The 134,069-nt window shown below is 36.8% G+C and overlaps 3 protein-coding genes, 1 long non-coding RNA gene and 2 other non-coding genes across 10 annotated transcripts in view; 4 read left to right on the plus strand and 2 right to left on the minus strand.

Annotated features, from left to right (window-relative positions):
- Positions 1 to 8,373: 8,373 nt before the first annotated feature.
- Positions 8,374 to 33,242, minus strand: LOC103137184 (uncharacterized). The gene is made up of 2 exons (XR_001661922.1): positions 32,429 to 33,242; positions 8,374 to 8,408 (listed from the first exon to the last, which is right to left on the minus strand). It is a non-coding gene; the product is annotated as an uncharacterized LOC103137184 (long non-coding RNA).
- A 5,526-nt stretch (positions 33,243 to 38,768) lies between these two features.
- Positions 38,769 to 45,711, minus strand: nasp (nuclear autoantigenic sperm protein (histone-binding)). 5 transcript variants are annotated; one of them, XM_007550799.2, is made up of 15 exons: positions 45,539 to 45,711; positions 45,142 to 45,183; positions 44,938 to 45,051; positions 44,713 to 44,793; positions 43,584 to 43,690; positions 43,130 to 43,414; positions 42,898 to 42,950; positions 42,717 to 42,787; positions 42,519 to 42,592; positions 42,254 to 42,442; positions 41,193 to 41,365; positions 41,040 to 41,120; positions 40,528 to 40,602; positions 40,021 to 40,152; positions 38,769 to 38,951 (listed from the first exon to the last, which is right to left on the minus strand). In XM_007550799.2, the coding sequence occupies exons 1-15, from the start codon at positions 45,574 to 45,576 to the stop codon at positions 38,925 to 38,927; spliced, it is 1,542 nt and encodes a 513-aa protein (XP_007550861.1). In that variant the 5' UTR covers positions 45,577 to 45,711; the 3' UTR covers positions 38,769 to 38,924. The 5 variants fall into 5 exon arrangements, with proteins under 5 accessions (XP_007550861.1, XP_016526367.1, XP_007550864.1 ...); XM_016670881.1 differs by lacking the exon at positions 43,130 to 43,414 and having other exon boundaries at positions 42,898 to 42,947; XM_007550802.2 differs by lacking the exon at positions 43,130 to 43,414.
- A 360-nt stretch (positions 45,712 to 46,071) lies between these two features.
- Positions 46,072 to 46,144, plus strand: trnam-cau (transfer RNA methionine (anticodon CAU)). Its single transcript has one exon. It is a non-coding gene; the product is annotated as a tRNA-Met (tRNA).
- An 836-nt stretch (positions 46,145 to 46,980) lies between these two features.
- trnar-acg (transfer RNA arginine (anticodon ACG)) lies at positions 46,981 to 47,053 on the plus strand. Its single transcript has one exon. It is a non-coding gene; the product is annotated as a tRNA-Arg (tRNA).
- Positions 47,054 to 48,022: 969 nt separating this feature from the next.
- LOC103137186 (glypican-5-like) lies at positions 48,023 to 102,277 on the plus strand. Its single transcript, XM_007550804.2, has 11 exons — positions 48,023 to 48,322; positions 52,779 to 52,940; positions 57,772 to 58,319; positions 60,206 to 60,388; positions 62,684 to 62,844; positions 63,319 to 63,378; positions 63,593 to 63,715; positions 76,457 to 76,577; positions 84,508 to 84,649; positions 99,524 to 99,621; positions 101,007 to 102,277. Exons 1-11 carry the CDS (start codon positions 48,145 to 48,147, stop codon positions 101,103 to 101,105), a joined length of 1,875 nt encoding a protein of 624 aa, XP_007550866.1. The 5' UTR covers positions 48,023 to 48,144; the 3' UTR covers positions 101,106 to 102,277.
- A 9,782-nt stretch (positions 102,278 to 112,059) lies between these two features.
- gpc1a (glypican 1a) overlaps positions 112,060 to 134,069 on the plus strand; it is a 39,861-nt gene continuing 17,851 nt past the window's right edge. Inside the window, exon 1 of the mRNA XM_007550805.2 lies at positions 112,060 to 112,737. Within this exon, the coding sequence (XP_007550867.1) occupies positions 112,587 to 112,737 (151 nt within the window). The 5' untranslated portion in view covers positions 112,060 to 112,586. The remainder of the gene's footprint in view (positions 112,738 to 134,069) is intronic.

The following is a 134,069-nucleotide window of genomic DNA, read 5'->3' on the forward strand; positions in this document are numbered from 1 at the left end:
ACTGGTGGAATCTTCGTCACTATTATCAGGAAGTTCTCAAAAAACAAGAAATGGAATTTCATCACAATGAGCTACAGGATGACGTGCTGATTGAAGATCAGGATACTTTAGGCTGCTCCGGTTCTTTCTGTTGATCCCAGTAACATCAATGCCACAGAAGTAGCAATCACTGCAGTGGTTTGTTGGCTCCCTCCAGACCATCGGAATTCCAAATTTTAGACAACTCTTGTTGCCCTTTGTCCACTGACGCAGATACTCGGTGCATGCTTTGCATACCATGTGTGGCGCCCAAGCTTTGTCCTGATCTCCAAGTTTCATACTAAAATAAGCATGGTAAGCACGCTTTATGAAACTTGTGACTGGATTCCTGTTAGGCACAAGGGTGTATTCGCCGCAAATGTAACAGAATAGTCAGGTTTATTTTTGCAAGATCTTCTGGCTGAAGCCATTTTGTTTTTAGGCAATATAGAGGCTTTTCACTTTACTCTTACTAAAATGCTATGACCGGAAGCAAATTAAGGAAATGACGTTTCGCAATTGATGACATCACCCATTAACTTGTAGTCTGAATAAGTAAGTCATTTCATTTCTAGAACGTGAAATAAAAAAAATTGAAATGAAATAAAAAATGCATGTAAACAGAATCGTAAAAAATCAAGATTTGCCTATGGCTCAAAAAGTTGACCTGATGGAGCAAAACGAATGTGATTTTTGGATTCAGCTCATCAAAATACTACTAAGTCAGCTGAAAAAACGTAGACAATTTTTTTTGTGTTGACCAGTGTTATCAATTGTCTTATCCGGGTTCTTGTTTGCTTAAAACCTTCAGATGCTGTTAATAAAGGCTGTGTGGACCAGTTGCAGCGTGACGCCACGTCAGACTGGTGGACAAAAAGCTGATGGTTTCAGCAGCCAAGTTATCAGTATAACAAATTAAAGAATGCAACAGGAAGTGGCAGGAGGATGATTAATGACTTATCACATTAAACTTATGTGTGATTTTAATTGTGTTTCTTATTTAATGAGGACATTAAATAACAAAAAGTGAAATCACGTCTCAATTTTTCTTCCACTTCACAATTCTGTTATGTGCAACTTTATGTTGACTGTTTGCTTAAAATGCTGATAAAACAAACTTTCTCCAGCTGAACAGAAACAAAACTGAAGTTATCATCTTTGGACCTAAAGAGGAGTCAATGCACAGCTTCAGTTATTACAGCTAAAAACCAGCAATCAGCCAGAAATCTCAGTATAGTGATGGACTCTGACCTGAACCTTCAGAGCCACATTAACACAGTCACAAAGTCGGCCTTCTATCGCCTGAAGAACATCTCCATGTCCCAGGGAAATGTAGAGAAACTCATCCATGTGTTTATCTCTAGTCACACTGATTACTGCAGCAGCGTTTTCACAGGTCTGACTAAAAGTTGCAGCTGATCCAGAACGCTGCTGCTCAGGTTCTGACTAAAACCAGGAAGACAGAGCACCAGATCACCCAGTTCCACAGTCCTTACACTGAGAGAACAGACTTTAAAATCTGGAACAAACTTCCAGAAAACTGCAAAACAGCTGAAACACTGAGTTCCTTCAAATCTAGACTAAAAACTCACCTGGTTAGAGTTATTTTTGAAACATAATCAATGAAACATTTTGATTTGTAACCACTGCAAAATGTAATGTTTTAACTGTTGACTGCGTTCTGACTTTGTATTTTTGTGTTTTTATGATGTAAAACACTTTGAAATGTTTTGTTGCTATACAGATAAAATTTGATTTAGTTTGGTAGTAAAATGTCGTAAAGTTCAAGGTGTATAAATATTTTTCCTTCACAGAGATCTCTGTCTAAAATATTTTCGTTTTCTGCTAGTTTCTGTCCATTCTGTTGATGTATTTTAATGTTTAAATAAAAAAATCGCCTAATGCTCTGGAAACAAAGTTACCTTCATGGGAGGATTTTTGTTTTTCTTTCTCCTCCTCACATTTTATCTCACACTCTGCCTCTCTGTGCCTCCTCTCTTCTTCTGACTTGCGTCAGCACTTCTGCCTGCTGATGAATATATGAATGAAATTATTACTGAAAAAGCACACACACACACGCACACACACGCATGCACACGCATACACACACACGCACACACACACACACACACACACACGCACACACAGACAACTTTTCTCCAGCAAATGAGCTCATGAAGAGATAAATATTTAAATCAGCTCTTCAGCATTAAAATTAACAGAATGTCTCGTTTTTTAATCTTCAGGTGATTTTCTTTGGTCCTTTAACATTTCTTTGTATCTAGTGCAAATATTCATCCTTTTGTTTCCTAAAACATGTTGTTGTTGTTTTTTTAACAGAGGACATAATTGGCCCTTAGATCCCAGACATGATGGATGAAAGACAAAAAGCCAAAACTGGAGAAGAAAAAAGGAAAAACAAAGAACGCTGCGGAAAGAAACTCCGACGGTTAATACCTCCAAGTCGTCCCTCCCTCCTCTGTCTTTGACTCCTCTAATTTCATTCTTTCTTTTTTGTCTCCGTTCTTCCTTCATTTTGCTGTTTCTATGGCAACCGTTTGTGCAATCACAGAGGAAGAAATGATACCTGAGGGGAGCGAGCGAAGGCAGCCGAAGAGCAAACAGACAGATGAAGATTGATACGGAGGATATTTACCTCTGCGTGCGCGTTAACACGGCTGTCCTGTAAATATGCTACACAGACGAGCGTTAAAGAGGAAATGCGAAGAAATGACAAATTATAATTCGGGCATTATAAATGCTAAGTGTGACTGAACCATCTACCCCCGTTTGGAAGATATAAAAGCAGAGGATAAGGAAAACATCTTTGATAGTTAATTATTAACAAAAGTTATCTGCTGTTTTCTGCCATGCGGAGTGTAAAAGGTTTTTATGGGTGTTAGGGAACAACTTTAAGTTGGCCCACTTCTTGATGTACTAAAATCAAACGGTGAATAATTTAATTATGCCCTTTTAGCTCGTCACTGTTTGGGAAATGCAATGATTAGCATGTATCTACACAGGAAGTGCTTTAACCTACTTTTTCTGCCATCTGTCTCATGAAATACATGTGGTAATGTTTTAACTGACACAAAGCACTTAATGCTGCTATGTGAAAACTTTTTAGTGTCTAAGTAACTACAAAGACTCGCAAAAGAAAAAAAATGGCAGAACTTCCTTTTTACCTTGCTTCTGCGTCTCCAGAGATTATTTTTAGGTTTTCTTTAGACACAGTTCTGAACGACAGGAAGGAAAAGAAGCAGAAAGTTGGAACAGAACGACAAAGGGGAAATGCTTAAACGTAAAGACAGAATATTTATTTTACACGTGCAGATCAGGAAGCCTTTAGCTTCCTTTAGTTTCACTGCTTTAGTTTTACCCTGATCCCAGAAAACATCTCTGCTTCTCTTTCCTGCTGATCTCAGAAGAGAGCGTAAGCAGATGAAAATATAAATTAGATTTTTATGTTCTCTGCTATGAAATCAGTCTGTATTCCCAAAATAAATGCAGTAGCAGCAGTTTTAACAACGTTCAGTTCACTTTTGGAAACTGCTTGTTCCTTCTTTTGGATATTTTGGAAAGGAAAAATGTGTTAATAGGTGAATCTTCCACAGATAATCTGGTGTCATGTTGGGTTTATCCACAAGGTTATGGGGTAATGTTTGTAAACTTACACATTTAAAATGAAACAAAAATATTTTGTTTTATTTAACTTGTCAGAGAGAAAAATATCCATGTTGATTTTAAAGCCATATTTTCACCATGTTATTCACACATTTATAAATGTCGGAAATCCAAACTAAATATTTAATTCACAAGCTAAATATGTAGTTTACAAACTTCATATGTAGCTTTCAATTAAAAAAATAGTTAGAAAGCTAAATAGTTAGTTTGCAAACTAAATGTTTAAGTTTGAGCTAAATATTAAGCTTTCAAAATAAAATTTATTTTGTCAAATAAATATTTATTTCCAAACCAAATATTTGAACATTACATTTTTAGTTTGTGAAATAAAAGCCTATTTCCAAAACTAAACATTTCATTATAAAACTAAATATTTAGCTTACTAACAAAATATTTAGTTCAAATTTATTTTCCAAACTAAACATTTACTTTTCAAGCTAAATATTTGGTTTGCTAACAACATATTTAATTCAAAACTAAATGAAAATGAATATTTAGCTTGCTAACTAAACTGCATATTTATGTTCAAGCTAAATATGTAGCTAATATGCTAACTAGCATGTTGATAAGCGGAAGTGTGATATCAAAATAATTCCTCATCCAATAAACTTAATTTTCTAATGGTCCATAATGGTTAATTATAGCAGCAATTACAATTTATCACCATTAAATAAATTTAAAGGTCTTTGAAGTCTGAATCTTAAATTGTAATGGGGAATCTTTCACACATTTTTATTATTCGCTCTTTTTTAGCTCATATTATGGAGTTAGTGAGTGAGTCATGGTTTCAAAATGTCCTTCAAAGCAGAAGAAAGCTGCGTTTAAGTGACTGAAGGAGAATTTGGTTCAAGCAACACCAGTGTATTATTTTACAGGAGAAAATCACAGATGACTCACTCTGTTTGATCAAATGATTTGGTGCCTCCGCTGCAGTTTCAGTGTGATGCGCAGACTGTTACATTCCTGCTTGATTGACAACGTATTCAACAGCCCACCTTCTGTCTTGGAGAAACTCTAAATTGCTTCCTTAAGAGGGATTAAGATAGGATTTTCTCATTCAGATGTCCCTGTAAAGTGGCCTCTGGAGTGAGTCATGCAGGAGTTGTTCATAAAAGCTATTAACTCTGTTCAGTTGAGCTCAGACTGAAGATTCAGTCTCATGAGTTTCCATTTGCTGCAGCTTAATATGTTGTAGATTTTCCCCCAACAAAGTCACAGATTACCAGAGGTGGGCAGAGTTCCCAAAAATTTACTCCAGTAAAAGTAGAAAACAGACGTCCAAGAAATTACAACACGTAAACGGATCAAATTATTAAAAATTACATCATCAAATAGACCAAGTTATAAAGATAAGTGGAATTTTTTTTTTTTACCAAAATGACAATAATTCATATAAATAACAAAAAATAACAGTAAAATAACAATTCTTCCCATAAAATCTCCTGAAAACTGCAGGTGTGTGTCTGAGTCTGGTGAATTTTTGGTTAAAACATGTTTGTTTTTCATTCAGTGGGAAGAAAATCCAGAAATGTTATTCAGGTAAAAGTAGGGATATTTCATAATAAAATTACTCAAGTAAAAGTAAAAAAGTATTTGGTAAAAAAATCTACTCAAATGCTGAGTTACTTATAAATTATCAATCATTTAATATTTAAAAAATACATCATCAGATTTCTTTTGAGTTTTCTATAAAATGTATGAATTTAATCATAAAATTTATTTTGGCAGAAATTTACCTCTTCTGTTGTAGATAGAAAAAAAGGAGCACATTTCTGTCAAAAACTAAGAAATTTTGTGCTTAGGCTCATAAAATGTATAGAAAGCTCAAAATAATTTTTTTGACATTTCAAATTCAGAAATTTTCAAGTTTTTTTGTAGAAAACTCTCGAAATTTCAGAATTTTTTGGCTGAAATGTGCTTACTACTTTAATTTTGCATGTTTGCTGTATTAAAAGAAAAACCTTTGGCCTCGACTGAATCTAATTTCACTTTATTTCAAAACATTTGCTCTATTTAGCCGAGTTTAAGTAGGAATAAATGCTGATTTGGGTCCAGCTTTTCAGTAAACATCTCTTTGTTTTTACCTTTTGTTAAATCTTGGCTATAAAAAGACAAATACTTTGTGTTGTACTTTACATTTCCTGTGTAAGAAAATAATGTTGGTAACATTTTTACCCTGATTACAAATTACAAGTCTCCATTTGCATCAGTCCAAGGGCCACAAATGGCCCCCTTGCCGCACTTTGGACACCCGAGATCTTGAGTCTTAACTAAGACTAAAAGTTAGAACGGTTTAGTTTAAACAGAACATTTAAAAAAGGATTAAATATCAGTTTGATCTTTCCGATTTTGGCTGAAAAATTTGTAAGATCCAGTGAAAATGAGAAACGGCGTTATTGGTGAGAAGGTTTAATAATTTGGTAAATGGGTCTAAGATGCCATCTAGTGATACTGAAAGGACCAGCTCAGTCAAATCACAGCCTGTGTTTCCTGACTCAGCAGACAGGGGTGATGAGGAGGATGGGTTTCCATGGCAACAGCAGACAGAGAGAAAGAAGAAAACCAAAAAAGGATGAGAAATAGAGGGAAAGAAAAACGAAGGGCAGAAGGAGGAAAATGCAACAAGGCCATCGCTCCAAACAGAAACACTAACCGTTAGGGCAAAGCTCAAAGGTCAAACTTTAACATTTGTTCCTTTTTAATCTCTAGTTTTGAGTCAATAATTCATTAAGGCGGCGCAAATGTTTACCTGCACTTTGCAAATCTATCAAACCAATTTCCCCTGAAGGACAACGAGGAAAAAAAATAATTAATCCTGTTACTCAAAGTTTTATTAATTCAGCCTTACGAAAAACGCTATTGTCATTTCCTAAATGCTAAATAGATGTGGGTATTTTACAAAGTACTATTTGGTATGTGTGTTGTTACTAACAATGGGAAGAAACATTTTTTAACCAAATATGTTCATCAGTTTAGTTGCTACTGACAAAAATGTGATAAAACTGAAAATCCCAACATTTGCAACTCTGATCAGTCACTTCATAAAAATGTAACATAAATGCTGCATAAAACAGAATAAAGGATGTAAATCTGCACAAACGGCTTCTAAAAAACTGTAGACTCAAAAGTAGTTAGATAAAAAAAAGCCTAAAATTAAATAAGTTTTCCAATGTAGATCCAAAACTTTTTTTTTACGTTGGTGTATTATAGCCACTGTAGATAAAAAAGAAGTATATTTCCACCAAAATCTCAGAAATTTTGTGATTAATCTCAAATTTTCAAAAGAAAATTTTTAACATTTGAAATTCAAAAATTTCCAAGTTTTTTGTAGAACATTTCTGATAATAATCTAAATTAAAAAAAACATCTTGCAGATTTCTTTGTATATATCTAGAAGACTTCTGAGATTATGTTCTAAATTTTTGGCAGAAATGTACATGTTTTTATGTATTAAAAGAAAGCTTTCAGTTTCTTTTGTTAGTAAATTTATTTTTAGTAATAAGAACAGGATTTAGGTCACATCCTGTTGTGGCCACATTGAAGCCACCTTAATTTATTACTGCATTTGTCCAGTAAACAGAGAGCTCTCACTTTCAGTATACTTCAAGAATTTTCACTTTGGTATAAAGATGTTGCTGTTGCACATTCACACATTTGTGGGGAAGTACCACAAGCATAAAGAGAAGTCTGTATTTATAAAAATATATGAGATTCAGATAAAGTCAGTAGCTTTATCAACCATAAAATTGCACAAATTGAAACAATAAAAAAATAATAATTTTTGATCAAATGTTTTTGCGGTGAGGATGAGGCAGTTTTTCAGCTGTACTGAAATGCAGAACTGCAATGAAAACACTTTTCACACAGCACAAGTCATGTGATCAACAGCCAGACGTTACTACTGCCAGAAACGACAAAGAAGATGATGGTTTGTTTTTGATTTAGTCAGACAAAGTGCAGCTGGTTCCACCAGAGCTCTCACAGCATCGCACAATTCATGAAAAGTTGTGTGGCATTCAAACGTGTTGAATCCATAATTATTCATAATTAATACAGCAGACTTAAATTTCCCCAAAACGCCACGTTAGCTGCATACGTTAGCCACAAATGTTAGCTGCATAAGACATCAACGTCTCCTCTGATGGTTGAATTCAGAATACATCTCATGTTTACATCCATTGCTGCCATGACTTTTAGTGACTTATCTCGTGAACAAACTAATTCATGTGTGATTTTAACTTCATTACCGACATTAGCAGAATATAGACAAAGACCTGCGCACATTTGTTATCTAAATGCTGCTTGCATCTGGTTGTAAATGATTGTAGGTATGCACAAAAGAATAAATAAAAGACTGAAGATTGTTCCTTTGCCTTTCATTTTCTTTCAAACAAATGCGACGTCTATATTTCCAACGAGAGGTAAACACTGAGAACCTACCAGTACTGTAGGCCAAACAGGGTTGAGATGCCGATGTATGAGGCTTTGGTGAGTCTGTCAGTCACCCTGGGTATCAGAGGTGGGTGGAGCTTATATCCCCAGGTGGCGGTCTGTGGTTTGTAAGGTTCATCTCTGCCTCCTCTGAACTCCTCCCCTGAGCCGCTGCAGGGTTTTTATGGGTAGCACGCTATGCTGAACATATTTTTATCACACAGTTGGACTTTTTCTTTGTCTTTCCTCTTTATTTCTGTCTTCATAAGGTTTTCCTGTGTGAACAAACAGAAAACATTCAGTTAGCTCAAAAAGCCTGTCTGAATGGATGCTAATGAGCATTAGTCAAGCAGGGTGGAGGAAGAGTTATGCTGTGGGAGACTAAATGAAGCCCCATCGTGAAAAACATGTGTTTGTGGCTTATTGAAGGACTGCCTTCAATAAGGACAATGAGCCTAAACTTACAAGCTGGTTTAGATCAGGGGTGTCCAAAGTGCGGCCCGCGGGCCATTTGTGACCCTCAGATTGACTTTATTCGGCCCCCAACTGCAATTCAAAAATTACACAAATTTAGCCTGCAGATGCAGGCTAAATTTGGATGGAGACTTTTAATTTGTAATCAGGGTAAAAATTTACACCAACATTATTTCCTTACACAAGAAAATGTAAAGTGCAATGCAAAGCATTTGTCTTTACATAACCAAGTTTTAAAAAAAGAAACTGAAAACTGGGTGTTTTTCTTCTAATTAGAAAACATGCAAAATTATAGCAGTTTTAACTCAGAAAATAATGTTTATGAAGCTGATTTAACAATAAACAAGTGTCTGAAATTTGTTTTCTAAGTTCTAATTGTTTATTCATTTTCAATTGTAAGTTTTAACTTGCTTCAATTTAAGCCAAATTATTATTTCAGAACATGCACACATTTCTCTCTTATTTTAACTTACATTATCAAGTTAAAATAGCCACTTATTTTACTTTAGAATAATTTAAAGTCCTGATTCAAACTGCATGAACAAACCTTCTGACCTGATAATGAGTTTTATTAAACATCTCGATGAATTCGGCTCAAGGTAACACACTTCCATCTCAGGATACAAAAACATGCCGCTAAGCACCCTGGGAAATAGTTCTCACTCCTGTCTTTTCCTTTTTTATTTTTTTAAGTGCCAACTTAAAAACTCAACTGGAGGTTTGACAAAATTAATAAAAAGTTTACGCAACTTACTAGTGTAAGTTTATCTTTCACAAACTCACACATTTAAGTTCAAAATCTAACTGGCCTTAAAGAGTAGAAGACAGTAGACACCACTAAATGCGTCTGAAACGTTTTACAGTGAAACAACATTCGCTGTTTGTTGGGACTGCTCCTTTAAGCTCATTTACTTCTGTTTGCCCTGCCTTTCCTCCTACGCTCTGCTTCCCTCTCTTTATCCCGACCATCCCTGCAAACAAAGTGAGAGCCAAGGGTGAATTAATAAAGGAGTGAAAGTAGAGCACAACTCCCCGAGGTCTGCCTTTTCTGGGACGCTCACACAGAGAAAGGCTCTCAGACACACAAACGACAACACAATCTACATAAATCTAAGCCTTTATTGTGATAAAAGGCAAAAATCAGATGCTACAAAGTGGTAACAAATCATTGTCTGCAAGTAGTAAAACTGAGGAGAATGATGAAAAAATAAGAAAAAAATTAGGATTTTTTTTAGCTTAGATGTTAAAAGCATGTTATTCTTAGGCTTTCATTCATATTCTTTGTGTTTATTTTCTTTTTAATGTTCTGATTGTTCATTTTCTTCTGTTAAATTTTGTCTCTGTACTACAGTTTTGATCCTCCCCTCCTTTAGTTTTTCCCAATTATCTTCTTTTCCTTTCTTTTTGTTGTCATTCATCATCATTCCTTCACGTTTCTATTTTTCTTTATTCCCTTATTTTTTAAATGGCTTGCTTATGTAACTCAATTTATTAAGTGAAAAATATAGAATAGCCACACAAACTGATGAATATTACTATTTTCCACTTACAGCTGATAAAAACAGCTGCTTTTACACGGGATGCTAACCAGATTTTTCCACACATGCTAGGCTACATGACGGATTTAGCCTAGCATGTAGCGCGACATTGTCTCCATGGTTACCAATGGTTAAACGCGCGCCTTCTCCATAACGCAATATTGAATATCTTTGTAAGTCTACAGACGTATAAAGTATATGAAAGTTAGTCTTCTTACCATGTAAAAAGCGTTCGCTGCAAAACTGCTTAAACCGAGGGCTGCCAGTCGTTATGATTAACGGCTGCTCTCCATCGCCGCCGCATCTTTCCTCATTAAGTTATACAGCAAAATAAAAAGTTTGGTTTCTATCCTTGTCTGTTTATGCAGCAACCCATGACCATTTTAAAGGTGAAATAAACTAAACACAGGTGATATTAGGCTGGTTTTTGAAAAGGCTTTAAAGGAACTAGGTGGTTTTAACGTCCATCATGGCGGAGCGGGCAGATTTCTGACGTCACATGCAAAGAGTCAATACTCCCTCTCTGTTAAATAACTTTCATACAAAAATCAGCTGTTGAGTCTCATTCCTGCAGATCTAAAATAAGTTATTAGTACAGGCAGACTGCTGTTCAAACAAGAGCATAACACTGGTCCTTAACAGGTTTTATTGTTCTAAGCAGTTAACAATTCTGGCTCATCTTGCGAGCAAAAATAAATCCCTCAGGACTTTGATTGTGATTCAACACACCGAAGCGGCACAGTCAGATGCTGGGGATCAAGCCAGCAACTGTTCAATTATTCTTTGAATTTCCTCACATTTCTGCCAGCCACTAAGCTCTTCATCCCCAAATATATCCTCTTTTACTCTGCTTCTACCATTAACTTTGTTTTGTTTTATTTCATCGTGTTGACCAAAGCGAAACAAGAAGGTGAATGAATGAAACAAGTAAAAACTCCTCGATAATCAGTGGATGCTCAGAGGTTTATATGAACTGATTGATTAAAATGTTTCAGTCATAGTTTTTATTTGATAAATGATAATAAATTAACAATTTAATTTGATCCACTGTTGAACAGTTTAAATACTGTATAATCTGACTAATTGTAACAAATCTGCATATAAATGGATGAGCACATTTCCTAGCAACAAATGAGAGAAATAACAATAAAAAACTGACAAAATAGAAAAAAAACAAAGAAATCTGCAACCAACTTAAAGCAGTGAGCAGTTTACCTCTGAGTGACGTTTACATTTAGGGAAAATAGACCTTTCCTCTGTAACTTCTACTCTGTTTCCTGTCTGATAACTGTCATTAAAGACAAATATTAGCACAAAAAAAACTGCTAACGTCTAAACTTGTAGCACCTTGCGTTACTAAATTATAACAAATGTGCCAGATATAATTAAAAAACCCTCAAGCAAATTTTATATTTTTCTTGAAACCCATCTTACTGAATATTACTAATGTATGAAGCTAAAAAATAACTTCAAATTAAAATCTCCTCCTCATTTAGGCGATGAAACAACCTGCATCACCAAAAATAGTCTGTATGAGATATTGGGGTTACTGGGAGGCCTCCTTCTAAACGGCCTGAACTGGGAAATTAAGTTTTATTAAATGAGAAGGTGATAGCTGCTGTCTACATCTATTATGAATAGAGATGAGTGTTGTAATTATTCTTGTTTAAATGCGTAAAATCCAAGTTATTGTCGTTAGAAACATTTACTCAAGTTTCTTATTTAGCAAAATTAATTTAAATGTTTCATCATCACTGAGCAAGACAGAGATCCCTTTCAGTTTTATAGCTTTTCTTTTAAAATATATTTTTCTTCTTTTTCTGCACCAAAATTATCATCAGCTTCCAGTAAAATATACCAATAAATATGGAGAGGTTTCCCCTTCATGCATGTATATTACCTCCTTAATTTGAAAAACTGACACAGTTTGCTCAGCCAAGCTTTTTCTTTTAATCTAATCTACCATGGCATCTTGGTTTAAAATTGAAAACACACACAAACTCAAGGTTGCCCAAATTTAGCACTTTCAAATACCTCATGATTTTCAGTAATAATGGAAAACGCGTATTGACCGAATGGGATGACCTGATCAGATATTGGCCTGGAGTCCCGATCAAAGCTTTGAAAATGACTAAACTTAGTTCACATCATGCACACATGTATCATGTTAGCTGCATTACCCATATGGAGCTAAATTAGTCTCAAAAAGATTCATAAAGCGCACAACTCTACAACGTAATTCACAGGCACGTGCAGAGGGGTGATGCTGGGGGGGCTTGAGCACCTGCCCTTTTTGCTCCTTGCCCCAAAGTGCCCTTTCACATAACAGAGGTAAACAGAGAACACAAAAGTTGTACTAAAGAGTAGTTGTACTTCAACATAGTTTTACTGAAGTAAAAATAAAAAGTAGCTATCCATGAAATTACTCAAGTAAAAAAGTATTTGGTGAAAAAAAAAACTACTCAAGTGCTGAGTAACAGATAAAATTATCAATCATTTAATATTTAAGAATAACATGATCAAATGGTCAAAAAACATAAAGTTAAAAGGAAATTTTAGTATTTTAAGGATGAAAATGACAAAAAAAATTATATAAAAAAATATATAAAAAACAACAAAAGAAAAATTTTTCACAATCAGTTTCATTCAACAAAAAACTTATGAAACTTTAATAAAAACTGCAAGTGTGCATCTGTCTGGTGAACTTTTGGTTAAAACATGTTTGATTTTCATTCGGTGGGTAGAATAAGAGTAAAAATACTTCACAATAAAATTACTACAGTAAAATTAAACAGTACAAAAGTTACTAAAATAAATGTAATTGAGTAAATGTAACTCAGTTTGGAGCTTTCAACTTTTGTGCACAGAATTCACAAGTGATGTGATGCATTCAAGGCTGGTGGAAAGCTGGGATATCTGAGAATTAGAACTGTAATGGGGGCTTCAATGCAAAATAAAAGCTTGAATATTTGAAATACAGTATTTTTGTTTGGCCCAGTTGGCCAAAACCGGTAAATTAAAAACATACACTTACATCAAAGTTACTGGATTCTAAAAGTACAAACTGCTGAAATATACTGGTGAATGTTTTTTTCTTTTCTTGGAAAAATAAAAACTCTGAAAACTAAGGAGAGCAGCAGTACCACCTCTATTCATATAGTTGATATAGCCTACTCTGTGTAGCAGCTGAGCTTTTCTGTTGCCTGTCTTATTCTGTGGTGTGACTCAATGTGTGTTAATTCACATTACAGACCAATATCACCACCTAGTGTAAGGAGTAGGAACAGGCCTGACCATTGAAGTCAATGGAGTGTGACCCACTTTTGATATGGAAACCCTCTTTTCAAACATTTTTTTTTCTAGGAAACACTCAACCTTTGGAAAGATGCTTTAATATTTGAGTATTGTTCACTTATTCATTTTTTAAAATCAGCTTAATAACTTTTCTAAACCAACTAAAATAACACAGGAAACTCAATTTGCAGAAAGAAAACTAATCCACTGAAATACTTGTCATGTATGATGAAACATCAATTCAAGAAACAAACACATGACCTGACTATGACATTTCCTTCCCAAATGGATTAGACAGTGGAAGTAGTGGTAACCAGGATGAAGCTGCCAAAATAAAAGCTCAGCAATAAAACAATACAGAGTGTAAGAGTTAAAAAGAAACTGAACTTTAAACATCATTGAAATATTTTATATCATGTCCAATATAGAAAGAGAAATGAAGGACAAATGGAAGGAAGACAGATTTTAAGTCATCAACAAAATAAAATTGCAAGAGCAAGAAATAGTCTAAAAAGTGAGAGTTGAGGAAGAAGAAGCAGGAAGATTGAGAAAAGAAAAGAGCCTCTTGCAGAAGCCCAAGGGGTATCCTGCTATCCCAGAATGCTCTGCTCTAACCTACTTTGGTATTTCTGTTTCTGTCTTTGTCTCTGCAGCGCTCTGAGTGGGCTACAGCTACCCAGTACACACCATATTTGAACGGGGTTGTAGGTGTGTGTGTGTGTGTGTGTGTGTGTGTGTGTGTGTGTGCGCGTGTGAGTGTGTATGTGTGTGCGTGTGCATGCGCGTGTGTGTGACCAAATTAAACAAAGACCACACATTTGAGTAACTGCAGCTTTAGGAAGAGCAAATCTGCAAACTTTTGATAATTACTGTTCCTATTTTTGAGTGTTTTTAAGCTCTGCATTTGTGTGTTTGTAACTGTGTCCTTAAAATGACTCAGTCCAAGTGTAGCCTATATATCTGAGTGTGTATCCATGGGTGAATGGGTTTGTGGATTGTATAACTGAGTGTGTGTGAGTGTGAGTGTTGTGAGGACTCAGTGGGCAGCGCAACGACCAGCTCAGCAACACTCCGTTACCATGGAAAACATCCATCCAGCTCAACTTTCCTCCTCATATTAATGACTTAAATAGGGATCTACTGACTTATTAATATATATTTCATATTTTTTGTAGATTTTGCTAATGTTAATTAAATAATATTGGAGAAAAAAAAATATGTATTCCATTGGTAGATTATTTCACTTATAAAATGAGAAAAATATCTTGTTATAAGTGAATTTATTTGCCTTTATCATCAATATTAAGGCATTATTTACTTAAAACAAGCTCCTATATCTTGGTGAAAAGTTACATGTAAGTTTGTTGTGTCTTATTTCAGCGATACAAAGATATTTGAACCAGAAACTAGACCAAAGATACTTGGTAAGAGTTTGTGTTTTTGCAGTGTAGTTTTTTTTTCAAATGAAAAAGAAAACTTTTTCATTTGAACATTGAACATAGAACTTTAACATTCTATGTTAAAGATTAGTTCCAATAAACAACTTCAGTGTGTCTCAAACTGAGCATAAAATGTTCAGAAAATGTTTATTTTATACTCACCTGCCCAAAGGAGGTTAACTAAATTCTACTTTTGTCTTTTTTATTCCAACATTTTTTTTCTAACTGATATAGGACCTGAAACAAAAACAAGCAGAATTCCCTTTTACAGTGCATGTAAGGTGAAATTGTATTATATGATAAATAATAATATGATAAATAGTGATACACAGCTGGAATCAGGGCTCCACCTGCTGCATGCCCAGCAACACAGACACAATTATACTTCTATTTTAGAGCACACTCTCTGATTCTCTAATAGTAAAAGCCCACCGGTGACATGTGATTTACACGTTAACACACATTAACCCTTCTGTTTGTCTCAGGTGTAGTAGGCTGACTTCACGACAGGAACGCTCAGGTTTACTGCAGTTATTCTAGAAAAACAGGAAACCACAGTGGTGGTTAACATCAGTCCAGCAATTTCTGCCTCTATACGTTAAATAAAATACAATAAATAATCTAAACAAACTACAAGTCAATAGCTCCCAATCAGCAGTTAGCAGCAGGTAGCAGCAGGTAGCAGTTATGAAATTAAACTAGCTAAAAGGGACATTAATAACAACAGTTAAAAATATACAAGACACAGCAAAATTGCTCATGGAACACAGTATATAATTAAATTTCTCTCAAATATGTGTTAATATATAATGTTAGTAAAGAAAACACAGAGCCAATCCTAACATACCAGTTACCAACGGCAACAGGAAAAGGGGGAGGAGCTGTCAGTTACTGGTTACTACGGTAACCACCAACTGGTCAAGAGCAGCAGAACAGAACTTTGATACATTTTTAGCAAAAGTCTGGAGACTTTATGACTAAACAAAATAAATTTAGAGAGTAAATAAATTCTGACAAACTTCAAAAGTTACATATAAACTTTCCAGTCTTTGTCACACTGTTGAGTATTTGGCAATGTCATAAACAGACAAGATGCCATATTTCAAAATCCTCTTCACACTGTGGGTGTGTGTAAAATTTTACTGTAACAACGAGGCAGCTTGAATTGTAGTCTATTTTATTCAGGTCTTGGGAAAAACAAAAAATGAAAGACATAGTGGAACATGGGCATATTTTAAGGTAGTGAACATTCAGTCTGTAGCAGAAGGAACAATCTGGCAACCTTGCTTAATCATATTACTAGAAATGTTTCTCTACCAGTGGTTTCTGCAAAACACGGCACCAACAAGCCAGTTTCTGTTTCTCTGAACCAACTATTTACTGATTCCAGCATTACTTTGTGCCTTCATCCCACTTTCAAGATACACTGTGCTCTGCCTAGATGAAGCACTGATATCATATTTACAATGAGAGGATTGCATGGTTTTCATGGCAACACACAGTTACGCTCATTGTCAGTAAGAACTCGATGTTACTACCAGTTGCCATTATCTCATGAAAGATAACTTTTAAATTTTTTTTTTTACTGTAGTTTGCAATACTGAGAATTTCTGTTCAAAACATAAAGGTACTCAAAATATCAGTATTAATTATAATTTTTGTAACCCTGTGAGTGCTAGTTGGACCTTATTGTTGTAGATTTTGACAATATTTTTTTAAGATCAATTAAATTGTATGCTAAGTCATGTTTTCCTTAATCTATAAAGAATACCGAAAATTTAGTTTTTTTTATTTTTTTATCTTAATTTCAGAACTGAACCATAATGTTTGAAAAAATAATGTAAAATATAATACTATGCAGAAATTTAAGTGACTTTCTGACTAAACAAAAGCTTATAAGTAGGGCTGGACAGTGGCTGAAAATCGTTTCACAATATTAGTGTTTCATATCAGTCAAATATCGATAATTATTGATTAGTTTTTGTTTTATTCACAGTTTTCACTCCAAACCATTATTTTATTTTTAAGCATTAATGATGCACAGGGGTGAAACATTAAACTGCTGCTGCACAAGTTACTCAACAGGTTGTTGCTAGGTAACCAAAGAGAGAGTGCGTTGCTAGGTAACCAAAGAGAGAGTGAGTTGATCCTGCATCAGAGTTCAATGAATTTACTGAAAATCCTATCGGTATTATAAATTGACATTGATCACACGTATATCACATATATTGTTACTGACTTATGGTCCAGCCCCAGGTATTAGTCAATTAAATAACACTTTTTTAACCACTAATCACCTTTATGGCAATATCTATTCTTATATCTAATCTAATGTTTACTATGCAAAAGACTATGAGCAATCCAACTCTCACATCTTTTATTAAACTTCTGCTACAGAATCAACACAACTCAAATATTACAGCAGTTATGCTAACTACTGTTTTTAAATGAAATCCTAAGCTTTACTTTCTTCTCTGATGATGAGTCCCTCACATCTGCAACATCTGCAGGTAAAATGTAACATTGAAAATAAAACTGATAGCTTGCCCTACATTTCGGATTATTTTGACCACTTGGGGGCGCACATAGAGCACTGAAATGATTAGCTGAAACTAAAATGAGGAAAAACAAACAAAACACCTTATATTAGTATAAAGTTAATTAATCCCTTTCTGAAATGGCAAACCACTAAATTTTGCACCCTTGATTCCAGTAGACATGTACTATTCAGAATGTATCTAAAGTGGCAGATTCTCCAACTTTATAACAGAATTTGATTTCTAATGAACTGTCCTGTTTTTCCACATATATCAAACAATGTAATGCCAGGAGAGATGGCAAGAAAAGGAAATTGCGTCACATTTTGTTTATAATTTTCCATTTATAAACCTTGGAGGTGAGTTTACATGCAGATTTATTCTTGAATAGAAGTTCTTAGGAGAGCAAACAGCCTGCATCCTAGTTAAACAAATTACTGTTCTCTTCTTCTTTTGTACATTTCTTGTAATTAATGTTAATAAAATGTCAAGCAGTAGGAGGTTGATGATGTGAGAAGTTGCAGATCACTACTAGAGCCTACACTGTTTGGGTTTGGGAAACTATCACTGGAAACCGCTGCATTAAACCGGATAACGGCTGAGGAGACACTGAGTCACCCTGTCTTTTTCTAATTCACGCAAACACTAAAACTACGACACGCACGCACTTCCAGGAACGGCTCTGCAGAAAGTTCTAAAGAAATCTGAGCAGCATAAAGATGTCAGAGATGTCCTGTTGATGTGTGGGAACAATCAGCACCACTGAAGAGCCTGCAAAGCTTCAGCCTGATCCCACCCTGGAGCTTTGTGAGAATGTCCATGGGCATCCTGTGCAGCGTGCGTGTGTGTGTGTGTGTGTGTGTGTGTGTGTGGGCGGACAGAGAAGCTGAGTTGTCACGTTGGCCAGAACATATCTGCATATTCATAATCAAGCAACATACAAATCAGGTAAGCAGAAATAAAACTTCACAAGCAAATTGAGAAGCAGTAATGGTGTCATGCTAAGGACAGCAGCAGAAAGCTGCACAACTTAAAGAGATAAAGTGAGAGCGCAAGAGGAAAGACACAATGGCAGAATATGAGAGAGAGGGAGAGAGAAAGAGAGAGAGAAGGAGAAAGAGTGGTAGGCAGGAGACTGTGTGGGTTGACTTTTTCTCTCTCCCGGGTGCTATGGAAACCTACAGAGCTGCAGCTCATCAGTGGAGAGGAGGAAATAAAGACAAAAAGGTAGGAAGATAGAGAAGAAATGAGGGGAAAATAGTCATAGAAGAACCGATTTCCTTAATTTTGAGAGAGAGGTAATCATCCGATACTTACATGAGATGCAGATCTGATCTACTTCACCAGATGTCTACAAAAATAAAAAAAATATCGACTGTCCTCTTCTGCTGTTCTGTGAGAGGTTTGACTGACAGACCGGCCCATCAGGTCATGTCTGCACGTTTGCAGCTAACAACAGTCGCCCCACTTATGCTAAGTAAGCAACTTTCTTGCTGTCTCTAGCGACATTTCAAACTTAAAAAAATTGGTATCGGCCAGGCAGGCTTTTTAAAGATCAGCAAGCAGCCAGAAAACTGCAATCGGTGCACCCCTAGTTACACAGCTGTTGATTAAATCTAACTCATGTTTGTGAAACGGTACATAAATGCAGATTTACATGTTTTAATGGGCACACACAACCTACTTATAGGCTAAGTAACGTGGAGGTAAGCGGTAAAGGAATTGGATAAATGATGGGTTAGTGTTTTTTCTTATTAAATTCAATAAACAAATCCCAGATTTAAAAGAAAAACTTGAGTGATTACTCTGGTTCTTTGTATCAAACATCTCTTTGAACTAAACCTGTAGCTAAATTCCCAGTATAGCTCTTAAAAGCCATGTATTTTCTAATGTTTTCTAATGATCAAAATAAGTCCAAAAATGTGATGAAAACCACTTTCTACAGCTTCATTTGGCTCATTCATGCTGGCGCTGAGATTTTCAGTTTTATATGTGCATGAATGATGGTGGGAATGGAAAGCACAGAAAAATCCCAAATGTATTTCTGAGACGCTGCTACGCTTCCTCCTCTCTGCTGCGTCTGCACACCACCATCCACACATGGCCCATATTTCCAGCTCCAGCATCCTGCAGGTTCTCGGATAATTCGGTTCAGCTTCAGGACGCCTGCTTCATAAAACAACGAGCAGCATGATTCTACAGAGAAGTAATTGGTGAAGTTAGGGATGTTATAAAGAAAACAGAAAGTTACCGAAATAAGACAATTTACAGACTCACTGTTTTTATCTGGTCAGTGAAATATAGGTCACCATGACAACACCCTTTGCTGTAGAAAGTTAGATATTTTCAAGACAAATATTTGCATTTTTAGTTCCACCTCTACACTTTAGTCGCTTTCCGGTGAGTTTCAATTTTAATGTTTTAACATCAGATCCATTGTTAGCCTTTCTTTGTCTCTAAATTATTCATCTTTTACTGCTAATGTTCAAAGGATTTATAGAAACATTCATGCTTAGAAAGATTGTTTTCTAAAACGGGGATGTTTGAATGTTCATTTGCATGTAAAAACAAAAACACGAGTTTTATAAATAAAATAAAACACAGGCTAATTTTGCAGTTATGAAAAAGTCAGAAACATAAATTAAAAACTTTCGCCCTTTCGTTTTCACTACTTTATTTAATATCAAACAGAAATCATCCAGTGTGATGCAAAGAAACTACAAGGTGGATAAACACGAATCACAGGATCAACAACCGGAGGTGAAGAAGACGACAGGAAGTAGTTAGAGGATCGTGACGTGGCATGTTGTTTAGTCACGTGTTTTTATTGCATTTCTTATTCAGCGGAAACAACGCAATTGTGCAATTGTTTATTATATTGATGAAAAAGTACTCATAAGATATTTTTCCATGTTAAAAGTAAAATAATCTGCCAATGGTTAATATAATCAATATTAAGGAATTGACTTAAAACAAGCTGCTACATCTTGCTGAAAGGTCATCCATTAGTTAGTTTTGTCTTATTTTAAGTTTAATAAGATATTTGCACTAGAAAGGGGGTCAAAAATCCTGGTAAGATGGAGTGTTTTTGCAGTGTACACATTAATCCGTGTTGCTTTGCTTCATTTGGACACAGACCTGAGGAAGATGCTGGCCATCAGTGGAGTCAGGCACATTGATTATGACTTGTTGCTTCTTGATTACACATTAACATGCTCATGTGCCGCTTAATAATGAGAACAAATGAAAGCTTGTAATTTGAGTGAGTCACTCTCTCAGTCTCCTAAGCTGTGTTATCGTTTTAAAGCCGTTTTATTTGACAGAAGAATTAGACATTGTTCGTGGTAGGAACCTGACATGCTTTGTCTCCCTCATCTGCCCCTCTCAGTCCGCCTCCTTCTGTCTCTCGCTCGCTTCCTCTTGCCCCTCTGCTCATTTCTCACAGTTTCATAATCTTGCTGAGAATGATGCAACTATCCAGTAACAGTATGGACAGGCAGACACGCACAGTCTTTTTAAAATCAGACCTCTCGGAAGGTATTTCTTAGCTTCAGTTTTGTTCTCAAACTAAAGATGAGGATTTCCTTCCCCTTTATATGTTTCTGTTTACAGGAAAAGTCTGGAATGTTTGCCGCTCCTCCATGTAAACGAAAACCAAATAAATGTAAAAGGAATAATCAGGAAATGTTTTATGAAAAGAAAGGTGGGTACAACTTAAGGGGAATACTGAATTTTAAAATATGCACTCAAGAGAGCTGAATTAAAAATAAATACAAATCTATGTTACTCAGGCTACGTTCACACTGCAGCCTGAAGTGGCCCAATTCAGATTTTTTGTTATTTATTTATTTATTTTGGCGTGGTCGTTCACACCACTACGACTTGTGTTTTTTCTTTTTTTATGTATTTATTTTAATAACTTTATGCTTTTATATGTTCTCCCGGGTGAACCGCAGACGACCTGAAAGTCTCCCGCATGCGCAGTAGAGGGCGCAATAACGTCACAGATAGTGAACATGCTCAGTGTTTTGCCAACCGCCACAGTGTTTGCAGAAGTAAACACGGATGCTAATGGTGGAGCATAGCTTACGATTTTGAAGTTGTCCGACCGGAGCAGCGCATTAACAACTCAATCCTTTACAGTCCGCCATGGTTGGTGTTTTTCTTCCCGCTTGCGCGTATCAGGACGCAGAAGAATGACGTTTCTCGAGTATCAGTGACGTTCAGGTCGGATGAATCATAAACACGTAGACCCCTCATGGAGCGGGTCGGCCCGTTGGTGCGACACGTAACAGCGTCCGCCATATTGAATGTGGAATATGTGCCAGTAAGCTAATACAAGTAAACGGACCTAACTTCACAAAGTGCCGTTCTACAAAGTGTTTTAAATTAATTCCTGTCATTGACACATTTTCTCACACACATTAATATATTTGGCAATCAAAGAAATGACTAAAGACAGCGTTTCTAACTTTTGATATGATTATTTAATTGTTTTGGGGCATTTCTGAATAAAGAGCACAATGTTTTTATTTGATAGAAATTATTCTGATAATTTTTATATTGACATTGATGAACAGACACACTTTTACAGTGTTTAGTTAAAGAACATATTTACATAATTCCATAATTTAATGTACATTTAACGTTTCAAGACAAATTATTTTCTTGTATTTATTTTTTATACATTATTGAAAAATTACTTTTGGTTTATAAATCAGTCATTGTCAATCATTAAACTACATAAACTACATATTTTTCTTACTTCTTTCCAGAGAAAAAAAAATATTACAGTATGTCAACTCTGCTATTGACAGCAAAGAGTTAAAATAATTCTAACAGAGCAAATTATTTTTATTTCATTACATAAGGTATAATACTCAGTGTAATACTCTAATACTTCAGATTGAGATTTAAAAATACACAAAAAGTGAAAGAATAAAACATTTATTTATTATACTGGGAACACTGGCCACAGGCAGGGCTTCAGTCTGCTGGTCACGCTGGGAGAACTCAATGACTAATGATACGTCCTGGTTCACAGGCTAAAGCCAAGGATAAAAGAGAAATTATCAAAGTGTAATAGAAAATATTTGTTTCCTTGACATTCAGAAAAAGACATTTTCAGCATGTTGGGCTCTGACTCGTAGCATCTTTACAGCTAAATACCGACATGGAGAAGCTGAGCTGGGAAACAGACTGAAGAACAGCAGCTCCAGCTCTGATCCTGACTGATCTTTCCTCACTAAATCCTCTGGTTTTTTAATGAACTTCCATCTAACAGCGGTTTTTCTCATCAGCTCTCATTAGAAAACAGTGTGAAAACGTTAGCGGCTATGCTAACAATCAGCGGTTATTTCGGGCCAATTTAGCTACATAGGAAATATTTCTCGGTTGTTTAGAAGCGAATTTCTGGCTGCAAAGTCAAGACATTCTGATCTTTCATACTTACCTGTGAAAGGTAATGCCAATGAATCCAGTTTGTTTCATAAAACGGTTGAAACACACAGAACAGGACTTAAGGAGCTCCTATCGCCCTGCTGCCACATAGAAGATGGCGGACGCTGTTAGTACGACTCAGCGCTGCATGAGGCGTCTACGTATTGATGTCTATGGGATGAATGCAATCTGACCGTTCAGATTCAGGTCATATTTGAAAAGATCGGCTACGTATCGGACATCCAAGTGGTTATTCGAAAAGAAATCCGACCTGTGTTGTTCAGACTGTAGTAAGATCAGATACAGGTCGCAAAAAAAGAAGAAAATTGGGTCACTTCGGGCTGCAGTGTGAACGTAGCCTCACATTGTAGAGATGAATTGATAATTATTGAGTAGATTTCATTAAATTGAAATAAGGGGAAGAATTAAATAAGTGTTCACTGTTTCCTACTCCTTTTCAAACAGAAAAGTAGCGGTAAACAAATATTTTTGTTCTTGGTTTTGCATGCACATGTTTTCTCTGTCTACCAATTGCTTATTTCTTGTTTTTAAAAAGCTGTTTGAAATAAATACATTAAATCAATAAATAATTGGTAACTTCTAAATCTTTTAATTATAGCAGTTGGCAAAAAACAAACAAACAAAAACAACATAACAGCTGGTGATCATTTTCCAGAGAATATGGTCTGAAATAAAAATCACAAATATTGAAAGACAGCTCATCCTCCGTGATACCAACACAGGCTATTAATAATATGGGAAACTAGTTTTAATCTTTGGAGAAACTTCATTTCTCTTCTGGAGAGCTTCAGATAATAACCTTTGGGAAGGTTTTGACTAGCAGATGAGGTCAGGGACCGGTTCATTCAAGTGGTGGGGTTTAAATACTTGCTCTCTATTGATAGAAGACTTTCTCCCTGTTTGTAAAATCGAGTTAATGAACTCTCCTGAAACTGCTCATTATGAGGCCGTATAAAGAAAACTACAGTTTTATCTGTTAAGGTTAAATATTAGCAATTTGACATGCTTAATAAAAGTATTTTAGTGCAGGAAGTCCAACAAAATCCAAAGCTGCAGTATTTAATTTTTTTTTTTTACTTTTTACTTTCACCATGGCTTGACAGTATGGCATTAGACGGATAATCTGTGAAAAAATCTAGCTCCCCTGAAAGAGGCAGCCAATCAGAGCCAGGAGACGGGCCTTAGCGTTTTCAATCAGCATTGCCTGTCATGAATGCTAAGGCTAGTTAGCATGGCTGCTAATGAACACAGATAAAAACAGGTTTCTGGTAACATATCACTGTTTTTTCACCATTAGCGCTAATACGTTCCTCTGGGCTCTGATTGGTTGTTTAGTAGCTCAGGGAAGATTTAGAAAAGCCTGATCTTTTCACAGATTATCTGTATCATATTACACTACCACTACATAATTTTAACAAATATGTAAAAAGTATATTTAGAAAAAAAAAAGTTACATACTGCTGCTTTAAAGCCGTTGCTAAAATCCTATCTGTAACACGCTTATATAGGAGGACAGAAATAAAAACTAAAATTCAGATTTCAGTAACCTCCATTTGCTTCCGTTTACAAGCTAACATTAGCACTACTGCATAGCTGGTGGCTGCAGGAAGTTAGAAAAGCTGCCATATTGTTATTACTGTAAAAATAAGGTTAAAAAAAACAAACATCTGGGACCGTTTATTAAATATTTATTTATTTATTTATTTATTATCTTGGATCAATGATGCTGGCAGTTTGTTATTAGAGATGTAATTTATCATGATTTTTTTTAAATATAGATGTATGAGGTCTTATAAAGCATTAACACATTTAATAAAGTAAATAGTCAAACTTCCTCAGGCTATCAGCCTTAAATGTTTTATTAGTTATTACCACATGTAGCGAGGACAAAAAGAGTCTGGAGTTTTTATTACTGCAGTTGTCGTGTAAAGTTTCACTGGCAATTTCAAAATGTCAGTTCTAATTGGCAGAAATCACATTATGTTAAGCATTAAAAGACTTCCTTCCTGGTAATTAGCAATCAGTGATGTTACTTTTATGCTGGCAATTATGACAAGAGTTCCTCTGGCGAGACGTGTAATGCGGCCAGCGAACGGGCAAGTTACTAAAACACAAGAGCGATATCACTCTCCCAGGAAACATTATCTGCTCGTAATAATCTGGTAAAACTTCAGAGCTGCCACCACCCCCGTACTTTAAAATTATTCTCCCATGCAGCAGGGTGTGTTGAAATGAGACATTCATCCCAGGCTCAGTCGTCTAAAAAAAAATAAGAAGTAATCAGAAATACATGTAAACCGATGTTATTTATTATTCTGTAAAGTCTTGATTTGGTTGGAGACCGAACAGCTCCACTTATTGATTAGGTAATAATGTGCAGCAATCAAATTTAAATAACCACATATGTTATTAATTTGAGTAAACTCGTCTGATTTATGTTGCAGTCATGTCAAAAGGTTCAGAGCACTTTGAAATGAAATTCAAACCAATTAAGAAACAATCAAAATAAAATTGGTACCAATCAGTTTCTGTAGGTACAAACAGAAAGAAAGAAACCAGTTGAAGTGCTGGGATTATTAAGAAACGTATTTATACAGCTTTGACCTCACAGGGACAAAGTCCTTGAAGCAGCTGAAGTTGAAAATATAGATCAAGCAGATATTTATAGACTTGTGGTTGTTGCTCCAAGGCTGATGCAGTAATAATGACTTTGGTGATTTGCAGCTGAACTAGCCTGCTTCTTCAAAGTGTCCATTTTATTTATTTTTTTTGGGAGGCATCTTTTTAATGCTTTGCCACTGGAGCACATTAAATCATCAACTAAAATGTAGAAACAAATGATTAAATATGTGTATTTTTAAAAAACAATGTTTGAGTAGGAATGTAACCAGAATCTTGCCTTTGATGTTCCCTTTCATTTAAGAGTTGTTAATGGAAAGAGAAACTGCATGTCCAATAATTTCTTTGAACACAGCAGGAGGGGAAATAGCAGGTACTTTTCAAAATTAATTAGTTGATCAATAATCCGATTTTTCACAGTTTTAAGAAAACTTCAACAAACAGGGTTAATTAAGATGTCCAGATCTGGTCCTGAGTATCGCCTTGAGGTCCCAAAATTTAACAGAAAAAGTCTATAAACACCTTTACATGTGTGACCTGCTGTTGGTCCACATGTAAAATGTGTTTATGGAGTTTTCACTACGACCTCTAGGGGGCGATAATGTGCTGCACCGCTGCTTAGAAGAGGAGAGGAAGAAGAGAACCAATTAGCAACAAGCTGTTTTGCATCCCTTCTCCTTATTCTATTATTTAAAATAGCCTCTGTTGTTTTTTAATTCTTTGTCATAATCTTACCTGCCTTTTTTGTCGTCTGCTGTGTGTTTGGCGCCACCCTGTGACTGGGAGTATTATTGGAAGTAGGCCTTTGCCAGGGGTGTCCAAACTTTTTGGGCCAAAATTGTAGATTCAAAAGTGGACCGAAAATAACCCAGCCTAAAAACAAGTAAATAAAGCTGTATGGTTTTTATTGTAGGGTCTTTGTAGAAAGAAAAAAAGGAGTAAATTTCTGCCAAAATGAAAAATTATGTGATTAACCTTAAAAAATCTTCTAGAGCTTGAACATTTTCTAGAAAATCTTTCAAAAGAAAATTTTCAACATTTGAAATTAAGAAATTTCCAGTTTGTTTTGTAGAAAATCTGATATAAAAATAAATTTCTAGCAAATTTCATTGTTTTTCATAGAAAATTTCTGAGATTACTCTCAAAATATCTGAGTTTTTTGGCAGATATTTACTACTTGTTTCCCTACAATGGCTCTAATATGCCGTAAGTAGCAGATTTTGCATGTTTGCCATATTAAAAGATAAACATATAGTTTTCAGTTTGTTTTGATTGATACATTTCTTTCAGTAATAAGAACAGGATTTGGGTCACTTTCTTTCAAAAAGCTTGTTATATTTTTCCAAGTTTAAGAAAGAATAAAAGCTGATTTGGCTGCAGTAAAGTTGGCTTTTCAGTAAAAGCCTCCTGGTTTTACCTTTTGTTAAAACTTGGTTATAAAAAGACAAAAGATTTGTGTTATACTTCTTGTGTAAGTAAATAATGTTGGTAACAATTTCCACCCTTATTACAAATTAAAAGTCTCCATCTGCATCTCCGGAACAAATTTGAATCATTTTTGAATTGCACTTGGGGACCACAAAAAAATCAGTCCAAGAGCCACAAATGGCCCCCGAGCCGCACTTTGGACACCCTGCCTTAGCCTGCCACTTGAAATCAAAACAGCAGGATGAGATGGAAGTTTAATGTGACAAATCTAAAGACTTAAAGACTAAATACATTTGAATTTAAAATAATATCTAAAATATTTGATATTGACATGAAAACTGATGATAGGCTAACGTATTAGCCTATTATTTTAAAAGTTTTATAGATTTGCTGTATTTCAAAACTGGCAGAGGTAAAATGGGAAAGATTTAGCTCTTCATTGTTAGAATGATAACTCATCTACCAGTCTATCCATTATCTATACTCACTTTTACTTGCAGGGTTGCAGAGAACTGATGCCTCACTTGGTACCAAAAAAAATGTATCATTTAGTTTGATTGATGCAGCATAAAAACTGAAGTTGTGATTCTCCACAATGCCAAACTTTCCTCATCTTTAATGTGACAAACTGGATATCCGTTCAGTCCATTTGTTTTTGGTCCAACATATCAAATGGACGAAATATAATTTCAGCAAGCAGCTCGTTCTACAGAGTTCTACGATTGGCATAATTATCAGCTGCAGGATTGTTGAAGCACAAACCATTTAAGGGTTTAAGGACGCTGGCCATCGATGAAGGGAACCTGACACCACTGAGGCATTTTGAAATGCCAGTCAGTTCTGATTCAAAACCTTTATGTTTTTAATGCATTAAAACAAAGAAATGTTTTATTTTGTCAGATTAAGTCCAAGCATATGTCCGAATAAAAAGAACAACTTCGTAAGAAGAGAATTAAAGCTGCAGTATGTAACTTTTATAAAAAAAACAATATGTATTTTTACATATTAGTTAAAACTGTGTCTATGTTCTGACAAATAATCTGTGAAAATATCAATCTCCTCCTCTTCCTCCCTGAATTACTCCAAGAAATGCACCTGCCCTGACAAAAACAACCAATCAGAGCCAGGAGGAGGGTCTTAGTGCAGTCAATCACCCTCGTGTACTTGCTGCTAAATGTGCTAATGGTACAGAAATAACTCATTTGTGCTAACTAGCCTTAGCATTCAGGATAGGCTATTATCTGCAGCACAGCAGAGAGCAAAGGGGATTGAGCAGCGCCACTAGGAGGGTGATTGACAGCGCTAAGACCCTTCTCCAGGCTCTGATTGGTAGCACTGGAAGAAGGCAGAGGAGCTTAAATTTTTTCACAGAACATCTGTCTCATATCAGACTGTAAAATATCCAGGTATTATTTATTAAAGTTACATTCTGCATATTTAAAGAGTCAAAATGGCTAATCCTAAATCTGACCTGAAGAACCCAGCAGACAAAATGTCCTCACACTTTGAGACTCTTGGAGAAGCTACATTACTAAAACAAGATAACTGCTGTTGACAGACTCCTACCAAAGTCAGATTTTTAGGATGTGCAGCAGGTTATTGCGCCTCTTTTGTTTTCAGATTAACAGTTTAAATGTCTCATTACAAGTGGAAAAAGCTCTAAAGTGTTAAAACCCAGGCATGGTCAGAGGGTTGTGTAAACCTTTACAGCTACTCTATATATCAGATTTCTGAGTGACGCCGTTATAAACTGACCACAAGACAGGAAGATATTTGCACCTCCTGTTACCACGTTGGCACTTACACTCTGTCATCGTGTGATTTAACAGGCTTACTAAAACACGACTGAATCCGGCCAATCCCTCAGCTCTGCTGTGGAAGTACTCTGCGGTTTACCGGGGCTCAGGCCGTAATCGCCGGATTACCTGCGTTACTGTTTCTCTCGGCTGAGGGCCATCCCAGCGAATCCGTGGGCCGAGGTGAAAATCACGCAGGCTCAAATCCGACTCATGTCCTTCCATCTTCGACTCATCTCCTCTTACTTTCCTGTTCTAACGAAGCAGAAACGACTCCCTAAAAGTTCGTATGTGTAGTAGACGGAGAGATTCAGAAGATGAGATGTTTCCTCCTACGCAGGCAGGCAAACAGGCAGCAGCTCCAACACCTCCAGCATGTAGCTCCTGAAACACTATGGAATACCTAATTAGCTCTCACAGATAGCAAACAGGAAGCCTGCAGACTCCAGCCGAGCTGGTAACCGATGGATTGATTGCACAGATTACGCAGATAGGATCTGGATGTACAGTAAGATCCCAGATAAACGGAAATAAAACTACAAACCAAACAGCTACATAGCTGAAATAAACCGGAAACCCTGCTGAGCTGCCATGTTGTGGAAACAAGATGGAGAAGAGTTTTATGAACAGCGTGAGTCAGATATGAAGATGGCTAAAATAGAAATGTCTCCACGCTGTAGGAGGTGTTTCTATCTGCACAGGAACATCTTCGTTTTTCAAAGATAAGAACGTTTATACCAACCCACTGCTTAAACATGGATTTATTAGCTGTGTTAAGCTATTTTAAATAGATTATTGAAGGTTTTGATGGAGAAATGCTTGAGGACTGTTAGTAAAATTTAGAATCAAAATTTGATGCTGTAATGCGAGTGTACTTATTGAAAATTGTGGGGAAAATCCATTTTTAATGTTTTTAACAAAATCACTACCAGTTATTATCAATAACTTACTTTTCTTTCTTAATGTTAATCAGTGTCTGGAAACTTTTATCTCATTTTTATTCCATGGAAAGGCCCAAAATGGAAAAGAGGAGAGAACATGTCATTCAGATACGTGTTGATCTTCATTAGTAAGAAATTAGTTTAAAAACACAGCTGCTAACATGACTGAAATTGTGCTCAGCAATGCTGGATATTTTCCCAACATGCACAGTAGAGGATGGCAACAATAGCAATAAAATATCCAAAGTTTTCACTAAAGAACAACAGCAAAGAAAGCCGTAACTACTGCAGAAGTAGTCAAAAATATAAATTAATGCAGTTATATTAAAGGTCCAAGAGTTACAACCAACATTTTTGTAACATTTTTTCCACAAAATCATTGATAGATAATGAGATTTTGAGTTTTTTGTCAGCCTTAGCTTTTTAGGACATCCTGTCACTTCCTAAATAAGTGGCTGCGAGGAAATGGCTGCACAACAGATGTGCAGTTATACAATTGTACATCTTTGAAAAGCAGAAGTGGATCCCCCTGCGCACCCAACAGGAGGTTTCTGCATTGTAAGACGACAACAAAACACTTGTCTTTTCCAGCAGCCATTGTACAGCGGTAAAACCAACCAGCTTTGCTTGGGTTACCAGGAGAGGGGCGTCGCCTGCTGATTTGTCAATTTATATTCAGAAGGTTTTTTAAATGACTCATTTTCCAGACACCAAAAATAGTTAACTTTTTTCAAAAACCAGCTGGGTTAGTTTGATTTTAGAATTAGTAGAAATGCAAATGGAAGTACAGAAACGTGCAAAATGCTAATTTTGCACAATAAGTCCTCTGTGATGTCATCATGATTTCAACTGGAGTTGTAGAAATGTTTCCTGCCATCAGCCATCACCATCTTCAATAACTCTTTGAATAATTGATGAACTACAACATCATTTAATTTCCCTTTGGGATTAATGAAGGATTTTTGAATCTGAATTTGCTTTGAATTTGAGATTGTAGCTCTTTGGCTGCAACTTGTCCAAATGTGTCTGGTGATGCTAAACTGGTTGGTACGGTAGAGGATCTGTAATGGTGTGGGCTTGTTTCTCAGCCAAACGACCTTGGAGCTTTCATAGGGCTAAAGAAATCATGCATACTTTTACATTCACTCTTCTATTTTTATCTATATGTGTGGCGGAAAACTAACGTCTCTCATGAATTTCTAAACGGACAAAAGCCAGAGTGGAAGAAGCTTACATTCAGACATTTAAGGGAAAAAAGTAATAAAAAACCCTTCAGGGTGCTAAAAGTTTTCACACCTGGTCTGAAAGCATGTGAGCCGTCCTCAGGTGGTCAGAAAGCCGACTTTTGGCGTGAGAGCAGCCAAGCAGAACGTGAACGCCCTGACGGTGCCGAGACCCGAGGGCAAAGAGGGCCCGGCTGTCGCCTGACCCGAAGTAACTAATAGAGGTTTCAGCGACTGCTGGCGCCGCTTCGCTGACACACACTCCAATGGGACGCAAAAACATACCGCCAGAAAGACAGAGAGGGAAGGAACTAGTTACATTTACTGGAGTAACTACTTTTGAAAAAATGCACTTTTAGGAGTAATTTTACTTTTACTTGAGTAATTTTATTATGAAGTATCGCTAAAGCTTTTTGTTGAAAGAAACTGATTTGGAAAACGTTTGTTTTGCCTGATTTTGTTTTTGGCTACTTATATGAATTATTGTCATTTTCATCCTTAAAATACCAAAATTTAAACTTAGCTTTATATTTTGGTCCGTCTGATGTAATTTTTAAATATTAAATAACTGATAATTTGATCAGTTGCTCAGTACCAAAGTTGGGTAGTAGCCAGTTACATTTAAAAGAGTAATCTTTTTGAAAAATGAACTTTTAGGAGTATTTTTACTCTTACTTGAGCAAAATTTCTGGCTTTTCTACCCACTGAATGAAAAACAAACATGTTTTAACCAAAACTTTAACAGACACAGAGACACATCTGCAGTTTTTGTTAAAGTTTCATAAGTTTTTTATTTTAAAAAACTGATCTGGAAACATTTTCTTTTGCCTGATTTTTTTTTTTTTTTTTTGTTGTTGTTTATATAAATTATTGTCATTTTGGTCCTTAAAATACCAAAATTTCCACTTAACTTTATATTGTAGCTTGCCTGATTATGTAATTTTTAAATATTAAATTATTGATCAGTACTTGACTTTTTACCAATACCTTTTTACTCTTACTTTTATAATTTTTTTGGGTTCTCTGCCCTCCTCTGTAGAAAAACATCCAGATTCCTTCAGACTCAAAAAGTAAAGTGTTTTGGTTCATTTATAGCAGGTAGAGAAAAACCTTTTCTGGACCAAAGGGAGAGCTTAAAGCTGCACAGAACTGACAGAAGAGTGTAAATGAAGTGTTATGTAATTAATACTCCTCCTCTTATGCAGACACAGTAGACAAGCCCTAGAAATCCTGGCCTAAGCTGTAACTGTATCCGCGTACCGATGGATGGAGCTGCTTTAAATCCCTCCGGCTCCTATATGCTCATATAGGGGAGCTCCCCTTGACTCAGCTAAAGCACAGGCATGACTGACACTGTAACACAAGCTTCATGCAGGATACGGGTTAACACCAAACCCGTTCTCCAGCCACGCAGTATGCAGAAAATCTCTCTGTCTCACCCACACACACACAGATAGATAACACACCAGCCAAAAGGCCACCTGGTCATGCACAGTGACGACAAGGACAGGTAACAGAAAAGAAAGTGTTGTGATTCTTCTCTTACCAACAAATCCCTCTTCTTTGGGAATCCTTCCCCTCAGCCGGCTTCTTCCTGCGCTGCAGCTTTCATCTTTCCAGCAAAGAGAGCAGGAGGAAAAAACTGAGGGACTTTAAATAATTAGCATTCCACTTGCTCTTGTGTTTTCTCTCCAGCTCTCCTCTCTTCCAGATTTCTCCACTGTCTCCCGGGAAGCAGGAGCATCAGTGATACACCGCCGCGCGCTCCGCTGCAGGAGGCTGAACGTCAATCACACAGGTAGCCTAGGGAACCGATGAGCCCGCCTCGCAGCCGGCCCTGATTGGCTGGCCGTCCGACAACCAGAAGTCACAAGTCATCGTGGATCTACAGATGGGAACCGAGAGATGTGCCGGGATCATGCAGAGAGCTAAACAAACAGTAGTGTATTGCAGTACTTGTGAACTCTCTTCCTCTTCTCTCGCGCTGACTTCAGAGCCCACTGCTTTATTTTACAGTTGCTTAGCAACAGACTGTCAGCAGTGGATGTTGCAGAGAAGTGGGAGAGAGGAGAGATGAGATCAAGTCCTCAACTTGCTCTTTCTCTCCGGCTGTCAGAAGTGTGGATAGATGTTGAATATTTCAGCTCTGAGGAAGGAGCGGCGTCTCGGTGTTGATCAGGAACATTACGGCATCAGGAAAGGAGGAGAAATTGTTTCAGAAAGCAAACTACGGTGCTTTGATAAATGTCTGAACATTTTCACGTTTTGTCCCTTCATAGACTGTATTTTATTGGAATTTTACAAAAATAAAAATCTGAATTGAACTCCAGGTCAAACATTTCTCCACAGATGTAAAAGTGCGCTCATCTTTAGAACTATCTATCTATGTATATATATCCCATCCCATTTACCTTCTAAGGTACAAATCAAGACTAAAAGTCGCTTTTGATGCGTATGATTTTGCTGATGGCACTCATCAAAATGTAATATTTGTTATGGTGTTTTCTTTATAACTTAGTAATTTTGTGGTTTTATAATGTAAAGCACCTTCAACTGCCTTGCTACTGAAATGTGTTACACAAATAGCACAGACAGACTGTCATACAAAATTTACTTTTTTACTTATTTGCTGAAACTGTCACTGTATGGTGACAGTATATTATGTGACAGATAAAAAAATCAGGCTTATCTGCCTTTTCTCAACTAGAAACAACCAATCAGAGCCAGGAGGCGGGTCTTAGAATTTTTTCCGTCAGCAGAACCTGTCATGAATGCTAATGCTAGTTAGCATGCCTACTGATGATGGCACATAAATGATTTTCCTGTTGTTTCTCCTCAATTAGCATATTTAGCAGCACCTTCACAAGGATGATTGACAGTGCTAAGCCCCTCCTCCTTGCTCTGATTGCTTGTTTTTGACTGGGAGCAGTGCATTTCTTCAGACAGCCATAGCAGCTCAGGGAGAAGCTTGATTTATTTTCTCAGATTATGTCTCATACTGTCACAACATGGTGACAATTTTAACAAATATGTAAAAGATATTTTAAAAATAAAAGTTCTAAACCGCAGCTTTAAACATGCTGTGTTTAAAATATTGTGAAAGACACATCTGATTTAAGACCCTGCAGTGGCATCCTCATGTCCCTGCTATCATATAAAATAGATGATTATGAATGTTACATAAAACAAGACAATTCACTTAGCCTTCACTGCGTATGTCTTTTCTTATTTTATCATTTCATGTACAGCTTAAAAATTTCAAAAGGAATTTTAGAACACAACAGTAATGTTTTGTCAAAAACAAATAAACCTTATAGATGTTATTTAGGCAAGTTTTTTTTAAAATAAATATATTTCCTGTCTCCTCAACATCTCCAAAGCTTTAATATTTTGCATGCCAAACTTACAGTTTAAACCAGACATTTATATCCACCTTATTCCCAGCCTGAATTATGGGCGCGACTTCCGCCGCAAACCGGAACCGCCATTTGTTTACATGTTAGCAACTGGCTAACCGGCTTTCGTCAGAGGTTTTAAGCTATTAAATATGTTTGAATACCAGCTGTCACAGCATAAATGTGTAAATATTGTTTTTTTCGTTACCTGCAGATACTGAGAAGAGGAATGATGACTTGAAGAAATGGCCGCAAATAACCCGCACTAGCATATTTAGCTACTTCATTGACGCAGTTGCTCCGTGTTTCCCTCCGTTGGCTTTTTGTCCTCACAATGAAACGAACACACACAAAGCATTTTGGGCGGTCTTTTAAAGTTTAGTTTTGTCATGTTCTAAAGTATATACTAAGTTAGGTTTAATGTTATTAAAAAGATTTTTTTTAAAACAGGTGAAATACTTTTTATAGATTAACTAAATTTCCCTCCCTCCCCCCAATATCTAACAAAGGTCCTTTATTGATTTAGGGCTTTCCAAAAATATATATATATTTTTAACATTCTAGAAATTCAGAAGTTCACATCATATACTTACTATTTGGTAGGATGGACTTCTAAACTGTAAGATTTTCTGACTTCCTGATATCGTGTCTAGTTTGCTTTTCTTCCATGATGTCACACATCAGGTGTTCTCCAAAAATACTCTGTTTAGTTAAGACAGGGGAGTCCAAAGTGTGGCTCGGGGACCATTTGTGGCCCTTGGATTGGCTTTGTGTGGCCCCTGCTACATTTAAAAAAATGGTACAAACTTGGCCCGTACACGCAGATGGAGACTTTTAATTTGTAATCAGGGGAAAAATTGTTACCAACTTTATTTTCTTACACAAGAAAATGTAAAGAACACCAGAAAGTATTCTGTCTTTTTATAACTAAGCCTTAACAAAAGTAAACACCAAGTTTATCCAGAGACTTTTTTTTTTACTGAAAAGCTGACTTTGCTGCACCCACAATTCAAATCAGATTTTTTTTTTTTTAAATTCTTCTAAACTATTCCATTATTTTGGCGTAAATCCTTTTTGACAAAGATCAGAAAGAAAACATTAAATGGGAAGTAAAAAGAAGAACAACAGAATAACATTCAAAAACGGGGATTTGACCATTCCTGGCTCTGTAAGTCATATTTTTATGCTCCTATTCTTCATTTGGGAAACAATTGTAAACCAACTTTTCCAAAAAACTCATCACCCAGTGAAGGTAGGAGGCCATTTTGGTCAAAAGCAGTGAAAATATGAGCACACTTTAAGGACATAAGCATCTTCCTTCACCCTCTAAGATATGAGAGCGTAAATTAATCCGTTTCTAAAGGCATTCTTAAGGCAAGCGGGCATCAGCTGGGCCACAGCGAGCGATTCGGGGAGAATTGGCCACGTTCCATATGAGCCAACTCTGCCCTGATAGATACGATAAATCAGCAGCTGGAGCAGAAGAGGGAGACGCTGAGGAACAAATGCTGCAAGCTGCTTCCGACTGTCAAACGTTCTCCTTCATCCTCTGGAAACAAAGGAGGCTTAAATGTCACAGGCGTGTTGCACTGTACGCGCAAACAGCGCTTGTGAAACGTCTTTGTTTTGCTGAATTATTCTGATAGTAATCTGTTCAAACGGGAACCTTCTCTACTTCTTTTCATTTTCTTAAGCAAACAGATGATTCAGAGGATCAGTCATGTGTTTTGTTATTCCTGTGCAGTTCACACAGCTTCAAATACATGTTCCAAAATGTTAGGAGAAGAATGCAGGCCATGCTATTTACTCAGTTATGGTTGATGGGCCAAAAAATGTTTATTTACCTTCTCAACAATAAACTAAACAATTAAAAGATATGTAAATTACTCTAGATCCAAAAATTTACTTTATTGAAAACAAGTTTTCTAATTTTCTATATATCAATTGGAGGAAAAACTAAATGTAATCAATTCTGATGAATAAAATCAGGATTTAGGTTACCCTCTTTGAAAATGCCTGCTGTATTTATCCAAGTTTATTAAATGAATGAAAAAGCAGATTTGAAGCAAAGTTTGCTTTAGAGTAAAAGTTACTAATTCTCTAAGAGAAAAAAAAGAAATCATTTGTGTTACAGCCAATATTTTCTATTGTAGGAAGATTTTGCTTGTTTTGTCCTAATTGAAGATAGAAAGTCTCCATCCATATCAAAAACCCGCACTGGGGGGAAAGTTTGTATCTTTCTTGATTTGAAGTCAGGGGCCACACACAATCAAAAAAAATAAAATAAAATTCTGAGTGCAAAAGTAAAAACAATTGCTGGAAAAACATAAAAATGTCAGTTTCAAAAGTTAAAATTTTTCTGAAAATTTTCTGATTAAATTAGAAATTTCTTAGTTTTTTTTTGACACATTTTTGACATTTAAAATACATTTAAATTTTTTTCTAGCAAATGTTATTATTTTATAACTCAAATTGTCTACAACTTTTTTGAGACCAATCTCAAAGATTTTTGTTGGAAATGTACTCCTTCCCCTTTTCCTTCTGCAATGGCCCAGATACGCTGTAGTTTTCTCTTTTGGAGTGATGTCACCCCAACTGTTAGGGGAGGAAAACGTAACATTTTAAGAGGTCAAAGTTCACATCAGAATCAGTTTGATATTACAGCTGAGTGGCATGTAAACATGCTGCTGATCAGAGATGCAGCTCGTGTTGATGTTGTTGTGAATACTTATGAGTACAGGGAGTCCTGGTCTCGGTTCATTTCTCTGAAAAATGTGCACTAATTATCTGAACTGATAATAATACTGTGTCAACAGAGGGCAGAAACGGGGGTCACCTCATCAACCAGTTAGAATTTTGTTTATTGTGCAAAATCTTCTCACTAAGCAAGGAGGCCATTCCTGAAGCAGAAGAAATATTTTAATAAATCAGCAATGGAGAGAAACTCTGTAAAGTCCTCTTCCTCCACAAAAATTAAACTTTAAAACACAACCAAATCATTTTCTTCTTTACCCAGCAACTATCTTAGTATTAACACCTTGCTTAGGTCAACACAAAGTAGCATGAAGGGGATGAATGTTCTTTAAAATTAAACAATTTCTCATCTCCCCAAACCTCCTCCTACATTTGCTATTTTTTTAAACATTTTTCATTAATCCATAAACTGTATTACTAATCTTTGTCCAGTGAACGTTCTTCCACCTGATCCCTGCATCGCTTTGATATTCAAAGTCTTCTTGACCGTTTCTCCGATTAATGTCGTCTTTACCTAACTTGGCAGTTGAATTGAGCGGTCATATCTTATAAAGTTAGCAGCTGCGCCATATTCTATCAATCATAAGACGAGGGATTCAGGTTGGCCGTGTAAAATACTGAAAGCTTGAGATATTGTTTCACAAACTAATCTCACGTTATGCCTGATCTTGGGTTTATTAAATGGTAGTAAACTACCTTTAACGGTAAAACGGTACGTTTTAACGGGAGCAGCTGTAAGTTACCAACTTGCGATCTCTTAAACCGCAAGTTAGCAGCTGCTAACATACCCAAGATGCTAATGTCGTAAGTTAGCAGCTGCTAACATACCCAAGATGCTAATGCCGTAAGTTAGCAGCTGCTAACATACCCAAGATGCTAATGCCGCAAGTTAGCAGCGGTGAGTTGCTAACTTACGGGATTTCAGAGTACAAGTTAGCAACTCGCCATTGCTACGGTCTTTAAAACCATAATTTAGCAACCGTAAGTTGGCAATTTGGTCTCAAGTTCAACATTAGCTCACTTTACAGTCCCAGCAATCCATCCTAAGCACGAACTTCTGTAGTTTAGAACTGCCATGCAGTCTGTGGTTTATTAAGTAGCTTCAGAAGCTACTTAATTAGCCATTTCTTGGCCAATAAATTCACAAGTTGAGTTGTACTAGCCTGCTCTCTGCAATCACAAATCCACAATCCTGGCAAAACACCTTATAATTGGGGCTTTAATACACTAGTTGACCAATTAAGGTTTATTGGATGGCTGAAAATGTCAGCCATCCAAACTAATGTGAAAATGCACTTTAAAAAAATCAGGAGATGCATCTTGGCATTTTATGGACTTTGTGATAAACTGGCTCCTTCAGTTTATAAATATTTTCTGCTACAGAACTGGAATCCAAAATGAGTGCCACCCACCACTTTTGAAGCAGCACCATTTTCTATATGCAGAAAGTTTGCAGAAAAAATAAAATGCAATTCCATATTTTGTGAAGTTCCATGAATCATGTCAAATATTTAAAATCAACCCAGATTTTTTTTTCATTATTTGGACATCTCACCAGCCCAGGTCTAACCTTATGCTACAATAATGAAAATTTACCCAATGAGAAATATGTTTTTAATACGAGCGATATATCATGGCAAATACATTTATAATTACCAAATTTACAAGATAGATAAAATCCTTTGAGGAAATTTGCTTTTTTGCAGCTGAATATGCACACAGAAAAGAAAAGTCATATTTACACCTGCAAATTCTTTATTTTACCACAAGTATACAAAAACTTGACAGACAAATCAGTGAAAATGAGTTATTTACAGAAACAAGAGTACTGGATGTGAGGAGCTGGAGAGGCATGCTGTGCTGGTTTCAGAGTGAGGAAGAGGATCAAGGCGGTCATGAGGAAGACTCTACAGTGACGGACTGGAGGAAACAAGCACAGGTTAAGGTCAGGTGGCTGCTAGTTCAGCTTAATAGGTAAACTTTACTGAAGAGTGACAGTCTTATAGGTTATTCCAAGATGACCCGTTTAGATAGAACTGGCCAATTTTGCTGCATGATAAATTGAACCAGAAGTTATCGCGATAATATTGTCATTTTGAGGCCGTTTAAGACCCGAGTGAAGCTGGCCCACCACCTTCTTTAAGTCAGACAAAATTGATGTCAGTCAATTTTTGTGCAACAAAATGATTTTATTTTTGCTCGTGCCGCTTTGGCTTTGAAGATAAAAGTTTAAAGGTCAACCTGCCCACTTTTATTAAATCAAAATTTGTGTGAAATTTTTGTGCTGCTGTCATCTTAAAGATAAAAATATTTCCATTTTAAAAATGACCATTTCTGAAAAGCTTTAAAAATCATAGCAGCACAAACTTACATTTTTGCTGTATAAACATTTGACACCAGTTTTGTCTAATTTGAATAAGGAGGGGGGGTCAACTTCACTCAGGTGTTGAAGTAATGGTCATAATGCAAGAAACCATTCTCAAAAGACCAATAAACTTCAAATTCTAATTAACATTTAAACACTGGAAATGGAAGACATTCTAAATACCACATTAATAAAATGAATTATGAAGATTCTGTAAACAAAAGTTTTACTTGAGAAAAGGCAAAGCTGAGACCAATGCATCAACCTGAAGACCAATTTGGGTAGAAAGAGAGAAAAATGATAAATTTAGAAGTTTTATTTTGTTGTGCGGTTGATTTGTTCGTTGTGACAGGCTTGGGTATAGCTGATGTCACAATGATGAGCACCAAGACAAATCTGAGTAAACAGACCTTAAAAGGAAACCAAGACAGCCATCTATTCTGAATGGCAAAAAGACACAATTTTGACCTAATTGGGGTTTCTAAAACCATTTCATGCCTTCCAAGAAGCTGGGAATCCCACCAGAAGCAAATATTAACTCTAGAAATCCAACTGCACAGATTAGTGGAACCGCTACACGTTTCCTGAGTTTAGTAGACGCGGTAAGACGGGCCTATCACTCGCCTCCTTTGATTTTCCTTCCTGGGTTTCACTGCTGTTGCTGGCACTAGAGTCACCGCTGCCATTAACTGTGGCTTCCTGTTTCAGTTGCTTAGCATCTGTGTCCTTTACTGGGCTCTCCTCTTCCGGTTTCCTCTGGACAGACACAAATGGAGACCGAAAGCTTCTGAACACAGCAGCAATTGACGGAGAACAACCAATCGGGTTGATTTAAATGGAAGCAGCAGCCAATCACACCATTTATTCATGCACACAAAGCAAGTTTCAGCTTCTAGCACCAAGTCCTGCCACAAGACAAACACCAAGACATGCAACAAGCCAAACACAAGCTAGACCACGCCTAAACAACCCAACGATTAAACCCCTACTGTCTCCAACAGCGACATGGCCACAAACCAGAAACAAAGCAGGCAATCATGATTACACTTTTCTCCACAAAAAAAAAGAAAAAATCTGTTATGATCCTGGAAGACAAAACAAAAATGTTGAATTACAGATTTAAAGTTTTACCTTTTTCCTAACCAGGTGAGAGATATCCGACACGGCTTTGGAAGATGAAGCACTTTCAGATGTTTTTACTGGAATCTAAAAGTGAAAAGTAGTTATGATTGCTTCAGGCTCAAAGACAGTTTAGTAAGAGCTTCAGTCAGAAACAGATGCACTTAAATTATAAATGCATACAAGTCTTTGTCATTTTCTGCTAGAACGCAGTTTTCCAATTGCAGTGTTTCTGTTATATAAAATAAAAGTAAAAATAAGCTTGTCCACATGATGAATTATTAAAAACATGATGCTCCAACTACTTCCTGTTTTCTTTGCGGTTTCTGCCAGTAGTAACATCCGGTTCTTGGTCACATGACTCGTTTCCATTACAGTTTTATGAACTACATTATTTTGATATGCCTGAAAAATCTAAAACCTAACAAAGTTTCTCAAAATTTCTGTTTCCATTAAGTGAATTTATTCCCATAATTTTAATTTGTGTATTTTCATTAATGGAAACGCAGGCGGTGACGCTTTACCTGACTGGTCGATGCAAAAGCAGTCGAGGATGACGGGCCGCCATTTTCACAGGGGAATGTTGATGAAGTAGAGGGAGTTCCCTGCCAGAGATCAGTTTAGCACCAACCTTCCTCTGTGCATCATCGCTGTTGATTCATGACCAGTTTACTCACCAGTGTCTGCTGGATCGCCTGAGAGGCAGCACTGGCCGTCCTCTGGCTCTCCTTGGCGTCTTCCACTTTTTCCCTGATTTCAGGAAGAAGCTGTTTGAGTTCTTCCAGCTCATTTCTCTCCTCTACTGCAGCGTCATCTCCAGCCGCCGCGTCAATTACCTCCTGGAGCATGGCTGCAAAAAACAAGATCCAATGAAGCTAAAGTTAGCTTCAGAATGGGAGAGGGGCTAATTATCCAGACAATGAGGATATTTAATCTGCCAAAGTTTAAAAACTGCAACACTTAGGCCCTGTACACATGCAGACGGTCATGGTATGTCGTTTTAAACAATTAAGGAAAAATTCTTCAATTTACCATTACATGAAATCATTTGTTCGTTAATGTACTGTTATAGTTTTATACATGAAACAGCATGAGGAAAAAGAAACTGTAGGAACAAGTTGATGTTTATCCCAACTAGTCTGAGAACAAAACACTAACTAGACGGAAACAAAAACTATTTTTCATAACTTATTTTGGATATATATATATAAAAAAAAAACTTCCCATGGCAGTTTTTTTTACTCCTGGGCAGAAAATCAAAAAAATTCCTGCCCATTTAAATCTCCACACACCAGATGAACTCCTCAATTATTTCCACTTAAACCTCACATTCTTATCCTTAAATGTATAATTACTTATACATTTATAAACAATAGTACATAATGTTTTTAAAAAATATTATGCAAAACAAAGAATTTCTCTTTAATTAGCCTTTTATTATTCTAACCAAAGTAAGACTTGCAAGTTTTTACTCAACAGACTTTGGCACACCCGTCCATTTATAATAGGAACTAAAGCAAAGTTTAACGAAAATTATAATTTTGATTGCTGGGAATAAACTACAAACATTTCATAAACCTAAAAAAAGTCAAATAATAAGCACAAAAATTCCTTTTTGTTCAGGTAAAAGAAATGATTTACAATTATATATTTGTATTTTCTAACTGGGAGAAAAGAAAAGTTTGGGCGCAGTTTTCGTCATTTCTGCGGTTCAATAAAAAGAACGAACTGTTCATACCTAGGCGCGTCTCGATGACCTTTACGGAGCTGTTGTAGTGCTGGATGGCCTGGTTGTACTGGTCCATGGAGACCAGCGTCGTAGCAACGTGGTAGTGCGTCTCGGCCAGCAGGCGACAGTGAGGCGGCAACAGCTTCAGCTGCAAAGTCAGACACTCCTGGAAGTCTTCTAGCGCCTGAGGATAGTTTCCTGGAAATAAAAGACGTTTTAGACCCGCAGTGGAGACGGATGACGCCACTGTGAGCCATTTAGTTCTGCAGTTTACCTGTTTCTGCACTGACTTCACCCAGTTTCAGATAAGCCTGTGCTGCCATCAGCTGGTCGTCTTTGCTTTCCTTTCTGCAGAGAAGAGAGAAACTTATTAACAGGTTCTCAAAATAAAGGCTAAAACAGGATTAATCTAATCATTGAGAAAAATCAGATCTGTACTTTGACTTTTCCACATGAATAAAAACACACTTGCCTTTTAAAAATGACTTTGGCCACCTCAAGCATCTCCCAAGCCAACTGCAAATTCCCAACATCCTCCTCTTCCTGAAAGCATTTCAAAATTTAAGAATACTTTGATCCCAAAGGGACATTAAATAATTTCTATTCATGTAAAATATTCCAGAAATTGCAGGTTTCTTTAAACAGGAGCTCACGTTATCTTGTGCGTTGTTCTCTTCGTCCTCATCATCGTCATCGTCGTCATCATCTGAAATTTAAAAACAAAAAAAAGTTAAAGGATTTATAAGATTTGAAACGGTTTCAGAAAAGCATAAAAACCAAAGAGTTTCCGCGCCTCACACCAGTGTCTCCCTTCCGCTCACCATGTGGGATGTTTTCACATAAAAGGTTTAAAACACCAGTGCTTTGTCTCTAAACAGCTACTACCCTCTGAAGTGTCAGTCTGCTCAGCCTCTGCACTTGATTCTTCAATTCCTTCATCCTCTTCCTCCTCTTCATTCACAGTTTGTGCTGAAGCGTCTCTGACCTCTTCGGCTGCTTGGACAGAACTTTCCTCCTCCCCAACCTCAGCAGAAGCTGAGGTTTCTCCTGCCTCAGGCTCCTCTGACTCGGCGTTTTCATTTTTCACCTCCTCTTTAGGCTCTACCTTCATCTTTTCCTTCTCTGCCATTGCATCATAGACCTGCTTTCGCAGCTCTTCTCTAGTTTTCTCTGCACCAGAGTGGTAAACATTTGATTTCTAGACATCATCTCAGCAGAAATGTACAGAAAAGATCAGTTTAAGTCAGACACCTGATTACTCTTTGCGAAAAATTACGAAAACATTTTAGAAATGAATGACTTAAGCTCATGGATCAAAATGACAGTGAAGTAAACTGACCATCAATGTTGTCTGCACTCTCCAGGTTTGGGTTTTTGGGCTGCTCCTCTTCCTCAGATTCTTCTGGGACTCCCTCCAGGGCGTTGCCAAGGACACCGTTCTCCATCCTGGTTCACAAAACACGATTAGATTAGAAATGCACACCAGGAAGTTACATTTAGAAGTTAACTATGAACTGCAGAACTGTCAGACACGTAGTACCAAGAGATGTCACCAAACTTTACTTGTAAGTTATGCATTTTTTAAAATTCAAAAACGGTTTGATGCAACCCAAACTGGACTTCATCCGTTTCCTACTTGATCGAGAAATCATGCAAAAAGCATAAAAGTTTGCTGACATTCAGAGACGGAGCAGTAGAGTCATAAATAAAAGTAATTTCAGCAAATAAGTTTAATTTGTTTTCATTTATATAGACTCCATCCACTAAGCCATGCAGAGATCAGCATAACTGAGCCTTAAGTTGGTTGTAATATCAGTTTTACCGTTGGGACTTAAATTTTCTGAGTATTGAAACATTTTATTATAATTTAGGGAGTTCTTGAAGACGAGACAGATCTGTCCGAAATTAGCATCAGCATGTTAACGCTTTAAAAAATTAATTTCTGCTTCTTAGCTACAACACAATGAGACATTTTTCCTTTCAGATACTTAATGAGATTAGCAACAACTAATCTCTTAAAAACAGCACCATTAAATATGCAATATATTTGCATCAACAATGGTATAGGATCATGTTAGCACTTCAACATATCAGTTTGATAAGAAAAACATTGGTAACCTGTGTTTGACATATTGTTGTTTGTGGAAGTGATGCAGTGTAACAATGTGGGGTTTTTAACTGAAGTTTAGGAGTAAAAAGTGTGATTATTTTTATTTTCAAGGTATTGAAACTGTTGGGAAATTTATAAACTATCAGGCAAAATTGCAAAAATGTCAGATTTTCATATCAGTGCATCCTTATTAGATACATTCAACTTATTCACTAAAAGGAAAAAAAAGGAAGTTCTTCTAATATTGTGATAAATCAAATAGATGCTTTGAAACATAAAATATGCAAAAAAAAGTTCAATGTAGTCCTTTAGATATTTGTAGTATGTAGTAATAATAATGATAATAATAATAATAAACCTTGCAAGCTCCAACAGAGACTTCCCACAAAGGAAGAAGGCTTCACCACATTCATCTGCTGTGTCCCCATACTTTGCAGCCCTGCAGAAGAACAAATGAGGTGAAAATTACAGAAATTGTAACAATACTTACTCTAAAATCAGTTAGCTGCACTAACTGCCAGGTGATATTATATACATTTCAGCATGCATATTTATTTGAACGCGTTTTGCTATGCAGACTTACAGCATGCTGCAGGCTTCCTGGAAGACATTGACGGCAGAAACTACATCTCCCATCACCAGATGCCGTTTGCCCGTGCCGATCAGCTTTTTAGCCTCCTCCATAACGTCACCGGAGCTGCGAGGAGGGAAGACATGCACATAAAGAGGTTTCATATTCAGGGATTAGTTCATAGAAGCACAAAAAGTTTGCGGACTCTACACTTACGTTTCTGCTGCAGCTGTCGACGAGCACGGCTTCTCCTCGGCGCTACGGGAGTGCAAAAACAAATCATTACCAGAGACAATAAACTTTATTGCTGACTTGGTAGAGTTCATCTACAACCGAAAGCGATGGCGACGCCTTATTGTTGTTAGCGTCTCGTGGCTGCTAGCCAGTTAGCCGAAGAGTGCTAAGTGATAACGGCGATGGCATTAAGAACAAAATATCACTTCACCGAGAAAAAATATACCGTCTTCCTAACAGACGGTCTATACTATTAACACGCTCCACTAAACAGCTACGTGTCATACCGTAAACATTACCGCCGGAACAAGCTAAAAGCGCGCTAGCCATTTTTTGTGTTGTTGTGGCGGCAGTAAACAATTACAAACGATTAATTTACCTTCCAGAACCCGACGCTGTGGACGTTTCCTCCGGCATTTTAATCGAAGACCAGCGAGATGACAGAAAAAACCCAGCAGCCTGCTCTGTGGAACCCGATGAACCCAAACAGACCCACTTGAACGGTCCTTGTTGGCGCGCTTAAATAGAGGGGAAAAAAATGCTATTCTGTTTCCGCTTAAGTTGGAACGCGGGAGATTGGAGTTAAAGGAGCCGCAGCAATTATAAAGCTGCTCCTTGTGACCGTGGAAAATAACACGGAAACGACACGGAAAATAAAGACGGACGAAAATAACATCAGAATATTAGGCACAATAATCAGTCGTGGTGACTCTTGTAGGGTCGTATGTAAAATAATGAATAAAGGGCAAATGAGATCACCAAATTGAATCAACGAGTAACATTAACATTTTAGGATTTATTTACCTAGTTGTTTATAGTGTACAGTATTTTGCGCCACCAAATCACAAAATCGTGCGCCACATACTCCATCTGCCGGTCCACAAATGGAGTTGAGAAAGATAGCGTTTTCAGGCCTCGTTGGCGCAGTAGGCAGCGCGTCAGTCTCATAATCTGAAGGTCGTGAGTTCGAGCCTCACACGGGGCATGACTTTTTTTCTTTAAGAATTTCGTTTAATTTAATTTAGAGCGTACATCACAGACGAGGACCAATCGGGCATGCTACCAACGTTTTAAGAAGAATTGGTACTCATCGCCAATCAGCCTAACACCATTTCTTATTAATAAGAAATCAATATGGTTGGAATTCCAGAACTTTTCACTGAACCCTTCCGTTCATCAGGAACACTAAACTAACACTAAGAGTAACTAAGAGTTAAATTAATGAAATTTCACATTAATTTCATTTCATTAAGATAGTAATCAAACGAACAAAAAAAAATTCTAAAATGCTTACGACTTTCCATTTTACAATTAAGAATTACTGTTCCTAATGTAATTTTACATTGCGACTTTCCTGCGTTTGCTCTGTTTCTAGCAGGACTCGAACTCTTGTCCTTCAGTTTCTGCCGACAAAGGAGCAATGTAATTGGCTGGCTCCATTCTTAACTTTGGAGCAGGAAGCAATGTGATTGGTTCTTTCTACCACGTATGATTTGGAAGAGGTTGCTCTTTCTCGACCAGCAGAGGGCGCTTTTGTTGCATATTTCACAGTTTATCTTCCGACTGTATACCCAAACGAACTGCACACAAAATGTGCGGTTTAACCACGGTTTCATGCCGAAAGTTACTGACGGTACCTAAAAAGTTACCGTTAGAATGAAATAAACGGATACATAAATGGATTCCCACTATCAGACTATCAGAAGGTGAAGAATTATAGCTCTTCAAGCTACTTTTGAAACCAAATATTTAACAATCTCGTGACGTCACCAGATTCCGTTTTGAAGTACATTACGGAAATTGGACCGTAAATGTATTACAGGGCCAGTGGCGCAATGGATAACGCGTCTGACTACGGATCAGAAGATTCTAGGTTCGACTCCTGGCTGGCTCGTTGTTTTTTTTCCAGGCGGAAAGAAAACACATGTAATTTTGCACGACTTTATATGTTAAAATTAATACTGATGTTACACCATTGGACCACCAGGCGTCACGGTCAATTTATTAACATTTTTACATTTTGAGCTAGTTCCTTCATCCACTTTGTACCTATAAACTAACCCTTTTGGGTAAAAAAAAAAAGTCCGGAATGGCAAAATGTACACGGGGATAGCGAAAATGATAAGCTGTTTACTTCAGAGTTACTAAAACAACCCCATCAGGACTAGAAGGGCTATACAATTTAAAAACGTGGCCTTCTTCCTAAATTATTATCGGTGCTAACATGAATCGCTTTTTCACCTATAACAGCTTCGAAATAGACGAACTAAGAAAAACTCTCCTGACTTATTTAGAAAATAGATAAAATAATGACATTTAGACATTCTTACCTTATAAAACGGATGTTCAGCCAAAGAAACTGTTGAAAGTGCCATTTGGTGACTGAAAGTTTAACAAATTTCGAGTTTAGTAATGACGTAAGCACGTTAGACGTAACTTGCTCAGGAGGTGGCGCCATTGTTCCACGGGGAAACTTTCCTGTAATTCTGCATTACAATTGAGCTTAGTTATAATTTGCAAATGAATGTTGATAATGAAGCCTGTGTAATGTTTAAAAACCGAATGGTCACTCTGTGGTCTGATGGCGTTGTTCTACTTAATATTGGAGTAGCTATATACAGAGAGAGAGAGAGAGAGAGAGAGTTTATAAGTATAGTTGATATGATATAGATTTTTATTGTATGTATTTATTTTAATAAATATTGATTGTATTTATTTATTATTTATTATATTATATTTATTGTATTTTATTTTTATTTTATTTATATAGATTTTATTTATTTTTATTTTATTGTCCAATTCAATACGTCGTGATTGTATTAGAAGCGGGGGAGGGAGCAGATGGAGGAGAGGAGGGCACTGGAGTCTGACAGTGGGCTCCGGGCAGACCGACTGCAGATGAAGTTTTCACTCACACTCACCCGGTGGGACTCTCAGGAATTCAGATTAACCGACCGGACTTCACCGTGCGACTGACATGTTGCGATGTTTCGCGCAGACATACAAAACGTGCACTTGTTTCGGGTCATTATGTTGTGTTTTGCACTTTTTCCGGAGGCTGGCTGTGGGTCAGCCGATGCAGGCAGCTGTCATGAGGTGAAGATAGCCTACATGATGCGCCAGATAGGCCCCGTGCAACTGGTGCCAGAAAGACCCGGTACAGGTAAGTCACTCAATAGTCATTCATTATTTTTAACGCATGATGCTTTAAAAAAATAAACAACATGTGGAGTATTATGAATTAAATGTTATATTTTATTAGCAGAGTACCTAAAAATTGTATTCAAGTAAGAGTAACACTACTTCAAGATATTTTTACTCAAGTAAAAGTAAAAAGTAGCTGTCCAAGAAATTAGTCAAGTAAGAGTGAAAAAGTCTGCTCAAGTACTGAGTAACTAATCATTTAATATTTCAAAAATACATAATCAAATGGACCAAAATATAGCAGAGTGGAAAGTGGAAATTTTGCTATTTTAAGGACAAAAATGACAATAATTCACGTAATAATAAAAAACACAATCAGGCAGAATATTTTTTTTCAAATCAGTTTCTTTCAATATAAAACTTATGAAACTGCAGGTGTTTGTCTGTGTCTGGTGAATGTTAGTTAAAACATGTTTGTTTTTCATTCAGTGGGTAGAAAATCCAGAAATTTTACTCAAGTTAGAATAGAAATAATTTACAATAAAACTACTAAAGTAAAAGTAAAATGTACAGCGTAGTATAGACTACATATTTTCCAAACAGTTTCTCAAGTAAATGTAATTGAGTAAATGTAACTACCCAACTCAGATTTTAATAAATTATTGTTTCTGTTACGGGTTATGAGTGGGGCCAATTTATTTCCAGCTTGACACACAGAAAAGCTAAAAATGCTAATTTATCTGTTCCACAATTTCACTTAGTTGTTTATTTTTAATAGCTTTGTAATTTATAAAGCATTTTTAAGAAATAACTCCTTTACATTTGTAATTATTTGCATTTATTTTCAGTGCAGACGTTGTATCTTAGTGCGGTCAGAGAGTATTTTATTTACTTACTAAGTTTATTAAGTTATTAAGATTTCATCCATCTTTAAATAATTCAAGCTCAAATTTTTTAGTAGCTAGTAACTTTGTTTTTACATGATTCAATAATCCAAAAAAGTGTTATTTTTTTTCCATATAAGAACATTTATGATATTTGAGAGTCCTTCCGTATTTTGCATCAGTCACAAAATACAAAGATCTTAAATCAGCTGTGTGCCATTTGATCGAACCAGTCTAGAAAAGAAAACAAACGTAAATTGACACATCTACACAAAATAGTCGAACAGGGGGTGAAAATAAATAAAAATAGTTTTTCAAGTCTTTATTACGGCAACTAATATAGAAAATAGTGACAAAGGTCATAAAGGCCAGGGAGACTGACGACGTCTGACACTGCAATGATGGCAAAGAAAAGGGAGTAATTATAAGGAAATGGGTGAAATTGCAAAATTCAATATCAATATTTCAGTCATGTTTTCAAAATTTGAACGACTCTAACAGAAGTATTATCTGATCTTTAGTCAAAGTGTAATCTAAGTTTTTTTAATGACAGAACTCCAAAACACACTGCAACTGTTGTGAAAGCTCCCATCTGTTTAAAATAAATAAAAAATCCCAGTCAAACTACAGATTTTCTTTTTCAGATTCCAGATCTGAAAATATTTAAACCAGTGTTGGACAATCTGGAACAAAACAGAGGAAATTTGGAATATTGTTTAAAATAAACATTCATATTACACACAAAACAAAAACATTCCTTAGAGATAGTGGTAGCATAAAATCTTTACATCTACCTTTTTATTTCTTTTATCTAAAACTTTTTCATGTTCACAGAAATATAAAACAATAAAACATCTCGCTTCCCTTTTTCTTACATTATTTATCTAATTTAAACATATCCCCAAAATTTCCTCAAAATTATTTAAAATTTAAACAATAGGCAAACTCCAAATGGAAGAATCCTATTAAGAATATTTCTGGAATAACTCTGAAGCATCAATACTCAGATTTAAATATAAATGATGGCTGGAGCTTTTTTCAGACTCCACAAACTATATTTAGTGTTACGCAGACGTCTGTCTTTTTGCGTTGGGAAATGTGATCCATTTGGTGCTCAGAGTGAATGACACAGATCTCACCATTTCATTCAGCAGCGACTTAACTCGAAAATCCTCTTCGTGTTTATTTTTATCCTCCAACAGTTCACAGGATTCGTTTCGGGATTTGCCATCTATTACCAGAAAACACAGGAGCATCCTTGTTATCTATAAACAGAAAATATATTACATTACTTTTATGTAGCATACAGTTTGTAGTCCAAATTACAAGATAATGTACTTTATATTTTCTTCTCTCATTGCAAAGCGTTCTGTGAAAACGCAGCATCATCAAGGCATTGACCTCTGCTAAATATGCTAACACTGCTTGACAGTCTGCTGTTATTGTCTGAAACATGTTTTTTATTATTAATCTGAACTTAATAGATGTCATTTAGCAAAGCTATGAAAGAGCAAATACATTTCTCTTTCTGAGCCAAACTCTTTTCATTTCAGATGCATTGAGAGGAGCTCTACAGGGGAAAAGTTTGTATTTTTAGCAGAAGAAACCTTATTTTATGTGACCGTAGCAGGAAGAACAAGCGTTTTGACCAGATTGGTATGTTTTTGTGCTGTTTAAAAAGCGATACCAATTAGTTATTGGAGCTGGCTAGATAACTCAAACTCTGTGTTATAAAGTAAACTATGACATAAAAGTCAGCCATCTTTTCGTCGGCTATAAGTGGCTCATTTGCAGCCTCCTCGTTTTCGAAGAGCGATTGTGCTTATGTGACAGTTTGAGTCACTTAGATCTAACACAGCAGATGGAGCTGACAGCTCAATGGTTCAAAATTGCATTTTCAATGACTAGGCCTCTTATTTAGCCAGTTTTTACTGTTTTTTGTTCTTTTTTTACTTAGAACACTTTTCTGAAGTTACATATCTTCACCAGTTTAGTGCATTTTACGTGTCAGTAGTCCTTTTGGAAGATTACATGAGACACAAACCAGTAAGAAATACATTTTAAACAGAAATGGTTGTTTCACATTAAAGCTGCAGTATGTAACTCTTTCAATCAGTGGCTGATTTGGGCGACATGGGCAACCACCCAGGGCAGCATCGTGTGGTGGGGCCCCTCTCTGCAAGGTTTTTACATTAAAAAGAATCTGTTTCACACAGTGGACTCTCATGGGTTAATTTGCCCTTTTGTGTGTCTGACAGGCTGCCGGTAGAGGTGGGTCTGGTTTGCCCAGTGTATTGTCTCGAAGGCATGATGCCAGGTCAAACTGTGGAACAGATTGGTTTCCCCCAATTTGACTGCAAAGAAATAAGTGTAAAGGAGAAATATTTTCACAGATTTTATGTCTCATCTTACACAGTCAGGACAAAGTGACAGTTTTAAAAAAATGTGTAAAAAAATACTTTCTATAAAAGTTCTCATTCTCCAAATTACAAGCTGGAAATGCAACGTACTGTTACCAATAAGTAGCAACCCCCTCACTAATTCAGTCCATTGTGAGCAATAACAATAGCTTAATGTCTGGTGTCAGTGCATGCTGCAGTACACTGGGAAACATCTGAAGGTGGTTTAACTTGAAAATGAAAGTCCACCTGCTGCCTTGAAAATGCAATGTAAGTCAACAAGAAAACTGTATTGGTTTTAACTCAGAAATTAAACTTCATGAAGTTGATTTAACAACAAGACAGAAGTTTAAATATTGTTTTTTAAGTTTGTTAATCTTGAATTGTGAGTTTTAACTTAATGCTGCAATTTAAACCAAATAATTACTTTTACTCACATTATCAAGTTAAAATAACCACTTATTTTACTTTATTTAATTTCTTGTTTCAAATTACATGAGTCAAATTTCTGATCTGATAATGAGTTTTAATGAATTCTGCTCAAAAACATTTAGTGTGAACAGAACATTAAAATGAAAATTTTCCTTAATAACACAAGAGTCAGATCAATGTAACGCACTTCCATCTCAGGATACAAAGACATGCCGCTAAGCATTCTGGGAAATAGTTTGCACTCTTGTCTTTTTCAAACTCAATTTTAGGTTTGATAAAATTAATAAAAGGTTAATACAACTTACTACTGTAAGTCTATTTTTCACAAATCCAAGTTGACTTAGAGAATAGAAGATAGACAGCTAAATGTGGCTGGAATGTTTTACAGTGCAGCCGTCTGCTCCTCTGATGTCTCTTTCCCTCCTGATCTCAGTCAGCTGCCTGACAGCTTGGTTTGCAGCCATATATAAATGTCAGGCTGCTCAATGGGGACACATGCACAAAGACGCAACAGTCCATGCACACCGCAGGGATTGGCATGAGTGTGAGAAGTTTACCACTGCTCTTGTCATCCTGTCGGCTCCCGAAGGGATCACTATGCAATTAGTTTGGTGAAGCACTGAAGTGACTGACAAATCAACAAGAATTAGCCTTATAACTAATGCGGTGGTCAAAGTGCTAACAGTGTTCCTCTGTTTTATTTTATGACTTCATGCTGGATTGAATCAGTACCTTATTTATCCATCATTTATCCTTTTAGGGGAGCCGCTGAGAGTGTGTGTGCATGCTGGGCCCAGCTGCTGCACGAGTAAAATGGAGGACAGCTACATGGCAGCTGTTCGTAGCGAGATGCAGCACAAGATGCGATCCTACAGCTTCGAACTCAAATACCTGATTGATGGACATGGAAAGGCCTTCCAAGGTAGGAGGGTGAAAGAGCAGGGAAGTGGCGTGGATGGTAAATAATTATTTGTGTCTCAAAAAAGTATTGAAAGTTTTCACGTTTTCTCAAATCAAGTGAAAACAACATGGAAATCAATGGAAAATGTCTTGTTCCACTGGCAGATTATACTTTTTTTTAATCAATATTAAGAAAATATTGACTTAAAACAAGCTACAAGCTGCTATATTTAGCTGAAAAGTGACTTGTAAGTTAATTTTATGTTATTTCAAGTGTACAAATGTATTTGTACTAGAAACTAAACCAAAAATACTTGGTAAGATTGTATGTTTTTACAGTGTACTTGCCATTATTTTGTAGAAAACAGATTTCAGTTTAACATTGCAGGGGTTCTTTTTGTTTGTTTTGTTAGTTTTTGGTAAAAAAAAAAAAAATAAATAAAAAGTAATAATAGTATTGACCCCCCCCACAATTTTATTGATCATGTTTGATTGGAAAAAGTAATAAAAAGCATAAAACATCCGACAGGTTGAACATGCACTTTTCTAGATAGATAGATAGATAGATAGATAGATAGATAGATAATACTTTATTGATCCCCAAATTTTGTTTTCCCAGCGTAACACACTATAAAAATTAAAAATAGGTAACTAAATAATAAATAAAAAAATGATACAATAACAATTAGCCTTAAAGAGACACACATCTCACTCACTATATTGCTGTTCTTCTCCTGAAATCATTTTTTTTTTTAAAAAAGGTCCAAGAAAGAAAAATAAAAATGCATTCATTCAATTAATTTGTCAAACTGATATAATTTCTGCTTCATGACCCTGAAACCAAAGTGGTCACAATAGCAGTTTCAAGAGCTGAGCCGTTCTGTGCAGAGCCCCGGCCCCCGCCTGTCATCCTCACTTTGTGTGTTCGTCATGAAATAGCCAGTTTGTGTCAGTTTATTTAGTGAGGCGCCTCGGTGGCTAGCCAAACAAACAACCGAAGTTCGATTGAGTCTTTGAGGCAGCGAACTCTCAGAGGGAGCAGCGGAAAACTTTGCTACAACACCCAGCTCCCTTTCTCCGTCCGTCTTTGATAATCGCGTTTTGTTCTCGACCAGTGAGATAGCGAGGGACGAAGAATGTTTACATTCAGTACGTATCCGCAGCAAAGTGTTGTTGCCGTGGGCAACAGCCGGTCTCTAACGGGCTGCTCTGAATAGGAGGAAGAATACTCTGCTTGTCCACTTGTCTCTCAACACCATTCACCACCGTGTGTGAGCAAAGCGTGTTTATGTGTGTGAAAAAAAAGGAGAGGTTGTGAGACTTTATGTGATTTTGTGCATAGATGTGTCGAGCTGTGTGGAGATTATTAGATTGGGCTTATTGATGGCGTACATGACAAACATGTTTTGTTTTGTTTTGTTTTGGTTTTTGCCATCCTGCATCACATCCCGCCTCCTCCATCTGAATACAGGCAGGCTCAGTTCCAGCTGCTATTTACGCCCAAAGGATGGCTTAGCCATCCATGGGTATAATTAATGCGAACACCCATACACAAAGAAGGACTAAACAAGACCAAAGGAGGCAGCACTGAACACAGAAAGTTTGGAGAAAATGTTTGAAACTTTTAGCAACAACAGAAATTAATGTAGTTTTTTTTATGGCTACAGAAGGTTTGTCAGAGTAAAAAAGTATAATTCCTGTACATTTTAGAAACAGTAGACTTTTGAAGACAATGCTTTATTGGTAAACTCTGCAGCTGTCATACCCGCTGGACATTTAGTGCATTACTTTAGTTATTTTTTGATATTATCCGACATGAAAATCTGAAAAGTGTGGCATGCATATTTATATTGAGCCCTTTGCAGTCGATATTTTGAAGAAATCCTCTTTTATTCAGTAAAATATCTTAGATTGGATGAATTGCTTTGCCACAGATTGTTGATTTGATTGGGTTTGAACTTTAAATAGGCTATTATTACCCATAAATATGCTTAGATCTAGAAGTTTTGTTTCTTTCATGAGTTTCTCCTGATGTGAGGAATATGTGAAAACGTTCATTGAGTGTGATTAGTTTAGCAGTCACTCATATTTTTACAGCAAAAAAAATTAATTAAATCTAAACATTCATATATTTTGCCTTACATCTATTTTAATGAAATAAACTAAATCAGCAGCACTGTAACGTTCCTCAACAGCTGAGTTGAGTCTGAGCAGATCTCCTCTCTTGAGAGAAGTGATTATAACCCACTGGAGAAACTGAGACATGCCCCACTTGTAGAGAGGCTTTCTTTATTTCTTGTGGGTCTCTTTGGTGTGTGCAAATATGCACACACCATGCTTGCGTGTGTTTCTCCTGGCACTCTAAGACCCTTGTGCCCAGCTGTCGTCCAATCAGAAAGAGTAAAAAGCTAATCACATGTCCCCATGGGGAAGACTTTGCAATGTAATTTGATGCCATATGTATTTGGGCTGCCATCGCCCGGGAGTGGGTATGCGAAAACATAAAAGCTGGTCGCTCTCGCTTAGTCTGTTTCCCTTTAAAGAGCACCGCCACTGCTGGCCCAAGCATGCTCTTCAACAGCCAGCCATCTGAAGAAGCATTGCTATTGCATTCAGTAATTATTAACTAAGTTCGTACTTATCCAGTGAATTTCCTAACGAGTCCCTTGGACATTCATGCAATGGCAGCTGTGATTCTGAAACACAGAGCCATGAACACAGAGAGAGAGAGGATAACCTGGTGAAAGTCAGAGTTAAATAAGCGTCTCTTTTAGTGTTTGTGTGTTAGGATGTCTTCAGACTGAAATCATCTTTCAAATACACACATCGTCTGTCATCATGGACATGTAGCCTTTGGAAAGTGGCGGTTGCTCTTTTTATTGACATAGGAAACATGGTGAATCACGAGACGGCCTCTCATTATCACCTGACTAAAGATAACAGGGTAGTGAAAACGAGCTCAAGGATGAATTAAGTTTGGGCTATTCTTGCTCACATGCAAGAGAATGAAGTCAGTCCAAGGTCGGTTAGGACAGGGCCGTGTTTTTGAAAAATTGCTGTTCAAAAATTAATGTTTCTTTTTTTTATTTTTTATTGAATGGAAGTATTTTACATCTCTGCACAACCTCTCTTTAAGCTTACTAGATCTTTACACAATTAAGTGAGGGTATGACTCAAAGAGTCCAGTCCATTTTCCAAAGGGTTTGGTCCATGACTCATCTTTGTACTTTTTCTGTATTTATATTTGTTAGGAACTGTGTAAGTTCAATACGGAACTATTTTGTGTTACAGACGGGATTTGTATATTCCTAATTTTTTATGAAAAGTGATATTAAGGATGTTTTGTAACAATAGGGTTCGTTTGACTATAAAGTAATTAGTGGCAATTATCAACACTATTAGTCATTTAGATCAAAATGACCAAGTTGGGGCACCACCTGATTACCAGGAAATGATTGCGAAAATAGATTTCAGTGTCATAAGGTTTGGTATTAAATAACAGTAGATGCAGGATTAAGTTTAGCACTGACTTTCTCAATCAGCAAGGCTCTGGTCACAAATATAGACAACTTCTGTCCAAAATATAAGAATTTATCAACAAAAATACTTTAATCAACAAACTCACTAAGCTAGTTATCTCAATAATCTATTAAAACTAGTAAAACTATCAAAAAGTAAAACAATAAATGGAACAAATAATAATAGAAACAACGACCAATAAAAGTATGTAATCTTGTCACAATAACTGGCTTAAAAGTCACGTTTGTCTGGATTAATTTGGAATGATGCCAAATTAGCATTCAGCTAAATAAGATTAGCTTGCACCAAAATATCTAAGAATAAAACACAAAATAACTCAAAGAACGCTGTACCTGTTACTGCGGACATTTATGTTTAAAACCCAGAAGAATTTGGAAAGAATCTGAACTAATTCAGATTAATCTGAATCAAACGAGTTTCCGATCAGTCGATATATATCCATAATTATTGATTGTTTTTTGTTTGTTTTAAATATCTGAAATCCTACCAAACTGGTAGCGTGACCTTTTCCTCTTTTATCGATACTTTTTACTTCATTCAGTTTTTTTTTTCATTTTTAAGCAGCTATGAGGCGAGGTGATAAAGTCTTAAGTTAGTTTATGCTTAACTGAGTAGTTTAACACTAATCTGAATTATGCTTAGACACTTACTAGATTTAAGAGATCATATTTTGGCGAGAAGACTGTAAAAACAGAAAATCTTACCAAGTATTTTTAGTCTAGACTCTAGTTTCTAGTGCAAATATATGATTAGTCTTGAAATAAGACAAAACAAACTTACAAGTATCTTTTTTAGCAAAATATAAGAGCTGTTTTTTTAGGTAAATAATGACTTAACATTGATTAAAAATGCTAGTTTCATTGACTGATTATTTTACTAATGAAATAAATAAAATAATCTGCCAGTGGAGCTGGCAGATTATTTTATTATTTCTTAGCAGTATTATTTCTTAATACTGCTTTTTATAAGCAGTATTAAGAAATTATTGACCTAAAACAAACTCCTATATCTTGCTGAAAATTTACTTTTAGTTAGTTTTGTCTTATTTGATGTGTACTGAAATATTTGCACTTAGAAACTAGTCAAAATGCTTTGTCAGATTTTGTGTCTTTGCAGTGAAAGTTAGATTTCAGTCGGAAGGATAGGAGAAGGTTTGTTCTCCTATCCTTCATAGGATAACATAACATGGTAACATACCATGTTACCGTGGTAACATGGTATGTTACCATGGTAATATACTTTCTAAAATGTTGTCAGATGTAGCTAGAAGTAGCCAAGGTTCATTGTACCTGATCTTTTTGTCTGTCTTCCAGAAACCTTTGAGTCACTCGTGTCCTTCACATCGAACCTGACATGCAGTCTGTTTGACAGCGCCTACTCCGCTCTCGCATCAGACTGCCGGCTTCCTGTGTTCCAGCTGTTTTCCGACATCAGACGCCACCTTTCAGGAGACGCTAACTCCTCTCTGAATAACGCAGTGCGCCGATTTTACAACGACCTCTTCCCGCTGGTGTACCGCCGCCTGCTCAACCCTGGGATTGGCCGTCCATCGGCAACATCCCATTTATCCTTCTTATCCAATCACGACGACTGTCTGCGGATGACACAGCAGGATGTGAGCCCCTTCGGACCCCATCCTCGGCTGCTCGTCGGCAGCCTGTCTCGTGCTCTCGGACCCGGTCGGGCGCTGAGCCGGCTACTGAGGCTGGCAGGAGAAGTTGTGAATTCAACAGAGAAGGTGACCTTATCCAGGGAGTGTGGACGGGGATTAGTCAAGATGCAGTACTGTTCGCACTGTAGAGGTCTAACGCTGTTACGGCCCTGCACTGGACTGTGCCACAATGTCATGAAAGGATGTCTGGTAGGTGTCCCAATGCTTTTGTGGAGGCTTCTTAGTTTGAAACACAGGAATATAATCCCCTTCAAAATCTGCTGGATATCGCACTATAGCCACCACAGAAGAAGAAAAAAGGTTGTTCGGAAAGAAAAGAACGTCTGATATCTCTCAACATGGNTATCTATCTATCTATCTATCTATCTATCTATCTATCTATCTATCTATCTATCTATCTATCTATCTATCTATCTATCTATCTATCTATCTATCTATCTAGATAGATAGATAGATAGATAGATCTATCTAGATCTATCTAGATAGATCTAGATAGATCTATCTAGATCTATCTAGATAGATCTATCTAGATAGATAGATCCGGTAAACAGGATCTAGATATCTATCTATCTATCTATAGATAGATAGATAGATATAGATATATAGATATAGATATATATATATATATTTTTTTTTTACCATTTTCAGTTTCTTGTGGTTTCTTTAAAAGTTTCTTTAGATTGACATCACCTGTATATTGGTTTGTTTCCATGTTCCAATTTATTCTGTTTTAGGAGAAACACAGATTTAAACCTCTATTACAAATCCCCTTCAAAATCTGCTGGATTTCGCACTATAGCCACCACAGAAGAAGAAAAAAGGTTGTTCGGAAAGAAAAGAACGTCTGATATCTCTCAACATGGTTATTTGGTTATTTTAAAGAAAAAAAAGGAACAAATACGGTAAACAGGATCTTGATGTTTCTATTTTACAGGTGGCTAACTGATTCAGTAATCATATGTTATGGTAAATAATTCATAAATATTGATTTAAAAGTGCTAGTGTCACTGGCAGATTCTTTCACTTATAGCAAGACATTTTCCATGTTATAAGTTAAATAATCTGCGAGTGGAACTACATTTTTTTTTTTTTTTGCCAATTTCAAGAAATCATTTACCTAAAACAAGTTCCTATTTGTTGCTGAAAAGTTACTTTTAAGTTAGTTCTTATTTGATGTCTACTAAAAATGTTAACACTAGAGTCAAAAAAGTATGCATGTACGCAATATGGCTGAGAAACATATGATAGTTTCATTTCAGTCGAAATAGGTCATTATTAATTGCTTCTTTTTGTTTTAAATATCTGAAATAATGCCAAACTGGTACTGTGACCTCTCCTCTTTTATCTGGAGTTTTCACTTCATTCTGTTATTTTATTTTTAAGGAGTTATGAGGCACAGCGGCAAAATCTTAAATTGCTGCTGGCAAGTTACTCAACAAGTTGTTGCTAGGTAACCACAAGTTACTCAACAAGTTGTTGCTAGGTAACCACAAGTTACTCAACAAGTTGTTGCTAGGTAACCAAAGAGTGAGTTAGTTTATGCTTAGCTGGCCGTAGAGGTTGAGAGGCTAAAGCCTTTCCTCTGCCTACATTCCCCAGAATGCTGTGCGGTTTCGGCTCAGAGTTCTGTGAATATTCTATAAATTGAATATTGAGCATTCTATCAAATGTATTATGTATTGATATTGATCACTAGATAATAGAAGCAGCATTCAGCTTCTATGCATTACAAATCTGGAACAAACTTCCAGAAAACTGCAAAACAGCTGAAACAGGGAGTTCTTTTAAATCTAGACTAAGAACCCTGCTGGTTAGAGTTGGTTTTGAAACTTAATCACGACACATTAATCAATAATCTGATATGAAAAATGTAATGTTGTTAACTGTATGTTCTAATACTTTGTATTTTTGTAAAGCACTTTGAAATGCCTTGTTGCTGAAAGGTGCTATACAAATTAAATTTGATTGATTGATCACTTGTCTGTTGCGATATATATAGTTGCCAAGTTATTTTGTTAATAACTAGTAGGTTTATTTTATTTTTTATGTCTGTCTTCTTGCTTCCCTAATTGCAGGTGGGTGTTTCTGAGCTTGGTGCCCCCTGGGGACGCTTGGTGGTATTGCTCCAAAGGTTAGCTGCTACTTTAGCAACCAGCAGCAACCACAACAGTATGGAGCTAGCTCTGCTGGCAGTTCGAAACCATGTGAATGATGCAATACTACACGCACAACTTCACGGTCCACAAATCACAGCTACAGTAAGAATACAATTGGGTTTGAGTTTCTTTTTGCAATAAAAGGTTGGGAAAAAACAAAACAAAACAAAGCTGGGATTTTTTTTCCACTGAAAATTATTTGGACATGTCATCATTCTCCTGTAAATATTTAAGAGATATTATATTTTAAATTTGAAATAACTCCAGCTTAAATTAACTTAATAATAGAGTCATTTGAATGTCGGACACAGACTGAGAACGACCGTGGGTTTCTTTCAGCCTGGCAGTTGGATCTGCTTGTACCTAGATGGGCTAAAAACAGCCTCATTCTTCAGGGATTCTGGGGTTCCCCTCAGTCTGCGTGTGTTCGCAGAAACGTGTGAGTGTGAATACAGATCTAGTGCCAGACAAAGACCGTCGTTGGCGGGACAACCGATACCCAGAATGCTGCTTGGTTCTGAGTGATGAGAAAGTTTCTGTGGCTAATCTGTGGACAAACAGACGGCACAAAAACAGAGGCAGGAGAGTGCACTCACACTCACACTCACACACACACGCACACACACACACACACACTGTTGGAGGAAAAGATAGAGTCACCATCCAACTATGAAAGACTCAGTAGAGTAGATTCCTGAGAAGTAAACAAACATACACAAGCATAAGCACACAGCTAATTGTGCCATAGAATGAAATGCCACTTCATTGAATATCCGCTGTCATTTCTGGAGAAAGTGTGTGTGTTATGTGCATTGTTCATTTGTTTTTGTTCATTAAAATTTTGATTACAATATTATACAAAAAGTAAGAATGAGTGTTTTCATAAAAGCCTTAATTAACCATAGTGCTTGTCACATAGGGAACATTAAATGCAAAAGGATTTATCATGCAAAACGTTCCTATTTTCCAAGTTGTGCTAAGAGAATCGTTTGGGAGCCGAAAGAGCCGGACCGGCTCTTATTTGGGAGCCGAGCCACAAGAAAAGAGTCTCTGAAAAGAGCCGAAATTCCCATTACTAGTATGCATCCGCTTTGAATTGCCAATATTCGGGACAAAATACCGTGGTGGTAAATAATTTCAAAACTTTTTCACCTTTAATGCGACCTAATTTAACTGAACATCGAACAACTCTGTGAGAAGGAAACATTTTAATCACAATAATAGTATAACAGCCACTAGCTGCGTTTCCATTCAACACATGCGCAAAATGAAATAAGGAAAATGAATTTGCTTCATAGAAACACTGCAATTTAGAAAAAAAACAAAAACGAAATAGTTTTGGTCGTTTTGAAATTGGTTTATTTCGCAAAACTGCAAAGGAAACACTTTTTCAGCATCACACGAGTCACATGATCAACAACCGGATGTTGCCACTAGCGTAACCCACGAAGAATAAAACGACAGGAAGTAATTGGAATATCGTTGCTCGGCTTAGTTTTTTTAATGATTTATCACACTTATTAACGTGTGATTTTAATTGGTAAATATAACCACCGTAACGTTCCATTTAAAAACGTTCACGCTATAAAATTGTATTTTTTTTAGACATTAGCGGAGTAATGGCAAAGTTTTGCGCACATTTGTAATGGAAACGCAGCTGCTGTTGCCTTGAAGATTCTGGATTTAAATATCAGCCAAATGGGGTTTAATTTTTTCCCTGTGGATAGCTGAAATAGCCGAGTACCCGTAAGTGTGCACACTTTTATGAGTGAAATGCTAACATAATGCTAGATATTCACTTGATAATATCAGAAACAGCTCTGTTCGCTAGGTTTGTGCAAATAATCTGACTTCAATTTGGCTTTGGATTCAATAGACATTCAAGAAATAAATATATAAAAGAGGAAACTTTTTTGTTTAATGTAAAAATGTATGTAATGCTTTTGAAAAGATGACAAGGTTTTTAATTAAACTAAAACAACTAGATTATTAATTCTCTTCAGATGACCACGATTTTCTTTCAGATTAATAGTAACTTTGGCTTATTCATTCCTAACATTTACACTTTTTTATGAAGCTAATTTTTGTTGCTTTGGATTTTTTGTTGCCTTGGGTTTTGCAGTTATAGTTTCTTCTTATAGTATGTATCTTAAAAGAAAATTGGTGATAACTTTTATAAAACTGCACATGGAAAGTAGGCAAAGATTAAAAAAAATAGTCAAGTTAAACTTAATTTAAAAGACAAAAATTATAATCTGAAAAAGCAGTAGCAAGTTGGTACATGCTACTTCTTATTTATTCATTTTTTTAATTGAAAAGATTTTTAGAAACGGTATTGTTTTTTTCTTCTTGAAGATAGATCAGCTCTCCCCATGCAAACTGTCTGCTCCTCTGCAGGTGGAGAAGGTTTGTGGGCCGCAGGAACCTGGTTTCATGCTGACGGATACGAAGTCATCCCAAATACACCCTGTAACCCGGGCAACGCTACTCACCTCGAAGGCGTCGGCGGTAATTCTGCCTGCTTCACCTCACCGCCATTTGCAGTCGCATCCCCAGAAGTAAGTTACGTCCAGCACCTCCCAAAAGTATTAAATACACTTTTAAGCTTCTTTAGACTACTTCCACACATTTTAATTAATTCTCTAGAGGTTTTATGTAATAATGTGTGATATTTCTACTAATAAAAATCTTTAAAGTGTGGCGTACATTCACATATTGCTGTCTGGTGTGTTCCTGTCTGGTATTTATGATGCTGTTTGTTTACCTTGACCAAAATGTGTCATTTCTGAAAAAGAAAAAAAAAACATCTTTGTGTTACATTCTCTGGCCACCATAATTATGTTTTATATGATAGATTATTTAGCATAAAATTCCATTAAAACACGATGAATTTTAGGGGAGTAACTTGGGAAAATGTCTAAGGGAACTTAATACTCTTTAAAGGCAATACTTTATTTCTGGTTAAAATTACAGATAGGTAAGAGGAAAGACATGAAATATTTTGTTCTGAATTTTGCCTTTCTTCGCTGCAGGTCATTCCCTCTTAAGGGTGCTAAAGGAGACAAAAGTCGAAGCCTGAAAAAACTATCAAGGTAAGGTGTTTATGTTTAGATAAGTGATCAAATTTGTAACTTTTAAAAGGTTTTTTTTAGCTAGCTATTTTAGCTGTTTTTGTTTTTAATCTAGTAGTTTAGTTCTTCTTTTGGTTAAATATTTTCAATCAAGTCGATAAACTGGATTAGATTTGTCAAACTGATCATCGTTGTCTGCATGATTTTGCACCAAAATGTGTAATTTTTCTTTTAGGGAATTTGAGATCTCCATCCAGCGGTACCGGTGGTTTTTGTCTGAGCTGCCAGAAATGCTTTGTGAAAGTGAAATGGAGGTTGAGCAGCACACATGCTGGAGTGGTGAAGATGTTGTAGAAAGGTACATTGGTTGTATTCTGTCTTTTGTTTTAAGCATCTATCACTATTTTTACAACTGCATTCTCCTACATCTCACATATTTGTAAATAAATGTAAGGCAAGCACAGATTTAGCAACATTTTCAGATTTTTGCTTGAGTTAACAAAGATATTGACTAGTGATGCTTTTTGCAAAGTAAGTATCCACATGGTAACATGCATATATTAGACTCCTGCATGTCCAAAATTCATTATTCACGTATTTACCAATTTACACATTTTCCTGTTGGGTAATTCCAACATGTTTGTGGAAAATTCAATTATTCTTAGTATCTAAATGACAAAATTCCCATAAAAAAAGTCCAAAAAATGACATTTGTGCAAAAAAGATGACTCCTAATAGGTTGTTGGTTTCAAACCTGCTATGCAACAAATAAAGAAAAAATATTTTTATGTTGTCTGAAGTTTTGATTTTCAGATGCTGTTAATTTGTTTTTTTATCTGCTTATTTCTTTTATCCTCCATTTATCCTGTTTTTAATGGATCAAACATTTACTAAAAATGCTGCACATTTTAAAATTGAAATAAAAAAAATAACTTGGCAATAGTTTTGTAACAGCAGTTTCCTGTAGAAGAAAATAGCTGAAATTCTACCAAACAATGTTTTTTCTTTATCATTTACAATTAAGCCCAAATTAAATCTTACATCTAGAATTATATTCATTTTAAAAAGACTTTGGGTCTTGATACAAAATGAGACATGAATTTAGATTTTAATTAAGAAATGGTCTGTCAGAGATTATTCACACCCTTTTTAATAATCAATGGAAAAATATTGGTTGGTATTAGAGCGAATCAAACCGTTCTTAAACTGCTGGCTAGCTTTTAGCTGTTAGCGCTGGTATTTTGATGATTTACCTTCAGTGTTGAACTCCAAGTCTTTCATGCTGGAATGCCTCCTTGCCATCATCCTAATCCTTAGTTTTGTGGGATAGAAGGAAATTTACCAATATTCAATATTCAGTTCATTCTGAGTCTCAGGCTGTTCTTGAACAAACATTTAAGTGGAATGTTGGAGAGGAATGTTATCGTGCATTTTGCATGTATGACAAGTGTGCAGGACAGTGTGTTCTAAGCTGTATTTTGTGTGTGTGTGTGTGTATGACCATTTGTCCTGTTACCAGTTTAAGCTGCCAATGTAATCACCATGAGAAAGACTCTGAAAATGAACTCTCTAACCTTAACAACCCTTTTACCCCCTGTCACCCCCCACCTTGGCAACTTCTTGGAGCAACACACACTACACGCGCACACACACACACACTACACACGTATCCCTGTCCTTTAAAGGGGAAGGTTATATAAAATCAAAGTTTTTGAGGTTTACGTCATGTTATAATGTTTATCAAAAATATACTGGAGTGTTGCTCTGATTCTTTCATTCAATGTTTGAGAAATCCTTTAATCTCCCATGGCAGCCAGACAGCGTGCAAAATGCCTGGGTGGATGTAGCTCCGCCTTTAAGATGCAGCCCCGCCCCCACTCAGCTCCTTCAGACTAGCCAGCCACATTTAGCAAACACCTGGTGGAGCTGAAGCTCTGCTGAGCTCGTTATTGGAGCTACTTCTCAGTGAAACGCTGGTAAAAATGTTGCTAACGGGTTAATATAGGAGCCATGTTGTGAAGACTTCCTGAAGGCGGAGCTTCAGAAAGAGCAGGAGTTTTTAAAGAGACAGAGGCCCAATTTCAAATCAAAGTCAAATTTCTTTTAAGGCATGTTTGATATATCTTGCAATTTTATAACAACCGAGGCACAATGTGCCTGTTTTTGTCTCATGGTGGAATTTAATAATGAAATCTTAAGTAAATTATCAGGCACTAAACGTGCTGCAAGACGACACAGTTGTTATCATTGTCACCTTTGAGCATGAGCTTCAAATCCTCTTTGCATGAGTTCTTGCCCAATGATGACTGAATATTGGTACCAATACTTCACAACCAAATGGGTCTGGAAAATGAACGGATGGAGCTAAACAAACTAACTACTTCCATTTCTTTCTGTAAATGAAGAGACACTTTTCTTAAGGCTTTATTGGAGAGAAAAAAATCCTTGTTTCCTTCACAATCCACCGACAGAAACGAAACGTCCCGTCGCTCTGAGCGTTTCTGATGTTTAGGAGGTTTAGCTTCAGTAATCGTCTGTCGTCGTGTTCTTTCTTGTTCCTCTCAACGGACTAGAAGAGATGTCGCTTTTGGCTGGAGTTGGACTGCAGCCAGTCTGAGCCTCTTTGACCTCTTTACATCTTCTTCTCCTTCGTTCATCCATCCACCCACTGATTCATTCATCCCACCATCCATTCATCTCTCCGTCCGTCTATTCAGGCCTCCATTCATCTCCACCGCCCTCTGACCCACTTCACTTACAAATGTCTGCGTTGGTGAGAGTATCTGTATGTGAGAAGAAACACTGGATGGCAGTAAATGATGAGAAAGTCTGAGACTGGATGATGGAGGAGAAGAGAAGACGTTGCCTTTTCTTCCAGACTACAGAGCTGCTGAGGCCTCTGCTGGACGTTCATTCATGATCATCAGATATTTTAGACACCATATAATTGGGAAAGCTAAGTACCTTGGCTTTAACTTTTTCCTATTGCAGAAAAAGTTAGAGCCGTTCGCTGAGTTTGGAGACTCTTGCTGAAGAGCAGAAAACCTGTTCACCCGCTCTGGATCGCAGCACGTTGGAGCAGCTCTGTACTTTGGTTGAGATTTTTATTTTTTTAGTTTTCAAAACTTCATTCCTGCCTTTCTGGGGAGAAAAAATATGTTTTTTTTTGGACAACTGCTTATTCTTGTGTAGTTTGGACAGCGATATTTTTCACACTTTGCTGTTTTGTGGTGATGCGTAACCATAGCAACAGGGTGTTTTACAACAGGGAGCAGCTGATCAACATTGGAGAAGCTGTAATAATTCGTCATTTCCCTTTGGGATCTGTAAAATATTTTTGAATTTTCAGTGGAATGGCTGTGATTCCAGTTTGGTTGCTGATGTTGCTGATCTGTCGTTGCTTTCTCTTCGGTCTGCGACATTTATCCACCGTGTTGGCCGGGCTACACAGTGGTTTGTATGTCAGAAAAATAAAGTAAAAACTTCACAGTTCTTAAATTTAAAGTGTTCCAGTTGTGAGAGCAGAGAGGATAAAAGTTACTACCAAAATCTGGGCTTATAACTTTCAAAATGCAAAACTGAAGCAAGAAACAGAGGAATTTTACTTGAGTTGTTTGTTTTTCTCTTTGCAAATTCTTCTTTTAACATCAAAACAGCCGAAGGTTTGAGTCAGTTGAGTCGAAACCAAACTGATCAAAGAGACTCGACGCTTGAAAGGCTAATGGCATAAAAATGAACTTCTCTGAAGTGTTTCATACAGTCTCTGCACAGACACCTTCAATACTCTCTTCATAAAATCTCCCTTTCACTTCAAAGCTTTGTAGCTTTAAGTCAATATTGCTTCAGGTTGGCTTGTCTACGTATCTGATTGTTTAGCATACATACTTTGATAAGCTGCTAAGTCAGGCTGCAGCAGATTTTCAGGTTTTTATGAACGTGCTGAAAATCTTTTGCATAATTTCCTCACATTTAGATCCAATTTAAACATATTTTTTAGATAACAGAAAGAAAACTCTAGAGCAGGGGTGTCCAAAGTGGGTCCTGGAGGGCCGGCATGCTGCATGTTTTAGTTCTTTCCCTAGTGGTTGTAACAGCCTCCTCATCAAGTCAGTGTTCTGCTTAGGCCTCTAATGAGCCATTATTTGATGCAGGTGTGTAAAACCAGGGAGAAAACATGCAGGATGCCGGCCCTCCAGGACCCACTTTGGACACCCTTGCTCTAGAAGCCCCGTTAGGGATTTTTATTTATTGATGGACTAATTTGTGGAGCTTTTTTTAATCTGAAAGGATGTCAAACATTTTAATGCAGATGGAAAGTTTCTTAACTCTCCTGAATTTAGTGTCTAACAGCTGGGTATTTTTATGACGCTGCTGCAATAAACACTCGATCCTTGCAGTGGAAAATAAAAATACACAAAGCCAAGTCATGTAGAGTGAAATGAATCAGCAAAGACTCTGTTTATATTTAGTATTTGAAATATTTATGCTGTAAATTTGTATTGAATTAAGCTTTTTCTAAGTACTGCATATTGGGGGAAACAGTATAAATTTCAGATGAACCCAAAAAACTGAACCTTAAAAGACCCTTTAAATGTTTTTCCATCCGATTACAGAGCATATTTATTCAGTATTAGTAGCACATTATTGGTTAAAACAATGATATCAACAGAGAAAGCTAGGAAAAAAAATGTGTAATAGAGTTTCCATTACATAATAATTTTTAACATGTAAATAAACTAAAGTATTTAGGTCATCAAGAACCAAAATGTGGAGATTTTATGGAACATCTTGTGAATTATTCTTCAGGAATTACACACCCTAATTGAAATCTTATCTAAGTATTGCCACATAGGGAGACAGAAATATAGTATTTGTATTATTATTATTTTTTTTTATTATTGAAAATTATTTATCCCCTAAAAGATAAGACAATGTAGACCTGATATCATTTTGCAAAAGTTAAATAATTCTCTGTTTTTCTTTAAAATGTAACAAAAAGAAATATTGAAGATGATTCATGTGCTTCTCAGTAATAATTGGTACAAACTGCTCTTTTGATTGCTAAAATCACATGTATATAGGTGCTTACCAGGGGCATAACTTAAATTTAAACATTTGAAGTGAGACTTCTCTCATTTTCTATTGTGATAGCTTCTTGCTTCCAGAAGGGGGCAGTATCGCACCAGCATCCCAAACCGAGTTTGTCCTTTTCGCCTAAAGATCTGCCACACCCCAACTCTACATTTATCTTCATGAAAAGCAAGATTTCATCATATTTCAGGAATGTCTGCTTAAAGAGGAACATGTGTAAATGATCATAAAATTCAGTTCAGGGTTTGGAGATGAACTTAGAGAATATAAAATATGAAGCCAAGTCTCCAGGAACTATCCAAAACACAACCAGAAGCTCAGGTGCATGCTTCAGATGTTTGTAATGTTGTACATAAATAAAAAGGTTCATGGGTGCATATGTGTGAAGTTAAATAGCAGAGATGCTGAAATGACAAAATTTCGCTCAGTCGTTATTTTCTCTTCACTTCTGTAAATCCGTGTTTGTGTCAAACACTTTAAAACGCTCGGTGTGGATGAGACACCCGGAGGAGTCAGGGATGGATGTCTGTGTTCGTTGCCACCGGCAGCCTTGAAGAATCCGACGGCTGCGGCAGCGCGGCGTTGTCAGACGGGTGATTTATGTCTGCCGCTGTCCGGATCTTATTAAATGTCACTCATAGTCACATCTCGCTGTGGCACAGCCGCTGCAGTATTATCATTTGGTGTCAAACACCCAGTCGCCGTTCCATCTGTAATCTGCCCAAAAAGCCCATTTAAAGGCCTGACAGGTTCCTGTTCGCTCCAGGGAGCAGAAGAAAAGGCTTTTGATACGATTTATTCTCATATGAAGTTAAAATAAACATCTCCTCTTGCTGGATTTGTTTTCTTTAAAGCCTATTATTTAGCTTTAGCTTATCAGTTGTGATAATGATACTCAGGAGTTGTTCATTTTTTTTAAACATCTACTTTCAAAAGAGTTTTTCCACTTGTCTACTCAGAGAGACAGCATGTGTTTCACAGTCTGGTACTTTGCTTTCTTTTGTCTCCAACCTTTTCTAGTTTCCTTGTTATCCATAGTTTAAAAAATGTTTTTCTGTAAAAATATAAGAAAAAATACAACTGTTGGTTAGGAGTAAATTAAGACACCCCTACATTTGTAAATGCATAAGTTAGATAAAATCATTCAGGACTATCAAACACAAAATATGAGCTTTTTCTCAGAGCTATGCTGCTAAACATGTTAGCATTGTAGCAAATCTAAATTTGTTGATTTTGCTTGGATTTCCACAATACTTCTCAAGAATCTGCAGGGACTGATTGATATAATTTGGCAGTAAACAGATAAAACCTGCATTGATTTGATTGATAGCATGATATTTAAGCACACTTAGTGTTTAGTCTAGAACCTAGAGGGCCACATGAAAAGCTATGGCGGGCCAGATTTGGCCCACGGGCCTCGAGTTTGACACACGTGCCATAGGTGAAGCTTCAGAAATAGCAAAAGTTTTTTAAAGAGACGGAAGCCCAATTTCAAGGCGTTTATTTGCAAAGTCAAATGTCTTTTAAGTCTTATTTGATATATCTTGCATTTTTATAACAACTGGAGTTAACATACATAACACCGCCCCTTTAATATACCGTTGGTCAGAGTTTAAAAGGTTCATAGTGACTATTAAATTATTTGTTGTACTTGAGATAACTAAAATGCGATAACACACACAGAAAAACTCCTTCATACTTGATGTCTTTAAAAGCATTTACTCTCATTCAGCCAATGTGTGTTGATGTAACTCGCTCATATCTGCTGAAAAGTCTGAGAAATTAGGGATGTGGGTCGAACCCACTGAGCCTCACCCCTCATTAGCCTTTCACTGTCAATGCTCAAGGCCCTCTGCTTCATTAATCATTGATTTTGCAATAACATATTGCGTAGTCATAGCAAAATAAATGCATTGCTGTGTTGCAATTTCCATAATCTCTTATCTGACAAAAACTTGGGATTGATAATCAATACAGCGTAAATCATCATCTGTAGCGTTCATATTTATAAACTGGATGTGGATCAGCTTAGCTTAAAATATTAATGTTATACAGTTTAATTTTCTTGCATAGACGTGAACCCGATGCAGTGTCGGTATCTTACTGCTCTGATGGTTTTGCATTTGATCTGCAGCTGTTTCCTAAAGATCTACAACATTAAAGAAAACGACATCGTTAATCGCATTAGAATGATATATTACACTCATTTCCATTTGCTGCGTTTGCCTCGGTGTTAAAAAGGTCACCGAATTAGAAACTCCTTCTTGTTTCTCTCTGGGAAATTAACATTTAAATGTAAAATGGAAACCTTACTACATGATGTAAAAAAAGAAAAGGAAACGGTTATTTTTCTGCACTGCTGCACTTTTTGCACCGACTTGTAAAAATAAGTGATGCTGAAGTTGTTTTCCTCTCACTACCTGATTACAAGGATCTAATTTGTAGACTTTCTGCTGCCTCCACCTTCGGGCCTTTGGGCTCCATTAACCACTGAGCTCTGAGAGTCATTAGAGGAGAAAATTAAAATACTCACCGTTGCGTTTTTCACAATTAAGCCGGCTGGTTGCCTTGTTATGGAACATAATAACCCTTTGATGTTTGTCTGCTGACAAATGTCTTGCTGAAAAACTGCAGTCTTCTGCTCTTCATCAAAAAGCTGCTTCATTACGTCTGCATTTATGAAACCAAATTCAAAGCAGCTTCAGAAAAAATAAAAAAGGTTTGTGTCTTTCTGTAGTTTCAAAGTCATACACTTTAAAACATCTGAAGGTGGTTTAACTTGAAAATAAAAGTCCACTTGATGCCTTAAAAATGCAATTTAAGTCAACAAGAAAACTGCTTTGGTTTTAACTCAGAAATTAAAGTTCATGAAGTTGATTTAACAACAAGAGAGAAGTTGTCCAAACGATGTTTTTTAAGTTTATTCATCTTGAATTGTGAGTTTTATTATTTTCAACTCACAATATTAAGTTAAAATAACGACTTATTTTGCTGTGGAATAATTAAAATTCTTGTTTCAAATTGCATGAACAGAATTTCTGATCTGACAATGAATTTTAGTGTGAACAGGACATTAAAATCAACATTTTCCTTAATAACACAAGAGTCAGATCAATGTAACGCACTTCCATCTCTGGATACAAAAACATGCTGCTAAGCATTCTGGGAAATGGTTGTCTTTTTCTTCTTTCAGTTTTTTTTAGGTGCAAACTTAAAAACTCTAGTTCATTAAACAATAGGAGGTTTGACAAACTCACACATTCAGGTTCAAAATCTAAAACTTGCTAAATTTATTTGACTTGCAGAGTAGAAGATAGTAGACACAACTAAATGCGGCTGAAATGTTTTACAGTGCGTCTTTGAAACTCACCTCAGCTGTGTGTGTGTGTGTGTGTGTGTGGGGGGGTGTGTGTGTGTGTGTGTGTGTGTGTTAGTTACGGCTGATAAACACAGACGCATTCTGAAGTTTAATAAGGATTACAGAAAAGGTGAATAAATACTTCAGTATTTGTGGTCGCGAGGCTGAAGCTGATCCCTGAAATCTGCTGGAGCCTCAGGAATCCTGGGATTTTCCCTGAGGAGAAAAAATATGGTTTTTAATAGATCTCTTATTCATTCTTTTATTTGTTTCTTCTCTTCTGCCTTCCTTCCTGCTTTTTTCTCCCCCTTCCGCTGTCATCGGTTTTACAGGCTCCCCTGCTGGGGGCATGCCTTTCATGACACATGTTAATACGTTCACATGTAGCCGTGCATCCTGTTATTATCGGTCTGCTGCACATCATTTCCTGTTTTCCTTTCTTCCCAGTGCTGCACTGAAATGCAGAACTTAAATGACTCAATAAGCAAGCAGAGATGATCAAGGATGCACCTCCTGATCTTTTGCTTTTCATTGATATCTCTTTGCAGGCTATGAAAGCAGTTTCCATGGTGACTTTGCTGAAAATGGATCCTTTTTGTTTACTTTGCAATTTTCATATAAGGGTTATGTCTGATCATGTGAGGTTTCATGTAATATAGCAATATTAGATGTTTTTATCTGAGATTATCTGAGATTATGGGAATGAGCTTCAATAAACATCTTTAATCTGCAGAGAAAATGCTTCATTTTTAAAACAAATACGTCCAGCAATATTAGCTTAATTATTAAGCACCAAATCTTGTGTGAAAAACAAACAATTTAAACTAAATCTTTCATACAAACTCCAAGTTTTTTGCTTCTTTATTTGCTAAACACTGCATCAGTGCTGAAGGATGAGCTGCAAAAATAGACCTTGAATAAAGTAATTTCTAAAAAGAAAAAGCTTTTATAGTCTTTCAGCCTTCATCCTCTTTTACCAAAGAAACAGATTACACACACTCAGCCAGGGAATGAATGTCATATTAGTTTTAAACTTTAATAAAAATGTTAAACATGTAATGTTTAAGACTCTTGTCATCTCATGTGGTTTGGTTTAATGTAACAAATATTTAATATAAGCCAGTTTTGTCAGTTGTTTGGCATAGTTAGATAGAAATCAGGATAAATTTTTACTTAAATTTGTCTGCAAGAAAAAGCCAAATTCCTTCTGGATAAAAGTAGTTTGGTCAAAAGATATAAATAATATTTGGTCTCGATGATAAGAAACATGTAAACTCCAAACACGTTCATCATTTATGCCTATAAAAGTTAGAAAACAGTCGTAGTTAGTCTATAATTATAATTTTGACCCACTAAAATCCAGCTTGTTGGTATTTTATCTCCTTTTCTCCAGAATTAGCACTTTGTAGTGCATGAAAGAAAAAATGATTTCTGTTTATTCATGTATAGGCTTAATTTGCATTGGCATAAATCAATAGTTTCTCCTATTGACAACAAGATCAAATCTGAGAGTTTTTTTCCTTTACCGATTTTCCTTTCACTGGGAAAACAATAATTATCATAAAGTGATGAAATGATGACTGCCAGATATATTTTGACTACAAGCTGAGCTTTCTCTGCATGCATTCATGCTGCTTTGTTGCGTTTTTGAGCCGCTGCCTGCTGTTATTTCTCCAACTCTTCTAATTTTCCCATGAGAGTTTTCAGTTTTATCCGTTTTCAGATTTAGATTTGATATGCGAGACGTTGGCTCAGAGCTATTTTGGAACAAACTCGCTCAAATGGATAATAATTTTAATCTCTGGTGACCCAAAGTGTGGTAGGCAGCTGTCAAGCAAAGCTGGACTCAGAACATTATCACTTTGTCTGATTTGGAAACAAGACCTTCGCTGAAACACGATCTTTGTAAACCGAGAATCTGAGAGTTAATTAAAGGCTTTCAGTGCTGGGTGAAGTTTCTGTCTGATCCCAGACCAGCAGGACCCGGTCCTCAACATTGCAGCATCTTTTGGCATCAGATGCAGCCGCTAGTTCCCACAATCCCCTTGTTGCCATAGCCAGATCGTGTTTGTGTAGTGCAGGGCGTGGACTGTGTGGTTACCGAGTTGGTGGCTGATTGTATTAGCGAGCAAAGCTGGTTTGGAACAAGAAATAATGTGACTCATAAACTTCTCCTCTGTTGCTTCTCACTCACTCCGTCTTTCTCTCTTTTGATCCACCCACCCTGACACCCTACAGAGGCGAAATGATGCGATGCAGGCTCCGCTGCAGGATGAGGCATCCGCCTGCAAGATGATCAAAAATTACAGGAAATGGAGAAATTTGCACTCTCAGGCGATTCTTTATTGAACATCCACTAGAATATGTATTTATGTAAAACCGTCACATGGAATGAAGAATGTAGAGTAAAATAATTTTGTTTTGGGAAATTTAAAACCTTAAAAGATGCAAATATTAACTGTAACTTTAATTTTACTTTGAAAATGAGCCAAATAGATTAAAATAGATTATCCTTTTATCTAGGTAACGCATTCTCACTGAATTTTTTTTAGATGTATACATAAGTTTAATTTATTCAGTGATGCAAAAACATAATTTATAATACAATTTTCTACAGAATTAAAATGGAAACACTAATCAATGTAAAAACCATAGAAACTCATTAAAAAATCTTAACCATAAGATCTTTTATTTATTTACCAAAAAGCAATGCCAAAAATAATTGGGCTGGAATCTATTTGCAATAAGTTTTACTTTTAAATAATATTTAATTACAGTATTTATGAACTTTCAATTATTAACCAGTTCCTTTTTGTCTCTTTGGGATGTAAATACTACAAAACCAGGCCTCTATTCAAAATGGGAAAGACAGGGGAACATGCTATTTAGGTAATTAGGATGTATTTGGATCTTCATAAGTGACAACAAGGCTACCAGAAAATAGCTTTTCATTTTAATTTACCCATTTATACAATCATAGCATTAATCAAAATGAGACACTGCAAAAGCTAAATCTTACCAATTAATTTTGGTCTAGTTTCTAATGTCTCAGTACACTTAAAAAACACAAAACTGAATTACAAGTAATTTTTCATAAAGATATAGGAGCAATTTTTAAGTCAATAATTCCTTACTGTTGATGAAAAAGTACTAATTTCATTCGCAGGTTTTTCCACTTGTAACAAAATATTTTTCCCACGTTATAATGAAATAATACGACAGTAGAACTAATACGTTTTTCATCCATACTAAGAAATAATTTAATTATTATCAGCTGAAAAGTTGCCTGTAAGTTAGTTTAGACTTATTGTAGGTGAACTCGTGGTGCGTTCACACCAAACGCGTTTTGTGCGTCAAAATTACTCTCTGTGGACGTTGAGAAGAGACTCCTTTTCATACGTGACCTTCGACCTCTTCTACCGTCTGCTGCGTATTTCGTCTAAATAAATAAGTTTGTTTAACGTTTATTTCCTGTGACTCACTGTTTTTGCTGGATGGATTTGGGTAGCTCAGATGTGGGGGAATATTCTCAAGTAGTAAAAGTTATAACTTGTCGTTTTCCAGGTCCTTCCAGGTCCTTTCTTTTCCTGTCTTTTCCTGTCTCTGCAGTCATAACTTGATTAGGACGTTGATTATAGGACGAGAACAAACAGTGACAATTAGTTTATCCGCCGTTTATTTGTTTTTCTCTGAGATCATGCTGCAAAATGCACCTTTACGGGCTGGTTGACGCTCTGCGTTGAGCGGCGAAAGTTCAGATTTTTCAACTTCAGCATCAGATGCGCTTGATGCGTCCAACGATCAAAACGCTTGACGCTATAAACGCAAACCAGACGTGCCTGACGCTCAAAACGTGTTTGGTGCATCATAAGATATTTGCACTAGAAACTAGACAAAAAGTACTTGGTAAGATTTTGTGTTTTTGATGTGAATCTAACCATCTGGGAGGTAAAAATAAGACTGTCGTTTTGTAATACAAGTCCTAAACAGAACTCTGTCGCATGGTTTGGATTGTGCATTTGGATCAACATTAGCAACACACAGTAAAGCTGTCGGAGTTTAGATGAACTAAATTCTCACAATACATACGTTGTTTATGGTTTCTCCTCCTGGATAATTTAATCTGTGACTCATTTTACAGCTAACAGAGCTTAGCAACGCTCAGCTTTTGAAAACACATCCATCCTCACAATTCGACTTGTGAGAAAAAGATTAGTCTGCTGCCTTCATGTGAGTGTGACTCATCCGTTCAGTAGCAGCGGCTTCAGCGTTTCTACATGAACCTTCTAGAGAAAACCGTCTGTTTTCTCCCAGCTGTTGATACCTGCATTCCTCGCCACAAGTCTCCGTCATGTGAATTGTTCCATTTCAGGAAAACAGAGTTGCCTTCAAATTAAAGCTTGTGCCAGCTTCAGATCAAAGGCCAGGAGGAGAAAATCACCGGTTGCAGTAATGGCTGGTGCAAGTTTCCAGAAACTGTGTTTGATGTGATGGAACAAGTTGTATATTTTGTGCATAAAGTGAATCGTCATGTGCTTCATGAGCGTGTTAGAACCGGGGCAGTGAAGCAACACATGCACAGCTAAACTGTAGCAGGAAGACATGCATGTTTATCTCAAACTGTGTGTGTGTGTGTGTGTGTGTGTGTAGTTATGCAGGTCACGTTGTTGGCAGCACTTTGAAAGCCCAGAAGGAGAATCCAGAGACGTCTATACGCCACACAGATCCTGCCCTGAAGGAGGTGAAGCAAAGGCTGGAGCGGCTAACGCAGGTAAAACGACACCGAAATCAGATTTTACTCTCATATTAAAGCCGATTTCTGCATTTCCAGCTTTGCACCTTATGGTGTAATTATAATATTTGTTGCACAGATGAATCATGGCGTCATGTGAACCCATGTATCAGCCACAATGAGTCACACTAATGATTGATTATTTATGCCAGGATTTGAAAGACAAACAGAAATGAAGAGGGAAACCTGGAAAAATACAAAAACTGCTTTGTGTTCTTTCTAGTCCAAGTATCTTATTACATTGGAGTCACAGTCAATATTGTGATTGATTATTTAAGACAGAATTTGAAAGAATAGGATGTAAAAAACCCAAGAATGAAAAAGTTGTCTGGTTCTTTATACACACTAAATCTTACCAAGCATTTCTGTCTAGTTGTTTTCTTACATTGGAAATAAAACAAAACTAACTTACAAGTAAGTTTCCAGCAAAATGTAGGAGCTTCTTTTAAGTAAATAATTTATTAATATTGTTTAAGAAAAGGTTCTAGTTCACTGGCAGATTATTTTAGTTTAGAAAACATTGTTCCCATGTTAAGTGAAATAATCTGCCAGTACATTTTTATTAAAAGTATTATTTACTTAAAACAAGTTCCTATATTTTGCTGAAAAGTTACTTGTTTTGTTTTATTTCCTGTGTAATAAAACATTTGCACTGGAAACTAGACAGTAATATTTGGTAAGGTTTTGTGTTTTTGCAGTGTATGGATAAAGAACCTGACATTTTCATTTTTTATTTTTTTTACATCCTATTTTTTCAAATTCTTGCATAAATAATTAACACTTGAAACAGTTGAAGCTTCTCAACTTCTTTTTTCAATAGCTTTTTTAAACATTGGAAGAATTGCTTGTCTGCTTTATGACGGCTGCATCCTTCTTTTATTTGATGGTTTATTCTATTTTTTCTTTTTTTATGGACTACTTTATTCTTTTGTCTCCAAATAAAGATTTTCTATCTTGTTGAAACAACCGAAGAGTTAAATTAACAACGATTCTGAGACGAACCAAATCGACTCGTCACAGCGTTGATTTAACTCGGCCGAATTATCCTCACCGCAGAAACACAGAAGTTTACCAAGTATTTTTTCCACTTCCTAGTGTAAATATCTTAGCATTCTTTGACAAAACTAACTGGACAGTAACTTTTCAGCAAGATAAATAAGCTTGTTTTAAGTCAGTAATTTTTAACTGTTCTAAGTGAAAAAATCAGCCAGTGGAAATATAACGTTTTTTTAATCTCTGTTATGACAGTTTAACGGTGGATTTGATGTTTACAACAGCTGAAAAAGGGACAGAGGGCACAGACACGGGAAGAGCGGGAGACTTTATGTGTTAAATTGAGATAGGAGTAATAGAAAGCTGACCAGAAAATAAAATAAAATGAGGAGCATTGAGGCCGGGGCGGACACGGCCGCTCATCCTGCTGCTTATTTCTAAGGTACTAAAATATTTGCACTGGAAACTTCACACCAAATCTTACCAAGTATTTTACTGCAGATATCTCAGTACACTTGAAATAAGACAAACTAACTTAAAAGTAACTTTTTATTAAGATAAGGTGACTTGTTTTAAGTCAGTAACTCCTTAACCTGCAGCCCAACGCCTGCGTGCCGTTTTCCCATTACATTTTCCGTGGGTGACCGTTAAGGGGTTAATATTGATGGAAAAGTTCTTATTTCATTGACAGATAATTGAACTTATAACAAGACATCTTTCCCATGTTATAAGTTAATTTATCTGCCAGCAGAACAAATACTTTTTCATCAGTATTAGGTAATTATTTACACAAAACAAGCCTCTATATCTTGCTGAAAAGTTACTTTTAAGTTGGTTTGTTTTACTTGAAGAGTGCTAAAATATTTGCAGTGCAAATTCGACCATTTCTGGTTAGATTTTGTGTTTTTGCAGTGCTGCCAGTGGAGGCAGGGTGATGCTTTAGGCATTCAGTCTTTGACACAAATCTCCAGCCGAAGCATCGCAGCAGGTTCATCGGCTCATGGAGGGAATATTCTCTGAGGGTTGCAACCTCTCAGCGCTGCAATCTATCCACAAAGCAGATATGGTTCAGGAAAAGTTTAAAGGGCATCAATACATTTGAGATTTTGTCAAATTTCCCAGATCTCAGTCCAGCTGAGTGTCTGTGATGTGCTGAACAAACAAGTCTGATCAATAGAGGCCCCACCTCACAACCTGCAGGAGTTAAAGGAAATGCTGCTGGCGTCTCGGCGCCAGATGCCGAAGCAAACCTTCAGGACCGGAGTCGGATCTGAGCCTCGACCCGTCGGCGGCGTCTTGGTAACGTCTGGCAGGTGATCATAATGTTACGCCTGATTGGCATGAGGCGAGCTGTCAATCGATGCTCAATGAGAAATGAGTTTCAACCAGCAGAAAATCCCTGGAAATGAATCTGCAGCTTTGTTTCCTGTTCTGGGGAGTTTCTCTTCTTATTTTTATTTTTTTGGCAGCTGCATTTGAGGGCAGATCTGCAAACACAGCAGACGCATCGCCTGCAATGTCTCCAGATCCACAGAGCCACAAATGTCAGCTGCAGTTTTAGATATTTGTCCTATCAAAAATACAACAAATTTCTGATCTCAGGTAGAATAAAATCAGCAGATGCATGAAAGATGTTTCAAATGTGGCGTTGGTAGCCTTGGTTTTTAAATTTGGTCACCTGCCACAAACAAAATGTAAATTTAAGATGCATCTTGGGTACTCTGCATCTTTGGATTTAAATTAATAAATACATTCTTTATTTGAATTTATTTTATTTACAAATAAGTGAATTTTATAACAGAAAATACTTACTTTTATATAAATCTTTTGAATTTATTGTAATATAGTGCAATCTTTTAGTGCAAACTGAGTGATGCACTGATGTTCTTTGATAGCAACATATCAAATCACAATATCAATGTGTGCAGCACTGCTGATAAATTGTAATCAATAATCCTTAACAATATTGTTGCATTTCATGAGACAAAAGGTCCAAACATTAAATTTTATGTTGGTTTATTAGCTAAAATAAACAAATTGAATGACAAAATGCTTGGATATGAGAACAGAAACTTTACCAAGGAACAGAAAGTTACAATAAAATGATGAAGTTTGGCTTTAAAATGAAAGTCAGACGGTACATGTGGCCTGTTAGGGAAATAATACGGCAATTAATAACTCCTCACTTTGATTCTCAATATTTATTCTGTTGGCTTTATCTAAAATTTTACTGATGTCCTCTTGTAATTGGATGCATTTTAAAGTATGAAAAAAGATAAGGCAATGTCACCTTAGACGCTAAGCTTGTTATATTTGCTGCTATCAGTCATTATAAAGATAACTGTGATAAGTTATCAGTTCCAGGTCAGAACCGATTCACTTTGTAACTCCTGAATGTCGTTCAGGTCCTCAACTTAACACATTAAGCTCAATTTCAGAGCAGAGGAATTGATCAGGGAGTTATAAAGTGATCAATGTTATTAATAGAAGGATTATTTTCCCGTCGAACATGTTTAGGGCTGTAATTGCAAACGATGGGACGTCGTAGGCTGAGCCTCTTCCCTCTGCTTTTGAAGCTCTTCCTGTTTTCCCTCTAATCTTGTTGCTAGGTCCATTAATCATGCTGCATTTAACACATGTAACTGCGAAGTCAGCAAACAGGGTGCATGTGTGGTTTGCAGCGGTTTTGCCATAAACACAGAAATGCACACTACACACGCACCACATAATCATTTATGTATGAGATTTCAGGGCTCATTAAATCGATGCAAGTGGTCCTTTTTGTTTTGGAGAACATTTAATCTTATGTAAATATTCTTGTGTGAAGCATTACGTTTTTCTTTTTTCATAAAAATGAGAAAAGTTCAGTTTTGTTTGTTGTAACGGGTCACAAAATGGGACTGAAAAATACTTTTACACCTTGGAAGGGTGTTTTCTTAGGGGACATGGGGGATTATTTCTGTATTTTGCGTTATCTTTTAGTTGCTGGATGATTCAGACGGGGATCAGGAAATGGATTTCTCCTATAATCGCGTAGAGGCGATCGACATAATTAACTATCTGGAGCTCAAGAGTCGGAGGAAAGCTTTCAAAAGCCTGGAGAAGACAATCATTTAGTTTCAGATTGGGTCAAACATTTAGGCTCAAAAGCAGCATTAGATGGCTGCAATGCTATTTTAAGTAATTAGCCTACGATAACGATGCTATCGCTAACAACAAGCTAACCCATGTTATTTCTATGAGCTTGGATCTCCTGGTAAATAATTTATTTAGCTTCTGTAAACCCAAATTCATGCTGGAGTTGTTTGTTAATGTTGACAATGTAGGTCAAACATCCTCAGCGATCAACAGAAATCAAATTAAAAACATGGTTCATTTGAATGCTCCAGTAAAATATCTGAAAATGGAGTTTAAACGATGCGTTTCCTGTCAGAAAGAGGAAACTCACCTCCGGTTCTTAGCTGTGGATTGTTGATCCACTTTCCTGCCTTTTTTCAGCAAGAATAAATCAAGTTAAAATCAGTTTGTTGAGACATTTTTAATTGACATGTGTGACTGTGTGTAAGGTGAATTTGCCAATTGCGAGGGAACGCAAAAGAAAAATGCTTCCCCATGTCCCCTCCAGGCCTCCGTATTATCTGCTCCACTTTATGAAAACAGAGAATTAAATGTGTATTTTAATGAGCTTTTATTGCAATTTAGAAGTTTAGTGTTGCATTATTATCGCGCTCACTGGCGCAGCGGCATGTTTTTAAAGGTTAAAGTTAATGCATGCCATTCATTAATTATCATTCCTGTCTGTCATTTGCCATTTATATTCTCCCACAACAAGGATGAGAGATGGCTGGAAATATGAAACAGGAGCATCTTTGGAATTTTAATCATTTCAGGAACCATTTTTTCCCTGTTTCTGGTTTGTATCATGTGTAATAAAGTCTGATTAAAGCTTCTTTATCTGCTGGGATTTTATTCAGTCATTTACAGCAGCAGTCAGGATTTGTGCTCAGCCAATGAAGACGAGCCTAATGAACCCAGAGGGAGCAGATTTTAGTTTTAACAAAGTGACAGTGGATGACAGGATGGGCTGGATCATTAAAATACTTTCATCCCACTGTTGTCAGTTCTGACTTTCAGGTTGTATCACATTACAGTAACGCAATTTCTTCTTTTATTCAAGAAATGGATGATTTAGAGGGCAAGTAAACACAAATAGTTTTAAAATAGATTTTTAGTCGCATCTCACTCACCGGATTATTAAATTTATTACCGACCTGCTGTGAAACTACGGCCATGTTTTGTTTTCTGTTTTTACAAAACTCAATTTTATCTGATAAATCTATAAATAATAACCTCCGAATGTTTAGAAAACACAGAGAAGAAATTTAAAGATTGAAAATATCACGCTGAGTATTGACAATCTGTATGATTTATTTCACTTTAGTTGAATTATTGAAATAAATTGTCAGTAATGTTATAATTTTTTGTATATATTGTCTGTGTTGCAACGCTCTTGTCTTATTATGCAAAAACAAGAAAATATTTTGTTATTGTAATATAACGAAAGATTTCTTAAAGAAAATATAAAATTATTTGCGAATAATTCAACCACAGAACTTTGTTCTTATAGTTTCCATACATCAAGGTTTTTTTTTTTGGCTCTGTATTAATAAAGAACATAAGTAATAACACATTTTACTATGTAAATTCTAGAAAATAGCTAAATACATATTATTTATGTTTTTGTCATCCTTCTTGCTTTTTTTGTTTCCTTAAAGCAAAACTGCCTAAAATTAGTTTAAATTTTACAATAGTAGCAATTTACTTTTGTGAAAAAACGCCCAAAAAATAAACAAACATTGAAACTTAAAACAAGAAGTCTTTTAAATCACGTGTAATAAGGTGATTTTGTCCTCTGAAAAAGGGCTCAGTATGTGGTTTACATGGTTTCTCTGGTAAATAAACAGCCGGTGCAGAAACTGTGGAGCAGGTGTTGTACACTGTAAAACATTTTAGCACTTAAAAAACTGAAAGGAGAAAAAGACAGGAGTGGGAACTGTTTCCCAGAATGCTTAGCGGCATGTTTTTGTGTCCTGAGATGGAAGTGCGTTGAGTTTTGTGTTTTATTAATGAAAATGTTTATTTTAATGACCTGTTCACACTAAACGTTTTTGAGCCGAATTCATTGTGATGTTTAATAAAATTCATTATCACATCAAAATTTTGTTCATGCGATTTGAAATGAAAAATTAAATTATTCTACAGTAAAATAAGTAGTTATTTTAATAGTGAAATGGTTTAAATTGCAGCTTTAAGTTAAAACTCACAACCCAAGATGGTTGAACTTAGAAAACAATGTTTTGGACAACTTCCCTTTTGTCGTTAAATCTCCTTCATGAACTTTAGTTTCTGAGTTAAAACCAAAACAGTTTTCTTGTTATGTTTTAAGGCAGCAGGTGGACTTTCATTTTCAAGTTAAATCACCTTCAGATGTTTTACAGTGTATGCTCATTTATTGTAGCCGCTGGACATTTTTGCTTCTTGGGCTTCCCATAAGAAGGGGATGATAGTCGAATCTGCACGTTTTCCTCATGAGCCAGAGGAGGAAACGGGGCGTAATGTGTTGGTGGGGTTTTTGGGATCTCGTCATGAGATAATGGTGAATCATCCAGTCCGTCGCTCCATCTCCGTGTTTTCCCTCGGATCCTGGCATTTCCTGTTTGCATCTCTTTTTATGTGCTCAGAAATAATAATGTTAAGTTCAGAGCTGTTTATGCTTGTCCTGCTTCCAGAGAGAACTTTGAAAAGTGTATTTTACTGATGTGCTGAGTTGATTTAGTCGATGGACAGCGTGTGTGCTGCATTTATATTTGATATTTTACCCACCTCCACTGTGTTTTCGCCCATGGCAGAGCTGCTGTCTCCTAAATGTATTCCCATTTGTATCATTTTGCCAGATTTCACCAGTTTGATGTTGAACACATTAAAATTGGGTCATTTTTCTCTTTACGCCTCTCCTCTGCACAATTGTCATTGATCCATCAGGAATTTAGATGATTCTTGCCATGTGTTGTGAAAAAGCTAAAACATTTACAGCTTTGGAAAAAGTTAGAGCCCACTGCACTGAACCCCATTGAAACCCTGCTGCTTATTCCACCAAATACTGATTTCTGAACTCTCTCTGAGTTAAAACATTGGTATTGTTGTTTTTAAAAGCGCTGCATCTTTTTTCACCATTTCTCATTTTCTTGGATTTTTGCTTGGAATTTCGTGGACATGTTGTCAGTAGAATAAAAGAACAATGTTAATTTTACTCAAACATGTATTTATAAAAAGTAAAACCAGAGAAACTGATCATTTTAAGTGGTTTTTTCCTTTTTTTCCAGGCCTGTATGTGTACTGGCATACATGCTTCTCTTGATTCTGGGTAAATTACAGGTTAAATTTAGACCAAAGTTAACGGGTTGCATAGATTCACAGTCTAAATCATCTAAATCATTAAATTCAGATAAATTTATCAATTGAACTGTTTTTGTTTCTCCTGCACCTTGCTCTCAACACCCAGCCAGAGTTTCAGTATCTTATTTTGCTCCCCAGCTTTCAAACTTTTTACTGCAGAGCCGTTTGATGAAGTGCTAAGCTAGCAGGTTTACTGAGTTTTAATATGACTTGTTGGTTCAATACCATTTCAGTTTGTCATCAATGCAGAACATTAAGAAATGCCTGGAGGATCAGATTGAACATTTATAGTTTGAATTTCAAAGCATTTTTCTGCTTTGTCCACAGGAAATTTTAGCAACGTTTGAGATTTAATGCTAATCTGAGGTCCTGTTTGAACTACAAATGTTTTTGCAAACTTTATTCACCCAGGTGCTCTGCAGATTTCTAAATCAGATGTATTTAATTTCGGTTTTCAAAGGAGCTGTTGGTTGATCTCGGCTGGGCAAGCAGAAAGAGAGGAAGAGGGGAAGAGGATGGAGGGAGCGCCCTGACGGATGGAAGCGGCGGAGACGATTGTGACGATGAGGATGGCTGTGGAGCATCTGGTGAAGAGAGCTCTGGTGAGTCACATGTGCAGACAAACACGCAGACATGCATGTGGGAATAGAGGAATAAACAATGGCAAACACCCACCCACACAGGGACAGACCTGGTGCAAACACAGTCCATTCCCATGTACTTACATAATTAGCTAATTAATGCACAGACATATGGTTCGCTGGCCTGTAGATCTGAATATGCTGCAGCCTTTACATATTTAGTGCCAGCAGGGAAAACGCTCAGTCAGATTCGCTCCCGCTCCTCTTCCTCCTCCTCCTCCTCGCTTTCTGCTGGTCTCTGCAGTTTATTTCTGTGTGAGTTTGGATAAATGATGAACGAACAACCCGGTCACCCCAGCCACACAAATGTAAAAATAAACAGGGATTATTCATTTTCTTTTGGTTTATTCATGCTGTGTGAGCATATACATAAAACATGGCTGTCACTGGGAGATGTGGAGATCCAGCGAACCCCTCTGAGCTTTGATGCTGCTCCACAAAGGGAGCACAGCGAAAATCCTGCAATCATTTAAATTGTTGATGAGGAAATTATGCTCGGTATCAATGCTCAAATGCAATTTTTCACTTCTTGAACCCATATTCACATTAAAAATGAAACTGCGTTGTGGTAGATTTCAGAGCAGATTCAGAGTTTGCATTGGATCAATCAATAAAATTAACTTATTATTGATTAATTCAGCTTTTTGAAGGTGTGAAGTAAAGAAACTTGGTTGTAGCAGTAAGTGATGCCAGATGATCATCAGGGATGTCATGAGAGGAAGTAGAACTGTAAGCAGTTATTACGGGTTCCTGGCCCGACCCGGTAGGTCGGGCTGTTACCCTGAACCCTCCTGGACCTGAATGGATCCAGATTCTGGGCCATTCAGGATCCTGTGGGTCATGAACCAGAGGTTAAATTTAGAGGAGACTGAACTGGGTCCAAAACAAGTGAAATGTCTGAACAAAAATAACAACACTAATGAAGACTCCATTAAAAATAATGTTGTACAATAATTATGTGCTGTGGTTTTTATACGGATGCCACAGCAGAAATCGATTATCTGGGAGTTTTTATATACCTATCATTTACTTTTACTTTTACTTTTACTTTTCATGCTGGTGAATATTTTGGTAGGTAAGAAACTCAGCAGAAACTCTGCAGAAGAGATGGATTTAGTGAAGAGACACTAAAAGAAGCCTGTCCTTCTTGCTATAAATACAACTCAAATTAAGTCAGTAAAATAAAAATAGAACCAACGCATAAGTTCAAAACCAAAGCCAGGCAAACAACAGAAAATTCTTTATTTCCCATCTTTAGAAATCAGATAATCAGAATGTTGTTAATTAGAATTTGCTGCAGTTTTAATAACCCTTCAGAGAAATCAAGAAGTAAAATTTTCAGGAAAGCAAATTCAAAGTTTGTGCAGTAGCAGAAATTCAGGAGACATAAAATGCTTCGCTCTGGAGTTTAGAGGGGCCACATCAAAAGCTGCGGTGGGCCAGATTTGGCCCTCGGGCCTCGAGTTTGACACATACGCCCTGACTGCTTGTAAAAAGATCACGACTTCCACTTCCAGGAATATAAAGGGAAAGTTTCGTTGTGGCATATGAACTTCTACAATTACTAAATGTAATTAAATGAAAGGGTAGATTTTGTAGCAGTTTGCTGAGAAGCAGCATCCTGAACATCTGGACAGAGGTGAAGTCAGTGGTTTGTTACTCGGGTGTTTGGAGCAAACCTTTCATGTCGCTTCATTGTCCTAATAGCATCACTCGTTCATGTTTTCTGTGTTTTTGGAAGACTTAGCACAGCTGAATAGAACATAAGTTTTATGGTCTGAGATCAAATGGCTTCAGAAGATTGATGGCCATAATTTGGGATTCATTCTCCTGCTGCACCAGCTAATTACCTGTGACCAGAGGCCTCATCTCGCTCATTGTTAGGACAACCTGGCGGTGTCCTTTCTGCAGCGTGCAGCCGGGTTAAAGGTCACCTTTGCATTCATCATCCCTGCGATGTCCTTGTCGTTGCTGAACATCTTCTTGCGGAGCGGAGTAAACCTCGAGTGGAGCTTTTTGATCCTGCATGACTCTGCAGCGAGGGTCAGTGGTTTGCAGTTGCTGGGATGCAAGCAAAGCAAAGCAAGAGGACGATTTTTAGTGAGCTGGGGGAAAAATGCTGAAGGCTATGATAACCGAATTGCTGGTGTTTTCAGATGGGGCTGGATTTTATTTTCAACATGACTATCTGTGCTGCCTTATTTATGTCTTAATAACATGTTTGGACCATGTGAGTTCATAATTTTGTGGTTTACAGTATTTCTGTGCCCATAAGGTGTTGACATTCTGTGGATGTATTAAATCATCTAAATCATGGTTGTTTTACTGCTTGGGTAGAAAAGTACAGCCTCTAAAATAGGGTTAGGGTGGAGTTTCGGTTATTCTGTTATTAGCTATGACTAATATAATAAAACATAAAAATGAGTTGGATTTTTACATTTTTAGTGCGATGCTTAGTAAACGTTGCTTTTAATTTATTTAAAAAGTTTTTAGAGTTGAAACCAGACTCATCCAAGGCTTCACTGTCCAGATGTGTTGTTATAATCACACACTTCATGTTGCACATTGTGAAAAAACGCTTCCAGGATCATTTCTCAGCAATTCCCTTTTGCAATAAATTCAGTTTAGAGCAGCTCTTCACAACTCGTTTGCGTTTAAATGCTTGTTTTCCGTCCGTGCATCCCTCCGTCGTCTAACGGCTCTTAAAGTGAGGCATTTGCTGCTACATTTGTCAGAGACTCTCCGCTGACCTTGTTGTGTCACATCCGTGGAAACCCATTCCTCTTGCTGAGATGGATCTGGTCCATTGGTTATTTGCAGGGGGAAATTGGTGGCGATGATTTACCGAGCTTGTGTCTGCATATTAGCATCACATCTCTTGAACTCTTGTCAGTTTGTGAAGATAGAATCGCAGTAAAGAGGGACGGAGAGGAATTTTCTTCATTTCTCCCTCCTTGCTGGCCATTTGCATATAAACAAGCTTCTTATGCACTGAAACCAAAGTGGTGACACCAGCTGCACTGGACCACACAAATCACACTGATAAGCATGGGCATGTGGTTTATTTTATTTACTTGGGTAGTTTATGTGTTTGCAGCACATTAAATCATGAGCTCCATGTTAATTTTAGAGAAAAAAATGCCATGAAATGAATACATATGTGGTCATTTAATAGAAATAATTTACACTTTAAAATCCTAAACATCTACCTGTCAGTCTGAATTGCCAAAATGTGGGAAGTTTTATTTTTTGAGTGAGGGAAAGGTCAGAAACAAAACTCCACCTGTATATCAGAAACAGGGAAAATAAAACCCACAGATTGCTGATTGTGCGTTTGTGTCCAACTTTAGTTGTAATTGTGTTTTTGTAGAGCTGAAACTGCAGTTTTTGAGTGTTATCTGTTTTGTTTTATAGATTCTTGCCTTCACACCAGATGTGGATCAGTTCATTACATCAAAAGTTGAAGTGAAAATTGAAGTGTCTTTGCAGGTTCTTGGCGAAAATCTAATGTTAGTGGACTAACAACTACGATAAAAACAGATACACCAAAACTTTTTAAGCCTAAAACTGTTTTCACTTAAATTGTACTTTTTTTTGTGCAGAAATAATCTCAAATTAGAAAAATTTGAGATTTTTCATATCTTGTTAAATATTGTTTAAATTTAAGAATAATTTTTAGAAATTAGTTAAAATCTTCTTTGCTCTTGGGTTTGGGGGCCATTAAGACTTAAACCATCTTGTGATCCTGGTTATTTATCTGTTGATAACATTTATTGATAATTTTGTGACCAAATATGTTTATCAGATTTTTCCAAGAACTTTTCCAGATTAAACATTTTGATTTCTATTTTTCAAGCCGTCCCTCTGCAGCCCTTCTACGTTATTGCCTCCTCTCTTCTCTCGCCTCGGTTTTTCTTCGTAACACATGAAATCCTCAGACGGCGTAATTACTGAGCTGTTACCTGTGATGCTGTGACCTCCAGGTGCCGATTAGTCACAAAACAATCGCTGGCAGCAGTTTGGGAAAATCCCCAAACCGTTTCCCTGAAGCAGACCAGAAGCTGCGGGAGGAGAAATATTCAGGAATGCTTCATCTGACATCACAGAGAGGAACTGAGTTCATGTTTAAGACGGCCGCTCGATCTCTGTAACCATGGTTACCAGGTGGTCCAACTTCCCACGGGTCCCTTCATGATGGCAGGAGAGGAAGAAAGAGTTGCAGAGACAGAGGAAGGGATGAGACGACCAAGCAAAAAGTGGATTTTCTTTTTTTAGCAAATCGTCCTTTCGTCCTGTTTTGTCTTTAAATGTTCCCCTCAACACCTGAGAACAGATTTATCCGTGTTTTCTATCTTTATAGAGTCAGTAAAGCAATAAAAGTTTCCTGTTAGTGACTTTAAAACATTCATAAATGAACATTTCAATTGGAATGATCTGAGCTGTAAAATGATGTTTTCTTTGGAACTAAAAAACACTTCAGAAGATTTTATATGCAGACATGGAATATAAACTGTGTTTTACCGGTGAAACACACCTTTTCTGCTTCGTTTGATTTGTTGGCCGTGGATAATTTCTGCTAATATCATATAAACAATCAGCTGCCTGCCGCTGTGCAGGTTACAGAAATGGATCGTGGCACAAACGGTTGGCTTTTCGCAGTCATGAGCAATATTAGGTATAAAGGAATATTATCCAGTCATAAAAATGTAAAGGGAGGTTCAGTGGACTGAGGTCAAAGGTGATCATACTGAAAGTTTGTTTCCAATTTGCCTTTTATCCCACAGTTACTAACGATGTAACTGCAGCTTAGGTACATTTTCCATTCTACTCCAATGCTGGTGAAGTTGTTTTCTGTTCAAAAGTACAAAAATCTCTTTCAGCTTTAAGACTTTTTATTATGAGTTGCAATCAGACTTTTTTTTATTTTTGTACCGTAAACCCAATGAGTTTCTGCTAAGATAAACTCTAAGAAACAAACCAATGCAACTTTCTTCCGATGTTCTGATGACCAGTTCATTTCAGTGATGTGATTTACAGACCAAGAAAAACCTTTTGATTCTCTGGTTTGAACATTTCAATTCAGACAAATTTGACTCTGGGATTCCAAGGTTCTCCCAAAATAAATTTACAATAACGTTAATTCAATACTGTGTTACGAAAGATGTAATTAGTATCTGCAGGCTCTGTTAAAATTTCTCTTTTCGTATTGTTTTTATCCTTTTTTTGGCTCAGTGACGCACTTTCAATGCTAACTCTGCCTGGTTCAAATAAATAAACACAATAAGAAACAATAAAGGGCAAGCATGAGGGGAGCAGGAGGTAACAGGCTGCAGAAGGAAAGAAAATCGATCATAAATGACGCGCTAAACGTTCATGCTTCCAGCATGAGGCTGAGGCTAATAAGCGGTGGAGCTAAATGGCAGATCCTCAGGGAAGATGCTGCTCATTAAAGTAATAAATATTCACTTTCCTCTTACTCATCGGAAAAGAATAGTGGTCGTCTGTTTTGCTCCACACCCCTGCAGAGATAAAAGCGGTGAACTTTACATGATATGTTTCACATTGCAGAAATCACATCCTGTCAGCCGCGCTGCCTCCGTTATTCTGCACACCTGAGTGAGTTTGTTCACGCAGACCTCCTTAGAGTTCATCAGTTTGTTAGCGGCCCTCGCTGCTGGAAGCTGTTATTCAGCCTCTTGACCTTTTCAGAAAGCATGCTGCCCTTGCTTTGTCTGGCTGCAACCTCCAGCAACACCTTCCCCGGCTGGGTTTGTTGTTCGGCCTTCAAAGAGCGACGCGACTCTGTTCTTTTCATCCACGTCTGATCAATCCGAGTCCCTCGCAGGCTTTAAGCCTAAGACTTCATCTCATTTTTTTTCTTTTAGAGGTTTTATGATTCTTCAGGAGGCGGCGATTAACCTCCAAGAATACGACCTTGGGAAAACAGTGCAAAGCAAAGCAGCACAAGGTGCTGTTTATTTGAAAAGTGATCCAGCTGTATGCTTTGCTTCAGTGCTTTATTTCTCTTTCTAAAATGATAAATAAAGTTATTAAATCTCCGTATGTTGTCAGTGCACGTTTTAAAAGCCGTCGAAATCATACATTCCTAGAAATAATCTTTCGACTTGGAAAAACGTTACAAGGATTCACAATGTGGAAATGTGAATCCTTGTAATCCTGAATCCTAAACTTTACTGAACGATTAATTGTCTAAAAAATGAATATGTTGATATGGAAAAACTGCAAAAACACAAAATCCTACCCAGTATTTTTGCTCTGGTTTCTAGTGCAGATATTTTGTAAGAGACTTGTTTTAAGTAATTAATTCCTTAATATTGACGACACGTGGGAAAAATGGTGTTTTACATCAGGGGTGTCAAAATCATTTTTGTTTTGGGCCAAATCAAAGTCTCCTAACCAGAATGTCTGGATAAAACCTGTTCACCAACTGTTAAAATGTCAATGAATTCTTAAAATTGAATAATATATTGATTTTTGATCAGTTAAATCGAAAATGTCAAAGTAATACCATGCATAGGCCTGTCACGATAAATCAATTAATCACATGATAATTTAAACCTATCGACCTCATTTTAATTATCGGCTTTATCGTCTCTTCCTGCCGTTTTTCCTTTCTGTTGATGACACTGAATGAAATAAGGCTCAACTCCGGTGCTCTCCCACTGACCCTCCCTTCCTCATTTCCTTAGTGTAATGTCCACCGCACATTACACGAGTTGTCGGCCCATTTTCAAAACCTGAGACACATTAGCCGACAGAAATCCTCGGTATGACGGTTCAATCGAGTTCGATCATGCCATGTGGTGTCCAGCCACATGGGCACAAAATAATGGCTACAAGTCCAGTTAACTAATTTTAAAATCAGACATTAATCAATGCTTTACTAGAATCATCCTGTGATGCATGTGGCTAGATTCAGCGTAAAGTCCTGACTGAATGAAAATCATTAGAACCTATTTATGTCACGTTAACGAAGATCAGCTGAAAAGTTACCGGGTTTAACAACTGCGGTAACAATTTGGCTCCAACTCCTCTCCCTGTCATTTCTATATTCTTTGTACGAAATGTTGAATAAACATTAATGTTGTTTGCACATATAATCTCCAATGTCCGCTGGACTTCGGGTTGCACCGTTTCAGCTGTTTGGGATTCCCCTCCGTAATTTCCTCTCAGAAAGCAGATGAGAATCCGTGCTTTCTGATTGGCTACCCGTCACATTCAGCGTTAAGCTCCCAGTCGGGGAAAACCCCTGATTTAGATCGGAGAGGCCACGACGATCTACCGTAACCCACCACACACTGCAGGATGATCGGTTAGGAAATCATCAGCGACAATCTTAGATCAGCCAACGATCTAAGATTGTCGTAAGGGGAAAATGGGGCAAAAAAATCGTGCAGTGTGAACTACTGCATCAGGTAGTCGGATGGCCCATATGCAGTATTTATTTCCACTTTGGCTTTATGTTGTTTAGTTTTTATTCAAGTACGTTTTTTGTTAATGGAGGCTGAGAATCCATTTTATTTTTGTTTTTGGTTGTTTTGTTTATTTAGTTTATCAGTTCCAGTGTTATGTGTTCTTTTGAAAATAAAGTGCATCTATCTATGGCAGGAAATCACAGGCATTATTAGTCATTTCCATTAAATCAGTGTCAAAAGGTCCTGAAACAATATTATCGTTTATCACAATAATTTTTTAGACAATTAATCGTTCAGTAAAGTTTGTTATCGCGACAGGCCTAACCGTGCATGATCCCAGCAGGTAAACCACCAGGAAATTTGGCACAGAATCTAATCAGATTTCTTTCTTCTGACCTTTCTGTGTCTTTCCACAGAATCGCAGTCAAGAAAAATGCTTTTCAAACATAAATTGTTTGTCCATAACTATGTTTTACTTTCTGGTCATATTAAAGCTCAAGTTGTGATTTTATAACATCCAGCTTGTCAAAGTAAAGCCTAGTAAATGTGCTGGGTTTCGTAGTTGAGGCTATAAGCAGTATCTTTCATACTTGCCGTTGTTTTGAAGCGGTTTAAGGTCATATATTAATCATTTTTTCCAAGAAGCCTTTTTTGCATTAGTCATAGGCTCTTGCACAGCATGAAATTGATAATAAGTTTCCCACTGGAGAGTCTAGAGTCTCTTTTATGATTTTGTTCCTCACAGAGGCTCAGCAGAGATTAAAACGTGTTCGAGCCTCTGAGCGCTAGATGGGTCGACAGGATGGAAGCAAATAATGAGACGACGTTACGCAAAGTTGAATTTGAAGTCCAAAATTATGTATTTTCAACAAATCAGTTGCCACTTTGATGTTACATTGAGGTTTGTCTTACTCTCTGACATATTTGTAAGAAACCAAAGTTAGTAAAACTCAAAAGCTGCTTCATTTTTCTTTTTTTTTTAGATACAAATCAAACCCTGGTGAGCATTATTGTTTCTGTTGTAATCTTTTTGGATTTTTTAACTCTGAAACCATTCTCTACATATCTAGTTTTCCTTAATATCATTTTCACAGAACATATTAGCAAAACAAATTTGGTTATGCAACAGTTTTTGCCACTGCTCCACTTTTACACATTTTAATTATTGCTGTTACTTTGGAAAGACGAGTTGCTTTTTTTCTTTACGCTTTTTCTGAATTACTGAATTTTTTTGTCCATTTTGCCAAATGGGTAAGAGAAATTGGTGTCTGTGTCATTATTTACACCTTACAGACAAAAACATTAGATACAGACCGACATAAGAAATAAAGTACACATTAAAAAAATGCTTTATAAGTTTTATTTATTGGAAATATTACAGGTGAGTATCTAAATCAGTAAGTTATTTCTTCTGAATGAATAGATTTTATATAAATATATATTTTAAAGGGATAAAGCAGTAACATTAATGTTAAATCCTTTAGAAGAATGGCTACGAATGTAAATACCACGACATTTATTAGATCTGGTTGAGATATGTTCATAATTCTTATGTCTGTCTCTGATGTCACCACCAACTACCTATTACAGCTCATTTAACATCTGGAAGAAGTTCAGGATTTAGTCACATAACCCACTTTTACTTTTAATTTTATTGAATATTTTGAGTCTAATATGTACAAACAACATTTTGTGTGTGTGTGTGTGTGTGTGCGTGTGTGTGTGAGAGAGAGAGAGAGAGAGAGAGAGACCTCCCTGGAGAACTGAGGCTGAAGTAATGAAATGCTCATTACTGATTCAGCTGGAAACGCTGGGGATGCATTTACACACCTACACACACCCACACATCAGCCCAGACTGCTCAAGGTCACCTCCCAACATGTGTGTGTGTGTAGGCGTGTGTGTGTGTTGAGAGGCTGAAGCATTTGTCCTAACTAGAGCCTAAAATGACAGTCGTGTACAGTGTACCTCAGTTAATGTCAGACACCTTTATTAATGAATTTTTGTCACTTATACACACGCACGCACGCACGCACACACACACACACACACACGCACGCACGCACACATATTCACCTTTGCTGTCACTTTGTTGTGTAAACTTATTGGATTCTATCTTTGAGAAATCCTCTCTTGCTTCAGAAATATTATCAGAAAAATGCAGGAGGTAGATAATTATACAATTATACAAATGTTAAACTTTTGTTAGATGGATGCATCTGGATAATTTTGTTGATAATGTTAGCATAGAAACTACTATCAACATGACAAAAGGTAGATTTTGTTTATAAAGAACAGCCTTACCGAAATGTTGGCTCTTGGCTTTGTTTTCTCGTTTTTAACGTCATTATTTGAAATTATAATAACACATTATAATATGATAATAACTAACACATTTACCTAATTGAGTCCTTGTCCACATGTTTTATAAGTCAAACTTTTGTTTCCTGTTTTCATCTTCATAAACTCAAGAAATCACCTAAAACACCACAGTAATGAATGAGAATATGAGTTTTTATATTTTTGCATACACATGACATTAAACATGTGTACTAGTTCTTTTTATTTATTTTTTGGTTCAGATGTGATTTACTTGTCTTAAATGTTTGGGTCTGACATTAAAATCTGTCGGTCCAGATAATAAAAAAAAAAACTAAATTCTAGATTGTGTATTGTGACAATGAGGCTGATCCATCAGGACAGATCTATTCAGTCTAACTCTATGCTTTGTGCTGATCCACATTATGCTTTATTATTTATTTTACAGTAACTTTAGAGTTTGTTACTGCACTTTCTAAACCATTTGAAAGGAGGTTTGTTGCAGTTTATTTCTTGCATGTTTGACTAATCAACCTTTTGTTTTTATCAGTTTCGGTTTCTCTATTATTTATTTCACATTGACTGTAAGTTGCACTGACTGAACAAATTAAAGTTGCTTTTACATGTTTGATTAAGCTTGTGAAGCTGTTGGTTTATTTTTACGTTATCAAATAAATTTGCAGTTCAGTACATTTATGTCTGTGTTTGAAAAAAAATAAAAGTTTTAGGTAAATGTATCTGTTTTTCGGCATTGGATCGATATCGGCCGATACTAAACCTCAGATATCTGTATCGGTATCAGAAGTGAAAATTAAAAAATAAAACAGCCTCTTTTTTTCCAGGTGCGTGCAGAACAAGTTGTTATAGCATTAAGTTGAAAGTAGTTAGGCTTTGTTCAGTATTCATATATGTTAAAGCTACTGTAAGACTGCAGAATAATAAGTTTGGTAATTAATATGTGTGGCGGCATTGGTAGGGGGCAGGGCATGAGCCAGAGGAGCAGCAATCTAGTAAACATTTGGCTTTATGATTTATGTTCCTCCTCCTCCCGAGTAAAACTGTCACCCATGAATGGACACTTTGCTCCAAATCCTGCTCAATTTTCACGTTGTTATTTTCTACAAGTATTTGAGCTACAGTCCACTCTTGAAGCAGATATATCTGCTTGGAGAGTGATGGATCACTGTCTGTTTGCTTCTTCTAGCTGCTCCTTTAAACCCCCCCAGAAAGAAAGCTGTTACCGTTTGTGTCAGTCCTTGTAAAGTGTCAGCTCAGCTCCTGTGGGGATGCAAACCGTGCATGAATGGAGCGGCTGTGCTGCTCACATCCTGCATGACATGAACAATGCTGAAACCTTCACGTTATCTGTTATAGCCCTGACCTGGATGTAAGCTGCCCAGCTCTTCGGTTCACTGACAGGGTCCTTCAAATGTCACTCCTGAGTTCTTATTATTGCTCTCACTTCAACAGATGCATGTGATTCATTGCAGTAAAGGTTATGGTACCCCATGAATGGATTCAGTGACATTCTTCATCACCTGCCTCCTCTCTCCGTGTCTGTGTGTGCATATTTTTAGTCTTTATGCTGTAGGTCATCTATTCTGCTTTGTTGCTTGGAAACAAACCTCGCAATTTTAATATTAGAGAAAGGTTTGTGACTTATGAAAAATAATGTATCTGATATTCAAATTTAAAAAACAACTTGTATGAAATGAAAAGAAGTGCAGCTGCGAAGCGCTTCATATCAACCAGAGATTTTACCAGATATCTGCAGGAAACAGTCCAGGTTTTCTCCAGACATATTTAGCTGGTGAAAGGGGCACACATCTCCATATTGCACCCATTATCATCCCTCTGGTACCTGCAAGACCAAAGTGTATTTAAAACCGATGAGAACAACGAAGAAAAAGTGTAAACAGCTACTCGTAGGCTTTGTCATGTAATTTTTTAGGAATAACTTTGAGTGAAAATTTTGAGCCTGGATCTCTCGTCCAACATCACTGTCTGACCTTACATATGCACTTCTGGAAGAATGATCAAAAATTAAACATTGTGGGAACTTATAGAGAAATACCTGCCATGGTTGCAAAAGATGGTTTTTGATGAATGGATTAATGATGGGATGATGCTCATCTGTGTGTATTAATGCCAAAAGTGATGTTATATTTGAGAAAAAAATAAAACTGCACTAAGACTGAAGAAACTGAAGTTTCGGTCCTAATTGAAAGAAAAGGAAATTTTCCAAGGCAGTAAATGAAAGATACCTAACTGGTCTAACTAAATCCTCTTAATTATCTGCATAAATTAAAATAAAACCATATCTTCCCTCATGCGTACTGCAATGTTTTTGTTTTATATGATGCTGTGTTAAGGCCATTATAGGTAGAAAAAAAGAGTAAACTTCTGCTAAAAACTTTCCAAAATCTGAGCTCCAAGATTAATGTCAGAAATTTTCTAGAAAAAAAAAACGTGGAAATTTCTTAGTTTCAAAAGTTAAAAATTTTGGAATTTTTTGAGTTCAGGCATTTCAAAGTTTTTTTCTCATAAAGATCTTGAAATTTCTCAGTTTTTTTTTTTCTTGCAAATTTCCGACCTTTGGAGCTCTGAAATTTCCACCAACAATTTTTTATTTATTTATTTTTTTTTAGAATTATCTCTGTAATTTTCTAATTGGAAATTTCTTAGTTTGACAATTTGCAAATTTTTGACTTTTGGAAATTTTCTGTTTTTCTTGCCAAAATGTCCACCAGAAAACCTCAGAAATTTTTAGTTTAATCTCAATCATTTTCTAGAAAAAACTTGGAAATTTCTAAGTTTCAAAAGTTACTCTTTTTTTTTTTACTTTTAGAAATGTTCTGAGTCCAAGAAGTATTTTTTCTTCTGAGGTTAATCTAAAAATTTGAGAGTTTTTTTTATGGCAGATTTTTTTTACTTTTCCTTTATTTCCAGAAACTTTCTGAGATTAATCTCAAAACTTTTGAGTTTTGGCAGAAATGTACTCTTCCAGCTATTATCATTTTAGTATCCTTTAATAAAATAAGACATAATATTTGCCAGAGTGACTGTAAATATGTAAGCCCCCTCCCTCATTCCTTTGCGACTGAAGCTGGCTCTTTGTCCATTGTGCAGCGAGACAATGTGTATTGTTACAGACAGAATCAGGTTTCTCCCTGAGCAGGTGTGTGCACGCCTGCGTATGTCACCAAGATATTAGGAAGAAAAAGGCAGCCTGCTGTGTGAGTGCATTTTGGACAGCGCAGGTGAACACAGGAATGTCGCTGCGTGAATGTGTGTGGGTGTGTGTTGAGCTCTCTTTTCCAGCAGCACCGCTGTTTTCTCTCCCGCTGTAATCAAGCCATTTACCTGAGTTTCTCCCAGAAGGGACATGGACCGCTGCCAACACACACATTCATTTAAAAAAAGTGGCTGTTTCACTTTAGCTGCATACCAGGTAAATGAAGGAACATTCTGAACATCTGTGTGTGTGTGTTTATGTATCTGATGTGAGAGGCTGCGCTCTATCAGCCTGTGGGTGTTTGGGGTGAGATCCATAAATCCTTCATGTTTTAGCAGCAACAAAACAACTTTCAGTTGTGCAAGATTTTTTTGTGCAATCAGAAGACTAGAAACAGAAATAGAAAACATTTTCACAAATCAGGATTTGTTTTTTACAGCAGCAGATGTTCTTTACTTGACAGGTTTTAGCTCCATAAAAGATAGACTCTGCAGAGATAAAGACACATGGCGGTAATTATCTTGTTTTGTCGAGATTTACTGAAAAAATATTTGTTGGATTTAGTGTTACCAGTGTTTACAGGAATGCATCTAGCTGTGCTGAAGCATAAAGTTGTTTAGTGGTGAAGCTGTGTAAAATCTACATGCATTATTTTAATAGTTTGTTTCTGTCAAAGTTAATTGAATATAAAAGTTACGTTTCATGTTGGGTTTTTCAACCTTCTCCATTAGTGATTTTTTTCTGCCTTTATTTTATTTTATTTTATTTTATTTTATTTTATTTTTGGCTATTTCTGACCAGTGTTTCAATTTGTATGACATCCTGGTTAGTATTTCCAGATCTTTTTAAAATTTCTACCACAACCTAAACTATTTACTCTCATGTTAGTTATTAGTTTGACATTAAAAGTAGTATTTGCTGATGCATTTTTTTTTTGTTTTTTTTGCTCTGTTATATTCTAGAAAGGCTAATATTTGCCATACTATGGGAGAATTTAACTGCCAAAAATCAAGAGCTTACATTTCTGTTTTAAGAGCAGGATTTCATGTCCTTGTTCTCAAAATTTGCAATGGTTACGCTCAAAACTTCTGCTCTCTGTCAAATCTTTGTTTCTGCACCGGATGAGGAAGATGCAGCTGTCTGTCGTAGTTACAGAAGCGCACATGCTAGCAGGAAACAACTGAAACTAGCTTTTCTTTGGCTGAGAAAAGTTTCACCAGCTCTCATCCTATTGGGCAAATCAGTTGCTAGGCAACAGAATCCCTTGTTGTGAGAGAGAGCAAAAAGAAGTCGCAAACTAGAGCGCAGCTGGATAGAAACAAATTTTAAAAAAATTACAACCATTTTCACAATTCGTTTCATTATTCACAGAATTTTCCAAAAACATTTTAAGATACTTAAATAAACTTCACTACTGACCCTGTTCCCTTATTGACCGAAGCTAAGAAATTAAGTTGCGTTTTATCAGTTTTGCTGTTTTATTGCCATTAACTTTCTCAGTTAGAACTGTGTTCTGTTACCATAGCAACCTTATAAAGAAAGCTACCAAAATAAAAGCATATAACTTTAACAGCAGTTAAAAAAGTAACGGCACTCATCAGTTGGCCTTTACACAAGCAGGCAGTTAGTTGGTTCTTTATTCTTTTTCTTTACTGTTATTTCTGACTGAATTTTATTTTGCCTCGTTTTCTGACATTCATCTTGTTTCAAAACGCGGGAACATGACTTTCTGTTTTGTATGTGTTCCCAATGGTGGGTCAGAGAGTATACAAAAAAGAAAAAAACATGATTTTTTTGGTTTTACTACAGTCTATGTAATGGCTTTTTAAATGTTTTTACATTCAGGTGACGATTCTTCAAGCGGTCGTAGTCCAGAAGCAAAAGACGTGGCTCCTGTCGCTCCCATTCGCCCAGGTCCTCCAGTTCAAAGTTCACCTCCCCAGGTAAAGAAACACAGACTTCTGACAGATCAAGTTACCGGAAGGACAACATTTCTGAAATTCACCCTCATTCTTTGGATCATGTTCACTTTTTACTTTGGTTCAAGTAATGCAGCACTTGGAAATGTTTTAGAAAGATGCTCTTCTTGACTTTTGACGTCTTTTTTGGAGTTCATGAGAGATATCTGTGGTTTTACATTATTGAAGCCCTTAAATGTCTGCTATTCCAACAGTTTACATGTTGTTTTAATCACCCATCTGCAACAGAGATTTAAAGTTTTACTTCTCTCACATATGTGGCTCCTTGTATAATCTGATAATGATGCAGAATAAAAGATAAAAGTCACAGATTATCTTGTAAGTGAAATATTTTGCACCCTTTTCTACATAATGCTGAAGAAAACCACAAAAATGTAGTTTCAGTTCAAAAAACAGCCCTTGAGGATTAAGGCTGAAAGTGGATGAAAACCCAAAGTTCAGCTTCTTAGAAAACTGTAATATAATAGTAAAAGACCAAAAAGTAAGAATGCCGTAGGAAAGCAGATGGAATGTTGAGTGGAAGGAAAAACAACCTTGAGAGGATTGTGAAGCAAATCCCACTTTGGGGGAGATTTAATAAGCCACCACACCTACAAAAGTTTAAATGTTACCTAAAACTTCCACATTTTTTAATTTAAGACACTCCTGAACCAGAGACAATGAAATAATCTTGTTTTTGGGGCTGAAGAAGATGAGGGAAGTGAAATGTTCAATGGCCCAAAAGAGAAAGATGAGGCACCATTTCCATGACATTCAGATATTTATTATTTATTCTTATTTTATCCATTTATTTCAAACAAGTTTTTTAAAACATGAAAACAAGCAGTCAGTAGGACAGAGAAAACATACAGAACCAAAAACAAAATAATAGTGGGAAGAAGTGAACTCTGATTTAATCCTTATTTACTCCTCAGTTTAATAAAATATATTACTTACTGACTCAATAATTAATTCAAAAATTGGTAATTAAAACCATCTTATAATATTCATGTGCATTTTCAATATACTGGGCTAAAGAGCCAACAAATAAATTATATTACTCAGACAAAATGTTTACAAACTAACTCTCAAAACAAGACATCTAAGAAAATCTACGAATAATAATAATAATAATAATAATAATAATAATAATAATAATAATAATTAATAATAATAATGACGGACATACAGCATCAGAATAATTACCAACTCCTTTCCAATGCACACCTATAAATTGTTCTTAATCTGTTATATAATTTATAATCTACTCATAATGGTAATAGTAACACCGATTTATTGAGATGTATCTTTAAAATGTTATTGCATGACATTATTCCACCTTGCTTGTGTTTTTATTTTATTTTTTTTAGGTGGCTGTTCACGGCTCAGCTCATTCGATGACCTTTGAACCCCTGACTGGGTTAATTATTCCTCTGCTCCTGATGCTGTCGCCATGGGAACGCCGCTGACAACGAAGCCAGTGAAGGTTGAAGGAGGACCGCGTGCCGCCATGTTGGATTCGTGACGGTTCAGCCGAACTGTTCTGATTGGTGGAACAAGCTGCTGGTGCAAAGAACACCTTTTTTACTATTACCTGTAACTGACCTACCTGTGTTTGTGTTTAATGGTGATAGGATAGTTCGCACAGCATTACTGACGTTTTTTGGAGAAGATGTAAATACAAGTATATATAAATTATATATTTATATTGAGAGGTTCAGTAGATCATAGCCTGATGTGTACATTGAGTTTATTGTGGAACAAAATGGTAAAATGCTAGGATGGTAATGAGTTTTCTTATTTCAGTATGGTCAAGAAATTAATTTACATTTACCTTTTTGTTACCACTACAGCAAAACTCCTGCAAATATGTAATATTTGTCAAAATGAGGATGGTGCATGCAGGAAGGTTCTTTCTTAAAAGGCTAAACAAACTTATCTGATGCTTCTGCTGCTTGCCAGTCTGTGCACACTGGTCTCGCCCTGCAGGGTTTATCTCCATAGGAAGACTTTGTGATAATCTGACTGCAAAAGGTATCATTTTGGACATTTTGTCATCATGCCCTGCAGTGTTTGGATTTCTTAAGCCAATAAGAAACATCCAGGTCCAGGTTTTTATTGAGGAATTTGGTGACATTATAATTTTACTAGTTAATTTGGTCAGATACATGAATTAGCAATGTGGTGATTTTGCAAAATACAGTTGAAAAACCACCACATTCTAGTGCAGAAACTTTTTATCATGAGTTTTGTTGAAATTCTCTTGTTTTCATTAAGCAAATTTATTTCTGTAATTCCAGTTTGCGACCGATGGAGATGCAGCTAGCTGGCCAGCAAGGCAAACTTTAAAGCTCATTGGTTGAAAGCATTTCCAATGCCATGGACCCCTTGCATGTTATTGTTTACGTCCCGAAATTTCGTGCATATGCACAAGGCAGGAAGGCAAAAGGATGATTCTTTTACTTGCTATCCATAGCCGCGTTGCAGCAGCAGAACGACTCTGTTGACAAAATGAAACCTGGAGATTTAAGTATTATTAATTTAGTGCTATGCGCCACTGCAAAGGGAAGAATAATGCTGGAAACCCATTGAAGAACAACTCAAAACCACTTTTTTTTTTTTTTTTTTGGTCTTTGTATTACAGCTACACTTTCTCTTTGCCATAGCAACCGGAAACGACGACACTATACGTTTAGATTCAACACCAACAAAGACTGAAACATTTCCCACACAAAGAACATTAAGTCCGTTACAGTTTCATGCTTTCAGGCTTGATATTTATTTTGCGATTATTAAAAAGTGATCGCTGTGTTAGATTAGCTAATAACTAAGCTAACGCAACGGTGGTTGATTCGTTAATTTAAACACCTGCTCTACTGATGATCTGTCAGAGTTTGTGTTTAAGTCGCTTTTTAAAACTTTTTAACTGAACCGTAACACAGAGAATTCCACAGCACATCTACATGTTACGATTGTCATAGTCAAGCTAGCATAGCTGAACTACTTCCCTCTCCCTTACTACTTTTTGTATTTAAAACTTTCTCCTGACCTTGTTATTCAGCTGTCATTCTGCATCCCTTTTAATTTTATATATCAGGCGCACAGTTAAGTTTTAGCATATTATACTGATAACAGCTAAAACCAATGCTAGCCAGCAGCTTTTTGCCCTCCAGCAGGGAGATAGGGCGAGGTCTTGCGCTGCAATGGGTCAACTGTTTCTAATCTAATCTGCCTTGGCAGATTAAGAGAAAGCCTAGCACTGAATATATATTCACCAAAATATGTGCAGTTATCTCAGTTGATACACTTTGTATATGATTTATCTGCCAGATAAAACATCATCAGAACAAATATAATTGGGTATCAGCCTGTGAACTCTCTGCCATCATTCTCAGTTTGAGTGTAAAAATGTACATGTGCACAGGAGTGTTGTATTTAGATTGTGGTAAAAAAACAAAAAAGGCTTCACCAATTTCATATTTGAAAGGTTATGTTTGAATATAAAAGATTTATTTTCATATACAGTATTTTTTTAGGCATATAAAGCACTTTTGTATCATTAGGCTGATGAAATGATGACTATTTCTGCATTTTAGGTGTAATAATTGATTGTAAGTAAGTGATAGTAAAAGAAAGTATTTTGTAACAAGTTACTACTTTATGACAGATATTAATAATTCTGCAAAAGTTGGAGCAACACCACTCATAATCAGTTGTACAGAAAAGACTTTCTGTTCTTTTCCAACAGCAAAGTGCTGGGATTAAGCTGAGCTATGTCATGGTAAAAAAGTTAAATAAATAAATTACTACATCCGAGTGAGCCAGCTCCTCCAGTGCAGTCATGTTTGTGATTTTCTGTTCCAGGAAGCAGGTGCAAGCAACCTGCTAGCTCTGCACGTCTTTCTGAAAACCACGACGACGATGAAAACTAAACCAGTGACCTAAATGTGATTCCTGCTGCTGCACCGCACTCAGTCCTGCTGCCCTGCCGTGGCACTAATCATCACTTTTCATTATTAAAAAACAAACTAGAGCTTTGTCTTGAATAAACTGTGCAGTTGCAGTTGATCAAACTTGGAGGGAAAAACAAAAACTGAATGCATTTTGCTGCTTGTTGCCTGCTTCTCGGCGGTGCATCAGGTTTGACCTTCACAGTTCGAAGAGCGCGAAAAGGACCAAATACAAACTGTTCACAAAAGCCTTTGTCTGTTATATCACTTTATGTGGGTCAAAGGTCACCTGTGTATGAACGTCTGTGTGCAAAAGAAATATATATTTTTTCATTATTCACTAAATCTTAGCAAATAATTTTTTCTACTTTTTACTGGAAATATCTTTGTACACTTGAAATAAGACAAACTAGCTTACAAAGAGCTTTTCAGCAAGAATTAGCTTCTTTTAAGCAAAACATTCCTTAATATTAAAAATGTACTTGTCCTTCTGGCAGATTATTTCACGTATAATATAGGAAGAATTTTTTTGGTATAAGTTGAAAATAAGTGACTGTATGTTGCTGAAAAGTTAAATTTTTAGCTTAAAAAGCTGATGGTAACTAAGATATATTGAGGCTTTTATTTGGAAAAGCCTGGTCCCAATTCCAACATCAGATAATTGGAAAAATAAAATAAAAAAAACTTCAAGCAAATTTATACACAATATGAGGAAATGAAAGCTCCAAGAAAAAATACTGAGATGGATTTCCAAATTTAATCCTGAAAATAGTATACTATTATAATAGCATGTCTTTTTGTGTGTGTGCATTACTTTTATTGAGTTAATACATTTTTAAAAATGTCCCTATTACATTTTGGCTAGAATGGCAAAACACAAAATCTTACCATGTACCTTTGGTCTGGTTTTTAATGCAAATATCTTAGTATGATTGAAATAAGACAAAATTAACTTGCAAGTAACTTTGTAGGAAGTTATGAAGGCTTGCTTTAAGTCAATAACTCCTTAATATTGGTGAAAAATTACTGGTTCAATTGGCTGGTTATTTCACTTTTAACAAGTTATCTTCCAGTGAAACTAATACTTTTTCATCAGTATTAAGGAATTATTTACTTAAAACAAGTCTCTATATCTTGCTGAAAGTTACTTCTGAGTTAGATTTGTCTTTTTTAAAGTGCACTAGAACCTAGACCAAAATTACTTGGTAAGATTTCGTGTTTTTGCAGTGCTGCTCAAAGGAAAATAAATAAACAAAGAAGCAGTAGGCAGATGCGATTTCGTTGCTTCATCCTATCCATCCTCTTCTCCAGTCTAATAAAATCAGAGCTCTTAATTAGTTTGACCCTGGCTCAGATGCATGATTGATGGTGGAGCTATAAAACGTATTCATCATCGCCACGGCGTTCAGCCTTCAACGTACACAGACGACGACGGACATGTTGCTGATCAGAGCTTTATTGATGTTTGAGCTATAAACACATAAGTTATTAAAAACCTTGCTCAGAAAACACAAATGATTGTGATTTATCTTTATTACGTTCATATCCTTATGCCAAAGGACTTGTTTAATGACACCACTCTTGCATATGAGCCATATGAATGTCCGCTGTTTCTAATTGCTTCTGGGTTTATAAAGTGATCCGGAGTATCGGTTGATGGAAGCTTAGCAACGGTGGTTTGGCTTATATCTGCGCTGGTTGCTTGGGACTCATTTAATGTTGACGACAGACTGTTTTCACAGTTGGCATCCTCCTCATGTAAACTAAAGCCAGTATCAGGGCACACCAGCTGGAGCAATGAGAGATAAAGCGTCTCGCTGACGGCCGTTTTAACTGAGATTCCTCTGAGAACGCCGACATCTTGAACACATTTATATTTGTTCCCCCACATTCCAGTTAAACCACAGTTTCTGTCATCTGCAATAATAACAACACGAGGCCACAGTTATACTAGCAGGCTTTTCGGTTTTTAGGTACACTGCAAAAACATAAAATCTTACAAAGGATTTATTTTTTGGTCAATTTTCAAGTTTTAATATCTTAAAAGACTTGAAATAAGACAAAAAACAACTTTTAGCACAAAATAGGAGCTTGTTTTAAGTCGATGATTACTTAATATTCATTTTTAAAAGTATTAGAGGCAGATTATTCCACTTTTAACAATAAATTTTTCTCATACGTGAAATAATGTGCCAAAGGAACTAGTACTTTTTATTAGCAATATTAAGTATTTGTTGACTTAAAATAATCAGTCAAGTTTATTTGTATAGCATTCAGCAACAAGGCAGTTCAAACTGCTTTATATAAAAAAAACAAACAATAAAATAGATAAAAATGACTTGATAAGGTTTTGTGTTTTTACAGTGTAGATTGTATCACAGACAGGTTAAGATAAATGAGGTGGATAGTTTTCCCTGCCTCAGTTACTTGGACTCAGTTACATTTACTAAAGTAACTTTTTGAAAAAGTACTTTAGGAGTATTTTTACCAAGCTGTACTTTTTCCACTTAACTTTATATTTTGTTCTGATGAAGTAATTTTTAAATATGAAATTATTAAAAATTTGATCGGTTACTCGGTACTTGAGAATGTTTTTAAGTACTTTTGTTGGACGGCTATATTTTACTTTTACTTGAATAAAATAAGTAGTGCTATTCTGACATTATTTAGGTGAAATGTGTGACACGTTTCCTCTTTAGTTGATTCTTCATTGATGTGACCATTTTTTCTTTACAATGAGAGTTAATCATTTAAGTTTAAAAAGTCAGAGACATTATGAACCAACATGTTTCTTTGAATGTGCTGTTCTGTTTTTCTGCCTTTGGCTGTGATTTATTCTGGGTGTGATTCAAATCTGCATTGGTTCACCTATTGGTTCTTCTGTGGTTAAATTGATTGTTTGGAGCGCTAACCTCACCGTTCGTCAAGTTTCAACTCGCTCACATATAACTGCCATCCTGTCACTATTTATTAGCAGAGATCTTATCGTGAAAGACGGATAGCGCGGATCGAGAGCGTCTGGCAGGCTATCAAATTTTCATCATCATTATGACTCGTCTGTTGGTATCCAAGTACAACATTTATCTTGTATAAGCATGTGTAGGTGTGTTTTGCCCCGGATTTGTCTTTGTATTTAGAGCGCCGCTGTATTGCCGATGCCACCAAGACAGATTGACGTGTGTCAAAGGTGCAGATGGCTTCAAATCTGCAAGAAAGGAAAAAGATATTTGGCTTCAGAGGAGACAAAGCAGAGCAGAAAATAATTAACTGCAACACACAGACTGGCAGGTTGCAGCAGGCTAAGCTGGTTTCTCTTTTATTACTTTTCTCTCTGACATCTTCACACTTGAGTGTGTCATTGGGAGACTCCAACACTGCAAAAACACAAAACCTTACCAAGTATTTTGGTCTAATTTCTAGTGCAAATATCTTAGTTCACTTGAAGGAAGACAAACTAACTTAAAAGTAACTTTTCAGCAAGATATAGGAGCTCATTTAAAGTAAATAATTCCTTAATATTGATGAAAAGTTCTTGTTCAACTGGCAGATAAATGAAAATATAACATGGGAAACATGTCTTGGTATAAGTGAAATAATCAGCAAATGGAACTAGAACTTTTTTAAAATCAATATTAAGTAACTATTTGCTTAAAGCAAGTTTGTATGTATATCTTGATAAAAAAGTTATTTTTAAGTTAGTCTTATTTGAAGTGTAGTAAGATATAAATGCTTGGTAAGATTTTGTGTTTTTGCAGCGTGTGATTGTATGATGCGTTTGCAAGATCTCAAAGAAGATGAAAAAACGAGTTCTGGGTGGGTTTAGATGAAAGAGGACAGAAGAAGAGCTGAAACCTCCGCGAAGTGATAAAACTGGTTAAGAGTTTTGTTTAATTTAGCTCTGACTATCTCAGCTGGCTTTGTCGTTCCCCTGACGTGTTTCAAAACGAAAACCAAAGCCGCAAAACTTTACCAGGACGAGGTTTCAGGGGAGTATTGATGAAAGGTCTCATTTATTTGTTACGTAACCTTGGATTCAAGGTGCAGACTGGTTTCCCTCGGCGTCTGACAGCATGTTGACACTACTGCTGCGGTTGTCTCGGTTAACAATGAAATCCTTCACCTGTGAGGTGCCAAGAAGAAACTCAAGATGATACTTGTGCTCGTCTACAGACAATATCTACATTGTGGCAGTGGATTAACGGCCGACAAAGAGAGTCTGGAGCGAAAAACTGTTCCTAGTGTTGGTGTCTTAATCTAAAAGGATCAGAGGTACGATTTGCAGAAACTGCTTCATTCTTCGTTTTTTGTTTTATTCCTGAAATGGGAACCTAACAGTTGCAGCTTATTTTTCAACGTATTTCTCTTTAAGACTTAATAGCTTGTATGTTCTAATCCCTCCTCACACATTAATCCCAACAGCATTCATCCTGCCAAAGTAATAAATCTCTGGCTGGATTAACCGTTAGCCTGACATGACACAAGTGTGCGGACTAGAGAATTAACATGTTCCTGTGTTGGATTATGGGCTAGGGGTTGAATTTGTCCACACCATCCGACATGAAATCGTAAAGGAGTTTAGCTTTTAGAAAAGCTTCTCGTCTAATTTGCAGAGATTTGGTGTTTGAAGGTAACGTGTGGAGTTCACAGACCTGCACAGATTACAATTTGAGGAAAAAAAAAACGTGTTATATTATTGATCTTTGACTGGAACAAGTACACAAAAGTAGTTACAAATGCTGTTGCCTAGACAAAATGCTTGTTTTTAAAGAGTTGTCTGGAAGTTGAGCAAGAGGATTTTAGGTTTTGGGGTCAAATAAGTTTACAAACATCAGATTTTACATTGAATTAAACAAACTAATGACAGAGGTCAGGTATGAAAGTCTGTCTTCCTGTCGAATCGTGTGCTGATTCACAAACAGATGCAACAATTCTTAGATTAAGAATATGGTTTAAAGGTCTGTGGGCCAAAACTGGCCTGCTGTAGCTTTTTATGTGGCCCTCTAGATACTCAGTGTGCTTAAATTCAAATTAATGCAGTTTTTATCTGTTTGCTGCCAAATTATATCAATCAGTTCCTCGAGTGTCTTGAGAATTATTGTGGAAATTCACACAAAATCAACAAATCCCTGCACTTTTTTTGCACGAATAATTGGGAGTTTATTGCAGATTTTTCTCATAAATTGTCAAAAACTTTCTTACTTGTACTAAACAGGTGCCTCAGTCTTACATGATGTCAGATTATAGTCCGTGATCTGTACAGCGAGTAATAAAAAGTCACATTTACCGTCATAAATAAGTGCAAATATCACAAATATTTCCAAATTAGTACCACACTTTGATTTGTATTGCAAAAAATAATTTAAAAAACCCACAAAATCTTGGAGGGACTGAAAAAATGTTCAATAATATTATTTTAAGAATTCATTGATATCTTAACAGTTAGTGATCAGGTTTTATCGATACGTTCTGGCTCATCCGGCCCTTTAAGAGCATTCTTGATTTTGATTCGGACCAAAACGAAAATGATTTTGACAGCCCTGCCCTAAACAATCACAGGAAAACCTAAAAAACATTTTATCAAGAGTATTTAGGGAATAGAGTAGCTTCTGACTCAAAGAAATAAATGTTTTCTTAAATAAAAAGTTTGTGTTGATCGCTCTGAAAGGTTGAGACGTGCCAAAAATAAAACTTTTGCTGTGAATTTCAGGTGAGATTTTCTCCTTTTTGTGCTCAGTGTAGAAACTGCAGCTCACTCTGCTTTTAATCTCTTTATAGTCTAACAAAGTATTCTATTAATTAACTTGACAAATCCGGAGTCTGACCCTTGCAGCGGGAAGGGTCTGCGGTTATTATCATCTTGCAGGTTTCAGCTTTGCACTTAATTTAAAGGTAAGAAGGAGTAATTTAAACCCTTTGTTGCTTCATTGTCCCAGAAATCTCACTTTGTTTAAGATGAATTTTTGCGGATGTCAGTCAAACTCTAACTTGAGCCGCTGACCTTTCCCACTCAGCCTTCTGCTGATGGGCTTGATGTGAAGGTTGGAGCCACTCAGGCAGTTCATCGCTCATATCTTCCAGGCAACAAATCTTTACTTGTCACCAGCCTCTTGGCAGAACTGCACACTGAAGCAGCGAGGAGTGTTTGCAGATGGCTAAGTGGCTCTTTGTACTTCTTTCTGCACACAGTATTTCATGCATTCACTTGTGCAGTTTTTCCCCCCTTATTTTCTTTTTACAAATATCTAATCCTGACCTCAGCATCAACTTTTAAGTAAGTGCATTTCCTCTGAAGTTTGATGGCTGGAGGTCAATTAAACAGTGCGTCGTCAGAAATGATTAGGTTAAATCCTTTCAGCTTTCAGACTTCCTGCCAAATGAGCTGAGATTTAAAGAAACTACATCTTAAATCAGACTATTTTTCAACAAGTGTTTTCCCCCCTTACCAATTTCTTCACTGCAAAAACACAAAATATTACCAAGTATTTCTGCTCTAGTTTTTAGTGCAAATGTCTTAGTATGTTTGAAATAAGACAAAACTAACTTACAAGTAGCTTCAGCCAGATATAGGAGCTTGTTTTGAGTGAATAATTCCAGATTATTTCACTTATGAAATTGAGAAAATGTTACAAGTGAAATAATCTGCCAATGAAGCTAAAACCTTTTCATCAATATTAACGGCCAATTGACTTAAAACAAGCTGAAAATTTACTTTTAAGTTAGTTTTGTCTTATTTCAAGTATATTATTTGCACTAAACTAAAAATACTTGGTAAGATTTTGCGTTTTTGCTTTGTTCCAATTTTCTTTCTAATCACGCTTAAAGTTGCAGACCAAGATAACCTGAATAAATACAACGCAGAGGTTTTCCATTGATGATTTCATTTCAGAATGTAGAAAAAGATTTATAAAGCAACCTAAGCCCAGGAGAAAAAGTAAATGCCTCCCTTGTTACACCATAAATTATTTGTGATGAAAAATAGATGAGTTGAATTTCACAGCCACACCCATAATTACTCCAACCTGAAGAATCAAGCAACCAATTACACAGAACCCGTCTGATACAGTTAAGTAGGCTAAAAGATCTTAAAAGGGAACACATTATTCCCAAACTTAAACAAACTGGAGAGCAGAGGATAAACAGATTTACTGACATCTGTCTGGAAAGAGTTGCAGAGTCTTTACTGAGGCTTTGACTACAGTGAACCGCAGTGAGACGTTATCTGCAAATGGAGAAAACATGAAGCAGCGGCGAACCCTCCTGCTGAGCAGCTGAACGATATTCTGCAGTGCTCCAGGTTCGGGAGTGACCTAGTCAAAGTCCAGTGATGGGACGCTGAGATTCAGCAGGCATAACCTCAAATTGCCTGTTATTCCATGCATGTCATGTTTCTAAGTTACACAAGTATTTTTGGTTTAGTTTCTAGTGCAAATATCTCAGAAAATAAGACAAAAAATAAGTTATAGGTAACCTTTAAACAGGAGTTTGTTTTAAGTCAGTAATTATTTATTATTGATGGAAAAGTACTAGTTTATATTCTCTTAGAAATGCTTGAAAACTTGTTTTTGGAAAAGGTGACATAACCAGAAGGGAAACTTTTCCACAGGTTGGATTGGATAGTTTTTTTTTCTTAATTTAATAAAATTGTAATTTTATGTGTATTGTATTTTATCTCTGTGAGAAAACAAAAACCCTACAAGAAAACTGTAAGTAAATATTTCAGCAAGCAGACTCACTTCTTGCAGTGAATGACCAGAAAACTTCTAATTAAACAGAAAAAAAGATTTTTATTACAAATCAAAGGCTCCTTTTGATAAACATCACACTCACTGCCTTGTGATTCTTGTATGTGTTCTGTAGAGACAGAAGCAGTTCTGATGTCCTGTGTGACTCGGATTCAATGCTCCAATTAACATCACCATGGAAACCTGGGATCAAAGCTGATTGGCAGCTGATAATCAATATCTTCTCTGTATTCTGTCAACTCAAATCGTTCTCAGAATTGATTAATGGACAAAGAACAGCCAACTTCACATTAAAGTAGACCAGAGCTGAACCATTTGTTGACATTTAAGGCGCCTGCTTTTTGTTCGTTGCTGTTTATTAATGAATTACTTTATTTTATTGGAAAACGCATCTGAAGCTTTTTCTTACTTTAGTCCCTTTTAGTACCTTTAGCGTCATTCTTTTGGGAATTTACTGGAAATATTGCAGAAAAAACGCAAAACATTGATAAAAAAGAAACATTAGTTGGCTTTTTATTATTATTTTATTGTTATTAAAGGCAAAGAACCACTTGCGGTTGCAGACTTCTCTACTAATAGTACAGTTGAGATTTATAGCAATAATTGCTTGTATTACGTGGATGATTATTATTATCATTAGTGAAAAAAACTCACTAATCCGCGTGTAATCACTACTTTTCCGATCTGGAGGTGGCGCTGTTTAGCCCCTCAAACATGCAGCGCACACAAAGAGAGGGAGAAAGCATCAGCACTCTGAACACATTTCATTGTCCCAAAGCCTGAAGAGAGGAGAGTCACTGGCCAGAGCTGCTGTTTCCAGAAACCTGGCTCTAAATGAAGACATTTCCTCCCCATCCTGCCGCTCTCCAGCCCGCAGCCATGAAGCGGTAGAGTCGGCGTCGATCTGCAGCCGCAGCGTTTAACTGAGCGACACCTGCGCTCTCTCCCTTCCTCTGTTCCTCCTCTGCCTTTTGTCTCGCACATCTCTGCAGCTCCCGGTCAGCAGCGCAGGAGTGGAGGAGGGAGAGGAGGTGGAGGAGGAGGAGGAGAGGAAGGAAGAGGAGCGGGGTGTACCTGACACCCGCAGCCCGCAGAAGCAGCCCGGACCGGCCGCCGTCAGAGTTTCACTTCACCCGGCGCTTTGTGCGGTGTGAACGGGACACACTCTGAAAACTCTTTCAGATCCGGCTGAACGCTGGAGAGGGCATCTTCCTTTTTGCGGGTTTGTAAGAGAAGGCGGACATCAGAAGGTGTGAAGATGCGCCTGTGTGTGCTCCTGTGCGCCGTGGTGGGTTTATGCGCGGCCCCGGGCTCAGTGTCCGGGGCGGACAGGAGCTGCGGGGACCTGCGGCAGTTCTACACCGGGAAGGGGTTCACGCTGGAGGGAGTCCCGCTCACTGAGATTTCAGGTGAGTTTTCTGGATGGATTTGCAATCATTTGAGTGCTTAGAAAACAAACACACTAATTATCATGCTTTTTTTTTTTTTTTTTTTTTTAGAATATTGATTATATAGTCACAGCATTTTGTGTAAATTAATAGCTTGCTGCAAAATGAGGCACATTGGAGGATTAGTTTCATTGACCATGAAGTGTTTTGTTCGTGAATAATGATACAGCACCTAAAGCCAAGTTTTGGGTTACTCATCCCCCGTTTCGTTGTTCTACATGGCAGCAGTGCAGTTCATGTGTCTCATTGTGTGTTGGCTTGAATTTTCTGTACCCAGAATGCCACATGAGGTGTTTCCCAGTCTATATGCCCCACCGGGGCACTTTCATTGTCTGCTGGGAACAGGGTTAAGCTTCATATACTCATTAGTGGCTTTTATATTTAAAAAAGAAACTGGCTTGTTTTCATCTTATGGCTGTTGGATAGCTACAGTGGTGTATCCTCTGGTATTCTTTCATTGGGGGCTGCAGGTGGGACTGAATGGATGTTGAATTTTCCTTGCATATGATTTGCATAAGGTAAGAGCTGCAGGGCATCACTTATGAAGAGAGGATGCAATTGCAATATAACTGAATATTGTGATGCGGATTTTGATTGCAGTGTTTGCATCTTTGCTGTGTATGTGTGTGTGTGTGTGTGTGTGTGTGTGTGGTGTGGGGCGGGGGCGCGGAGGGTGGGGGCAATCAGCGGGTGGAGTCCATCCAACTATCCACTCATATTAGTGGGAGGCACAATTTTAAATGCACGGTCTTTAAAATGTTATAGCCAATTGAATGTTGCACTTAAGCTGTGTGTTTTGCGATTTTACACGTATTCTGTTTATGAACATAGAAATAATTTATACTTGCCTGAGGCTCAAAACCCTGCAGACCCATAAATCAACTGCAGCCTAAGCTGCGGTTAATTTTAACAAGGGAAGAGATGGCTTTGAGATCCTCCCTCCAACCCTGTCCTGTCAGTCAACTCTGCAGTCAGACAGGCAATAATGCATGTAATCAATCAGTCAATTTACCAAGCAGTCAAGTAACCAGTCCGCCTCACATCCCATCAATCTCCCATCACATTTCTAAGTCTTATTTATTTTATTTCTCTGTGGTCCCTGCTGTCTACAAACACAAACCAAGGTGTCTGTAATTAATCTACTGTGAAACCTGATTGTTTTTCCACTTTCAGATCCTTTTATGTTGCTCGGTGCGTCTCCTTGCTGTGATTCTCAAGTAATTAACAGGAAGCAACCGTGAAAGCTGTGTACAATCTGAAGGTCATCCCAGGTTGTGTCCATGAAAAGGACACAACCTGTACCTTGTACCTCCGTGTGAGTTATTAATATTGGATGTGTGAGGAAGACAGACAGCGGAGCTCGCAGGAGATAACAGTGAGCCCTCAGAGGTGGAGGGAGAGAAAAGGAAGGAGGGCGAAAACAACAGAGGCAGACAGGCGGGTTAACGGAGACGGAGCGTGCGAGTCAGTGAAGGTCTCAGTTTTGGCCTGATGGAAGAAGCAGCACGATTCTCTCCCTCCCTTTCCATTAAAGACTCATCTTTTATTGACAGCTGAAAAACACGGTTTTGCTCCCTTGATCCTTTGTTGTAGTTACTGAAGCAAAACTTCTCAGAATTCATTTAAGTCCACATCAAGATGGGAACAAAGGGACTCTTTCATCTTAGCTAATCATTTGCAACTTAATGCTAAATGAAAATGACTGCAGGCATTCAAAGGGAAGGGAGAGCCTCATCTACCAAACCACAGTGAAATAAAAATCTTGTGAATTCTTGTGAAGATACATTTATATATTACGAAATAGTGTCTAAACATAATTTTTTGATTTAAATCAGTCACATCCAGATGTATTTATGGTTTTCATGCATCTATGATCTTTTAATCTCTTCATTTTGAATTGTGTCAGAACTACTTCCTCCAGAGTTTAGTTCTGTCATCAACGTTGGCACTTTGGTTTTGTCTTTTGCTTTTTGTATTCAGTTAATTCCTTAGATTTAAGATTCTTTTCCACCTCTGAACTTTAGTTTTTGTAATGTTTTGGTTTTCTTGTTTTTTACCTGGATTTGGGGTTCTGGACTTTTTTATACAGAAGAGGATTAGGGCCACTGAAAAAATAAAGTAACTCTGACCTTAAGCTCAGAATTTTGATCAAAACAGACAGAATTTTGAGATGACAATCAGAATTCTAAGAAAAAAGTCAGAATTCTGAGAAAAAAGTCAGAATTCTGAGAAAAAAGTCAGAATTCTGAGAAAAAAGTCAGAATTCTGAGAAAAAGTCAGAATCCTTTTTTTCAGTGGCCCTAATCTTCTTCCGTAGTTTCATGGCACTTTTTGGACTGTGGTTAAATTCAGTTGTTGAATGTAAACAAGGAATACATGTGAATATCTGTGTGTTTTATTCTGTTGGATTCAGAAGTCAGACCTTAACAAAAGCAACATTTAATTAGAGCCTGTTCTGCTGCATCGATTGGAAAGTTGCTTCCTGCATTCTGCTGCTGCAGGCAGCATGGATGAACAAACTTAGACGACTTGGAACAAAACCCAGCTGGTGTCTTTGAAGAAGCTGCTTGTTATTAACAGCACAACAATTATGAGAAATGTTGACTTCTGTTTATTTCCTTTGCTTGTTTTTGCAGAGCATTTGCTGATGTACGGTTGTTAAGTATTGTTAGTCAGTTGGTTAACTGACTCAAAGATTTGGTTACACAGTAAGAAAACAATCTCAGCAGTGGCCTAGCCCTCAGAGTTTATATGTCTCTCTGTGGATTTATTTAATGATGCAACACAGCCTCAGGCTTTACAGGCACATTTTAGGACTTAAATAGAGACGGTTTGAATTTGTCTGTTCTGATTCGTCTGTATGAAACGTAGGCTGCTGCAAGCTGCAGACAGTCTGTTCTCTTTACATCATTACCTGCGTTTCTATCAACCATGCAACTTCTCAATCTGACATTTAGAAAATAATTTCGCTTAATGGAGACGCACCAATTTGAGGTGTTTTTTTCGGATTAGGAAACTTTTTTCCGCATCAGTCACATGACCAACAACCAGATGTTGCCACTGGTGCAAACCATCAAGACGGAAGTAGTTGGAGGATAACGGAGCTTCTCGTTTTTAATGACTTATCACGTGAACAAACTTATTCACGTGTGATTTTAATTGTGTTTTTTTATTTTATGGAAACACCGCAATTGCGAAATTGTGTCTTTTCCACAAAATGTGGCCAAAGATTTGGGCACATTTTTGATGGAAACACCACTAATAACATCTTTATTCTTTATTGATTTATTTTTTTTTTTGTTGCACTTTTTGGATATTTTATTTCAACCTAGAAATAACCAAAACGTTCCAAGTTAACGCTTGTAGAGTTGTTGAGTTCCAGTTTTGCTGTTTTTTGTATCCAGATCAGAATGCAGCATTTATCAATATGGTATAAATTCAAAGTTCCCCATTTTCTGGGTTCTAAAAGGAGCTGAAAAAACAGATATTTCTAACTCTAAATTCAACTTGGGATCAAATAAAAATGTGTGCGACTTGAAAAGCAGAAGCTCTGCATTCCAGACTTTTAAGAAGCTTTATCCCTTCCTAAGCTCGCATCTTTTGTCCTGTCGGGTTAGCAGCACCAAGAGAAGATGAGAATAGATTCTGTCTATTCTGTTGTCTGCCTTTGTGCCTGCAAGCATTTCTAACTCTCACATTGTACCTTTTGCCTGGCCAGTAGTCAAAGACCAGCTCTTCCTATACCTCAGGTGTGTGTGTGTGTTCAAAAGACAGTGAAAGCCAACACCTTCTCCTAGGAAGACATTTAGATTCACTTACACATGCTTTGTCTGTGTGTGGAGCTGCACACACCCATCTGATCAAGTGACACCTCGAAATAGAGCCATGCCACATTACCTGCTGTCTTCAGATTCGAAGTGGAGCGGTTGTGACACATGTGAGTGTGTGTGTTTGTAGAGCTCTTATTGATTTGATGCTTCAGTATTTCATGTCTGAATCAGACGGCTTTGCCTGCTCTCCAGTACAGGTTTTAGTTTGTATCCTCATCGTTACTATATAAGGATAATTCACAACAAAAGTCACCTCAAGGTACTTTACAAACAAGTAAATTTGACTCAATCACACATGCATCCAAATTGAATCTAATTGTCATGAATTTCAGTTCATTATTCAAGTTAGGTTAAAAAGTTTACATGCAGCATGTAGTGACAGAAGATCTCTTGCACTGACTTTATTTCAATCTTTCATACTGAGCAAGTATGTAGCGACAGTGGAGAGAAAAACTCATTTCTAACAGGAAGAAACCTGCAGCAGAACCAGAACCAGGCTCAGTATGAGCAGCCATTTTGCCATGAACGACGGAGCACATGCACAAAAAAGAAGCATAAGAGCTGATGTAGGGTTTTTTTTTGTCAATAAAAAGTACTTCCTCTCCGTCTCAGGAGAGGAAGTACGTTTAGTTGTTTGTAGGATTATTTCAGCTGACGACTCATCCAGGAAAGTGTCTCAGGTATCCAAACTCCAGACCAGATGAAGCTTCTGTGGAAAGAAAAAACTGAGAGAAAACATAAAGTTAGTCGTTGAAGTCGGAGCCAAAAATGCAAATTGGAGAGTAGTAGAAGAAGAAAGTAGCAGAAAGATAAAAAAGTGGTCAGTTTGCCCTCCAGCAGGCCAAGCTAGCAGCATAGCTAAGCTCAGGATAATCTATGTTATTCTGAGACATTTTGGCCAGAAAACTTTTAATCTCAGTGGGAATTAAATAAAGCTAAAAAAACAAAAACGACAAAATACCCATGAGGCACGGCAGATGCAGATTAATGGAGAACCATTAGTGTCATTTTCATTTTGCTACATGGATTTGCACAAATAAAAAATAAACTAAATGTGAATAATTGCTCGGAATGCTATGTTTTCTCTGCTTTTCTGAGTGACTCGATGGGAATAAGTGTGATCTGTTTTACTCAGTCAGACTAGAGATGCTGCACCTTGACATGATTGATGGCTGGCGGTCGGTCTGCCCATTTTCCACACCGTAATTGTCTTAATTTTCAGTTCTTCACCTTCTCTCGCCTCCAGTTAGCAAACTTTAAATCATGGCAACGGTTTGTTGCAAAATATTTGTGGTTTTGAGACTTTAACTTATGTTAAACTTATGTTAAAGTCTCAACTTATGTTAGACACCTCCATGTCTAATGGCTACTCTGGTTAAGTACATATTGTTACACGTTTTCTTTTAAACTGTGTTCTGGCTTGCAGCTCACAGTAGTGAATGAAATATAGAGACTAAAAATCGTGGAAAAAAGAATCACGATGCAAGAATCACTTAGCAGGTTATCAAACTCTACAAAGATGTATAAAAATGCATCAATTCACAGTGAGAATGACAAAAACTGAGATTCAAAACAATAAAACTCAATAAAACTGCAACTATTGCTACATAGAATATCAAAAATTCTCGATGCTAAAACAACAAGAAGAAAGTATTTCAATATGCTTTTGAGAATGAAACAAGAAATTGAATTTCCTCTTTTTTTGTTTGTTTATTTTAAAAGGGACAATGCACATAATATGTCAGAGTTAGATCTAAAAGCTAGTGCAAAATGTAAATACAATGTATTACAGTTCAATACAGACAAATTAACCCTCCTGTTGTCCCCGGGTCAAAATGACCCGAGGACAACAGAGAAAAAGATGAGAAAAATAATAATAATGATGATTACAAAACATTTTTATGTAAAAAGTTACAAATTTAAATAGAATAAAAATCCATATAGTACAAATAAATGTTCACTACAGGAAACAATGCATTTCATTCGTAGCATCTAATGTCTATGAACTGCATGAACCCTGAAACAGACAATTACCACTCTAATTATTTGTTTATATTATAAATCATATAATTATCACAACATTTTCCATTATATTTGCACACTATTGTATCTCTAATGTCATGCAACACGAATAGTTACTTCTGCTCCAGTTCTGACCAGCATTTTTACTCTTATGCCAACAGATACTCACATTTATCTTGTTATTAAGGTTTCTCTCAGTACTCCAGGCCTTCATGACACAAAATGGGCACGAAGAGAAAGTTGGAAGGCATTCAGCAAAGTTCTGTTTACGACTCGTAACGTCCAAAGTTTCTTATCCACACCAGCGTAAAAGAATGATTTATGTTTCAAACTTTAAAGATGTAAGGTTCTAGCCTTAAAATATGATTATATATGTCCTTTAGGTAGAGAGCCTCCATCCATTTGCTTGTACACAGTTTTTGTGGGATGCTCTGCACCAGTACTTTCAATTAAATATTTAGTTGAAGATGCAGACAATCTGAGCTACGACACCAAATAACTGGAATATTTGGAGAAGATGGAGTGATTTAGAGTTTTCCTTTTAAAGGTTCGTGTTAAAATCCGGTATATGCATGAGCCTTTATGCATGGGAGGAAACTGAATCTGTCCATCATCTGTCACGCATCACATGCTTATCCAGGCGCTCACAGCACACACTGCTGAGCAGAACCTGCACACGCTGGTGTATCGGGTCTGTAACTTTAGCTCTCCACCTCTCCCTCTGATGTCTGTCAGATTCCTTGTGGCACATCTTTATTTTTTTATTTTTCTCCAGACAGGCTCAGATCTATGAGTGTAGGTTTGTGTGTCTGAGGGGGAGCGGATCGTGGCTGGGCGTTAAAAGCACAGCTGTGAATCTTTCATGATGTCTGATGCAGCAGCTAAGGTGGGGGAGGCACAGAGTGTGGGAGGAGGAGGAAGGCGAGAGAAAGGGAAAAAGCTTAGTTTTTTCCTTTCTACCTTCACACGGGACGAGGAGTTTGATACAGATGCTGGCTCCTCTGATCTGTATTTCATCTTTTACTGGATGAAATGCTTTTCTCCTCGAAATGCATCAGGATCCATCTTTCTATTTGCTATACCTGCTTGGCCCTCATAGGCTGGTGGGAGTACAGGTGTCGCTCTGCTCTTGTTGTTAGACGAGAGGCATGTGCGTCCAGGTGTCGCCGGTCCATCACAGACCCAAACATACACACACACACACACACACACGCACACACTCACACTGCAAAACCACAAAGTATTACCAAGTATTTCTGTCTAGTTTCTAGAGCAAATATCTTGGTACACGTGAAATAAAGTAAAACATACAAGTAACTTTTTAGCAAGAAATACAAGATTGTTTTTAGTCAATAATTTCTTAATATTGAGGGAAGAGTTTTAGTTCCACTGGTAGATTATTTCACTTATGGGAAAAATGTTTTATAAGTGAAATAATCTATCAGTAGAACTAAGAGTTTGCATCAACATTAACTCCTACATCTTACTGAAAAGTTACTTGCAAGTTTTTTTTTCTCTTATTTCAAGTGTAGTAAGAAACTAGACACAGAAAATGCTTGGTAAGATTTTGTGTTTCTGCACTGCATAAGAATGATAAATTAACCTAACATGATGATTTGGACTGTGGAAAGACACCAGAAAACCCACTAATGTACAGAGAAAACATAAAAACTTCATGCAGAAACTCCTCCTGTTCTGGATTCAAACCAGGAACCTGAACTCATAAATCACAACAATCTCTACGCTTAAAGATTCTCCCTTTGCAGAAGTGAAACAAGTTTTGCATGCTCAGCTTGCTTTCTTCTGCAGCTAAATATTACGAATGCTTATAATTATTTAGATATAGAGAAAACATAATTTAAAGGTTAGATTTTTTAAAAGTCTTCATATCAGTTGTAATTTCCTGAATAGTTGTGATGATTTCCACTCTTGGTGCCGTGTGCAATTTGGTTTTATTTTTAATATCCTATTATGACTTCAAATATAATTGATGACTTTTATTAGTGTTTTTTCTGTTTGTTTCAGTAGCTAAAAACAGCTTTAAAGTATTGTGATAATACAGGCGTTATGAGTTGATCAGTCAAAAATATTAACTTTTTTGGCTAATTTTCTGTCTCACATCTTGAGATATCCATGGATTTGTTTTTTTCTTTTTAAATTTATTTAATTTCTAATTCACTAGATGATTCAGCTCTGCTAAGACTTCTTATACGTTCAATTTGCATTGCTAAGAAATAATAATAATAAATAAATTAGGTAGGAATCCTTAATTGGAAAGTTAAAAAAATGAAAATATGTTAAATAATTGGTAAATTGTAGCCAAAACTCCTTCACCTCTGAGTTGAAAAGGTCCTGGTCAAATTAAGAAAAGCTTATTGATCACACTGGTTAGTCATGGAGAGGAAGGAAATGAGTCTGAATCGGGTTTTGTGAGTGTTATAACTGTAAAACATTTGACTGTAAATCAGAGAAAACACAATTAAAAACCTAAAAATGCGTTAGAATTGGGCAGATAAACAAATAAAGCCAATAGAGAAAATTATCTGACAATTATGACCTTTTAATCACTGTAAATGTTGCTGTGTGGCGCAAAATATTTTCCTTTTTAATTTGCTAACTAACCCATTGCCATACTACAGTTAAAGTACTTCAAAAATAGCAATTTAAACTGGTAATATATTGAAGTTATAAGTACAGTAAACAGAATATATCAGTGTGTAAAACTTCTACTTATACTGTGTGATTAATATTGTCACATTGGCGATTTTGGTCCCACATTTGATCCTCTAACTTTCATCATTTTCCTTTTTTGTGGTAGAAATAAAGAATGTGAACATGATGTGGCTCTGTGGGTGGAGTAGTCGTTTTGTGGTCGGAAGGTTGCCGGTTCGATTCCAGCTTCCTCCTGCCACATGTTGATGTGCCCCTGGGCACCGAGCTGCGTATCGGTGTATAAATGGGTGGATGTGACTCTGTGTAAAGTGCTTTGAGTGGTCAAAAAGATTGGAAAAGCGCTATGTAAGTTCAGTCCATTTATCAAACTGACAAGAAGCTGAATGTTTTCATCGTGGACGACTTTACATATTTGCTTTCTCGTTGCAGATGCTTGATACGCATCATGCCTGTGAGTAAAACCTGTGAAAAAGTCCCGTGTTTGTTTGGGGAATGGAAAGATGCGAAGGCCGGATCCATAAACCTCGCCTGCGTCTTCACAATAAGCATGTGTTGTAGTAACTGTAGGTAAAAGCAGAGAAAGTAAAGCACAAGCCGTTCGATGCCTTAACATCAATCTTTACCCCTAAAATCAATTTGGTACAAGCCAACATCGCTACTCAATAACCTCTGCCTTTCTCTTCCTCCTCTCCTCTCAGCGTTTGCTTCATCCTCCTTATCGGACTCTATTTTTACTCCTCTTCCTCCCAGCCTTCTTTTCTGAGAGTCCATCTGTTTTCCAAATGAGGAGATGAGTTGTTTGTCTGATGTGGTGGACTCTGTGGTTAGCCGGCTGCTTTCTGAGTCGATGCATTTTAGATGCTCTGTGGAGGGAAAGGCAGAGTGTGAGTGTGTGGAAACGGTAATGATTTACGAGTCTCTGCATCACATCTACATGACGTGAAGTGAAATGAAAGCTTCATAATTGGGATTGGGTTTAGCCGATCAGTAAACACGAAAGTGTCTCATCTTTGTTCAGCCTCACGAAATGGACAAATCCGGACCGAACCAACACATGCAGTGATTGCTGTAAAGTTGTTCTAATACCAAAATGTCAAACTCAAAATCCAGATTTGGGCAGAATATCCAAAGTTTTTACGCAAGTCAGAGTAAAACTGCTTCAATTTTACTCAATAAAAGTAAAAAGTAGTGATCCAAGAAATTACTCAAGTAAGAGTAAAAAAGTATTTGGTAAAAAGTTTACTCAACTGCTGAGTAACTGATCAAATTATCAATCATTTCATCTTTAAAAATTACATAATCAGGTGGACCAAAATATCAACTTAAAAACTTAAAGTAGATATTTTAGGTAGGTATTTTAAGAACCAAAATGATAAAATTCATAATTAACAAAAAAATAACAAAACTAGGCAAAAGAAAAATGTTTCCAAATCAGTTTATTCCAATAAAAAACTCATTGATCTTTAACAAAAACTGCAGGTGTGTGTCTGTGGTGAAGTTTGGTTAAAACATGTTTGTTTCTCATTCAGTGGGTAGAAAATCAAGTGATGGTTATTTTCCAGATGGACAGAAAAAGGCCACTCTGTCTTTTATCAAAGACCCAGCTGTGCAGTAAAGATCGATAAATTTGTGAAAGTAAATGGATGAAGACGAGGGCTCTTCACATCCAGCAGTCAGATTATCATGTAAAGTCACAAAGAGCAACGAGTCACTGACTTAAGATCCCTTTGATGCTTTAACTAACCTGGATAGTTACCTGAACTACCAGTTTTATTCAGCACTATTAGTTGATTAGCTATCAGCGCTTTTAACAGTAATACAAATGCTTTGTTGCTTTTTTGTGAATGAAAAAATATATTATGTAAACAAAAGCTAGACAAGCAGAAAACATTACATTAGTTGCTAACTTTGCATGTTGATTCATTTTAAATTTGGATGTAAAGTAGAACGTAATGAGCAGAACACCGGCTACCTGCTCTGGATTTTACCTTTCATGCATCGTGGGCGGTGTGTTGGACAGGAGTGTGGTTTCCTGGTGACGTAGAGCTACGCTGCTGCTTTCCCTCTCACTCAGCTGCTTCACAGCTAAACCAAGTCTTCAGATTTCAGTGTTTTCCAGCAAGCATGAAGAACAAAATGATGTCTGGATGAAACAAGAAGCCATTGTCTGACCAAGATGTTGTTTTAGCTTTGTGTTTCTGTGAGTTCCCATCTCTAAAAATCCCAGTACACTCTGATTGCTCATCTGCTTCATCTAAAATGTCACAGTTAAAGGTCACAGTTCATTTTTGGGTGGCATGCTAGGTGTGAGGGAGGCATTATGTCACTGTGTTTCAGGGTGATTCAATAGAGCAGACAAAAGTACTGTTATGATCTGCGTCTGGAGGGGTGAAGGTATCTCTTTTGGCTCAAGTTTTGTAAACTCATAAACCCTTTAAATGCTAAAATGCCACTGCAGGCTAAACAGTAAGGGGGAAAACCCACGGAGCAGAAGTAAGTTAGTCTGACTATTGCAAGCATCTGAAAGATCAGTATGAATATAATGAAAAATGGGGAAAGAAACATTTGCAAAACTTTGTCACTATTCTGGTAATATCAAAAAACACAATATCCCAAAACATTTACCGTAATAAATGAGCGCAGATATTTCCAAACTACTATCACTTTGATCTTTATTGCAAAAAAATCACTAAATCCTGGAGGGACTGAATAGATGTTCAATAATATTATTTCATTTTAAGAATTCATTGATATTTTAACAGTTGGTGAACAAGTTTTATCAATACATTCTGGCCCTTTAAGAGCATTCATGACTTTGACAAAAATGAGCTTCACACCCCTGTTCTATAACTACGACTGGAGAGTACGGTTTGCATCAAAGTGTCTCCATTGCAGTTTTGTAAAATAAACCAATTTCAACTGGGCCAGAAAAAACCTATCAGCAAAACCTTATATTGAAAAACAAGATGTTTTTTTAAAATTGGCGTTTTTCCATTAAGCTAATTTATTTTTGAAATGGTCAATGGAAATGCAGCTAAAGCTAGCTATCAGCATAATGTGGTCACTGTGCTAAAAGTTTAGCACTATTTCTTCTCTAGCTTTTTTGTGTGAAAAATGAAATTCCTTGCGTATTAATCTATAGCTGTTGGTGCTTTTCTAGCCTGCAGGTTTTCTGAGTAAGAGGCTGCGGCCTCACATGCACTTACAGCCGGGCGCCTGATGGGATCAGAGCTGGAGAGTATTATCTCTGTTAGATCCGACTGCGTGTCCCCGCCAGTGTATCTGTGACAGCTTTACAGCGTAGGACAGACAACCTTGGCAAAAGCTGCTGTGATCATCGTTGATACCTGTTAGTGGAATGAAGTGAAGGCTGACTTTCAGGCTAAAGAAGTGGATTTAATAGGCAGAGTCAATGAGACGTAATGTGGTTGCTTTCAGTGTTTTGTGAAACTTTGGAAGTTAATACACAGGCACAAGGGATGATTAGAGCAAAATGAAGAATCCAACAGTGTGTTACGTGTTTTTACTGATGTGTTACTCCATGTGAGAACCAGACGTAGGTCTATATTTAGGCAGACGGCTGTGAAAATCCCAACCCCATGTAGTGCTAATGCTGCTCTGCAGAGCCTTACGCCCTTATGCTTTTCATCATTTTAACCTCCCAAGTGTTGGCTCAGATGTTATTTTATGTTTTTTATTGTTATTTCATGAAGTTTCTGCTTTATTACATCTCGTCCTGTTGGGAATGACAGGATTTTATGTGATAGTGGTGGGGAACCGGATAGAAAGAAGCAGCTCCTTGTCTCATAACATTTTGAAGACATTGGTGGTTTAGATTCTCTTGATATTCAAGGGTATCTGCAGAACGTTCTGAAATGTGACACAGTTTTTCTTCTAACACTTTCAGTCTCGTAATCTCTCATGAGGAAGACGCAAAGAAGAACAATTGATGCTTTACTAACTTCTTCCGTTATGCATGTTACCCCTGTGTTCATCTCCGATCCAGTAGGTTGACTTCACAACAGAAACACTCAGGTTCACTGAACTTATTCTAACAAAAGAGGAAATCAAGTTGGTGGTTAACATCTTCTGCTTCTGACGGTATATATTAAATAAAATACAATAAATAACCATAAACGAACTGCAAAGCAACAGCTCCCAAGGGGCAGTTAGCAGCAGTTAGCAGTTGTAAAATTAAACATGGCTAAAATTCCCAGCATTAATAATAAGTGTTAAAAATATATACACCATGTTGCTAAAGTTATGCTGCATGTGATTACATTTATCTGGAATATGTGTTAAAATAAAAAATACTTGTAAAGAAAACAGAAAGTTGATCTTAATAGTACCACAGTAACCGACGGCAACGGGACAAAACGGGGAGGAGCTGCCAGTTACTATGGTAACCACCAACTGTCAAGAGCAGCAGAAAACTGAAAAGACACCAAGACATGTCTGGAGAAACAGCTTCTTGACTAAACATGATGAATCCAAATAATAAATAAACACATTTTGACAAACTTCATATAATATTGTTAGAATAAAACCCTGTTACATTCAAACACATGTATATTCCTTCATAGGACCACAGGGCAGGGGTTAGTTTATCCTGTTTTTTTTTGTTTTTTTTAATACGCCGCCTTTCACTTTTTAATGCGACACTCAGGAATTGGTTACAGTTGATTTTTCAGTTACTGCTTTGGAAGTAAATATCTGTTTAGGCAAACAGATATTTTCTTCTTTACTTTTTCTTAATAAAAATGAAAACGCATCTCTCTTGTGTCAGCCTGATATTTTTTCTAGTCTTTTCCATTTTGATGAGTGTTTACTTCAAGTAGGCAGCTGTTTCTGGTCACATTTTTTACTCCAAGGAAATGGGAAGTATTAGATTACTGGTTAAAAGCTCACAGATCTATTTTATGGCTTTTGTAAGGATCTTTACCAGCTGCGGTAATAAAGGTTGTGTAGAAGCAGCGTGAATGAATTAGGTTGCCACACTGTAACCTTCATGTGAACCATGAAAACTAGGACTGGATGCTGCCTAGGAAATGTCTGTGCAAACTGAATCAAATGACAAGGAGTCAGAGTATATGATCAAACCACAGAGATTATCTGAATTTTAAAATATTCTCAATATTGTATTTTGATTTAAAGTACAAAACAATAAGTCTTGTGATAAAATGTTACCATTGTATGGTTTTCTGGGTTGCTGTAAACATGTTATTTTGCCCCTGAAACGTGTTGAAAGGAAGTTTTTAGGCATCAAGACAGAAACTTAGAGATGGATTGCTGAACAATTTATTTTAATGAAGAGAATAACTGTTTGAAAACTCCAAAAACTGGCCATGTTGGAACTATTATTTCTACCATTTTCTCCATAAGAGCATCAATAAATACCAATATAGTGAAAAATATGTCTCTATGTTCAGATTAGTGATAAGAATAACATTTTTAATCTCTGTGACTGCAGTGAGACGCAGTCCCTGCCACGTAATTGGTTAAAAGAGACAGAAAAGAAGCTATAGATACTTTTTAAAAATAATTATTAGCTTCATTGTTATCCCAATAAAAACAATAAAGTATTGCGATACATTTTTAAGTTCATATGGCCCACCTCTCCTGAAACTCATTCGGTTTTCATTCAAGCACTTCTCCAAGCGCTGGTTCCCTTTTAGAGCCAGTAGTAATGAAGCGGTCATCTCCAAAGCTTCTCTAACCTTTTTATTTCCATCTTAATGAGTGTGAGACCCGGTGTAGGTCCAAGATGTGCTCAGACGTTAAACCCGTGTATCAGGGTTTCGTATTTCCTCCGATGGCTGTGATTGCCTCATTCAAGCGTCCAGCTCCCCTGAGGCTTCAAAAGAAAAACCACGTGACTGTTTCCCCTGCAGCTCTAATGAGCTGGTGTCACACTCATTCAGTTTCTTCACCGTTCCGACTCTGAAGACTTGACCTGGAAAGGCCCGACCTCAGGCGGCGACCTAATGTTCCTCTGACCGACATGGAGAGACAGAGAGAGCGTTGATGGAGGATCCGACAAGGTGTCGCCCCCGTTTGCCCCGTTTTCTTCTCACGCAAACATTCATATCCACCCTGCTCCTGGTCACAACCTTACAATGTTGCCGGATTAGGCCTTGCGTCTAATCTGCTAATCTAAACCAGCTAAGCTTTGCATTAGCAGGTCATCCAACATGATTTCTTGTGCCCTTACTCTGTAAACACAGCAGCTGCGCGGGCAATAGGACTGCAGAAGCCGCCAACAGACCTTTAAACTGTCAGTGGTTGCCATAGTTACCCGCATTTATTTTAACATTAGCTAGCATGTTGTTAGCGTACTACCACTGTTTAACACAGCGTGATAAAATAAATTATGCAGGTGATGATGAGAGAAAATGATAAATAAAACAATAAAAAATCTTCAGTGGCCGGTTTTATCACTCACTAGCAATTTTAGATTTAAGATCATCAGCTCTCAATGAGAAATGTCAAGTTCCTCTAAATAAGGCTAACATGGTGAGCAAAGGCTCTGGAATAGGGTTTTCTTAAAATGTCAATTTTCATAAAAAAAAAAGAAGAAAAAAATGTATGTTCTGCAAATGAAAGGACAGAGGAAAGAGAATAATTTCTTCCTATTTTGGTCACACCTGGCAAGAAAATTAAGACGTAGCTGCATCCATGGAGGATAAACTACATGATTAGAAATAAAACAATGCAGCAGATTGAACCGGACGTAGAGCGAGGTACAGACATGCTCTGCTAAAAGCAAAATCTCTAATATCTACATTGTAAAGGTGAGGAGCGGTGATCTTCACTGACTGCGAGTTGTAAATTATATTGTTTGCCTAATTGTAAGTAGTTCAAGAAGTTAGAATAATGTACCTGTTTTCTGAAGGCCATGCGCAGCAGAGTGGCTGTCGACTGATAATCCCTCTACACTTTCAACCCTCATATTGATTTGTTATGGGGAGAGACAGATCGGTCTAGATTTAAAGGCATGTGTAGAAAAGAGAGTCAGAGACGGCTCGTGTGACCTTTGGCTGCCCCACAATTATTCACATGCTTGCACAAATGTGCACACTCACAGAGGCAGATCCTGACTCTGCAACATGCATGGCATGGCGCGCACCAGATGGCACATGTTGAGCCTTTCTGCACACCGAGTGAATTTAAGTAAAAGTGGTCATTAGTGCAAGAGCCTTGAGGTGCTCCCAGAAATAACATAGAATTACAGTATTATATGGAGGAGTTGGTGCCAGGTGAACACACACACACACACACACATGGTTAATGAATGGTTTGGTGAGATATTCTTGGTCACGTTTTTAGCCGGTGTCTGCCCATTGTGTTCTTTTTTTCCCTACATATTCCCAACTTCCTTTTTGTTGCCACTAATTTTAAAGTGAAATACCTGAAATACTTTGGATTTCTAATTTTTTTTTAAGCTGCTGTACATTTAGTGCTTATGATTTATTCAGTGATGGTCTTGTAACTGAGTGTTTCATGTGCAGCGTACTAACAATAATGATAATTCAAAACCTTTGAATTTGTTTCTGTTCTAAATCCTGTTTCCAGGTTTTTGCTGCATTTTGGTTTTTTGAGAATTGCAGATCTAAGCACCAAGACAGGTAACCTCATTGGATTTTATGTTGACTGAAGCTTTGAGCAGCTTTACTTGCTGGGTGAAATTATCATAAACCGCTATGAAACTTCATCATAAGCAACTTTTTAGATCAAGTGTAAATTTATATGATTAAATAATAAAGTTGAACAGATTTACTAGATGTTTACAGGGTAATGTCTGCTTTTTTAATTCCTCCTGCCTTTGTGTCCATTAATGCTTCACTCCTCCGTCTTTGTCGATTTCTATTTTTCATCGCCCTCTCATCCCTCCGTCTTTTTCCTCCTCCTCTCTGCTCTCTTATCTCCCCTCGTCTTCTGCGCTCCTTTGCTTTTCACTGCATAGTAAAATGGTAAAAGTGTACTTTGGGAGGAAGTCCATGTGGGACATTAAATCACATACAGGTGGTCTTAAATGATGAAGAGAGTGTGAGATGGAAACACTCACACACACACATTCCATCAGACTCTCATTTAGGTAGCAGTAATTTCCCGCAGTAAGTGACAGGGTTATTGTAAGACGCTCATTAGGAAAGGGAAGCAGCGAATAAACGTCTGACTGAAGGGAATAAATCCAAACCACTGCGCCACTTTTACTGCTCGGCAGTGAGCCGCTTTGATGTGGTGTGTGATGGCAGAGCAAGGGCAGGATCAGGGAGTGTGTTAAGATAAAGACCATTTTAGCAGGTTTTGCATTTTATTTCTAACGGCGGCGTTTGGTTTTGCTTCGTCTGTGTCGTGGTTTGCGTGAACTGCGCCGTTTGTGTGCATACGTTAAGAGATTGGAGGTCACTTTGGTAACAGTTAGGGAGGCGGTTTCCACAGTAACACGGTGCAAAGTTGCTTCCTGTGACAAACTTTCATCCCAGCGGGGGAGAGTCAAGTAAAGACGCAGTGAAAGGAATGAGGCCATAACATTAAAATGAAAAAGAGGAGTGGAAGAAGTTGGACAGATTTAAGGAGACGAGTTAAAGGAGGGCAGGATGGATGAAAGTAGGACAAGAAGAAAAGAGGAGGAAAAACTGGTGAAAATGTTTCAGTTGTGTTTAGTTTGTCCCAGTGTGTTGCTCCTAATACCATCTGTTGTTCTTAAATTTATATTAAATAGATTCAGTGACAACAGTAATCCAAATTAATGGCATTTAAGCAAACAGCAGGACAATCGCCTGCTTTAGTTTATTAAATTTATGTTTTCAAGTCTTGCCTTCTTGACACGAGTTTATACTTTAACAATAACCAGATAAGCTGCTTCATGTTTCTAAAGAGAAACATATAAGAACTGTTCTTTTTAGTTAGAAAGCTGCGATTCATTTGCTTTAACAAGGAAATAACCTGGAAATGTATCTTTCTGCATCACAAAAGACTTGACTTATGTCTTAATCTGGACTAGTTTGTTTTATGAAGCAGCAGTAAAGAAAAAAAAATGAGCATAGTTGATTAAAAACTTCAAAATTATACTTCTGAGTCTCACTTCCTGATTAATTTGATGAACTGGGAGTACCTAAGGATGTTCTGATTATCTCTTGAAATAAATCTTAAATTTGTTTGCACAAAACTCCAAGAGCCAAAATCCTTGAGTCAAAAGGACTTGAGGGTGAAAAAAAAAGTTTCTTACTCACTCAACAAGAATATACACATGCAATACTTAAATCAAATTTGTTGCTGGAAAAGGGTGTGTAAATTATTCTACATCCAAAATTTAAAACGGGTTCTTGAGATTTGCCTTATTGAAAATAATTTAGCTAATTTTCTAGATAAAAAAACAAAAAACAGTTTGAACAGCTGCACAGTGGCGCAGTTGGTAGAGCTGTTGCCTTGCAGCAAGAAGGTTTTGGGTTCAATTCCCAGCCCCGGTCTTTCTGCATGGAGTTTGCATGTTCTCCCTGTGCATGTGTGGGTTTTCTCCATGTACTCCAGTTTCCTCCCACAGTCCAGAAACTATCAGGTTAAGTGGCCTCTCCAAATTGCCCCTAGGTGTGAGGGTATGTATGCTTGGTTGTTTGTCTCTGTGTTGCCCTGCAACAGACTGGTGACCTGTCCAGGGTGACCCCGCCCAGAACATTAGCTGGAGAGGCAGCAGCACCTCCCGACCCACTAAGAGACAAGGGTGTAAAGTACATGAATGGATGGATTTGGGTTTCTCTTTCTTTGAACATGCTTGTTGTATTTGTCCAAGTTTATTAAATTAATGAAAAGTAGATTTGATAAAGTAGGTTCGGTAAAGTTTGGTTTAGAGAAAAAGTCACCGGTTGTTCAAGAGAAAAAAAAGATGATTATTTTGTGTTACAGCCAAACTTTTCTATTGTAAGAAGATTTTACTTGTTTTATCCTAATTAAAGATAAAAAGTCTCCATCTATTTTAAATACCCGTACTGCGGGTAGACATTTCTATCTTTCTTTAGCTGAAGTCTTGGGCCACACACAATCAGTCCAGGGGCTGCAAATGGCCCCTGAGCCTCACTTTGAACATCCCTGATCTGAACAGAGTGGATAAGATTGATGTTAGCAGATTGGAGCTCTTTATGTTTGCGTTTCTCTGAGGTGGAATCAGCTGAAATACAGTAATACACGTGGAACCTTGTCATTTGGGTCTGCTGACTCGGCGTTCGCTCTGCCTTACCTTGGTGAGGGATTAGTCTGCAGCGGAGGGCAGGTGAGACGGTGATGAAGCACTTCTGCTGCAGCTGAGGGTGTAATTAGATCTTCACGTCTCATTAAACCTCCTGAATGCCTCAGCAGTCCTGGATCTTGGAAGCATTTTTTTAAATTTTTTATTTATTTTTTCGCAGGTAAAGAGAACTGATTTTGTTTACTTTATGGCGGCTTATGCTACAATTGAAAACTGAGGAGAGAGTTAAAGTTGAGCAACCCAGATAAAGTAGTGAAATACAGTAAAACACAATCAAAAGAGGAGAATTGAACCTGATCCAACCCTGAAGGCCACATAGAGAGGAGTTAAGCATGTTTGTATAATCTGTTGCTTTAAACTCCCATGCAGTGAGGACGGTGCTTCCTGTTGGAGTAACTATCATTAATCTCGCTGTCAAAGGCGCCATTGTTTACAGTTTACACAATCATACGTTTCTTATCAGACACATAATATGTTTCACTGTAAAACATTTGAGCCGCATTTAGTTGTGTCTACTATCTTGTAATTTTTAAGTCAAATAAATTTAGCGAGATTTACAATTTGAGCCTAAATGTTAAACCTCCAGTTGTTTAATCTGGTGTTTTTTTTTTGTTAGTTCTTAAACTGCTGGAAGAAGAAGACGGGAGTGGTGGGTATTTTTTCGCATTCTTCTTGGCGGCTTTTTTTTGTGTTGTTTTGTTGTTCTTCTTGTTTTTTTTTTTTGAGGATGTTGTTTTTTTTTTTTTGTTGTTCCTACTTGTTTTTTCTGCGCCGTCGTTGTTGTGTTTTTTAATATTCTTTATTATCAGAGCAGGTTTTTTGTTGCTGTTTTTTGCAAGAATTCTTCTTTTTCTTCTGTAGTATACTTGTTTTTTTTTGTTGTTGTTGTTGGTGATAATAGTGGCTTGTGTTGTTTTTTTTTTGTTCTGTGCTGTGATTTTTTTGTTTGGTTTGCATTGTTGCGTTGAGTTTCGCCTCACAAAACTAATGAACTCACAAAACAATGTTGTTAAATCAACTTCATAAACTTTAATTTCTAAGTTACAACCAAAACAATTTTCTTGTTGACTTAAATTGCATTTTCAAGGCAGCAGGTGGACTTTTATTTTCAGGTTAAACCACCTTCAGGTGTTTTACAGTGCAACAGATCATGTGAAAAATAAGTACCAGCTCTTTCCAACTCTAATATTTGAGAGAGAAAAGCTCTGATTTGCTGTTGTGTGTTGAATGATTGCCTTTATCAGCCTTTCAGTCCTGATCAGTCATGAATTATTTATGTGAAGATCAGAGGAAGCATTGTTCTTTTGTTTAAGAGAGAAAAGTCCTCTTTACTAACAGTGTGCATGTAAACAGGATTTCACTGTTTGAGACAAAAACAGCATAATTTGAGTTGACATTTTGAGCATTTTTGACTATTACTACCAATTTGAAAGTGGACTCTCAAAGAGCAGCAGCAGCACACTGATAATTACAAATAATAAAACCACAGATATTAAAACTTAATATGGATAATTAAGAGGAAAATAAGAAAAACAATCGAGATTGGGCAAAAATACAACTCGGTTTGCCTCAAAGTGGAGTTTGAATGTCTAAAAAAAATGATTGTTAGGTTAATTGGTGCCAGGAAAATGTCAGGGCCAGTTGAGAATGATCTAAACTTTATCTTACCTTCCTCTTTAATGCGTCGTAATAAAATAATATTTCTTAATTTTCTAAAAATAGTTTAATTTGTGGTTTTAGAGGTAACAAAGTCTGGAAATCACTAACAAATTAGGAAAAATAAACACACATTCCTGAATTTTCATTCCTGAAATATGAAAATTCTGCTTTCTTAAACGGTAAAAATACAATGGATGTTACACTAACGGCTGAGAACATATTTTTATTTATGAGCAAGGTTTGTTTTTAATTTAATATTTTTATTCTTTAGTTTGTCATGTAAAGATTTGAACAAGTTAAACTGAAAGACGTAATAAGAATCTGACAAAACAAAAATGATATATATATCTAAAACAAACATTTTGATGAAACAAGAATAAAAGCTTGTTTTTCTTTGATTTGGTCACACAACTCTGTGCCTCTGCATTATTTATAAGTACTGTTACGTAACCTCCTAGTAACTTCAATTTATCGTGTCAGAATCTGACCTGAATTAGCCTGAGAAATCAGCTGGGGTTGAGATGTTTTTGCACAATCAAATGAATTCAGCTTTCATTTGGCTGAACGTGGTGCAACAAGTCGGCACCGAGCAAAAGCAACTCTGTTGCAGCAAGTCCTGATTGGCTCAGTGCCTCCACAGCCAGAAACAAACAGCCTAATTGTTTCTGTTTGGCTCTTGGTGTGCAGACGCTAATTTCATAAAGTGAAATGTTTATGTGGGAACTTTCTTCCAGGATGTTGCCCATATTTACCTCTTTTGATAAGAGTATTGGTCAAACATTTAAACTTGTAGGTGTTCATTTTGTACCCTAAATTTATTTTGAGAAGCTAATCTGTCCCTCGGAATTATATAATTTTATATA

The sequence above is a fragment of the Poecilia formosa genome, unplaced genomic scaffold (genome assembly GCF_000485575.1).
Source record: "Poecilia formosa unplaced genomic scaffold, Poecilia_formosa-5.1.2 Scaffold38, whole genome shotgun sequence".
Taxonomy (NCBI): Eukaryota; Metazoa; Chordata; class Actinopteri; order Cyprinodontiformes; family Poeciliidae; genus Poecilia; species Poecilia formosa.

Excerpts from the sequence above, each read along its gene's own strand:
- nasp (XM_007550798.2), bottom strand. The coding sequence starts at position 45,251 with ATGAACTCTACCAAGTCAGCAATAAAGTTTATTGTCTCTGGTAATGAT. Across the intron at positions 43,691-44,712 it reads TCTCTGTTGGAGCTTGCAAG|GATGGAGAACGGTGTCCTTG; the intron begins GTTTATTATTAT and ends TTTGTGAACCAG. Across the intron at positions 42,443-42,518 it reads TGAAGTCAGTGCAGAAACAG|GAAACTATCCTCAGGCGCTA; the intron begins GTAAACTGCAGA and ends TTTTATTTCCAG.
- LOC103137186 (XM_007550804.2), top strand. The coding sequence starts at position 48,145 with ATGTTTCGCGCAGACATACAAAACGTGCACTTGTTTCGGGTCATTATG. Across the intron at positions 48,323-52,778 it reads GCCAGAAAGACCCGGTACAG|GGGAGCCGCTGAGAGTGTGT; the intron begins GTAAGTCACTCA and ends TTATCCTTTTAG. Across the intron at positions 58,320-60,205 it reads ATGTCATGAAAGGATGTCTG|GTGGGTGTTTCTGAGCTTGG; the intron begins GTAGGTGTCCCA and ends CCCTAATTGCAG.